This window comes from Acomys minous, assembly GCF_964271855.1.
Source record: "Acomys minous genome assembly, chromosome: 12".
Classification (NCBI taxonomy): domain Eukaryota; kingdom Metazoa; phylum Chordata; class Mammalia; order Rodentia; family Muridae; genus Acomys; species Acomys minous.
The window spans coordinates 6636604-6780782 of NC_140493.1; the positions used below are offsets into that span (position 1 = coordinate 6636604).

The 144179-nt window shown below is 46.0% G+C and overlaps 1 protein-coding gene and 1 long non-coding RNA gene across 5 annotated transcripts; one reads left to right on the forward strand and one right to left on the reverse strand.

Moving 5' to 3' along the window:
• The first annotated feature begins 24820 nt into the window (after positions 1-24820).
• SLC38A1 (solute carrier family 38 member 1) lies at positions 24821-94200 on the forward strand. 4 transcript variants are annotated; one of them, XM_084747850.1, is made up of 17 exons: positions 25236-25694; positions 25850-25986; positions 41849-42058; positions 52545-52620; positions 57601-57716; positions 74415-74488; positions 76437-76529; positions 77099-77180; positions 78224-78306; positions 79951-80009; positions 80127-80237; positions 81745-81824; positions 83596-83696; positions 86173-86294; positions 86824-86965; positions 87065-87162; positions 88776-94200. In XM_084747850.1, the coding sequence occupies exons 3-17, from the start codon at positions 41943-41945 to the stop codon at positions 88875-88877; spliced, it is 1455 nt and encodes a 484-aa protein (XP_084603976.1). In that variant the 5' UTR covers positions 25236-25694; positions 25850-25986; positions 41849-41942; the 3' UTR covers positions 88878-94200. The 4 variants fall into 4 exon arrangements, with proteins under 4 accessions (XP_084603978.1, XP_084603976.1, XP_084603975.1 ...); XM_084747852.1 differs by lacking the exons at positions 25236-25694; positions 25850-25986 and adding an exon at positions 24821-24839; XM_084747849.1 differs by lacking the exon at positions 25850-25986.
• A 30123-nt stretch (positions 94201-124323) lies between these two features.
• Positions 124324-131466, reverse strand: LOC311578881. Its single transcript, XR_014772992.1, has 2 exons — positions 130328-131466; positions 124324-127174 (listed from the first exon to the last, which is right to left on the reverse strand). It is a non-coding gene; the product is annotated as an uncharacterized lncRNA (long non-coding RNA).
• Positions 131467-144179: the final 12713 nt, after the last annotated feature.

Genomic DNA, 144179 nt, shown 5'->3' on the forward strand with positions numbered 1-144179 from the left:
TTTTAAAGGATTTCCACACTGACTTCCATAGTGGCAGCGCAAGTTTGCACCCCCCAACTACAGCGAATATGCATTCCTCTTTCCTCGTATCATTATAAGGGTTTGTTATTATTTGTTTTCTTCAAAAGTTTTATTTTTCTTTTAATTTTATGTGTGGGTACTTTGCTTGCATGTACATCTTGAGTACCACATCCCTGCAGAAGAGGGAGATATCCTTGGTTATGAGCAGCCATTTGCATGCTGGGATCAAATCCTGGTCCTCTGCAAGAACAGCCAGTACTTTTGACAGATGAGCTCTCTCTCTCTTTCCAGTCCAATTATTTGTTTTCTTGATGACAATCATTCTGACTAGGGTGAGATGGAACTTCAAAGCATTGTTAACGTGTATTTTCTTGATGGCTAATGTTCAGTGCTTATTCAATAAATTCTTGCCCATTCTTGGGTCCTCATATTCATATTTATTAGCTCATTTGTTCATTTGATGCTTCTATATTTTTGGTGTTTGACTTTTTAAATTCTTTATATATCTAAATACTAATCTCCTATCTGACATAGAGCTGGCAAATTTTTCCGCCTCTCTGTGGGCTGTCTTTTCACCATGGCTATTGTTTACTTCAGCATCTTTCTTTTTTTTTTTTATGTCATCATTAGCTTCTCAGAAAACTAGTGCACATACACTCATGTAGACACAGGCATGTTCCCACACATACAAATGAACTTTACCATTCCGTTTTGGCAATGAGCAGAAAAACTGTTGCTTTCAAAGACCGTTGCTGCTTCTGCTGCTGCTGCTGCTGCTATAATTTAAAGTGCCAGGAACACAAGATAGCAAGTGTACCATAAGATGCTCCCCAACGCAGTCATTCCAATGAATGCTACCCAGCCTTAAGAGAGCATCTAAAATGTAAAATAGGGAGATGGCTTAGTGGGAAAGGGTACCCGCCGCCAAGCCCAACGAATCTGTGTTTGATCCGCAGAAGCCACACCACGGGAGGAGAAAACAGAATGCTCAAGGTGACCTCTGACCTTCACTCGTGAACCATGCCTGGCACGTACTGCAGTCTCCCGTGTAAGAACTATTAAGCAAGTGAATGCAAAACAATTTTTAAATAATAAAACAAATTAACGGCCCATAATGTAAATATCAGCATATTTCTCTGTTGACGTTAAAATAACTAATACAAAGTTTGTGTAACAATACCTGCCATAATACCTACCATTTGTTGAATGCTTTCAATGTCCGTGGCTGTATTTTAAATATTACTTCATTCTTGCCTCACAATAACCCCATGAAGAAGATACCATCCCTCTCTCTTTATGCTTAGATTAGCCAGACTTCTGTCACTGTAACGAAAGGCCCGAGATAGACAACTTATAAAGAGGAAAGGTTTATTTTGGCTCATGATTTCAGAGGTTTCAGCCACAGCTGCCTGGCTCTGCTTGTTACTTTGGGCCCGTACCAAGTCACAGTGCTCTCATGGGAAGTACACAGTGAATCAAATATCTGTGGTAACCCCCGGAAGGAGAGAAAGGGGAGAGAGGGGAGGGAAAGAGAGAGGTGTGCCAGAGTCCAAAGTCTCCATCCAGGACATGTTTCCAGGGACCTAAGTTCCTTCCCACAGATCTCATTTCCTAAAGGGTCCACCATATCACAATTGGCCACAGGTTAGTGACGCAGCCTTTAACGTATGACCTTTAATGTATGACCTTTAACTTATAACCTTTGGAGCATATCAAAGGTTCAGACTATACCAACGTGCTGACATCTCCTCTCTCTCCGACCTGACCTCCCATCCCAACTTTACAGCAGTGTAGCTCTGTAATGAGGCTTTTAACAATTGCTTCAAACTGTTTCTTATTTACATGATAATAAATAGAAAGTCAAAATGGACCTCAGTTAAGAAATTGCTCTATTTACTACAATTTAAAATTTGAAGACATTTCTTCAAATGAGAAAGAACCTTGGAACTAAATCAATAAAATTGACAGCATGACAGCTATCTGAGAAAAGCAGAATTTTAGAAGGATTTCCCCCCAAATTTTCCGTATAAAGTTTAATTGTTCTTATAATGTAATTTTAAGTACTTTAAGCACTTAAAGTAAAAATATTTGGGTTTTTAATTGATGGATTACTTCATTATCCTGAAACATTCTTTGTGATATTGCTTTCTCAATTTAATTTTTTTAAACTTTATATTATGTGAATGGGTGTTTTGCCTGCATGTATACTTGTGCACCATGTGTGTAATACCCATGAAGGGCAGAAGAGGGTGTGGGGTCCCTTGAAACTGGAATTACAGATGGTTGAGCTGCCCATGTGGGGAATTGGACCCAAGTCCTTTGAAAGAGCAGTAAGCTCTTGACCACAGAGCCATTTCTCCAGCCCTGCTTCCTGAATTAAAAAATAAATAAACAATAAAACATTATCTGCAACATTTCTGCAACATTTCTGCAACAGTGGCTAAACTTCAGAGCTTCTAGAGTTTAAGAAGAGAAACAGTAGCAATCCCCACCCTCAGACACAGCTTTCCCCTGGGTGTAGGCCCATTGATTCCTTTGATCTTTCCAGTGTGTGAAAGGTAGAACTTGAACGTCCTACAAGTTGGTTCCTGAAAGGTCAGGGTCTCCCCAGCTCTAGCATATTTACGATTACCGTATTTGCACGTATTTACACACCCTGCAGAAGGGCTGTAGAGTGAGCTTTCCAGACAGGCATCAAGGAATGCCCTCACAGATCTGGAAAGAGCTTCAGACTGCAGCCTGCTAGATCCGGCAATAAGTATCCCTGAAAAATGCCAAGGAGCAAAGCTTCTGGGAAGATGTCTTCTGTCTTTAGCCTTTTTTTTTCTTCTAGGCTGAGCAGTTCCTAGGGAGAGCAGGAAGGCTCTCCCAGGCATACCAGGTAAAGAAGCTTCTGCAGAAAACGCCAGCCATGACCACCGCCTCCAAAGAAACTCAGCTGGGACTGCGCCTTTAATTCAGACTCAAACACCTACCAGGAAAAATAGACACCCTGAATGTCACTTGCCCTTTTTAAAGTCTGGCATTTTTTTTCCTGATTATAAAACTTAGTAGAGAATGAAAAAAAGTGCAAACCAGTTTTTTAAAATACATGAAAAAAAATCACCCTAAGTTCTTTCACCTAGAAATAGCCACTAATTCTCTCTCTCCCTCCCTCCCTCCTTCCCTCCCTCCCTCCTTCCCTCCTTTCTTCTTCTTTTGCTCTCTCTCCTGGTCTTTAAGAGGTGTGATATTTTTATATTCGTGCATATTTTGAATTCTGACATTTGAGAATCAGACTGATGTACAAGCTTCCCACTTTATTTTCCACTGCTCCTACTTGAAGCTTACCGTTTTCTCAACTAGACTGCCAAAGGCATTTCTTAAGCTTTCTTAATAATTCTTATGTGTGTCCTCATAACTTCAGAGCCACTCTCTTCCGGGCTTCTGATACTAACGGCAGGCACCATGTCACTCCCCATCCTGTTTCCCGCTCTCCAGAGGCTTCCCCTGGCCACTTAACAGTCCCTGGCCTCTGTAAGAATTCAGCTCAGAGAGAGGAAAAGTGGGCCATCTGTGCAGGAAGGTCAAACCAGTGCAGCTTAAATGGGGTGTGAGGAAAAGGCACTTAGCTCTTTAAACATGTGCTACTTGAGAGACAAGCCCGTCTATGGACAGGCCTAATCACTGGACACACAGCACCGTCGAGTCACCAGTCCTCAGCCTTTCTCTTGTTCAAAGACCATGAGCAACCTCCCCCCACCCTTTTCAAAAAAAATCTTTACAGCTCCAAATTGGCCTGAGAGATTTTGATCAAACCTTAAACCTTTCAAGAGTGTTCGGCTGAGCACAAAGCACTTTCTCTATGGCAACGACGCAGCTTACCTCTGGGTCTCTCATTAGCCCCGGGGTCTTCTGGGTATCTTCTATTCATCCAGGGCTGTGTGCTTCCATGCCTCCTTCCCAGGAAACATAGATTTAGTGTCTGCCCGTTCCTTTCTGTTCCCCCCTCCCACTAGACACACATCTACGCATTCTCTGGAACACTCCATGACACGTGGCTCAAGAGACCGTGACAGGTGAAGTCAGATGGGACATTTGCTTCTGTATGCGACATGTTAAACAAGTCACCGGTCCTTCCTCAGTTTTCTGACCAGTGGGGGTGATGGCACCTCCCTCCTGTGGAGGCCATGAGGACTCAGGTGTTGCTTCCCATAAAGCACTTGAGAGTGTGCCCAGCGCACAGTGGGCACCTGGCCAGCGGTGCCACTATTACCACGTGGAGACGCTTACCAGGTGTCTCCTCTACCTCGGCTCTCTCAGTCTCTCCAAGAGTAATTACAGCCACCCTCGTGGCCTGTTGAGTGTTTCCTGTGGGCCAACTCCAGGATAAGCTCATTCCCCCCGCCCCCTTTTGGCCTTTATTTGTTTGGGTGAGATAGGGTCTCACTCTGTTGTCTAGGCTAGCCTTAAACTTGTGACCCTCCTGTCTCTACCTCCCGAATGCTAGGGTGGCTGGAGTGCACCTCCGCAAACACTGCTTTATTGTCATCCTTTATAACAGACTGCCAAAAGACATTACCATCCAATTTACAAACGGAAAAATGGGAGTGGGGAAAGTCACTGTCCATTCTTGATACATTTTCACGCAATAAGTTGCAACTGTTACAGGGAGTCTGGCCAGGGATGACCACTCAGATACAGTTTATAGCCAATTGAAAGTCTTTATTCCAATTGTCTGAGACCACACTCACATATTTGGTACCTAAGTATAGCCCCAAACATTTAGATCAGTGGTTCTCAACCTTCATAATGCTGCAACACCTTAATTTTTTTTTTTTTTTGAGACATGCTTTCCCTTATAGTCCTGGCTGTCCTGGACTCACTTTGTAGACCAGGCTTGGCCTCGAACTCACAGAGATCCACCTGCCTCCACCTCCCGAGTGCTGGGATTACAGGCATGGGCCACCACGCCCCAGCCTTTAATACATTTTCTAATGCTGGATCTAGGAGAGGCCATGGGTGGGGTCAAGGGTAGGAGGGGCCCGGCCCGTTCTGTGAGCTGGCTGACGCACTCCATTCCTTCCTCATTTTGCCCTTAGATTTTGTTACAGAGATTGGCTCTGTCTCTTAGGGAAACAAGTGCAAATGAAGGGATTCAAGCAGGGGCGGGGGCAGGGGCGGGAGCAGGATATGACTAGTCTCTCCTGAGAAGGAACTAGGTGCTTGGACTATTTAGGAAGTGGGCAGTGGCTGTTGGGTGGTGGCGATGGTGGTGTGATGTTAGTGCCTGTGTGAGGGCTGAGCTGGAGCGCGTGTCTCTAACTCTTAGCAATGACTGATGGTGGCGGTGGCTAGCGTAGCATCATGGTCTTCCTATATGGTACTTCTCCAGAGTCATAATATACATTAGCTCAGTGTTCACTGCAACCCTGTGAGTAGGAAGTGTTTGTTATAAGCTCCACTCTGCAGACCAGGAAGTCGAAGGGCCCTTTCTTTGGTTGAGTAACTTGCCCACAGTCACATAGCCAGCACTGGGAAGAGCCTGGGTTTGTTTGACTCCTCCTGGCTGCCTGGTACCAGCGTCTATTTCCATAACCACCAAGTGCACTGTCTTCCACGTAGATGTGAGTGAGCTAAGCGCTCCATATGAATATTGTTAGTGGAGCAGGGCAGTGGCGGCACACGCCTTTAATCCCAGTGCTTGGGAGGCAGCGGCAGAGGCAGAGGCAGGAGGATCGCTTTGAGTTTGAGGCCAGCCTGGTCTACAAAGTGAGTCCAAGGCTACACAGAGAAACCCTGTCTCAAAAAACAAACAAACAAACAAACAAAAGCCAACCAAACAAACAAAAAGAATATTGTTAGCAATGACGTGGGAGGAACAGCCCTACCGGCTGACCTCTAAGCTTATACAGCAGCTGCATAATATAAACCCGTGTCTCGTGGCATCCACAGAGCGATCTTATTATTTAGCCCCATTTCACAAGGTAGAGACTCAAGGTTAGGAGAGCTAACGTGCCCACGCCCGTGGCTGGCGCTCGGCCAGCACTGGACTCAGACGACGCAGCAAAGCTCACCTTTGCGTCTGGTGCCCCACATCGAATGACTACCGTACTCTTTCAGGCTCTCCTTCGATGTCAACAAACAACTGAAGATAGCCCTTCTTGACTAGAGTGTTTGTTCTCTTTACAAGGCACAAGTTTTCTTGGCATTGTAAAGAACGGGTCTCCTGTTCATGCGGACGTGCCCTGCTTTTATCCACAAAACCCCACCTAAAGAGCATAGCTCACGCCTTACCCATCTTCTGAATGCTGGCTTGACACGCCTATCGGCCACATGCGCAGGCAGTTAGGGGCATTCCAATTGCTTTGCTGTGCCTTTTGAGGTGCGACAGCACAACCAGTGCTCGGGCAATTAAGGGGACCCATAAGCCTACTGTCTCGGCATATTACGATTTTACTCAACTTGTAAGTGAAACTGCACTTTGCTCCTCTCTTGTAAAGAGTCTGATAGGACCGCTGTAAATGAGCATTAAAAGTGAGGAATGATAAGACTGAATGTTCTGGAAAGACGACTTGTGGATGCTTTTTGACTTTTTCTCCCTCTCGTATTTATACGGCTTGGCAGCCAGGCAGGCAGGCACTAAGTTGTCTGACTCTGCCCTTCTAATCCCTCTCGCAAACGCTGACACTGACTGCTAGACAAAGCAAGCAAGCCGCCCACATTGCTGGGAGACAATGTCTTCCCCAGCACTTCCGTCAGCAGGAACACTGCTCCTCAGCCTGTTCTCCCTTCACTCCTTACCTGCTCCTTCCTGTGTGCTCCAACTCAGTTTCATGAAGACAGACTGTGGAAGACTTGCCATCAGCAGCTAGCTGCTCTGCGCTTAGTGCATGGTGCCCTTAAGCCCTCTTTCCTCCCCTCCCCCTCCCCTCCTCCCGTTCATGCCCTCCCTCCTCCTTTTCCTCACATCCTTGTGAACGCTAAGCAAGTGCTGCACCTCCCAGCCTCTTGTATTCTTTTTTTATTATATTGCTTCAACAAATAATGAGATTTGGGATAGGAGATAGTTCGCTGGCTGATCTTGCAGAGGACCCAGGTTTGGTTCCTGGCATCCACATGGTGACTCACAACTTCCGTTCCAGGAGAGGCAACATCCTCTTCTGGCCTCTGAAGGCACCAGCCAGATGCTCATATACATAAAAGTGAAAACAGGAAAATTCAATTTTTTTTCTGTTATAGTTTTTCTTTTTATTTTTTTAATTTTTAATTTGTTCACTTTACATCCTGATTGTAGCTCCCTCCCTTGTCATTTCCCCAATTCTGCCCTCCCTCCCTTGTACCCTTTCCCTCCCTTAGGCCTCAGAAAGGGGAGCCCTCCTCCCCTGACATCTGACCTCAGCCTATCAAGTCTCATCTGGACTGCCTGTATCCTCTTCCTCTGTGGCCTGGCAAGGCCATCCCGCCAGGGGAAGTGACCACCATGTGGGGCACCAGAGTCTAAGTCAGAGGTAGCCTCTACTCCCTATATTATGGGACCCACAGGGAGACTGAGCTGCCTATGGACTGCATCAGAGCAGAGGGTCTAGGTCCTCACCATGCATGGTCCTTGGTGGGTGCATCAGTCTCTGCAGCACCCATCCCCCCCCCCCACCCAGATTTGTTGGCTCCATTGGTTTCCTTATGGAGTTCCTGACCTATTATAGTTTTTCAATCCATCAAATGAACCAAACCAGAAAAAAACGAGAATCTTAGAACTTCTTCCTTTATTTTCACCTGTTCGGAAGCCAGGTTATAAGGAATTATTGCTTTTAGAAGTAATTATCTTGGTGATTTCTGTATGCTTTGGCAAATTCTTGTTAAATACACGTTGATGATGTAGGGGTTTGAAGGATTATTTTAAGTATACAGTGTAGTGGACACTAGGAGCCCCTGCCTGTGCTCCCTTTAGCGCAAAGGCTAGCCTTGCTGAACACACCGACGTCTCCTGCCTTCTTATAGAAGTAGCTCGCTCTAAAAAAGCTACTTTGCTCCAGTTGCCCCTCCCTTGGCAACCTTCATCTAATGACAAAGTGATGTGGGGGTAAACTGTGTGTCCCCTCATCTTAGCTCAGGTCGTTACGGCCGACTCATAGCTCCCCATGGCGCTGACCCAGGGCTTTGCTGAGGTGGCAACAGAACCCAGCATTTTCTTCTTCCTCAAGCTTGGCTTCCTTCCTTTCTTTACTCAAGTTTGGATCTCAAGACAACTTTTTTCTTTTCTTTTTGTTTTGTTTTTGAGATAGGGTTTCTCTGTGTAACAGTCCTGAAACTTTCTTTGTAGACCAGACTAGCCTTGAACTCACAGAAATCCACCTGCCTCTGCCTTCCAGGTGCTGAGATTACAGGCCTGCGCCACCACGCCTGGCTGAGATCACTTTTTATAGACTTTTGCTCTTTTTGTCTTGCTTCAGAACTATTTCTTGAGGAACTCAACCTGCGACACACACTTAATTGGTTGATTTTTTTTTCAGATGTTTGTAGTAAGTTAGACCAAGACTTTCTCTATGTCACTTAATAAACACGAGTTGTGTCTTTCATGTTCACCACAGAGTCAGAATGATCACAGCTGTAGATATTGCATTAGCTTAGAAGGGGTTCACAGTAACAAACCCCTGACTGCAGAAATGTGCCCTACTAAAATGGCAATAATGGCTGAGTATATTTACATAGCTTATCTTTTGTTTAGAACAGATGGGATTTTCATGGGCAGTGACTTTTCTATGTATTGACTTAGGCTGAGCTGATATCTGAGACTGTTTGGGAGTGGGCTACATTTAGCTCCATGACCCTATTAACTAAGTGCACACTTTTAGAAAAACAGACAACAGCAGGCAACTATATTTCTGATAATGGAATTTTTAGGGCATTTTATATGTTTTTTTAAAATGTTTTATGTGTGTATATAAATTGATTTATAGGCATACCAAAGGTTCAATTCTAGTGTTTTTGTTGTTCTGGCTTAGTAATGATTCTAAATTTATCTGGACTAATAAACAGACAAGAATAGCTAAGACAGATGTGCCCTAGTTGATGTTAAAACACATAACAAAGGCATAATAAATAAGCCAGTGTAGATACTAAAAGATTAGATGCCAGTGGGTGGGAGAGTTGGGTCACAAATAGAATCCCTTAAAAGTAACAGCACTGTAAAGGAGGCCTCACCAAGGGACAAGGACATTTCCACCACCGGCACTTAAAGAATGACTTGGTTAGAAATTGATGGCAGCAGTAGCAGGGAAGCTGAGGGCTCACATCCTTAACATCGAACAGGTAGCAAAGAGAGCAAACTGGAAGTAGGGTAAAGGGTTATAAACGCTCCGAGTCCTGACCCTAACCCTCCAGGGACGTGCTTCCTCCAGCAAGGCCTCCCTACACAGCACCACCCACTGGGAGCCAAACGTTCCAGTACCTGAGCCTAAGGGGGACAGTCTCATTCAAACCCCTTACTGTGGCAGAAGCACTGTCTCGAAAGAAAAAAAGTATCAAATAAAATAAATAACAACAACAAAGTCATAATAAAGGGACTGGAGGGATGGATCAGCAGTTAAGAACACTGTCCACTCTTCCAGAGGTCCTGAGTTCAATTCCCAGCAGCCACATGGTGGCTCACAACCATCTAGAATGGGATCTGATGCCCTCTTCTGGCCTGCAGGTGTACATGCAGGCAGAACACTTAAATACATAAAAATAAAGGTGGGGGAGAGAGAAAAGAAGGGGGAGGGAGGGAGGGAGGGATAGATGGAGAGGGGGAGGGGGGAGGAAGGGAGGGAGGGAGGGAGAGAGAGAGAGAGAGAGAGAGAGAGAGAGAGAGAGAGAGAGAGAGAGAGAGCACTGGCTGCTTTCCGGATAGCCCAGTTCATTCCCAGGACCCACAGGGTGACTCCCTACTGTCTGTAATTCCAGTCCCAGGGCACCTCTGACATCCTCTACTGGCCTTCAAGGGCACGACATATACACAGTGTACACAGATACAGGCAGGCAAAACACTCATACACATAAAATACAATAACAATTAAAGAAAAAAAAAACTAAGGCCAACTTCTGATGACTATTGTACTGGTATGGAAGCAGAGAGGAGCTATAAGTCTGAGGGAAAAAGTCAGGAGTTCATTGACACACAACATGTAAACCTGTTTCCAAGGGAGAAAGGCTTATTTAGGCTCACACTTACAGACAGACACAGTTAGAGAAGGAGACATGATGTCAGGCAGGAAGAGAAGGCTGGTGGCCATCTGCAGGCAAAAACAGTGAACAGGAAGTGGCCTCAAAACCTGATTTCAGTCACCCACTTCCTGCAGCAAGATCCCCCAACCTTGCCCGAGAGACACCAGCTGTGGGTCACACAGTCTGACAGAAGCGCCAATACAGTATATTTCACATTCAAATCACACCACGTGATACAATTAAACTTTTGGTTTCAACACGCAGAAGGCAGAGGTAGGAGGATGTGTTCAAAGGTAGCCTGGGCGATTCAGCAAGACCTTGCCTCAAACTCTAGACACACACACACACACACACACACACACACACACACACACACACACAGCAGAACAAACATCCTCATCCATAAAAAAGGAAAAGAAAACATTGATGTAGTTACATATATAACTTTTATACATAAGAAATATACATGAATAGATTTTTGAAAATTTCAGCAAAAGAAAATGAGCAGAGCACTAGAAAATATAATTAATGTAAGACCTACAGGGCCAAAATTTTAACGTTCAAGAAAGCCGATAACAAAACAAATGAAAATTAAATGTCAAAGTGCTGTTAGGTACTAAGTTAATGAAAATGAGCAAATGTAGACTATTCCCACACAGCTCCATAGCCTCTTCCTATGTTACCAATGAGGATTTCAGTACAACTCTTCCCAGAAAAATGTATCAAACATTTTTAAATGATCCTGTATTTTAACTCCAAAATTCTGCTTTTAGAGATTAGGACAAAGAGTCATAAACACACACACACACACACACACACACACACACACGTACACATGCATGCACACAGTATATATACGTGCACACACGTGTACAGACACACAAACATATATGTATATACATACAGACACACTTGTATACACATGCACACACAGACACACATACATGCACACACACAAATACACACACACACACACACACACACACAATTAAGTATAAAAATGCAAACACAAATGCCCTTTTGGGAAAGGATCAAATGGAAGTGCCGCACAAAGAGGACGCTGGAGCAAATTCATGAACAAAGGCTCTCAGTGTTGAGGGGTCAGGTGGCTGGTCTCTGACACTCTGTCCCTTTTTAACACAGAGAAAGAAAGACGAGATGTTTCTTTGTTTGTTAAACTAAGAATGTTGAGCTCAGGAACAGGTAGCTGAGCTCATTGGTATTGCTAAGTGGTTGGTACCTGAACCACAGGACTTTGCCTAAGCACCAAGCACTTGTAGCGGCGATCATTAAGGGCAGAACATCAGCGCGCAGCGCTGCTTCTAAAGCACAACATTTAATTAGACTTCATTTACAAATGTTCACTTCACACTGAGGATGTGACCTGGAGAAGGCTGGCATCAATCCAGGTAATTCTGGAAGAAAAAATAGCCACATTTTTCATTAGAAGTAACTGTTAGCTGATAGAGCCCCCTGTTTATTCTTCCCTTCCCTCCCTCCTTTCTTCTTCTTCTTCTTCTTCTTCTTCTTCTTCTTCTTCTTCTTCTTCTTCTTCTCCTTCTTCTTTGGGACAGGCTTTCTCTGTGTAGCCCTAACTGTCCTGGATCTCTCTCTGTAGACCAGGCTGGCTTCAAACTCATGGAGATCCATCTGCTCCAAGTGCTGGGATTAATGATGTGCACTATTGCACCCAGTCATGTGTTACTTCTGTGGAGTGTGTGTGTGAGGTTTTTTTGTGTATGTGTATGGTTGAAAAAGTTTCTCTTTCATATATTACTTTTTAAACACAGCCTGAGGTTTCTTATTAAAAATAACATGCAACAGGTACTTTTCATTTTTTTGTTTGTTTGTTTGGTTGGTTGGTTGGTTGGTTTGGTTTTTTGGTTTTGTTTTGTTTTTGTGAGACAAGGTTTCTCTGTGTAGCCTTGGCTGTCCTAGAATCACTTTGTAGACCAGGCTGGTCTCGAACTCACAGCGATCCGCCTGCCTCTGCCTCCCAAGTGCTGGGATTAAAGGCGTGTGCCACCACGTCCGGCTGATTTTTTTTAAAAGATTTATTTATTATGTATACAGTGCTCTATTTGCATGTAGATCTGTAGGTCAGAAGAGGGCATTAGATCACATTATAAATGGTTGTGAGCCACCATGTGGTTACTGGGATTTGAACTTAGGACCTCTGGAAAAGGAGTCAGTCTTCTTAACCTCTGAGCCATCTCTCCATCCCAAGTACTTTTGATGTTTAAAAACTGCTAGTTAGGGCCAGGGATAGTGGCACACGCCTGTAATCCCAGCACTCGAGAGTCAGAGGCACGTGGACTGCTGTGAGTTCAAGGCCAGCCTGGTCTACAAAGCGATTCCAGGACAGCCAAGGCTACACAGAGAGACCCTATCTCAAAAAACAAAACAACAGCAAAAAAGAACCAAAAACTGCTATGTAGTCACATAAGAGTCCAAAACAACAACAACAACAACAATCACAGTTCCAAAAATACCTTATTTGTTTGCTTTGCCTATATAGGTTACTAAACTTTAAGAATTTAGATCAACGTAAATTTGATAGTTGTTGTGTTTTTATACATTGTCATTTGGAAGACCTGAAACATTAATACGTATGAAAGACTTAGAGCTACATAACTGAAAAGGCGTTCACTTATTCATTCAGCTGGCGTTTACTGAGCTTCCCTGGAAGCACACACTAGCTGAGACTTCCCAGTTTATAAGCTGCTGTGGGGGTCAAGCGTGAGCAGAGTCCAGTTCAAAGGCCTTCACTGGATACAACGGAAGTAGCAGGAAATGTTACGACAAGAAGAACACTTGAGGACCTTACATTACTAGCTTCGTGGTGGCCCCTCCCTTGGCTCTTATCACTTACAGCACTCAAGGCATCTTGAGGAAGAAGCAAAGGATGAAGTTATATTTGTCAGTGTATCCCTGTTCTCTGTGTTCAGATGCGCTGATTCGGTGTCTTTGTATGTAGGTGAGTGACTTTATACATTAGATGATCTCGTTTGTGTAGTCTTACCTCCCCCAAAGGTGGACGACCAGAGCTTTAATAGATCGCTCTGAGTAAATCTCACTTTGAAAGAGAATACGAGCTTAAGGAAATGAAGAACGGCAGAGTCAGCTTGCACTCCCTACAGGGGCTCTTTGGTGGCACAGTGTGGGACATGTGAGGTAAAACAGTGTCCGTTGCTCGTGTGCCACAAGAAACCTGCTAGGACAAATTTAGAATTAGGAAGGAAAATTTCCCTCGTCTAAGTGTATATTTGTAGACTAACAATAAAAACACAACTTTGTAAACTAGTAGACAGCACAGAGAAATGGAGCCTCCATTTGGGGATCTCAAAGCTTAAAGGCCACGGAGCATGGTGTTTATTGGGTCCAAGTGTCTCCGGGACATCTCCTTCCAGCTGCCTTGTGCTGGACTTGTGCATTGCACTACGACACTGACAAAGGAAACGTTTTGAATAAGAGTTCAAAATTTTAATCTCTAAGTACAATTAGTAACATGTTACAGTGTCAGTGCAAAATATTACTAACACATAAATCTAAAGCGGAAGACCATATAGTACCTGAACTTTTAACTTTTACAAATGTCAAGTATATATGATAGCTAGAGATACAGATGCATTGTTTTCCGTATATGTACATGTACACATTAGGATGTAATCAAGATGCTTTCAGTGACGAAGTGTGTTGTGTGTACTGTCTGGAGGGAATTTGCCCAAGACTGGGTTAATGGAGAAGGATGCTAACAGTTGTCAAGAGGATGTTAAAAATGTCACTAAGGAAAAAAAATAATATATATTTAAAAAGATGTCATTAAGGGCTGTCACGAAGGAATACATGTCAAAAATATTTCAAAGGTGGAGTGACAGCCTTGGCAGCACCCCTTCAAAAACACACACTTGATTATATCTAGCACCTGGTCCTCAGCGTAGGGAGAGTGGAGTCAAAACAAGGGTCACGTCGCCGGAGGGGTGGGGGGTGAGCCTTCCCTGCCCCCTGGGTCAGGGCTTGTCCTTCTGTTCCTCAGAGCTTTTCCTCTTCTTCTGTCATCTGTGCGTTCATGGGTGGGGATCATCCAAGCAATGCCAACTCCTCTGCTTAATTCCAAGCTCTGTGGAAAAGTCACAGAATACCTGGCACTTGGTAAATGTTACTTAAAAGACTGAGTTAATTGGATGAGAAGAGTGAAGGAGATGAGCCAGGATCCCTCTGCTGGGGGCCATGTGGTGTCGCTTCCCAAGATGAGGTTTGTTGGCAAAGGGAGCTTGGATAGAGGGGTGGGACAATGGGTTCTATTTTAACACGTTATATTTGAATGAAAACTTGCAATGGTTTAATTTAGAAGTGAGTATGTGTGTATAAATAACTGCCATTATAGACTCCTGGAGGATCATCAATTTTGAATCTTTTTTTTTTTCAATTTTGAATCTTTCTCATTAAAATTACCTTCTTTGTGATTTTGAAATAGCCTTTTATGCCTCAAATATAAAATCAAGCACACTGAAAATTACTTTGTTTGTTATTTTATGAACAATCATTTATAATGGAAGCTCATTTTTTCATCCAGTTACTCACTTTATACAAGTTATAAATAGGATCCTTTCCCTGAAATACGGTCGGCAGTAGAAAGACAACAAGAGAGACAAGATCAAAGCAGCCATTCCCAAAGCAGCCCTTCCAACTGAAAATTCACAACCTTGTCTCTGCCCATCAAGACCTTAGCCTCACACAGGACCTGATGCACGCAGCACGCCTCCAGTGTCCTGAGGTGTCCCAGAGCGCCCTGCCCTGAAAACCCAGGCTGCATGTTTGTGTCTGGTTCTAGATACTCTGGGCTTTTCATCTTGTTTGATTTAAAGATTTCTGAACTGCATAGTTGTCGCACACATGAGGCTTTGATAGACAAAGTTCCAGAGACCTCCGACTTGTCCAGCATGATCTCTAGACATCCAGAGCAGCTGTTGAGGCTTTGCTGGACAAAGTTCCATAGATCACCACTGCCCCTAAATATTATGTAGGGTCCAGGTGTAATGTTTAGAAACCTGCAATTTCTCCTTAAACTGTTTTTTCCCCTCTTTATTTCTCAGCTCTAAGGAAAATCATACAGGGAAAACTTTTCCACGGAGAACGTTGAAAGAGGGCATCTGGCCAAAGGCTTGATACAATGATAAAGTTTTTAGCTCTGACTGTGAGCACCCAAGCAGAAACTGCATGTAAGAAAGTTAAAACCTAGAGGCCGGGCAGTGGTGGCGCACACCTTTAATCCCAGCACTCAGGAAGCTCAGTCCTCCCTGCTGGGGATCCACCTCTCCTTTCTCCTCTTCGCTGTTCCCGGAGCTGGTCTTGGGGAGCGGCACCTAGCGACACCCCGCCATCTTTCTGGATATCTTTCATGGCTTCCTTGAGACCACTCTCACCTCTCTGATGACTTTCCCTTTTCACTTCTCTTTATACACACATGAGGAAAGATAAAGATGCTTTCTCCATGCCACGTTATCTTTAGAATCTCACTGGTAAGGAGGAGGGACCATGCTAGGTCAGAGCTAAGAACAATTAGCCAGGTCTTGGATCTCAAAGCATCTCTAAGCGCTTCTGGAAGGTGTGGATGTCTCCCAGGCACCTGCGTACCTCATCTATAAAGTTCTTATTCTACCACTGGAAGGATGTTTTTAAACATGCATTTTTACTTTTATTTGGTTCATTCCAAAGCCTTTCTTCTTACCCTCTGTTCCACTGAGAATGTGTCTATACCATTTCCAGGGCCCAGAAACTTAGAAGGGACACACACACCTCCTAGGCTTCTCCTATATTCGTCAAATTGCTTCCCAGTAAGAATTATCATTTATTAGGCAATTACCATATGCTGTGAGCTACTGAGACACGCATATGTATGTTAGCATGTACTTCGATGACCAAAGCTTCTAAAACTGTGAAACAAGGCAAATCTCTCTTCCTTTATTTAGGTTGTTTTTCTCAGGTATCTTATCACAGGGACAAAAGCTGACTGACAGAGTAGTTAATATTACTTCCTTTTTAAATATGAGAAAACCAAGAAACAGAGAAATCAAATAACTCCCCCAAAGTTCACAGGGATGGTATGCTGTGGGGCCAAGGAACATGTCAGGGGAGGGGACAGTCTGTGGTGGCACAAGCCACAATCCCAGCACTCGGGAGGCAGAGGCAGGTGGATCCCTGAGTGCCGGGACAGCCAGGGAGACATAGAGAAACGTTGTCTCAAAAACAAAACAAAACAAAAGAAACAAAAAAGCCAACTTGGAGAAATGAAGGCTGGCCCAGAGTTCATATTTACATTTGCTTTCTCAAAGAAAAGTTGTATGAACTGATCACAGCAGTGTTTGCAAGGGCATGTTCAGCTGGGAGCCGTTCCTACTTGTATGTATGCTCAATTCATACATCATCCGTACATTCAAACTTGCTTCCTCACCTTAAAGATAAGCTGTCATGCTGAAGGGGAGGCCTAGACGTTCTTTAATACCCCCTCTCTCATAGTCACAGTGGGAGGAATTTGAATTGAAATGACAATTTAACAGTCTTTTCAGTGTGGGGTGAACACAATAGAACGCTTTGTGCTTCTAAGTTCGGGTGCTGAAAATTCATTGACTCTGCTTGCTTTCTGCAAAATGTACAAAACAATGGCAAAATGCCATTGACTGAGTGCTGATTACACTAAGCCGTTTACTTAAATACTTTGTAGACACCGTGTCATGTGATCTCCAGATGGGTCCCACTACTCCATTTTGCAAGGGGCTAGGGAGTGGCGTCACCTTGACCTGCAGAGTGGCACATGGTTAGACACTGAGCTTCCAGGACTGACCAATCCGTTAATTTGAACAATTGAGAGACTATATTACTACACAGCCTTAAGTGCTGTGAGTGTCACCACCTCCTCCTCCAGCAGTTAAAGATGTCTGTCGGAGGATGCTTTTTTGTGTCCTGTGTATTCAAATGCTGATTTCTGTACCCAGAGATCTGGTCGCAGTCTGGGTGTTGGTACTGTAGTTATTAAGAAGCATCTCCTGTCTTGGTATAGTGTAAACATTGTTCTCCGTCACCTTCTGATTGGTTGAATAAAGAGCTAAACAGCCAATAGCTGGGCAGGAGAGGATAAGGCGGGACTTCCTAGCCCAGGGAGCCAGAAGGGAGGGCGAGTAAGAATCAGGTGTTAGAGGGAAACTAAGGTGGCAGGTAACGGGCCATGTGGTGGGTAGTGGGCCAGGCCAGTGTTAGAATAGCTGAGTCTCTACCCAGCTACAGTGCCTGAAGATTTTAATTAACATAATAGGTCCCTGTGTCATTCGGGAGCTAGGGCAGGCCTTATAGAAAGTTCTTGTTTTACAGATGAGCGAGCTTACAGCGTGGATCTAGGCTCCATCTAGAGACTTAAGTGTTTGTGATGGAATTGTAGTTTAAATTCTGTCAGGGGACAGTTGAGGGCTGATGACAAATCTAGGGTGGGAGAGTGGACAGTTGCCCACGCTCTGTTATCTGCTATCAACCCAAGGGGACTGAGTCACACAAGGCTCTGCAGAAAAATGACCGGGACAATTGGAGATCCCTTTGCCCAAAATTTTACCCTTTGCTATGGCTGCTTCACTGATTTCTATTGTAAAAACAAATGTTCATATATAGATAAGATCTGAAGAACGCCAGGAGAGTAAATAGAACTCATGAGGCAAGAAAGCACGACTCAACTAATCCAGGACAAAACATGTGGTATTAGGTCTCCATATGACCCCTCAAATGGTCCTTAGTGTTAGGTGGCCCTCCCTGAGTTTGAGGCCAGCCTGTTGTACAAAGTGAGTCCAGGACAGCCAAGGCTATGCAGATAAACCCTGTCTCAAAAAACAAAAAACAATAACAACAAAAAAATAAAAACAACAACAAAAATGAAAAATAAAAAAACAAACAAAAAAACCCCAGCAAAAATCATGGGGTCATGTTCTCTGAATCACAGATGAGTATACACCTTCCTTTGACTCAGTTTACCTATTCAGTCTAGCTTACTCAAAGTTATAATCGGAACAAAATCATTAACTTCGATTTCCTGTAGGAAGAAAGGTACAAAGAACAGAGCAACAGGACAGGAGTGATATGGAGAAAAGACACTGTGTCTGAGGAAGAAACAAACTGTCCTGCAATGGGATGGACGAGGCTGCCCTTCTGTTTGCAATGACCTTTCAGTTTTCTGGCATATTCAAGAACATGTCTCTCTCCCACTTGTTTCTTTGGGAGCCAGCGTTTAACTAACCACAACCACTTACTGCCATTTGGAAGGAAGCAAGAATTTTAGTCACTCAGGAGTTTAAGCCTTGGTTGTCTGCTCTGCTCACTCTTCCAGTGGAGACTGAAACTCTGTAACCACTGCAAAACAGCTTTGCCCCGCCCCATAAAAGGCGCCAAGTAGACTCATTTTTTGATTATGATTCAACTGTCATTTCTTGTTTTGATGGAACAGGAAGATAGAGCTGTCAGAAACTGTGTGTGACGGCCAATGCTCTGTTGGTGGCTAACTTTATGCTTAAAATCCCTGTGCTTAAGAGAATTATAAAACGCTGAGCGTGGTGGCGCACGCCTTTAACCCCAGCACTCAGGAGGCAGAGGCAGGTGGAACTCTGAGTTCAAGGCCAGCCTGGTCTATACAAAGAGTCCAGGACAGCCAGGGCTCTGTTAAAGAGAAACCTTGTGTTGAAAAAATAAAAGAGAGGAGGGAGAGAGAGAGAGAGAGAGAGAGAGAGAGAGAGAGAGAGAGAGACAGAGACAGAGACAGAGACAGAGACAGAGAGACAGAGAAGAGAAAAGAAGAGAAGAGAAGAGAAGAGAAGAGAAGAGAAGAGAGAGAAAGCAAAATTATTACAATAAGAGCTCCAAATATTAAGGGCTGCTAAGAGTTGATTTTTTTAAATTATTGGTTCTGTTATACCGAGATCGCCCAGATCGCAAGGCCCCCTAAAAAAAGACCACCAGGACTCGATACTGATACAACACACACACGGTCCTGTATTATGGGCTCAGAGCTTCGGGTCACAATCCTTCCTGATGCAGCAGGATAGGAGAGTGACCCCGAGCTTCAAAGGCAGTGGGTTCATAGAGGGAAGTTGGGGGGGGGGGGTTGTGGGTCACAGGAATGTCAACCCTTAGGCAGGGAAACTGAGTTTGGAGAGGAAGTTTTTTGTTTTGTTTTCATCTCAGAGGAACATTGGGAGCTAGTTGTTTGTAATTGCTCAGGTGGAGTTTCTGGGGACTGCTGGCATGTGTCATTCCCAGAACGCAGGGAGAAGGGTCACCTAGGGGACACGTTCTCATACAGACCATCATTGATTGTAGTTAAAATTCTGTCTATAAGACAGCTGGCTTATGCCTTTGAAACCCAGTAAAAGCATGAACACTCTTTTCTCAGTCCAAAAGACTTGATATACAGATTGGACAGACTTGTTTTTAGCAGGATGAGCAGCATCCTTAAGTCTATATTCAGAATACAACCAAAGGGAAATTAAAATCTTGAGCTTGGGGCTGATTAATAAGCAGCCAGTACTCTACCAGCTTATTATAACCATTGATCTCATTTTACATCTTCAACTTGCATTAAAACTTCTCTGAAGATCCTTTAACTTTTATAACTTGCACTTACCAACATTTAAACAATTTTTTAGAGCCTCAAATATTAAACACTTTCTAAGACTCTCAAACATTTGCATTTATCAACTTGAAACATTTTCTTATAGACAACCTTAAAACACCTTCTTGAAACAGTTTTTTTAGACCTTTTAACATTTTTATCTTGCATGTATCAACATTTAAACACTTTCTCAAACCCTCAAATATTTTAGATTCGCATAACTTAAACTTTCATATCCTAGACCTTATATAAACCACACCTTTTTTTTCTATCCAGTTATTCACTAAGAGACACAGGCAGTTGAGTTACACTAAAAACTGTTTACCATTTAACATGAAGCCTGTGAGCAAGGCAAGTCTGTTTGCCTTTTTAAATAAGAGAAGAGACCTAGTACCTAGTAGTTTTGGCTAGCTAATGAGTTGACTAATCTACGAACAGTGGATCTAACTGTCCGCTAGCTGTCAAGCTACCACTAGCTCAGCCATCAATGTAATTAGAGACCTGAGAAGGATAAACTGTAACCTAGACAATATTTCGTACCAATCAAAATGACAGAGGTGACTAGCCATATCCTGGTACCTAGACAGTTGGCCCAGTTGTCTCCTATGGTAACATGGCACCATGGGCAGAGACAGTCTGGCCATCAGGCACAGAGGCACAGAAGACAAGAGGCTATTTCTGTGGAAGGAGAACACAGAAGAGATTGACCTCACCTCGTATTCAGCAACGTGAGACAATGGCTCTCCGTGTGTCCCGTTTGTCCACAGTTAGGCTGATGCATGGAGTAGCGTTCCACAGTGGCTAGAAACCACAATCCAGAGTTGGAGTCCTCTGCCATTACCAAATCTTCTCAGAGACCTTGAGAATTACTTCTAGGAAGTAGGATTCTCTGTCATAATGAGTCTAAATATATTTAACGCCATATTCAGCAGATCTCTGATAAGCTTGAGGACCAGCATGTCTGTGCTCAACCCTTGTCTGTCTTTAGCTATCTGCTCTAGACTACATCTTACTATAATCTGCAGATAAGTACTAGAGGACCACATCTGTCTATTTTTACTATATCGGAATTGCTTGTTTAGGCTATCTATTGGCTTATTATTTTAGAAAATACCTGTGATTATCTGAACTAGTACCTAACAAAACCATAAGCTTTAATTATCCTAAACAGTTTGCAATAGTAGCTTTTTAAAAGGAACGGAACTGCACATAGCATTTTAAGAATTACATAGGCACAATACCTTAAAAGAGTTGATACATAGTCTGTTGTAATCAAAATATAACCTTAATTTTTTATCAATATACAACTATTTGAACAACTGAAAACCATCTACCCCAACTAGGAAATGAGGCATCATTTTCTTGGAATTGTTTCATTAACTATCAGGCAACTGATTCACTAATATAGCTGACCATAAACTGCATCAGTTATTTGTACAATTTTAAATATATTTCTGAACTAATATCAAAGCAAGCCTTTTAATGATAGATAAAGTTCACTGATGGACTGGCAATCTTGCTGATTCTGCCACATTTTATGATAAAAACTAAACAGTGAAAGCTAGCTTAAAGAACAGAGGCGGGTCTTGGTAGCCTTCAATAGAGAGGCTTGAGTCTCCCACAACCAAACTGGCTGCCAGCCATGTGACTTTCCTTAGCCAAGATGGCAAAGAGGCTATGGCAAGATGGCTTCCAGTCGTGTGAATGCCCTTAGCGAAGATGGCGGAGAGGACATGGCCCAACCCTTTTTTTTTTTTGTTTTTTGTTTTTTGTTTTTTGTTTTTGAGACAAGGTGTTAGCCTTAGCTGTTCTGGACTCACTTTGTAGACCAGGCTGGCCTCAAACTCACAGCAATCTGCCTGCCTCTGCATCCCAAGTGCTGGGATTAAAGGCCCAGCTATGGCCCAACCCTTTTTATTCACTGAATCAACATGGCGGCCAGCCACATGGTGTTAGTGGCCCTGGTGGGCAATTTAAAAACATAGCCATATTCAGAAAATAAAGCCAAACATATGCCTAAGGCAGCAATTTTTACCTTTTTGACAATGAAGGTAGAACATAATAACCATAAATTTAAAAGACAAAAAGCCAAAATTTAACAGTGTAAACAATTGAGTATCTCTAAAATTAATATTTTTAACTTAAAAGTATCTTTTTAAAATTACCCATTTCCAAGTCTGCAATACAGCAGTCTGTTAACCTGAATTGACCTTCACAACAAGCAGAGAGCTCATTAGGACCAAGAGGCTCCAAAATTATTGCTGTATCCATGTGTCTATCTCAAGATGGTGGAGTCACATGGAAGGCTACAGATCATGTGATTCACATGGTTGTTATTTAAAAACATGTGTGTTACAAACACATATACATACATATGTTCTAAACAAGCCTTTGAACTTAAATTTTAAGCATCACACCCAATAAGCAAATTATAAATCCTTAGATAAGAGTTCACAGTATAATCTTAAGCTATACAGCCTGTAGGCGAAGCTTTAATACCTTATTAAAGAAACATTGTTTTAAATCCTATATTTTATAAGTCTAGTTTTAAACACAGGACAATAATTACATAAAAAAATTAATTTAAAAGTACCTTTGGAGACCTATGGGCTTATGCCACTTGCTTCTTGGAATGGCTCCAATTCTAACTTAAGTTTAAGTTAACTTTTGTTACAGATGTTAAAGATGTTTTTGTTAACTGTCTTCAATAACCAGTAATTTATAAGCAAGGTGTACAGAACACAACAAATTTATACATTTAAGATCAAACATATAGTGGCCACATATATTCATACATTTTAGATAGGCAGACAAAACTTTCTCTAGATGTAATTTCAAGGGAAAAATACCTTGTCACCTGTTAAACCTAATCGATGCAGGCAGAAGCTGGGGCTTTCCAGTGGTGCCCCATATCAGGTGACCAGTATACCATACTTGAGGAGCCAAGCCTGTGAACAAACTCCAAGTTGGAAAAAGCTTTCACCAGGGCCAAACAGCCGCCGCCCCAAAAGCCGTGCAGTTCTTGCTGCTTGTTCAGCACAGGTGGTGGCAGACCTTAGCAATCCTGTTTCCACTCCTCTCCTAACGCTGCACACTCAAGCCAGGGAGCACAAGTGGGTGGGTGCTGCTGCTGGCTGGGGGCTCAGGTGTTTTGAACCAGGAAGAATCCGATAGCCCCCATGTTCGTGACAGGGGTCCCCAGAGAACCTTCAGTGCTTGGGACAGGACTCTCTACCAAGGACTCAGCAGCAGGAAGTAGGAGGCACTAGGCTCAAGCTGCCATGCTTGAGACCTGGCCCATTTCTAGAGCTGAAATGGTTACAAGCAAACAGAAGCACAAAACGACTACACACAGAAATGTGCTTGTATGGCAAGAGAAAAGAACCAAAATTCAGAACAGCAACTGTTCCGGACGGAAGCCAGCAGGCTCTGTCACGTTCTGCCAGAAACCAAACTCAAAGCAGCCTATCCCATAACTGGGCTCTGCCTCAATCAGAAAACCAGACCTGGTCTGGAAAACCTACAAAAGATTCTTAGTCATGAGAGTCACACAAAGACAAAAAGTAAACAAAGCACTAGCTGACAAAAATCAGACTTCCTGGTGGGCACAGGTAGTGAGATATTGGCATCTGCCATATTGCGGGAGCTGCCCACTTTGTCTCCCAAACTTGACGTTGTCTGTCTGGTCCTTCTGTCTGTCAGTCTCAATCAACGCTCTATACACATACACAGCAGTCGTCAGACACACAAACACATTCAGCTCACTGATTTGTGAGGAAACAAACGTACCGGCTCGGCCACCCAGGAGAACGTTCAGTAGCCAGAACCAGTACTAAAAACAGATGTGAGGCTCTAAGTCCTCCTGTTGGGGGTCAGAGACTCCCTCCTGATGGGGACGGAAGTCCCCTCCCTATGAGGCTCTAAGACCTCCCTGACGGGCACCCCCCAACATGGGCTCTGGACGTCTTCACAGACTCCCGCAGCCGCTGTGACTATACAGCGTGTCTGCTAAGTTACTCGTGGCTGCCACAGATACAGAAGCCCCGGGACACCTGAAAACACAGAGCCGCAGCAGCACAGATACACATAGACAGACACACACTTACCGGCTAGTCTAGGACCCTCGGTTTGGGATCCTGGGGGTGGGGTGGGTCTGGGGGATCCCACACTAGCCCCCAAACTGTTTATACCGGGATCACCCAGATTGTGAGACCCCAAAAAAGACCACCAGAACTCGATACGGATACAACATACACAGAGTACTGTATTACAGGCTCAGAGCTTCGGGTCACAATCCTTCCTGAAGAAGCAGGATAGGAGAGTGACCCCGAGCTTCAAGGACAATAGGTTCATAAAGGGAAGTGGGGGGCAGGTTGTGTGTCACAGGAATGTCGACCTTTTGGCAAGTTGGGTGGAGACTGAGTCTGGAGGGGAAGGTTTTGTGTTTTTTTGTTTGTTTGTTTTGTTTTTTTTTTTATCTCAGAGGAACACTGGGAGCTAATTCTATGTAATCACTCAGGTGGAGTTTCTGGGGACTCCTGGCAGGTGTCATTCCCAGAATGCAGGGAGAAGGTTCACCTAGGGCACACATTCTCATACAGACCATCATTAATAGCAGAATATATATATATATATATATATATATATATATATATATATATACATATATATATATTACATATAGAGTATAGCATTAATTTTGCCCTTACAGTTTTGCTTCTGTAAACATGCTTGCAGGACAGCAAATTGTGACTTTCTATTCTTTGCCTTATAAACCCCTAGCTGAGGTGGCTGGGTACTGCATTTGCGAATCCTGACCAGGCGCCAGTATCTGAGTAAAAGCCTCTTCTTGCTTAAAATTTATTAATCGTCAGACTGGTGAATCTCTGACAACAGAAGCCATTCACGTGAGAGGGCCTCAGGATTCCTCCCTGCAGACTCGGTGGTGATGGTGGTGGTGGTGGTGGTCTCATTGGCTGACGCGCAGGTGGGATTTCCTGTCGCCATTTTAAGGAGAAGCGACTGTGCCAGTGCCTAGTCAGTTAAGGGGCTGCACTAGGACAAAGAGTGAGGCAGGAGGAGGATCCCGAGGCGGATGCCGCTTCCACCCAGTTCCCCTTCCCGGGCCCATCAAGGGTAGAGTCACGTGGCCTGGGCAGCAGGGCCATTGGTGCAGACCCCCTGGGTTATTGTCACATTCAGCGTCCTAGGGGTCCCCAGCGTTGCTCAGGGAGGACTGCAGGTGTCGCGGTGGGTGAGGGGAGGCGCCTGAGGCTCGGGACACTGGGTTTCCAAAGGTGTCCCCGCTCCCGGTAGCCCGCCACGGCCTCGGGGTCGCGGAAGCTACCCACAATGCAACTCCATTCGCCACCGCCCTGGCGTACCCCAAGAGATAGCCCCCTGCCATCTCCTGGGCGAGTGAGGCGCTCCACCTCCAACCCCGAGGGTGCGCGTGCGGCAGCTGTGGCCCCAGCTGAGCCCCCCGGGAGCCAGGAGGGCTCTGGCAGGTGCTGGGCGGCGCGCAGCCTCCGTACGCTCGGGCAGCATCTGCACGCTGCTCGCGCATCAGCTCTCCCTGCAGTTCCTGGATGCTCCATCTCCTTGGGCCGCGGTCGCCGAGCCGTTAGGCAGCCGGGGAGAGAGGCAAGAAGGCGCGGCGACCAGCGACATGTGACTCGCACCGCTCCGCCGTAAGCAGCTCAGCTCGGCAGGCGCGCGAGCAGGGGGGGATGATGGTCTGAAAAGGCCGCGCTCTCGTCCCCAAACTGCAGAAGCAAAGGGCGACGCGCCCCGCGGTAGCCAATGAGTCAGGCTGGAGCCCCTCCGCGCCGGGCGTGTGGATGTAAGTGTGAGGCTGGCGGGCAGAGTGCGGGTGGGGGGAAACTCTGATGCAACCAGCCCTGGGAGGAGGAGGAGGAGGAGGAGAGCCGCGGCCACGCCACTCAGCCTGAAGGTCGCCGGTAACCTGGCCCTTCACCTTCCTCCGAAACCCCCCAGGCGGATCCTCCCCGCCCAGCCTTGCTGACGAGGGGCCACCTTTCCCTAGCCAGACCTTGACACAAAGGACATCTAACTGCCCGGGACAGGCTGGAAGGGCAGACGCTTTGGCGGCGCTTTTTCCTTTATTTCTCGAGGTAAGGTGCGTTCGGAGGCTAGAGGGAGCGGCGGCTTGGAGGGAAGAGGAGTTTGAACAAGAAGAGAAGGCGGTAACTTAGACAGCCTCCATGTCTCGTGGACCCGGGCAGAGTGCGGCAGTGCCTTTCTAGACGGCAGAGCCCAGTGCCCTTCTCTGAACGCAGGAACCCCAGATTTCACCGTTGTGTTATCGTGCCTTACTTTTTAGACCTGTTTTTTTTTTTTAATGGTGATGGAGTGTGGCGCTAGATCTGGTTCCATTTTCGAGGTTTAGGGACCAAACATGCCTTGTGAGGGAGAGATGTACACCGAGGAGTGAGTCAGTCTGAATCTTGGGACTGGTAGGGCTGCGGTGCCTAGGAGCCCTGCTGCCCAACGCCGTAAACAGGTGCACGTTGCCTGCACCTCCACTGGCGGAGGCTGGAATTAGTAGGAGGATGTAGGCAGTGACTCACTTTCCCCTCCCGTCTAGGAGGCTCTCTCCAGAATGAAGAGCCGGTGATAGGCTACTTCCTTTGAGAGCGCCGGGTCCGGTAGGGCGGGAGAACAAAAGGCCACTGCTTGCGCAGGACCTGGAGCCTTGCGCCCAGGTCTCCCCTCCCCCGCACCTGGCCCCAAACATTGCGGCAAAAGGCTTTTTAAACTGGCCGGCTCCACGCGAGGAGGAAAACGCGGGCCCTAGATCTAGTGCGGCCCGCCCCCACCCCCACCCCATACAGCCTGGCTCCGGGGGAAGGGCTTCTCTCCACACCCTCCGGAAGGGCGCGCGGTTCCCTGTGCATCGCCCGCCACTCGGTTTCGGCCCAAGTGTGCTCGCACTAGACACGAGTGCATATGGCGGCAAAAGGAATTTCGCGGTAAGCGCGTCGCACAAGCTGTCTCGGGCCGAGGAAGGTGGTGCTTACTCCAGCCTTTTGTGTCTTGCTCCGCGGCGTGGACTCGGGCTTTCACTAGCCTGTTCCAGCGGTGGAAAACACACCGGCTTGGGGGATCGCGTACTGTTCTCAGACGGAACGTGGACTAGAGGAAAGGACCCTCTGCTAGGAAACGGTATGCATTTACAAGATTTGACAATTCCGCATGCTTTTTTTTCTTTTAAACTTAAAAAGAATAAAATAGAGGGGGGGATAAATATATGGTTTGCACAACGCAGAGCCAGCAAGGCTGTAATTTGTCACCTTGATAGAAGAAACAGTGCTGCAACTCGTGCTTTTTCTGACGTCAGAAGGGCAACGGAAATAAAACCTGAGCTGGCTGGCCTCATTGTCAAATAACTCACCCTACAGGAAACTGCCAAATCCTGCCTCTCCGATCTGGTCTGGCCTCCTAAACCTCTACCTTAAAACGACTTCATTGATTTTGCTGTTCAGTTATTTAGTTCTCAGTGCTTGTGGCTGAAAGTAATGGAAAAGCTGCCTACTTTGAGGTTTTACTCTTAACAGGGCTTTAACAAAAAGAAAATTAAAAAACCATTTTATTTTTTTTAACCAGGTGTTGAATAATTAGGGGATGCTGGGTAGCAGGCAGTACCTCATCAGCTCGAGCTCCGGCGCCATGTCCATTCTCACCAGAAAACAGATTATGGCTGAACGCGTACAGAAATGCCAGGTGTTCAGGCCGTGCAGAAATGAGGCAGTCATGTGAGACCCCAGGATGCTTGAGATAGGGAGACCCATTAGGAGGGGCTGTGTGAGGAGTGGCATGTGTCTTTCTTTCTTAATGAGGAGAAGAATCAGCTGTTGGAATAATTAGGGGAAGACTTTCAGAAAAGAAAAGAAAAGAGAAGAAAAACCAACCAAACAAAAAAGAACAAAAACAAAAACAACAGCGCTCACTGCGCCCCGGGGTTGACAGTAATTCAGCAGATAGGTAAGATGACTTAAAGATGCTTTTGGGTCTTTAAATCAGCAGATAGATAAGATGACTTAAAGATACTTTTGGGTCTTTAAACTTTTGCGCTCTGTGGACTACGGTGAGCCGAGCCGTGGCCTTAGGGAGCCTGGCGTCTGCCACCGTGCTTTCCTCCTCTAATGCCTAGGACACGTGAATTGCTTAATAAACTCTTGCCGTTCACCCAGCCCTTCCCCATACTGCTGGCCATCTCTTCTTTTCCATATCCCATCATTTGCTCTCTTTCCTTTGAAACACTGGAGCCCGTGGCCTTCGCTCTTCCTCTTACCACAGTTTCCGCTTTTGAGCAGTGATCCATCCCGCCCTTGAAACCGCCCCTCGCTCAGGAGCGAAGGAGTCCAGTTAAAGGCAGTGTAACCAGTGCCTAAGGGGTTCCCTTCCATACTAAACGCCGCTGCCCTTAGCTCAGTCTGGGCGCTCGCATAAGTCATACGTTTTATTTCTGCTTCTAAAACACCTCCCGTTTGTAAGGGCCTCCATCTCCAGTGAGTTCCCGCTTGCCTACAAATAGTCTGAGTTCCTTTGCCAGGTACCCAGAACCCTCAGTCTGACTCCTCACCTCTTCCCGTCTCTCCCACGTGTCGTTCTCTTTCTCCCAGGGAACACTGCAGATCCCCTCTGACCCCCCCCCCCCCACCGCCGTGGCTACTTTTCTGCCCCAATGATTATATGGCTTCCAGACTAGAATGCCTACTGAAATCCTGTGTGTTGGTGACAGCCTAGCTCGGGTGCCATTTTTCTGACCTCAGAAACGCTTAGTGACTGACTACCTGTGGTGGCGTTTTCATAAGATATTTCACTCTTGGTGTCACACTCACTCCAGGCGGGTACGTAGATGGCAGGCCACACCAGGCGAAGTGTTGAATTTCTCTGGGCTTCAGGATTTCCCCCTCCATGTATTAAATGCCAACGATACGGGTGATGGTTGCCGGGTTGTCCTAGAGCTTTAATTAAGATGGTGGACGTGAGGTTACTCACATGTTCGCACTTGAACGATTTGATGGCTTGGTTGTTGGTTTTTCAGCTCTAATGGGTTTCAGGCGAGTCTTTAATGGAAGAGGAGTTCAGTGATGGAGGAGCCAGCAGCGTAGCGTCGGGTGTGTGTGTGTGTGTGGGGGGGGTGGTGGCTAAGTGAGAGACGCACTTCCTGTAACTTCCTGTAAGTTTGCAGTAACCTGTGGGCAACTCAGTCAACAGGTTGAGGCTTCGCTGTCTCCATCCAGAGTTGGGAAAATGTAGCGAGCACCAGCTGGGAGGTTCTTTGAATGAGGCTGGGCTACTCAGATGTCACAGTTTGACCTTCAAAGCCAATCGCAGGCTTAGAGAAGGTCTTTGTAGTGATTCTCAGCCTGGCTCCCTAGCAACCCCAACCTGTGCCCTTGGAGACCTACCAATGTCCAGACCCCTATCTCCCCCCAAAAAAGATTCAGATAGATCAGACAGGAGAATGAAAAGGAAACAAAACCTCACGCAAACAAAACTGTGACAAGTGGTTACGTAGTGGTTTAGACTTAAGGCAGGGCCTGATGAAATCTTAGCCATGCGAAGCTATGAGCTTGACTGACTTTTCCCTTCGATCTTACTAAACCATCCAGTTACTGACATCATGGGGCCGCGGACTCGGGTTTCAACATGTGGCCTGTGTTCTCCCAGGCCGGGAGGTCCTTCCTTCCCGTGAGGCAGCCAGGATCACATGAAGATGGAATGTGAGGACCTCAATTTCCACCTACCTCAGGGACTGCAATAGGTGTCTGGAGACTAGAAAGGAGAAAGAAAGGAGTCGGCTGTGGCCTGAGGAAGGAAGAGGGGCCCGTGGGAGAGGGCAGAGCTGTGGAAAGTGGGCCGTACGTTGTCAGCATTGATGTTGACTAGGGCTTGAGTAGGCTTGTGAGCGTATTTTGTGTGAGTTACACTTTTCTTTTAAAATTATTTGGACTTCATTGCTGGATAAAAAATTAGGATGTCACTTCAAGAATTCCTTCTAGAAAATGTTGGTGGGTGTGGTAGCGCATGCCGTTAGTTCCAGAACTCCTGAGACAGAAGCAGGAGGATCTCTGTGAGTCTGAGGCCAGCCTGGCCTACATAGTTGAGTCCTAGGCCTCTCAAGGCTACATGGTATAAGACTCAACCTCAAACAAAACAAAATCCTAAAGATCAGGTTTATTCCTTCTACTGATTGAGGGACCTGAATGAGACCCCTGTTCTGTGAGCCTGTGCTGTGTTGACTCATTGGTCCAGCCTGCCTGGACACTAGCTGCGGTTGGCCTTAGCCTCTAATCTCAGTCTGTAGATCTTAAGGCTGGCTCTCCATTACAATACTCTGGAGAGTATTTAAACTATATATAGTTGGATCCCATCCTAGACCAGTGGTGCATGAGGTCACTCTTTATCTCTGATTTTAAGCTTCCTGGGTGGGGCCCATGTCCATGTAGGATGACAACTCCTGGTCTTGAGTCACCTGTTGAGAAGATGTGTCCATAAGGTCATCTGCTTAGTGACAGTTGACCCATAAACAGCCAGACCAACCAGAGGGCGTGAAAGGGGAGGGCGAGAAAGAGCACCAGTTTATTCAACCTTCAGAGGCCCAGAGAGAAAAAAGGAATGGTTGGATTTCAGCACCATTGTGTGATTTTTGAATGACAAAGTGTCTTTTGGGGCTTTCTTCTCTTCTCGAATTGAGGTACATATTTAAAGATGTTTTTATTTGGGCTGGAGAGATATCCTAGAGGTTAAGAGCACTGGCTGCTTTTCCAGAGGTCCTGAATTTAATTGCCAGCAACCACATAGCCATCTATAATGAGATTTGGTGCCCTCTTATGTGTCCAGGCATACATGTAGTCAAAATACTATATACATAGTAAATAAATAAAAAAAAATTTTAAAGATATCTTTGTTTAAATGATCTACTTTCCACATGCCACTTTACGGTGCTTTTAATCCCTCTACATTTTTGTCCTTCCTAGGGCACTTCGTTAGGACTTGACTGTCACCTCAACTAGGGGTTAAACACAGCACAGTTACCGCCCACTGCTCTTAGTGCAAGGTTGGTCTTTGGTCACAAATATTCATGCAACAGAACACACACATCCAGAGAATAGTGCTTCTCTTTAATGTGCTCAGAGTTGGTTTTGACTCCTACATTTGTAGTAATTCTAGAAATCCATTCTCAGTTAATGAGTATTGTAGTTGTATTAGTATTCACACCAATACTAATGCTCACTGTTCTCATTAAATTAAGCTTTAAATGTTGATTTTTATCATCGTCTTTTTTTTTTTACAGTAGTATAGCATCTGTTTTCTTACATCCAAAGTTATATGTTGACTTGACTTCCCAAGTTTCTCTCTCAAAGAAACTAGCATCATTTTGAAACATGTAAATGCAGATATTAATTCATAGATATCCTAGCCTGCGCATATTGAAAGCAGAAACTTGGTTGAGTCTGTGGGGACCAGAACAAGTCATAGAATGGAACAGGCCCTGGATATAGAGAATATGATAGGACGTGGCACGCGGACTGTTCTAGAATTCAGTGGCTAGTCACCGTGTCCCCATTGATTGTCGAGCTTGTTCGGGGTGAGCCCCCTTTACCTCTCTGTTGCCACCCTGTCAGCATGCTTCTGTTTTTGAGCCAGATCCCATGCCCCTTTGCTATGTAGGTTTAAGCGCCACTTCCAGCTGGCCTACTGGAGGCCTGCAATGACCCCTCATAAGTGATCACTGAAATGTTTCCAGTCTTTGCCAAGTATCTCCTGATGGGCAAAACTGCCCTAAGTTGAGATGGAAAGCTTTAATACGCTTCCTTCTCTGGACTTTTTGTATATTTGTTGTTGTTGTTTTTGGCTTTTCAAAACAGGGTTTCTCTGTGTTAGCCTTGGCTGTCTTGGACTCGCTTTGTAGACCAGGCTGGCCTCGAACTCACAGTGATCCACCTGCCACTGTCTCCCGAGTGCTGGGATTAAAGGCATGTGCCACCGCTCCTGGCTCTTTCTCTGGACTTTTAGAAGCCAGGCGGAGGATTTGAAATATTCCAACACCAAGGCAGGGTATGATCAAAATATCAGCAGTTATGCTGGACTTTGAGATGTACTTTTATACCCTCTTCAACTAGATTCAACCTAAAGGAAATTGTGTGGAAGTTCATGAAAGTGAAACAGGGCTATCTGTGCTGCTCACGCTCCCATTTTTATTTCTCTCCCCTTTTAAATATTTTATTAATTTATTCATATTACATCTCAATTGTTATCCCATCCCTTGTATCCTCCCTCCCTCCCTCCTTCCCTCCCTCCTTCCCTCCCTCCCTCCCTCCCTCCCTCCCTCCTTCCCTCCCTCCCGCTTTCCCCCTACTCCTCTCATTTTTATTTCTCTTTTCTGGGGAACTTGTGCGTGTGTCTGCAGACTTAGCGTTAGAAAAACTCCCATCATCTCGAGTATTAACGAATGTCTATTATGCTGGATACCTATGAAGTCGGTGTTACCTTGATACCTCACCCCCATAAAACTGAAATCACAAAATAAAAAGCAAATTTAAAAAAAAAAAAACAAAAAAACCTCAGAACCAAGCAAACAAACAAAAACATTAAAGTATCTGAGTCCTTGACCTATGCCAGCAAGTAATCTGCATAACAGGTGTGTATGAATTTATCACAAATAAATAACCAGGTTGGTTATTAGGAAAGGTTTTCATGGAGGGGGGTGGCTTGACAATCTTAGAGAAAACAAACACAGGCTCTGAAGGCAAGGTCCTGTTTCAGTTTGCTCAGGCAGGATGGAAAGTGGGGGAGGGCACAAACAGGACCAGTGGGAGCAGGAGGGATGGAAAGTGGGGGAGGGCACAAACAGGACCAGTGGGAGCAGGCGGGATGGAAAATGGGGGAGGGTACAGACAGGACCAGTGGGAGCTGCATGGGAGCAGACCCAGAGCAGGAGCACAGAGCCCAGCACAGTGGAAGAAAAAGTAAAGAGAGCTACGAGCGATCTGGGCTTTGAACTTAAGATCCAGAAATCACTTCTGAACAGCCTTGGGAGAGAAAGATGCAAGGCAAATGTTTTCCAGAAGAATCCTTTTCAACAGTTGGGAGAGCGGAGGGCTGCAGGAGTGGTGTAGAAGGAAGGGATGGGACATTCTGAGGGAAACTGGCAAGACTTGGTGGCTGATTCAGTAGGCTGTGGTAAAGTGGTACCTAGGTTGGAAGGTTGGATGCGTTCAGCTTCCAGTCTGTGGTGGCTGTTGCGAAGGCAAACATCCCAGTAGACAGGCCTAGCAGGCGGCCAGAGACTTAAAGAGAGTTTATGGAAGTTTCTGAGCAGAAAGGATAGCTCTGCCCTCCTCCCTGCTCTCTCTTTCTACAGATAAAACAAAACCATGCTTTTGTGTTGAGGACATGGGCAGTGTTAAGTAGAGTTTGGAAGGGAAACTCCATGTTACAGCCTAGCAAAGGAATTCTAGTCTGAAATGGAAGACCGGGAAAGGAGATCCGAAAGGTGCCTGTGAGATGAAACCAGACACTCAGAGGGGAGAGTTCGGAATGTTAGGTGCTGAAAGAGCAAAGCCAGAGACTCACCCCTGCCCTGAGGGCAGGCAGGGGAAGCTACTAAAAACCAGGCAAGAAGGGAGGTCACCAGGGCCAAAATGAGAGGTTATAAGTCAAAGACAGTGACGGTTGAGGGAAGCCATTTGCCTTGACGAGGAAAGAGTCACTTTACCTTGCCAGAACCGCGAAGGCCACTGTTGGTAACTACGGTGCTTGGCTAAACCGCCGCATTTATGACTGTGCCCAGCAGTTTATGTCAGCCTGCATAGCTATAGTCATCTGGATTCTCCCTCACTCCTTACAGGTCCTCTGTATAGCTCTGGCTATCCTGGAACCTGCTCTGTAGACCAGGCTAGCCTCATATTCACCAGAGATCTGTCTGCTGCTGCCTTCTGAGTGCTGGAATTAAAGACCTGGGCCACCACCACCTGGCTCAGGCATTTTCTTCATTAATGATTGATGTGGGAGGGCCCAGCCCACTGTTAGTGGTACCGCCGCTGGACGGGTAGTTCCGGGCTATATAGCAAGCAGACTGAGGAAGCAGGAGAGAGTGAGCCAGTAAGCAACCTTCTGTGGGAAGGATTGTAAGCTTTGTCCCTGCTTCCGGGTTCCTGTCATGAGCTCCTGTCCTCACGATGGACTGTCATCAGGACATGTGTGCTGAAATAAACCCGTTTCCTCCTGGAGTTGCTTCTGGTCATGGTATTTTACCACAGCAACAGAAATCCCAACGAAGATGATGACTGTGTGAACAGGGTGTTAGTGTGCCTCCACTTCCTAAGTAGGGAAGCTGAGGCAAGAGAGCTTAACCTGGGAGCGCATAGCTCCTTCATGGTAGAGCCAGACTTTGCAAGCCAAGCATTGGCATCAGGGGTTAGTGAAGACGAGGGCAAGCATCTCAGGAGGTTGAGAGGTCAGAGGAGCTTTGGATAGGCGCGTGGCAGGTAAGGCATTCTGAGAGTGCTTTGCAGAAGTCAGGATGCCGGAGAGGATGATGGGTACTTGGTTCCTAGGGAAGCTACAGCCATTGGCATTGGTTGACCTGGGATCTTAGACAAGAGGAAACAGCCTGCTTTTGAGACCTGCTAGCTCCCGCTCTTTTGCTATCAAAGACCATCTTTATTATTTCCCGTTCCCCCAATGATCCCAAGTTTCAAAGATTTCAGTTGACAACATTAAAGCTTTTAACAGAGCACTATGCACACTATCATATGTAACTCTTTGGTTTACACTTAAGAGTGTGTGTGCACAGGCAGTGTCAGGTGCGGTGCCATGGTAGGCACGTGCAGGTCGGAGGTCAACTTTTAAGAGTAAATTCTCTCCGACTATGTCTCTCCGACCATGAGGGGGCATCAAACTCGTCCTGGGAGTCAAACTCAGGTCATTAGGCTTGTGGCAAGCTCATTAATCTGCTGAGCCGTCTTCTCTGCCCTAGATCTTTGAGTTTGTGTTGTTGTAATTGTTTGTTTGTTTAAGATTTCCTTTCGTTGTTTGATTATGTGTGTTGTGTGTCTGTGTGTGGGTATGTGTCTGTGTGGGTGCAGTAGTACCCTGGGAATCCAGCATGTGTCAAATCCCTTGGAGTTGTGTCCCCGTGTGGGTGCCTGGAACTGAACTCAGGCTCTGCTAGAGTGGAAAATGCTCTTAACTACTGAGTCATCTCTTCAGCCCCAGGTCTTTAGGGGTGCTTGTTTGGGTTTGCTTTGCTTTGAGATAGGGTCCCTTAATTAGCCCTGGCTGACCTAGAACTCACTATGTGAACAAGCTGAACTTGATGCAGTCCTCTGCCTTGGCTTCCCTGTGCTGAGATTACAAAGTGTGCCACCCTTCTGGGTTCATAGCAATCAGATGCTGTGTATAATGGCTAGGGAGCTTGGCTATCTGATATATATGTATAAATATATATATCTATATATCTATATATATATAGATATATGTATAAACATATATATCTATAAATAAATAATACAAGACCATATATATATATATATATATGGTCTTGTTTTATTTACCCAATGACATGTGGCACAATATGTGATACGTTAACCTTGGCTTATTACATTTAGGCAAGATGACCCAACTAAAAGTAAGATAACATTATGGTTAACATGTTTAGTCTGCACTGAAGCCTTCTGAAATACAGACCATGTTAACGTATGTATACATACATGACATTATAGCATAAGTGCGGAGAGCCAGACTCTCAGGTTTGTAGATAGGCTCAGTTAGTGGTGGGAAGAGACATCCGTGCATCCGTCTGTCTGTCTCTGTCCCCGTCTGTCTCTCTCACTCTGTGTGATAGTTCCCGTGTTTTGCTGTCATGTCTGTTAGAATAACGCTGCAGTGAACATGTGAGTGCAGGCATCCTGAAGAAAGGGGTGATTTCATTTCTTCTGGGTAATCGCCCAGAGGAGGGATTGCTGGGTCATATGCTGGTTCTATTTTTCATTTCTTTAGGAGTCACAATGTAAGTTCCCACCTGCAGTGTACAAGGGCGCTCTCTCTCCACACCCTCACCAACACGTGCTATCTCGTGGGTGCACTTTGAGGAGCCCTGTTCTAAATGGGTGTGAGGTTGTTTGTTGCTTCCTGTGGTTTTGATTTGCACCCCCTCCCCCCCCCCCCCCCCCGATTACTAGCAATGCTGAGCACTTCTGGTGATCTGTTAGCTACTGGCCTGTCTGCTTTGCTTTGCTTAACACTTCCTCCAACTGCTGACTTAGCTGGTATATAATTGAATGAGGTGTTGAGCTAGGATACCTACAATCATACTAGTTCTGCATTAAAAAAAAAAAAAAACCAGGAGCTGGAGAGACAGCTCAGCAGTTAAAGGCACTGGCTACTCTTCTGGAGGACCCGGGTTCTGTTACCAGCAACCACATGGCAGCTCACACTAGCTGTCACACTGAGCCAACTGACCCATGACCTAGTATTAGCACTAAGCATTATCATAACAGTACTGTCCCCAGTGTAAGTAGCACCCCTGCCCCAGTCTAAGGCACACAGTTCAAGCCCTGATCCCTCTACTCCCTTTTATCTCTCTTCCTTTCTTTTTCCTTCCCTTCTTTCTGAAACCTTCCTGGATTTTGTCTTTATTAGTTTGACCTCTGTCGTGCCAAATGTTTTATGGTATACAAACATCCTATACGGGATGGCTTTGCTTGCTTAAACAGGTTCCGGGTGGCTTAAAGCCGGACAGGTTTATTCGGATACCCCCTTCCCGATACATAACGCAATGCGGAGCCATCTTACGGGTTTTACTTTGGTGTTGTGCTAAAATGTACCAAGGTAGTAATCCTTGCCTCAAGAGCAGTGCAGGACTGTGGTATGGATCAGAAGTATTCTGTTCTGAGAACGCTGTGGCTTGTAGCTAGTTTAAAGGCTGAGGTGTAGTAATTATAGTTAGGTTAGCATTAACATCATCATAGGATGCTTTTTATTTAATTAATTGTATAGTCTGACTATTGCTTGTGTGTGTGTGTGTGTGTGTGTGTGTGTGTGTGTGTGTGTGCACCACACGTGCCACCGCGAGCATATGGATGCAGAGGCAGCTTGTGGAAGTTGACTCTCTCCTTCCACCATGTGGGCCCAAGGCATTGAACTCGGGTCCTCAGACTTTTATCTCCTTGGGCCATCTTGGTTTTTTTTTTTGAGACAGGGTCTCTCACTGAACCTAAAATTTACTGTTTCCACTAAACTGGCTGGCCAGTGACCTCCAGGGATACACTCATTTGCTTTCTCTCCCCCAACTCCTGGGGCCAATGCAGGGGTCACTGGTGCTGCCAGGCTTTCACTTGGGCACTGGGGACCTAAACTTGGGTCCTTATGCAGCAAGCTCATTAGTGACTGGGTCATCTCCCCAGGCCCTAATGATTTTTTCCCATTTCTTTTGAATGATAAGCTCTCTGTGACAGCCCAGACTGGCCTCAAATTCACTCTCCTTCATTCTTAGTGTCTCCCAAGTTCCAAATTACGTGAGTGTGTGAGAACCTTAATACTGACAATTGCTTATCTTTCAGGGAAATGGATTTGTTTGCTTGTTTCTTACGTCCAGCCTGTACTTCCTGCCTCTGTGGACCAACCTTGAGTTACTTCTCCTGAGAGGTGTCAGCTCAGGCCCCATCCCCACCTGTTAGTCTCCCCACCGGTCATCTGAACATCAGCAGTGACACTTTGGGTCCTCATCCCTCGGGCATCCAGCAATTAGCCAGGCATTAGCAGTGATTGTGTGTAGACTTGTGTGTAGGCAACAGAATTCGGGGTAGAAAATTGTATCTTAAAATTTTTTTTTATATTTTTTAGAAAATTATATCTTAAGTGAAAATAAATATATTAACAGATTTAAAGCCGAGCATGACCATGTATAATGTCTGTGCTTGGAAAGTAGAGGAAGGATTTCAAAATCCGAGGTCATCTTCAGGCAGCCTAGATTATGTGAGGCTATCTTAAAGCAAAACAAAACAAAAGAGACCTAAATGCACACATGAAGAAAATCTCCTTATTGACCAGTGTGAGTCTCATTTTCCTGAATGAGTCCTCTACTTAACAGATTTCCTGAGGGATGCTGGTGTGAAAAGTCTGGAAAACCTAACCGTGCTTCACACACATTGCTGGTCACTGTTTGCTGAGAGAGCAGATAACCCTTTGACGTGTCTTCCTCCAGTTTAAAGGTTGTGTTTCTTACACAAACCTGGGTCATGAGTGAGGAGCTGACTTTTGCATGTGGTCTGTGTGCATGTGTGCACACAGGTGTGTACGAGTGTGTTCGGGAGTTCATATGTGTTCGGGAGTTCTCACTCATATGCATGTGGAGGAGGCCAAAGGTCAGCCTCGGGTGTTTCCCTCAGTCCCTTTTCCACGTTAGGGTTTGAGACAGAGTCTCTCCCTGAGCCTGGAACTCACCGATTCCACTAGATTGCCTGGCTGGGGAGTTCTGGGGATCCACCTTTCCCCACCCCACCCCCAGCTCTGGGATCACAGATACAGTGTGCACAGCCTTTTCATGAGGATGGGGGGGGGGGTCGGGGTCCTCATGATTTACTCCTGAGCCTTGTCCCCAGAACTAACAGCTTAGGAGGAAAAACAAAAAAACCAACCAACCAAACAAACAAACAAAAAAACACCACTTCTGTCCTTCAGAACCCTTACAGTCTGGTACTCAATGAAAAGAGTAGGTTAAAAACAATTTCAAATCTTCAGTGTTACACCAAAAGGGAAGTTGCGGGGGTAGAGATGGAAGGGAGACAAGAAAAGGCAGTGAAACCCAGGGAGGGAGGGAGCCGCAGGGGTCTATTTTTAGGTAGTGGAATCTTTTTTCCGTTCATTCTAGAGACTCTCCATCAAGTGTGTGTTACTCTCAGGAAAAAAAAAATCCATGGTCCAAATAACTTTCCTATAGCACTGTCTCAGGTCTCCAGATAGTTGATATATTTTTTTAACATTTTAAAAACGTCGTCATCACTCAGTACTCAAATACACAAGTGAAAATACGAGCAGAAAGTATTTCCCAAGCACAGCCCAGGTGAGACGGGAGGCATGGTGAACCTTGCTGGTGTTTCTGTTTTCTTCTCCAGTTTTCTTTTTAACTCGTTTATTTATTTAATGTGTATGAGTGCTCTACCTGCATGTACACCTGCAGGCCAGAAGAGGGCACCAGATCACTTTGCAGATGGTTGCAAGCCACCATGTAGTTGCTGGGAATTGAACTCAGGACCTCTTAACTACTGAGCCATCTCTCTCCAGCCCTCTCTTCTTCAGTCTTTAAGAGAATGTTGTTTCATGAATACTTATTTTATACCCTCAAAAACTTGCCCCATTTGACGACCTTGTATGCACTTGTAGTAGATCTAGTGGGCGGGTTTTTATAACCACTGTCCAGTTTATTTCCTTATGTGACAAGCTATTTGTATATCCTACATGCACACACACGCCCGTGTGCACATGCACACACAGATGTGAAAGGTCAACTTCAAACAGTAGACTTGGAATCCCTTGCTAACCCCATTCTGTCCTTAGAAAATCCCCGCCTTCTAGTTTGGAGAGAGAAAAACTTAGCACAGACCAAGACATTTCAACGCCCTCTCTCAGGCCTGCAGCCTCCCTGCAGCAGCCTCTCGGGCAGTTTTAGAATGTCGCCAGTCTAGAAGTGACCCAGCCTGCTCTCTAGGCAGTTCTCGTGCGCGGAGGCTGAGAGCTTCGAGTGGGTTTCGTCCACTTGAACGCCCTCAGTTATGCACAGAGAAGACAGGGGTGACTATTGAAGACACACACACCCCTCCCCCAAAGTAGTCAGCTGCTCCGTCTTGGCCTCCTGCCTTCTCAGAGATGCTCAGGGCAGCAGGATGGAGAGGCTCCTGGATCTGAGATATTAGGACGTGCTTACATACCGTGCAAGTTTAATCACCCGACACCAGAAGACTCTCCTCCTGGATGGTAGGCCTGGAAGGAAAGGATGATTGCGTGGTTTGCATGTGCAAGGAGAGTATGCCTCAGGTCTTTTCGTTCTGGGCATGTCCTTGGGCCCATCACATAGGAATGAGCAGACTGCTTCTTGGTGTGTGGCAGCCATGACGCCTAGGCAGGCATACCAGAGTTCCCTTACCAAGGCTGCAGTCATCGTGGGCTACTCAGGGTCAGATAATACATCAACCGTTCTCAAGGGAAGTGCTCCTTAGAACACTTGGTTCTTCGTGTTAACGTCTCTAAACTTCAATTTAAATTTTTTTTCACATTTGTTGACTTCCTTGAGAGTTCTGTACCTGAACATTGTTACTTATGAAATTTCCACCCACCCTCTCCCCACCCACAACTCCTCTCATGTCCCTCACCCCTCAAATTTTATGACCTCTTAGGTTTTTGTTTTTATACACATATATGGAAATATAAATACAGCCTGCTGTGCCCATTTAGTGTTGCTCATATGTGTGTGCTTATGGCTGACGACCACTGGGATTGCATAGCCTTTGGGAGGGAGGGGGGGCTCTTGTCCTCGGAGGAGACTGATTTTCTCTCACTCAGCAGCCATTAGTTGCTTGTAGCTCTTTATCTAGGCCTGGGGTTCTCAACCTGTGGGTCGAACGACCTTTCCACCGGGGTCGCCTATCAGATAGTTACATCACGAATTATAATTATAGCAAACTTACAGTTGTGGAGTAGCAATGAAAATAATCTTACAGTTGTGGGGGGGGGAGTCACCACAACACGAGGAACGAGGAACTGTATTAGAGGGTTGCAACATTAGGAAGGTTGAGACCCGCCGATCTAAGCTCCAGATTCTAGGGGGTATGTCTTTTTGACATGTTGTGCCATTCCAAGATGCCCTGAAGTGACCCTTGAGACCAGCCTAGTGAGGCACCCGTGTTTATATGAGCTCTGAGCCTCCTCCCTCTCTGAAACAGAGCCTTGTTACATAAGCCCAGGACTGTCACTCCAGCCCTCCTGTCTACAGGCCTGTGCCACCACCCCTGGTTTGGCCTCAAGTTTCAAGTCTCATTTGCATATGTGGCTATCCTTTTGATTTTTGATGCTGTGTCCCCAAATTCCTTCCCGTACATTCTGTCGGTGGCACCTCAGGAACTGATGCCACAGCCATCCTCGGGAGGGAAAACAAGACCTCCGCTATCTCTCATCTCTGATGAGGAAATAGACTAGCAGGTGGATTAACCGAAATCCTCTGAGTATGAGGTTTTTTTTTTAATTCCCTAATTCCCTGACATGGGGTGATTTCATTGAAGAGATTGACTTAATCTCTTGCAGTTGATGTATAAACTATTTGCTAAATTCCAAAATAAAACTTGTCCAGCTGGTAGGTCGATCCCCGGCGATGCCACTTATTGAAGATTTGGATTCCCATCCAGCGGGAATGTGCTTGTGCCTGCAGTCTATACCTCTGTGCCCTCAGAGCAAGCGCATTAAAACCACCGAGTTGCTGTCATTTAGTTTAACCTTCTGTTTGGTTTGGGTTGGGGGCCACGTATGCCGCAGCACACACGTGGAAGTCAGGCTGCTGCAGGAGTTGACCTTTTCATTTCGCTGCGCGGGGTCATGGGAATTGAACTCAGACTCTGAGGCTTGGTAACAGGAGCCTCAACTTGCTGATCCACCTTGCTGACCCTTTGCTTTTCATTTTAAACACACGTTCATAAGTTTATTGCCTGCCGCTAACATGAGGCTTCTATAAATGTGAGCTAAAGGTTATGGGATGTGACTTACTTTATAGATGAAAATGGAGGAAGATGTGTAAAAGACATAAAGTTTGGAGATAAGCGTCTTAATGCATCTAAAAATATTCTAAGAAGCAAAAAAATCTAAAAGTGGCATTTTTGCTGACTTTACTATTTGTTTGCAGTTTTTTAAAATGGCTCCTGTGTCATCGGTGCTGTTCTCCATTGATTTAGTAATTATTTGGCTTTGTTTTAGGGGTCTCAGGCATCTCTACTTGGTGCTGTCTGCTTCTAAAGACCCTCAGGGCAGAAGGAGCTTCGGTTGACCTTTTGGCTCTAGGCACCTGAATATGATGCATTTCAAAAGTGGCCTCGAGTTAACGGAGCTGCAGAACATGACCGAAGATGACAACATCAGCAATGACTCGAATGACTTCACTGAAGTCGAGAACGGCCAGATGAATAGGTGAGTATTTTTCCCTAAGTGCCACCCAGCGAAGGGAAGATTCTAGAAAACTGTCCTGGTTTTCAGCTATTCTGGTGAATCACTCAATTACTGAAGTTACGCTTCGTTTGAAGATGCCATTTGAATTTCTTATGTGACATCTGTTGGACATAGTGTGGAATGGCAGATGAGGGGAGGGCAAAATGATTTATTCATCTTTTCAAATCTTTCGATCGAGTCTAATAAAAATGTATAAATACGTTGGACTCCGACCAGCCCAAACTTCTCAAAGCTCTGCGCTTGTGAGTTAGGCTGACTGTGGAATCTCACCGCATCTCATATGGGATGTGGCCGTTGCTACACTTTCTAACAGAAGCCATACAAATTGCCTTTGCGTGGTATTTCTACAAGTGAGTAAAAACCACCAGGGCGTCATTGTTCTGAACATCATCTGAAGTGCGGATTTTAAATACTAATAGCAATCGATAGATCCAAGTGGGAAAAGTCTCTGTGAAAGACTGGGAGGGAGGTAGTCCTGAGGAGCAGGGAGGAGGGAGGGAGAAGGCTGGCCTGGTACAAGTCCTCCCCATTCTTTAGTCTGAGACTGCTAAATTACCAGGATGAAACCAAATTTATTGATTTCTAAATGACTCGCCACTATCCTGGGACATAGTGACTTTTTATCTGGTTTTTATGGATTCTTAGCAGAAAGCCTTTCCACTGCAGGGGTCTGGAAGAGTGTGTTGCCTGCAGGACTCTTTTAAGAAAAAAAAAATTTTTTTTTTGAGACAGGGTTTCTCTGTGTAGCCTTGGCTGTCCTGGTCTCGCTTTGTAGACCAGGCTGGCCTCGAACTCACAGTGATCTGCCTGCCTCTGCCTCCCAAGTGCTGGGAATAAAGGCATATGCCACCATGCTCGGCCTCCTTTAAGAAATTTTAATTGCATACATGCGTAAGTGTGAGCGCATTATGTCATGGTAAGAATGTAGAGTCTGGGTGGGGACGACCTGCAGGAGGTGATTCCTTCTTTCCAACCTGTGGATTCCAGGCCTCCACTCAGGTGTCAGGTGCCTTTACCCCTGGGCCGTCTCATCAGCCCTGTGGGGCTGTTTATTAGGATGCCATCGATGCTACACTTTGTTAAGGCCACAGGGAAACAGGGCTGGGGAGGATAAGGACGTAGTCACAAGCAGGCATCTTCGCAGAAATCATTTCTGATAGTCTATGGCACGTGTTGATGCGGCGGGCCCTGGACAGCCCAACGCAGGACTGTGGTTATTTACACACTGACCCATTCAGTAAAAGGGAAGCCTCCAGTACGGACGCTTCCTCCTTATTGTCCAGGTGTGTTTATAGTGGTAGGTGACGTTTCTTTCTTTCTTTCTTTTTTTTTTTTTGGAATTGGATTTACTTCTTTCACTTTTTTGAGTGGTAATTAATAGTAACTTCCATTTCTTTTCTTTTTGATTATGCATATGAGAGTGACTGTGTGAGAGTATGTGCATGTGAATGCAGTTGCCTGTGGAGACCAGAAGAGGGCATCAGGTTTCCTGGAGCTGGGGTTAATCTGAAATTGCGAGCCTCTTAAAGTGGGAGCTGGGCGTTGAACTTGGGTAATCCAGAAGAGCAGCAAGCATCTCTCTGGCCCCATAGCTGCCATTTCTTCTTCTTCTTCTTCTTCTTCTTCTTCTTCTTCTTCTTCTTCTTCTTCTTCTTCTTTTTCTTCTTCTTCTTCTTCTCCTCTTCCTCCTCCTCCTCCTCCTCCTCCTCCTCCTCCTCTTCCTCCTCTTCTTATCTGCCATTTATCATCATCATCATCATCATCATCATCATCATTTTGGTTTTTTGAGACAGGGTTTATCTGATCTGGAACTCTGTAAACTAGGCCTCAGAATCACAGAGCTCAAATCTATTTCTTGAATCCAAGTGTTTGCTTACACTGCCATGGATCACTCAAAGCAAGCATCCTTCCAATGAGCAAAAATTCGCAAATCAAGGGATCTTCTGAACAGTCTAAATCTGTCTCTGTCTTTTTGTGTTCGATACAATGCAGGGTCCTTGGCTAAAAGTCTTTGCTTTCACAGTTCCATGCTCTTCGTGTGCTGTGATCTTGGAGCATTCTGTAGTCACTGCTGACCTCCACATAACAGTGACTAAGTAGGACATTTTGATTTTATGACAAAGCTACATTCTTAAAGCGATGTTACCTTGAGGGCCTTAAAGTGAGTCATTTGTAGCACTGAATTTTATAAGCTGTACTTATAAACTGTTGGGCTTTTAGGTGGTTGTCACTTGGGGTAGGTGGAAAGAACACCCCTCCTCACCCAGGCGTGGGCCTCAGGCAGGGTGAACTCACCTCCCTGCAGACGCCGACCACCCCATAGCTGGTGCAGGAGAGCGCTAGGTGACGTTTCGTGGAATTTTTCCTAATCTCTCAAAGTCAGTGCCTTGCAGTTCTTTTTCTTTTACCTCAGTTTATTTCTTCTCCTTTACTGACATAATTCTTTTCTGGCTTTGTCAGTTTGGGCTGTCCTGAGACAAGAAACCAGGGCTTTGTGTATGCCAGGCAAGAGCTTGGCCATGCCCCAGCCTCAGCCCTTCATTTCTGCCTCTGACAATTAAACACGGCATGAAGCAAATAAAAGCAAACAAATATATATATATGCTAATTTTATTAAAGGCCCCACTGAGTGACCTGGATGTCTTCACTGTTGCATCCAGTCATCCTTGGTTTGAGCTCTGCTTGCCCTTCGCTCTTCCCGTAGCTAGCTCACATTTGTGGGAAGGTGAAGCCAAGCACGTCACTCTGAGAGAAGTTCCCCAAGCACCTGCCCTTCTTCCTGTCAGTGCCTCTTTGGAGGGAACTAGAGAAAATGTGAAAGACGATCTTGATCCTCTAGCTTTGCCTGAACATCTCCCAGAGACAGTAAGAATCATTTCTGAGGTTTAATTAATCACCGAGTAGAGCCACTTGGGCATTCAAATGCTTTGTTTTGTTTGTTTGTTTGTTTTTAATGCCCCAAGTTTTGCCAGATAATGAGAAGTTTAAGCTTAAATGACCAGCCTTCTAAATAGCCTATTAGACCTTTGTCAGACATTTCAATATACGTATGAAACACTGAAAGGCTGGTTAAAATGCAGATTCTAATTCAGGAAGTCTGGAGTGGGTCCTGAGACTTGTTTTCTAGTAAGATGGAGGAGTGACACACCATACAGTTTGGGAGCCAAACTGAGTAGCCAGCTCTTAATACTGCCTATGGCTGAGATCCTTGGGAAAGGGAAGTACCGTAATATCCAGAGATTACCGTACTTACCATAGTAGCTGATACAGGGCAGACCCGGCAAATTGCTGATGAAACAGAGAGGAGGATGAAGGAGGGCTGGAGAGAGACATCATAGCTTTGGGTTTAGTCCTGTATTGAATTTCTGTGATTTTTCTCTGAGAGGCTGACCTAACCGCCTGAGACAGGTTACAGGGCTGTCAGGGATAAGCCAAGCTGTGCATTTGATACATTAAGAACGCAGCCTGTGTGTGCAGTCACCTGTGTAGGTTCAGACTCTAGGTCAGCAGTTCAGGAATTAACAACGTAACTTCAATCCAGTTATTTCATTGCTCTAAGCTCGTACCATGCCCCGCTCATTGCTATGAAAATAGATGAGCCGCATCCGTGGAGAACCCTTCGCCGGGGGAGTGTCTGACCTGGCCAGTTCTGAGCCTCTTAGTCTGAGAAGTGTCTGCATAAATAGGATGGCCGCCCTCTCTCTTTGCCGAGCACTTCCTTCTCCACCTAACGCAGGAGTGATATGTGTTGGGTTTTAACGACTGCTGTTACTGCTGTCCTAAGGGTGGTGAAATGTTTGTGGGTTATCCTAAACTTACCCACCAAACTCTGAGCTGGTTTTCTGTTGATCTACTTTTTCCTTCACGCCTGTGCGTAATTATTTATTATGAGCCAGGAACACGGTTTGATTCAGTTTGATTTTGAAAAAGAACTTCATGTCATTATTATTATTATACCCAGAATCAACTTGAGAGAACCTTTGAAAAATTATCTTTGTTTTAATTTTTTTCCCTAATTTTTCTATATTTTGGGGGGGGGCAAGGAGAAACATGTCAGCAAATTCTTCTTTTGCTTCTGTTCCTTTCCCCTGTGGTCAGTGGGGTTTGGGGCCAAATAAGGGTTTGTCCACCCTCAGGCTTCCTTTTCAGGCTTCTTGCTTGCTTCTGTTTATGTGCCTGCTGATGTCCCATCCATAGTTCTTGATCTTGTGTGTGCGCATATGTATATATGTGTGTGTACATGTGTGTGCACGTATGTATATGTGTGTGTACATGTGTGTGTATGTGTGTGCACATGTGTGTGTATGTGTGTGCATGATGTGTATATATGTATTTATGTATGTATATATATGTGTGTGTATATGTATATGTATGTATTCTTTGAGACAGTGACTTGCTCTGTAGCCCAGGCTAGCTGGAACTCACTGAGTATCCCAGGTTGGCCAGGAATTCAGTCCTCCCACCCTAGTGCTCCTGTTACAGGGCACATGCCACCACACTGGGCCTGATCCCTTTTTATCTGTTCTTTTTTTTTCCCTTCCCTTCCTTTTCTGTGCAGAATATCTGCACAATGGCGGGGATGGGGGAGGCCTAGGAACCAGCATTTAAGTTCAGCAGGTTCACGCTTCCTCATCTCTTGTGTTGTGATTCCTGAGACCAAGTGCCTAATCTAGTAAGAACCCGGCTCACAGAGAGCCCAGCCCAGACTATGTGTTGCAACAAAACATCCTTGACTGGTCTGCCCATTTACTTTTAATTTCAAATAAAAGCTTTATATTGCTTGCTTCTTCTCACATTGTATCTGAATGTGACGCCTAAGTCCCTTTTTTAAAAGCCTTGTCACTAAATCATCTGTTGGAGGCTCCCGTTTCACTGTTTTATTCACAGAGCAGTTGACTACTTGATGGTCTATCAAATTCCACTTTATGGGTACAGACTGACCCACTGTAAAGTCCTTTTTAATAATAAGTTTGTCATCTTAAGATCACTTGTCATGGATACCTTCTCCAACAGTACTTTTTAAGTCAATAAAAATAAGTTTTATGTCAATTTCAGTGCCAGAAGTCAGTGATTTTAAACAGCCAGTTGCCTTAAAAAAAATTGTTGAGATAAAACTTGCGGTGGAAGCTGCCTGACCTAGTTGTTTGAGTGGAATTTTCCATTACAAATAAGAGAGGTTGGTTTTCTCTCTCTTTTTTAAGTTTACAGGAATACAAAGTTAAGATTTAAAAACCAGAGAGAAGAAAAAGCAATAAAGAGAGTAAAGGGACGTTTATTTCATTCTAGAGAGGTGGTTCTCAGCCTTCCTGACACTGCAGCCCTTTACTACAGTTCTTCATGATATGATGAACTGCCCAAGCATAAAATTGTTTTTGTTGTTACTTTATAGCTGTAATTTTGCTAGTGTTATAAATTGCTTTGCAAATAATTGACATGCAGGATATCTGATACGGGACCCTTGTGAAAGACTCAGAGGTTGAGAACCACTGCTCTAGAGTCTGCAGTGCTAACCCTGCTAGCCTGAGCTTGATTCCTGGGACCCACATGGGAGACACACACACACACACACACACACACACACACACACACACACACACACACACAAAATTAAGTACTTCAATCTTACATAGCAAATCAATAAATGAAATGAAATACTTCTGTCTTACATAGCTAAATTTCCCTGTAGCCTAAGTTAGTTCCTAATGCCTGATTACTAATAGAAGATGCTTGTTTAGTTACAGGCAGGCTCCTCTGAGTTGCTGTGTGTGAAGGTGCACACTTTGGTAGCCAGGTGACACTGAGCAGCACTACAGGCAGTGTAGTAAATAGGTCAGAAAACTCAGTTCACACTGGAAGGTCAGGAGCCTTGGTGATAGTTTGAGGGGTCCAAATTGGCCAGTGGGGACTTCAGGGAGGGGACACTTGGGAGAGCAGATTCTGGCTGTTGCCTTTTTTCTGGCTTTTACTGGTCTTGATTACAACCACAGCCACACTGGGGAGGATCCTCTTGAGCCGTATAGGGGAAGCTGTGATTGAACACTGAGGCAAAAACCAGATTCAGTATTTGAAATACCCAGTGGGGAAGCCAACTGTGGTGGTTGGAATGAGAATGGTGCCCAGGGACTCATATGTTTGAATGCTTGGTCTCCATTGGTGGAACTGTTTGGGAAAGGATTAGGAGGTGTGGCCTTGGAGGAGGTGTGGCCTTGGAGGAGGTGTGGCCTTGGAGGAGGTGTGGCCTTAGAGGAGGTGTGGCCTTGGAGGAGGAGGTGTGTCACTGAGGGTGGGCTTTGAGGCTTTAAAAGCCCACACCATTCTCAGTCAGTTCTCTCTCTGCCTCAGGATGTAAGCTCTCAGCTATCGCTCTACCACCATGCCTGCCTGCTGGTTGCCATGATACCTACTACGGTGGTCAGGGACTCTATCCCTTTGGAACCTTGAGCCTCCCAGTTAGACACTTTCTTTGTAAGTTGCCTTCAACTTATCACAGCATTAGAAAATCACCATAACACCAGTAGAGATTTTTTGAGCAACCTACTGCCATGCAGCAGGGCGTGAGGCAGGAGAGACAGAATCAGCTTTTAGTGTACATTAATGGCCGTGACTTGTAAGTTTGTATCATTTGTCCTGTTCTGCAGAGGCCTCACTATTCATCCCCTCCTTTTTCATGTTTGAGCCTTATAGGCATAAGGTTACTGTGTAATTCAAATGCTGATTTCTGTACCTCCCCGTATCTGGTTGCAATCCTTGTTCTGAGAGTCTCCTGTCTCAATGTTATGGGAACACTGCTCCCCAATTGTCTCCAGATATGCCAATATAGCAGTTTATAGCCAATCGCTGAGCAGGGGACGGAATAGAGCTGGACTTCCTGCCATCCAGGGGAGGAGGAGTTAGAGGAGGAAGAGGGTGTTCAGCCATGGGAGGGGACCAGGTATGAGGAGAGGAGCTGGAGCAGGGAAAACGGCCAAGTGCAAGCATCTCTGGGATGTAGGCTGGGTGGAAATCAGATTAGCTTAGAGGGTTAAGAATAAAGTAATAACTGCTTGTTATTGTGTTGTGAAGCTTATTGCTAAACAGATATACAAGAGTCTCAGTTATTTGGTTGATAGCCGGGTTAAGAGAGAAACTGAGGCACAAACCCAGTTTTTATTAGAGTCTGATGAATGCCCTTCCTGCAACAGTGCCTCCTGTCAGTCCACCCCTGTTTAGGAGTTTATTTACAATGTTATTTATTTATTATAAGGTAAATAACTGATATGCAGGATATCTGGTATGTGACCCCTGGGAAAGGGTCATTTGCCTCCCCTCCCTCCAAAGGGGACTCAACCCAAAGGTTGTAAATATTATCCTGTCAGGCCACTCTCACACCCCTTCTCTGCCCAGCTGTCCTCTGTCACCAGCTCTGGGAGTTCTGTCAGACCTGCAACTGAGGTGTTCCCTAGCAGGCAGATTTATTAGTGCTATGATTTACTTGGGGTGGAAATGTGTGGGCTTTTCCTTTGCTTAAAAAAAAATGGGAATTCTTTTTGGAAAACAAGCATTCTCTGTAAGAGAGGCACACAGGAATCTTGTGGCACCAGCATACCACAGAGACAAGCTTGTTATTAAAATTAGCCTGGTTGGGTCTAACACGTAGCAACACTTACACAGAAGCTAGACAAGCCCAGCACCCACGTGCCCTTGGGCTGCCTTTTCCTGCCTCACCACAGCCAGGTCTATAAGCCTTCATGCTGTGGAAAGATTTAAAACACTGGGGACAAAATCAGAGCCACATCACGCGTCAGGGGCAGTGCTATCCAGCTATCTCAAAAGTCCAGTTGTCCTGCTGAGAGCAAGCAGTTTCAATTCTCTGGCTTCTGCCTCTGGATTTTTTGTTGTTGTTGTTTTGTTTTGTTTTGTTTTGTTTTGTTTTTCCCCTCACTCTCCCCAATTACTGCTTTTGGCTTCTCTGGATTCTAATCTCATCTTCAATTTGGACATTTCTAACATTCCTACACCAGCGTTAGCTGGTGTGGTCTTTTCTCTCCATTGGAGCATGATCATTTGAGTGTCAGGAGACCGGTGTTTTCCTCCCCAGGCAGAGCAGGCTCTGTAGACTGCATCTTCTAGCAAGCAAGGGTCTGCGTGCCTAGCAGCCTCTGCCTTATTCTAATGAGATGATACAAGCTTAAACAGGTAATAGCAGAGAGAACCAGATTCCTTGAACTATTGGTGAAAGGGGAAGACACTACTGATATCTACAATTCCTTTAAAAGAAACTTTATTGTGAAATGTAGCATCATTTAAAAAAAGTGTCTTAATTACTAAGCACAGCTTAAAGATGTTTCTTTAAATTAGATATAGTGTGTTAACTACTAAGCACAGTTTACAGATGTTTCTTTAAATTAGATCTAGTATGTTAACTACAAAGCACAGTTTAAAGATGTTTCTTTAAATTAGATCTAGGTGGCTTTAAATTTACTAATGAGAAACTTACTGTGATTCATTCTGACAATGACCAGGTCATTAGGATTCTCCAGAAGGGCTGTGGTAGACATGGTTTCTATTGCTGCAATGAAACACCATGACCAAAAAGCAAGTTGGGGAGGAAAGAGTTTCTTTGGCTTAGATTTTCAGATCACAGTCCATCACTGAAGGAAGTCAGGACATGAGCCTGGAGGCCAGAGGTGATGCAGAGGCCATGGAGGGTGCTGCTTACTGCCTTGCTCCTCATGGCTTGCTTAGCCTGCTTTCTTACAGAACTCAGGACCACAGCCCAAGGATGGCTCCACCCACAGTGGGCTAGAACCTCCCACATAAATCACTAACTAAGAAGATGTCCTACAGGCCGGCCTACAGCCCAGATCTAATAAGGTTGTTTTCTTAATTGAGGTTTCCTCTCAGATGACTTTAGCTTGTGTCAAGTTGATATAAACCTAGCTAGCGCAAGGGCCAAAATTCGTTCTTGAAATGCTTTAAGAATATACACAAGGGGACTGGTGAGATGGCTCCATGGGGAAAGGCATTGCCTGAGTCCAGTCCCTGGAATGCATGTAAAGATGAGAAAACTGACTCCAAGCACTGTCCTCTGATGTCCACATATACACTGTGACACATGTACCAAGGCACACGTGTGCATGCCTGTACACACATACAACCCAGTTTGTGGCTAGCCTTTTCCTTAACAGAAACCATTTTGTTATGGTTTTGGGTTTGGTTTGGTTTGGTTTTGAGATGGGGTTTCTTTGTGTAGCCTTGGCTCTCCTGCAACTAGCTCTGTAGACCGGGCTGGCTTCGAATTCACAGAGTTCAACCTACCTCTACCTCCCTGACTGCTGGGATTAAAGGTGTGTGCTACCACCACCTGGCCCAGAAACTTTCTTTTAATGCAGTTTTTTTTTAACCAATTGCAAGTTTATATTGTACAGTTCTGAAATTAACCCTGAATGCACCATGTTAGTTTTGAGGACACTTTGTGTTCTGTGTAGCTGTCATTGTGTTGCATGCTGGGAGTTTCTTCCACTGTCTGGATCTTACCCCATCCCAATTTGCGCCCCTCCCCCTGGAAAGAATTTACCCCTATCGCTCAGGTGTTGGGTTTTCAACTTATTTATATTCTGTCCTCCACAACTGCTGTGAGGCAGCAAGATAGTATTACTTCATTTTACAGATGTGAACCCTAAGGTGACATCCCCAGGCCCTTGGACCTACTCAGTCTAAATTCAGCTTCTGAGATCCCCACACTTTTTTAAATCCCTGGCTTTGATTCTCAACCTGTGGACCACCTGCTGTACTGTGGCTTCCCAGACGGGGCCCTGATGGCTTAGAGAGACCGTCCATAGTCCCCTGGGGCCTGTTCCTGTGTCTTTCACAGAGCTGGTGCTTACTGGATGTTTGATGGTGAAACAGTTGCTGTCTTTTTTTGCAGAGGAGTGGGGGTGAGGTGCGATGGGGGTGGGGGGTGAGGTGGGAGGGGGGTGGGGTGTTTAGTGGCCCTCCATACTGTAGGCACTTTGCTGAAAGCACCAGACATATAGTAGTTTTGATTTTATCTAGTTTTCTACTTAGCAGTAAATAAATAAATAAATCTGCATAAAAGCTAACTCACACTGTGTGTGGTGTTTTAGTTTACTTTGAAAACGATTCAAAATGCGTAGCTCTTTTATAACTTACAGCAGCCTTTCATCTCCTTCGAGATAAGCAAGCGTTCTCTTTGTGGATAGCGGAGTGAAGGGTCTAAAAGTGAACGAGGCGAAGGACCTGCCCTGGGAATGCTTAGAGTTCATTTGATAAAACAAAGATGTAGATGATGCGTGTTGTGTGTGTCACACATGGTAGGGAGAGGTCAAATGAGACGGTTTGTGCAACCAACTGACAACTTGCCACAGTTTGCTGTATGCAGTGTGTTGCTGCTGCTGAGCTCACAGACATTAACATCCATTTAAATGTGTTCTGTGTGTCTTTTCAGCAAATTCATCTCTGACCGGGAAAGTAGAAGGAGTCTCACAAACAGCCATTTGGAGAAAAGGAAATGCGATGAGTATGTAAGTGATGTCAGTGTGCGCATGCGCATGGGCTCTAACAACCACGGGCCTAGGGACAGGGTCACTATATGTGTAGTGCAGAGCATGGACTCTACATGGGGCTAGGGGCAGGGTCTCTCTGTGTGTTGTGCAGAGCACGGACTCTGATAACGGCGAGGCTAGGGACAGGGTCTCTCTGTGTGTAATGCAGAGCACAGACTCTAATACCCACGGGACTAGGGACAGTGTCACTGTGTATGTAGTGCAGTATAAAAGCATATGTAGAGACAGAGAGACAGGTGAGTGACCCCCTGCTAGCTGAACTGTCCCACTCCCTGGACTCAGTTCACCAAGACCCGTTCTGGCAGCCTTCCTCATCTCCACCTCACAGCTGCTAGAGTGCAGGCCACACCAGTCAGAACAGAGATTCCCCACCCTCCCAACCCCCATCCCACCCCTCCCACCCCCCTACCCCCCACCCCCACACCAAAGGCCAAGCAAGTTGCCAGAAGTCCAGCCCCAACCAGGTCAGAGACTCCTTAGTGGATCAGAGGTCGTGTAGGCCTCCAGAAATCCAGACCACACAGCTCAAAAGACCAAAAAGGAAACAAATCAGGAACAAAGCACTCATCCAACAAAAACAAACCCAGAAATTGGCACTTAGACCTATAATCATCCCAAAATCAGTTGCCTAGGCTCTGCTGTAGCACCATCAGAGCCCAGCTCCCCTGGGACAGCAAGACCTGAGTATTTCAGTGCAGCTAAAGCACAAGAAAACAATCTTAAAACTTTATGAAGATGATAGAGGCCCTTAAAGAAGAAATGAAAAAAAGAAACCTTTAAAGAGACCAAGGAAAAGACAAACAAAAATTGGAGGAAATTAATAGATACCTTACAGAAAGCCAAGCCAAACAAACAGGCGAAAGAGACTGTTCAAGACCGGAAAATTGAAATAGAAGCAATAAGGAAAATACAAACTGAGGGAATTCTGGGAATGAGAAACCAAGGTAAGCAAACAGGAACTCCAGATGCAAGCATCACCAGCAGAACACAAGAGAAAGAAGACAGGATCTCAGCCATAGAAGGCATGATGGTAGAAACAGTCATCAGTCAAAGAAAATCTAAAAAAGTTTCTGACACAAAACATCCAGAAAATCTGGGACACCATGAAAAGACCTAAGATTAATAGGAATAGGAGAAGAAGAAGAGTTCCAGCTCAAAGGTCTAGAAAATATTTTCAGCAAAATCATAGAAAATGTCCTTATCCTAAAGAAAGACGTCTGTAAGTATGCAAGAAGCTTATAGAACACTAAGTAGACTGGACCAGAAAAGAAAGATGCCCCCTCACCCACCACAGGATAATCAAAACACTAACTGTATAGAAGGATGAAAGAATATTAAAAGCTGCAAGGGGAAAAGGCTAAGTAACATGTAAGAGGCGGACCTATTAGAATTATACCTGACTTCTCAACAGAGACTCTAAACGCCAAAAGGTCCTGGACTTTAAAAGACTACAGAAAATTCTAGCAGGAAAACTCCAACCCACAGAGGTTAACTACACCCAAGAAAACACAGGAAATAAATAATTCTATACCAATAAAACCAAGGGAAGCAAACACACACACATACACTACCACCTATATCAAAATAACAGAAATTAACAGTCACTGATGATTAATATCTCTCAACATCAATGGACTCAATTCCCCAAGAAAAAGACACAGACTAACAAAAAAGATCCATCATTCTGAAGCTTACAAGAAACACACCCCAACATCAAAGATAGACATTACCTCAGAGTAAAGGACTGGAAAAAGTTTTTCTAATGGACCCAAATGCAAGCTGGTGTGCCATTCTAATATCTAACAAAATAGACTTTTAACCAAAACTACTCAAAAGAGATGGGAAAGAACACTTCATTCTCATCAAAGGAAAAATCCACCAAGCTGTCGTCTCAGTTCTGAATATCTATGCCTCAAGGTGCAAGGGTACCCACATTTATTAAAGAAACATTACTAAAGCTTAAATCATACACTAAACTCCATGCATTAATAGCAAGAGACATCGACACCACTCACACCAATGGAGAGGCCATCAAGACAGAAGCTAAACAGAGAAATAACGAAACTAACAGATGTGGTGATTCAAATGGACCTAGCAGTTATCTTCAGAACTTCCCACCCAAACACAAAAGAATGTACCTTCTTCTCAGAACCTCACAACCTTCTCCAAAATTGACCACGTAGTTGGTCACAAAGCAAGTCTCAACTGATGACGAGAAAATTGAAATAACCCCTTGTGTTTTATCAGATCACCATGGAATAAAGTTGGACTTCAACAACAACAAGAACTGAATCCAAGAACACATCAAAAAGATCATCCACCATGACAAAGTAGGATTCATGCCAGAGACACAGGTATGGTTCAGCATAAGAAAATCTTGTCAGTGTAATCCACATATAAACAAACTGAAAGGAGAAAAAAAACCCACATGATCATCTCATTAGATGCTGAGAAAGTCTTCGACAAAATCCACAACTTCACGATAAAAATCTTGGAGAGATCCGGGATACAAGGCATAAAGACAATATACAGCGAGCCAGTAGCCAGCATCAAATTAAATGGAGAGAAACTTAAAAGCAAGCCCAACCGAAGAATGGATAAAGAAAATGTGGTACATTTACACAATGGAATACTACTCAGCTATTAAAAACAATGACATCATGAAATTTTTGAGCAAATGGATGGAACTAGAAAAGATCACCCTGAGTGAGGTAAACCAGACCCAGAAAGAGATGCATGGTACGTACTCGCAAGTGGATATTAGCTGTAAAGTATAAGATAACTGTGCCATAATCCTCAGACCCAAAGAAGCTCAGTAAAAGGAGGGCACAGCATTTTCACACACACACACACACACACACACACACACACACACACACACACACACACGATTCTCACTGTGAAGGGGAAACAGAATGGACAGTGGTTGGAGGAGGATGGAGGGAGAGAACACTGGGAGAAACAACTGGAATTGGTAGGGAGCATCTCTAGGATGAGCTAGAAACCTAGTAACCTAGTGCAATGGGAACCTCAGGAGTCGATGAGGGTGACCCTAGCTAAGGTTCCCAGCAATGGGGGATATGGGGCCTGAACCGGCCATCTCCTGTAACCAGGCAAGACTTCCAGAGTAGGAATTGAGACACCAACCCAGCCGCCAAACCTTCAACCTACAATTTGTCCTGCCTACAAGATGTGCAGGGGTAAAGGTGGCACAGAAGTTGTGGGAGTGACCAGCCAATGACCGGTCCAGCTTGAGACCCATGCCATGAGAGGGAACCCAGAGGGACAGGAATCAAACACTGGACAGCCCAGGGACCCATGATAGAACCAAACACAAATGACCAAAAAAAAAAAAAAAAAGTAGTCAATGAAATGATTCCTAGAGACATTCTGCTATACTCATGGATTGGTGTCTAGCCCAGTTGTCATCAGAGAAGCTCCTACCGAGAAGCTAATGAAAGTAGATTCCGAGACCCACAGCCAAACGTTAAGGAGAGCTTGCTTGGGGAACCCCAAGGAAGAGGGGCTGACCCAGGCCCTCTGCACATAAGATCCAGTTGTGTAGCTTGGTCTTCATGTGGGACTCCTAACGGAAGCATGAGATGTCTCTGACTCTGTTGCCTGCCTTTGGGACCCTTCCCTCTACTGGATTGCCTTAATAGAAGAGGAAGTGCCTCGTCTTTTTTTCTTAGCTTTTTAATTGACAAAGTTCATATTGTACAACCCAGTCTCAGTCATGTCCCTGTCCCCTCATACCCACCCTCCACCCTTTCAACCTCCCTTGCAGAAGAGGGGGGAAAATATCTCACTGTGGAAGCTGTAGTGTGTCACAGTGTATCCCATAATATATACCCTTTTGTCCACATTTCTTTGCTTGAAAATGTTCGTTGCAACGAGCCATTGGTCTGGTTTGAGGCCTCTGGCTTTTTACATGCTCTCCATACGGGAACCTCACTGGGACTCCTCTCAGATATTCTGTTGTTGGCCTGTGTCATGGAGATCCTGTAGTCTTGGGTCTATAGGACCGGCTCCTTTATACACTCCAGCAGCTCATCAATGGAGGAGATGTTGGGATAGACCAATGCAAAGCCTTGGATCTGAGCCTGAGAGGTAGCTGAGCTGGTCAGCCGGCCAGTTCTCCTGAACCCACACCACCGGGGTGAGCTCTCCTGCCTTGCCTTGGCTGGCCCATCCAGTACCTCAGCCACCAAGGGGCAGTGCCAGCCCCTCCACTCTCACACCCTCTGGCATGCTCCCCAGAAACCCCCACAGCCTGGGCCAGCTCTACCCTGCTGCCCAGATGGGGTGTAGGAACTGATCTTTTGCTGCAGCAGGTGAGAGACAGAGCCAGTTCTTCCACTCTCATGACCCCAGGGCCATCTCGCCCGACTGCCATAGGTGTCGGGGAATGAGGAAGAGGAGAGCATCTTTCCCTCCTGCATCCATGCTGAGGTGCCTAGTCTTATTGCAGCTTCATTTGTCATGGCTGGTTGAAGTCCATCAAGGCCAACCTTTTTCTGAAGAGAAATCAAGGAGGAGTGGATGGGGGTGAGGGGAGGTGAGAGGGAGGAATTGGGAGGAAAGGAGGGAGAGGGAACTGGTTGGAACATAAAATAAAATTATATTTATGAATAAATTAAAATATAAAAAAATAATATATATGAAGAAGAAAAAAAGCATATGTATTCATTAGTGTATACCTCAGATACATGAGGACATCACTTTAATTCACACAGCACAGCCCTGAAAATGTTACTGTGTCATGGGCTACATTTTCTCTTGCCAGCCATTTAAAAAAAAAAATTAGACTGCAAAAGAAAAAAAGAGTCCCCAGTTTCAGTTTTCTGTGGGTTCTTGGTAGCATTCAGAAGGCTTTGACTTGAAGCACACTGCTTTCTGACTGTGTGCTTAGTGAACTTATTTGTTTCTACCGTTCAGATTCCAGGAACAACCTCTCTGGGCATGTCTGTTTTTAACCTGAGCAACGCCATTATGGGCAGTGGGATTTTGGGACTCGCCTTTGCCCTGGCCAACACTGGAATCCTCCTTTTTCTGTGAGTATGGACATGACTGTGCATTTCTATTTTACATCTGCTTTTTGTCTGATTCCTATCAGGTCCCAGAGGAACGCAGGAACAGGTGGCTAACTGGGGCGTGTATTAGCTTCTCAAAGCGCTTTCTTGGAGTCTAGGCTTACTAGGTACCAGTGACTCCTCCCAGCGTTCCTCACTCCGCCCCCTACACTCTCACCCCGCCCCCTACACTCTCACCCCGCCCTCTACACTCTCACCCCACCCCCTACACTCTCACCCCGCCCCCTACACTCTCACCCCGCCCCCTACACTCTCACCCCGCCCCCTACACTCTCACCCCGCCCTCTACACTCTCACCCCGCCCCCTACACTCTCACCCCGCCCTCTACACTCTCACCCCGCCCCCTACACTCTCACCCCGCCCTCTACACTCTCACCCCACCCCCTACACTAAATCTTTCCATCCCAGGGCTTCCCTTCCCTTCCCTTTCCCAGCTCCTCACTGCTATATAAACTTGACATTTTGGCCATGTGCTCCCTTGGTTCCTCTTGGTTTTCTCTCTCTCAGCTCCACTCCTGGATCTCTCTCTCTTTCATCTTGGTCTCACAGCCCAGTTCAGTCTGGACCTTTCCCAATGCCTCTGGCTGCGCTCTCCGTCACATATACAATAAACTTTCTCTCAACCATACCTAGGCACGGCCATGTCTTCATTTTCATTTGCTTCCTTTATCACACAGAAAAAAGAGGGGGTGTTTGTAAATGGTTTTTATGTATTTGCTTATTTATTAATTTGGTTACTTAACCATACATACTTTCAGATTTGTTTGAGTTTAGTGCCTATAGAAGAGAAATTCTTTCTTATTAATCAAAATGCGTTCATAAGGCCTGAAACATTCAAAATCAGCTTTAACTTTTTTGTACTTGTTATTTTTGGATTCCATTTGTCATTGTAAATCTCAGCCGCAGGGTCAAAATACTGAAGCGCATTTAACCCAGCTTTTCATCACTCTGGTATTTTGAGCTGCTTTGGAGCCTGTACTGTGTGCAAATGTGTTGTAGTAACTATCCAAGACGTACCAAGGAGTTGTTTGTTTTGGAGACCAGCAGTTCCCGAGCACCTTTTCTCAGTCAGTGAAAAGGGCAGTCTTCATGTTTGTGTAAGTTCATCGCAAACGGTTAGGTGGGGCTTGGCAAATACTTTCAGTTGGAACTCGGTTAAAATGGACCTTATGGAAAATCTTCACGTGTCCTGACTCTTCACACTCACACTCAGCTGGAGGGGTGGGGGGAGTGTCACACCCTCCTCTTGCCTCTGGTCCCTTCAGTGGGAGCTTTGTTTTATTGGAAGTAGTGTCCAAACTGGTCAGTTAGAGCGCTTGCGCGCATGCACAAACACACACACACACACACACACACACACACACACATTTCTCTCTCTCTCTCTCTCTCTCTCTCTCTCTCTCTCTCTCTCTCTCTCTCTCTCTCTCTCCTAGACAGATAATGGAACCAGTGCTTGGAGAGGCTCCCGGCTTGGGAAGGTCTCTGTTATTTCTGGGAATTCTCTCCCCTGCTAAGTCTCTGGTGTTCTGCATTCTGTCTCCTGCTCTTTCTGGATTTCCTTTCTTGCTGTTATTGAGCACCCCCCCCCAATAACGATGCTTCTACTGTCCCTGTGTCTTTGATTAGCAGCTTGTACAGCCGCTGCAGTCTCCCTGTATTAGCAACAGTTTGCCTTCAGGGTTTTGAAGGAGTTGCTGTCCCGCCTTCCAGTGGCAAGACGCCCGTGTGTTTCTCACCCCAGGTCTTCCCCGCATGGTCTGGTTTGGGTTTTATTTTTTACTGGGACTGAACTGCACGTCTTTGTCCCCACTGTTCTGCAGGTCCCCGATGGTGCCTTGAAGTGAACGTTTCTTTAGTCATGTCAGGACCTTGGGGCATCTTTTTCATGTCGTTTTTGTTTTATTGGTTTTATTTTGGCAACAGGGACTCTCTATGTAGCTGTCCAGGCTGGCCTGGAACTCACTGTAGAGACCAGGCTGGTCTTAAATGTCTGCCTCCCAAGTGCTGGTCTTACAGGCATTAATCACCACACCGGGTCATTTTGAAATCCATGGCCTTCCATTTGGGAACATTTTCTTACATTATTATATATTGATCTTTCTTTCCTTCTTTCTTTCTCTAGTTTTGTACCTTTTTTTCTTTCATACTTTTTTATTTATGTTCACCTCTAAGACTATTTCACTGAACATTCTGTCTGTCAATTTTCTCCCAACTCTTTGTTGGTTATTTTACTTCTCTTGGTCTTTCCTTTGTCTTTCTAAACTGTTCTCTTGCAGTATCACTTGGCTCTATGCCGTCGTTTCTGTGTGTTCTCTGAGGAGTCTAACAGTAGTTTTTTCTTAATGATGGAAAATTTCAAACATTGAAGGGAATGAAAAATGTTCATGTTCTCTTTCTTTCCATAACTATACTTGTTTGATCAACTCTACTCCCAGATTGTCTTAAAAACCAAATGCTCACACCAGACATTTCTATGTATAGCTCTGAAATGTAGCTAAAACCGACAGCTAATGGTTCTTTGATATCAAATACCCAACTAATATAAAATGCATCTGGTTTGTATTTTTACACTTTTGAGATGGTGCCTTACTACGTAGCCTTTGCTACTTACAGAGGTCCTTCTGCCTCTGCCTCTCAAGTACTGGGGTTACAGGTGTGCACCCCCACAGGTGTGCACCCCCACAAACAAACAAGCAGAAACGATTGGGTCACTCAGATCAGGTCCACAGAATGCAATTGGCTGATGTATCCTGAGTCTCTTTTAATCTATGTAGGTTCTCCCTGTCCCTTTTTTTTTCCTCATCAAAATTATTTGTTGGACAAAGTGGGCCATTTGTCCACGGATTTTCCTGCCATCTATTTGACGCCTGACCCCCACCCGGTTGCTCCCTTATTGGCTTTTTGGTTTGCTTTGGGTGCAGCCTTTCATTTCACATTTTCCTCACTATGTGGTCATGCTTCCATTTTGCCTCTGGTCTCGGATGGGGAAAACAAGATAGATGTACGTAGGGTCTGTAGGCAGTAGCTCCCCTTGAGGTGCTGGCAGAAATCCTTCACTGCAGGAACCACCAGTGTGGGTCCTGTAGGCCGTGACGCTTTGACTGTTCAGGTTAGCCTACTTGCAGGGCATGGCTGCCATCTCTATGGGACCAAGTGAGGGGAAGGGCGTGGGGAGAATGTCCCAGCATGCATACCTTCCTACCTGTTCAGTTTCATCGCAATTCATGCCTAATATTTCCAAGCTTGAGACTGTGTTTGTCTGCTTTAAGGAAAGGGTCTCGCTATATAGCCCAGGCTAGCCTACATGCCATCCTCCTGCCTCAGCCTCCTAAGTGCTCAGGTTATAGGTATGTGCCACCACACTTAGCTTAGTTGACCGATGTCTTCACACATTTGCCAAAACACGAAGAACAGCCCCGCCATCTTTATGGCATATAATTGTGGGGGGTGAAGAGGGGCCTACCAGCTTCCTCAAGGAAATTAAACATACTCAGCATATTTTTAGCTCACCCGGCCTTTGCCTCTGGCTTCTAGGAATACTGCCAGTGCCTTGGAGCATTCCAGAATGAATTAGATTGGTCTTGGCTTTCTCTTCTATCACTTCAGGTTCCAGCTCTGTCTACCCTCCCTCCAGAATGGTCCTGTTTTCTTGGGTGTTAGCAGTTTAATACTAAGTAAAATAAAAACCCCATCAGTGACTTCTCATGAGGGAGCAGGAGTAAATCTTCGTATCCAATCTACCATGCCTTTAAAAAAAAAATCAATGGTTTTTAATTATACTGGTTTAGGAATTGATCTAGTCTCTTGCTTTTTGATCTCTGGAAGATGGTAAGGATTGGGTAAAGGTTGCTTAGTGTTGAAGGGAGAGAGTTCCCTGGTGAAGCTGTTAGGAAGCGTTTTATTCAATACATACGAAGAGCGTGTGTGACACATCAACCCCCCCGAGGTGGAGGTTCACGGAGGCAGTTGTATAAAGACCCAGAAGTCTCTCACAGACCGTGGAACTTTGTGGTTTCAGAACAAGGAAGTGTTGACTTGTTTAACAGCCAGCTGCTCCTGCAGCTGCTCCCAGCCAGCAAGCAGTTGGCTGGCTTGGGTATCAGCTGCCTCAGGGCTCTGAGCCAGGCTCACAGGCCAGTGAGGAAGGGCTCCAAGGCTGCCCCAGCGGCTTCCTCAGAGCCAGCTGAGAAGGCTCCTCCATGTCGCCCTGGGGCTGGGCGTGGCACTCCTCCTCACTGGGTCCTCTGGAAACTTCTTGGTACGACTTCTTGTTCTTGGATAAGTTTTGGGTTCAATTTTTGGCCTAGCATAGGGGGTGCCTTTACCATGTGCCACATCTACGCTCAGTGAAACTCAGTGAGATCTGCTGGCTTCTAAGAACACCATTAAGTGTTGTATTTTACTGAATTTTGGGTCCTTACTGTTACATTCAGGAAACAGGAAGTATGCTGGTGAGGAACCTCAAAGTACAGTTTTTGTTTTTGTTTTCTAAGGATTTATTTTCTGTAAGAAACAAAATGGGCTACAGCCGTTATAGAATCCAGTTTTCCCAGCAGTGGGGATTCGGTGAAGAAATAACTGCAGAAGCGACATGATGCTATTTTTTCCTCATCTCTGGTCTTTTTATAAGCATCCCCTTATCTTCATCTTGGCAAGACTAGGAGCTAGAAATCAGAATCAAGGGGAGACAAGCAACCCAGCATGTTAAAAGCACTTGCTGCCAAGCCTGACGTCCTGAGTTTGACACCCCCAGCATGACCCCCAAGGTGTAAAGAGAGAACCAACTCCTGCAAGTTAGCCTCTGACCTCCGCATGCACACTGTGGGATGTGCACCTCCTCCAGCGTAAACTAAGCCGATGAACATGATAGGAACAAAAATCAGTGTTAAGCTGAGCATCAGTATTGGTGGCACTTGCCTGTAATCCCAGCACTCGGAGGCACCGAGGCAGGAGAGTCACAAAATGGTTGCCGGCCCCAAGCTACACAGCAAGACCCTGTCTCAACAAACTGCACCCAAAAGCAAAACTACAATGCAAATCAGTACTGATAAGGAAGAATGGTGTGTAGTTTATTTCTTTTTACATTTTCTAAATATTTTGTCAAAGCCATACGTTTTATAGGAATTGAATATCTTTAGAATGTATTACTCTCTCATAGTACCAGATAAGTGAGATATTTGTTAAATGACAGAATCTGGTGAAACAATAAACTTTATTCTTTTCAATAACATCTTAGCACATTTTACTATTTCTTATTTTAACAATATCACCTTTAAATTTTATAATAATTTTAAATTAAAAAAAATATTTGGGACTGAGGAAGGAGGTTGTGAGGGTGTGTGTGACTGGGAGAAAAGGAGAGGAGGGGGCTGCAATCAGGCTGTAAAGTGATTAAATCAATTAATTAATGAAAAAAGTATTTACCGAACTGATTGCAGTGGCATGTGCCTTTAATTCCAGCACTCAAGAGGCAGAAGCAAGTAGATCTCTGAGTTTGAAATCAGCTTAGTCTACATAGGGAGTTCCAGGACAGCCAGGGCTACATAAACGATAAAGCCTGTCTCTCACTGTAGGCATGCTGGGATTACAGATGTACACCTTTTTATCTGGGTTTTTACTCAGGCTCCAGGGACAGTCAGCTTTGCACAGCAAGCATTTTCATCTTTTGCGCCTTCTCCCTAGCCTGGCCATTAAACTGAAAACCATAAAAAGGAATGTACAACCGTGATAACTTCTGAGATGCCAGTCCATCATAGACAGTGGGTTTGTAAGCAATCCTTTGCACACATTACTTTTGAAATCTGCAAAAGTAATAGTTCAGATTAAAGTTATTTGATTGTAATGTCAGCTGTTTGTGGGTTTTGTTTTCTGAAAAGTTCCTGTCTCGCTTGGGTAGTGACTGTAGAAACAAAACAAAATAAGGCGTCTAAAAACATGGTCTTCAAAGTGATGCGCAGGAGGAGCTGTCGTAATTGGTGCCAGCCCCTGGGACACCAGGGCTGCTACGAGAAGTGAGTGTGTGATGTGTGATGTGTGTGCATGTGTGTGTGTCTCTCTCTGTGTGGGTGAGGGAAGATGCAGACAGCGCCAGTAGTGCCTGGCAGAGTAAGCACTGTGTAGTCAGCACTGTGTGGAGTACTAGGTTAATAGTCACTAAGTACTTGTTATCATTAATTGCCCAGTAACGGTTGATAAATATACACACCACGTTATTCCGTTTACTCCCCCACACCAGCACTACTGGTAAGTATTAGACCCATTGAACTAACGCCATGAACTATAGCCACAAAGTTAACCAGGGCTTAGTGACTGTCTATGGCCATGAGTTGGAATATAGGGAGCCAGGACTCCACCCAGGGCTTGTGTGATAGAAAACATGGGACTGCCCTTCACTGTTGTCAGACATGGGAACCAGGCGTGTTATTAATGCATTGGAGGAAACAGTCTTACCAGTGGATGTCGATCCATTACCAACTACCTCCTAGCGTTAGGATGATGGAATCAGTCCTGAGCATCCCTGAATGACCTTGCTGAGGCCTCCTCTAAGAGCATGCTCCTTTGAAATAAGAGAACCAGCTGTGCAGGGTTCGATTGGGCAGGTTGCACATCTGGGGCTTAAATTCCTCATAGCAGCGAGTTGTAACCCCCATGCCTAAAGCGCGTGGCAGGACAGTAAACCTTCTAACCTACATATGGTGGCATGTGTTACTTTTCTTCCACTATGATATTTGGGCTCAGGGTTCCTGAGGGACAGGGGTCCGTTACGATGGAGAAGTGCGGCAGCAAGTGGTAGGCGTGGAGGAGAGCTCACAGCCTTTATCACAACCACTAAGTGGGAAGAGGGAAGCGGAAGAGGCTTTTCCTCTCAAAGCCTGCCCTCAGTGACAAGGCTGTCCCAAACTAAGCCTCACCAAACAGTGCCACTGGCTGAGGACAGAGTATTCATATGCCCAAGACTTTGGAGTCATTTCTCATTTATAAACCACCATTGAAGCTTTCACCGAGTTTGTCTGGTGTCCCCTCACGTTCAGTTTAAGATCTACTGGGTGCATGCCCTTAATCCCAGCACTCAGGAGGCTGAGGCAGGCGAATGGATGTGAATTCGAGGCCAGCCTGGTCTACAAAGTAAGTCTGGGACAGCCAAGGCTACACAGAGAAACTCTGTCACAAAAAAACCAAAAACAAAACACGAAACCAAAGCAAGATCTACTAAAGAACCCTTTCAAAGAAGTAATTGAATTTGAATCATTTATTGGGTTCTTTTTCTTGCCTCTCCACGCCTCCTCTATCCTTTCCAACCCCCCAACACTAGGTAAGAGAGAAAGAAAGTTAAGGGGGGAGGGGTGTCAGTATTGTAAACTACTTCCTGATTAAGGGTGTCAGGTTGCTTGGGGCAAGTTTGATCTAAATTGTCAGGATATCTCCAACCAGCATACAGCAATCTGCAAAGGCAGCAAGAGCAACAGGGGCAGGAGCAGCAGGTAGGGGTGGGGTTAAGGGAGGGGAGGGGACTGTGTGGGGGAGGGGCAGCCGCCACCGCCTCTCTTGAGGCTCTGGCATTTATCTATCCTTTGAAGAGTGCCCAGAATTCCAGAACCAAACTATCTTCAGCTGGCAAAATCACACCCCTTCCAGAGTGTGAGGCAAATCACAGTCAGCTGCTGTGGCCAATCTAAAGCAGCCCCATATCCCATACCTGGGATTAAAATAAAAACATATTCACATAACACCTCTGTGTTTCTAAAGGGACCAAAATTCTCACTACGATTTATCACTACACTAAAAACCAAGCAATAGTAAAGTCACACTATGCCAAGTTTACAGTTAGAAAATTGGCTGAAACATCGTGTCAGTTCCATGAATATTAGACTATTGCTGGGAGGGGTTAGACGGACTCACGAACTGACAGGAAAAACTTTCCCCATGCGTAGCGTTATATGTATGTGACATCGTTGCAAGAAAACAAACTGAGTGTTGGATGGATGTGTGCACATCTGTGTGTATTGGCCAGAATACTTAAATTACAGATTGAATAACACTTTACCCAAGTCCTCTGTTCATACAGTATAGGAATTCAATTAGTATTTTACTGTCATTTTTAAGACATTATTCTCAAATATTCTCTTATCAAGACATTCATGTGTGTGTGAGTGCACATGTGTGTGCAGGAGCGCGTGCGCGCGCGCGTGTGTGTGTGTGTGTGTGTGTGTGTGTGTGTGTTTATTTGGAAGTCAGAGGTCAACCTTGAGTGTCACTCTTTAAGTGTCTCTACCCAGGTTTTGAGACAGGATCTCTTGCTGTCCAGGAACTCACTAAATAGGTTGAGGCGTGAGTGAGAGCATCAGGGATCGGCTTGCCTCTGCCTCGCCTGTGCTGGGATTACATATGAGCCACCCCACATGGCTTTGTTTCAGGCTGGTGCTGGTGATGAAGCTCAGGTCTCCATGCTGAGCCATCTCAGCATCTGAGCCATCTCTCCATCCCCAGGCATTTGTATTCTTAAGCACGTGCTTTTGCACCATGCTCTAATGTCTACACACCTTCCCACAATTCCACTGAGTTGAAGATGGCAGTGTGCCCTTCCAAAGATCCAGCTGTTCCTGACCTGCCATTATTACTTCCTGTATATTCCCAAAAGGCGGAGTGATGAGATAACGACCTCTAAGTTGATAATTTTGCTTTAAACAGAAGGTGGTTCATGTACTACACATCAATTTATTTCTCGTTAACGCTAAGTCATCTTCTCTGGCCATTCCTAAGGAAAGACAAATACGCAGTATAAAAATGGAGTGGTTAAAAGGAAGTTCAACATGGAGACCTTGCTCTTCCGGATGCTCCTCGGAGGTCTGTGGATAGTCATAATCATCCTCCTTTTTGTCCATCAGCTATTTGTTTTAAAAATTCTTTGAGTTATAGTCATGGTTCCTTAGAAATGATCTACAGAGAAAAATGTTCTTTTTGCTGGCAACAAACCCCATTGGCATCAGAGGTTCTTGTTTGGGAATAATGACACTTGAAGGGGAGAAGTGACACATTCAAGCTTGCCAACGTTTGGAATTCATGTAGAAAGGACAGGGCTAGAGCTATTGGACTCTATTGAAATTCATTGGATTTAGAGGCTTTTCAGAGATAGAGACATGCTCACAATGAGGGCCTGTTTTGTAAACAAGAGAGAGTTGGCCTGTGTGGGAGATGGGTCCCTGGCATTGTTTTCAGAGCTGAGCTCTTATTTGCTTAGCTTGGGTCATCCGCCATGCCTCTGATAAAGGGCTTCCAGAATTCGATTCTCTTGGTCTGGGGGGAGATGGGAGTGTGTGTGTTTATGTGCCTGTGTGCACCACGCAAACACGCATAGCTGCAAGACTTCACCGCGCTTATACCTCGCTGCCCGTGGTGCTTTGTCATATCCAGAGCATAGCACCATGGCCTCCAATTGTCCTGCTGTATTTTTCTTAGCTTACAAGAGACAGCTATGTGGTCTTTGGTCTTCACCCCATCATTCAAGCTCACAATGGATAGAACGCTTTTCTGTCCGCTCTGGCTCACAGTAGACAAGGTCTGTGTGTCATGGCGGGGCAGGTTCAATATAGTCTGGCTATACGAGTTTGGAAAGCTAACTTAAATTTCATCTCCCAGCACTGACTTAATAGAAAGGGAAACGACTCTTGCATAGTTCAGTTAGTTTTGCATTGCTCTGTGTCAGACACATGACATCAAAGATCAGCATCCATAATATAAGTGTATATGTAAAAAATTAAAAAATATTTTAAAAAATAAAGTAATTAATATAGCCCCCCCCAAAAAAAGATCAGCATCCATGGCAAGGGTTGGGGTGCAGTGGCTGACAGGACAGCTCCTCAGTCTCTATAACTGGCTTCTAATTAAAACACACACACACACACACACACACACACACACACACACACACACAAAGATGGCCATAAACTACACTTGGTTTTATGGAATTCCAACAATCCTACTTGTGGCCTCTATTTTATATATCAATCAATGAGATTCACAGAGGTTAAATAGCTTTTCTAGGGTGACACTAATTCCTGGGGGTCAGGGGCCATATCTATTGGACATTCCTGGTCCACTTCACATCCCCGGGCATGCACAGTTCCCATGGAAATGGAGTGAGGGGGGACAGGTGGGTGGAGCCCCGTAGGCATGCAGCAGACTTCTAGAACTGGAATCTAAACTCAGTCTAAACAGTTTCATTTGTTACAAGGACTTTTTCTTTCACCAAAAGTTACATCTTCAGAGGCTGAAAGAGGGCAGTGGGACATGATTTAGAAGGATAAACACCTAGGTTTAAAGAGAGGAGAGAAGCCAGTTGTCCTCGTAGGCTGGAGGGGTGACATCATCACCACGATCGTAATATCGAGTATTTTAATCGGCTTAAATGTTCTGGTTCCTTCTGTTGTTAATACCTTTTCATTTTGTTAGCATAAACTGTAGACGTCATATTTAGTATGTAATCTATATGATCTTTTTCAAATGTGTGTGCTCATGTTTGTATATGTGTTAGGGGTGCACACACACATGTGCATGTATGTAGATGACAGAGGTGTAGACTCTGATTTGAACTCAGGGTTCGACAACCCAGCTAGTCTGGCTAGCCAGGTTGCTCTCCAAATCCCATCTCCTGGAGCCCTGAGGTACTGGGGACTGTCACACCCACCTAGCGGGTTCTGGAGCCTGAACCCTACTCCTCACACAAGCACTGCACCCCCTGAGCCATCTCGCCAACTCCCGTCTATACAATCTTTACACGTTACAGAAGTCTGAAGAATAGTAGGCCAGTCAGAAAGAATCAAAGCAATGACATAAACATTGTTTAAAGATGGGTGCGGCTGGAGAGATGGCTTAGCGGTCAAGAGCCCTTTCTGCTTTTCGCAGAGGACCTTGGGTTAAATCCCAGGCACCCATAGCAGGCAGGTCACAACTGCCTGAAACTCCAGCACCAGGAAACCTGACACCTCTGCTCTCTGCAGGCATCAGTACTCCTGGGCACACACCTACATACAGATACATACGTGATTAAATGCAGTAACAGCAGCAAATCGTTTAGAAGTGTTAGAGGTGTCTAGGGAGCTGGCTGAGTCGGTAAAGCCCTTGCCACACAAGCGTGGGGACCCAAGTTCAGGTCCCACGACTTGGTTTTTTAAAGTGTTGTGGTGGCTCAAGCTTGTAATCCCAGCTCTGGTGAAGTGGAAACAGGCAGATTCCTGGAGCTTGCAGACCAGCCACGTTCCATGTCACTGAGGAGCCCTATCCCCAAAACAAACAACAACAACAAAAAGGTGAACAGCTTCTGAGGAATGACACCCTCGGTTTTCCTCTGGCTTCTAGACTCACATGCGCGTGCACCTACACAAACAGGAACATACACACACACACACACACACACACACACACACACACACACACACACACGAGAAACTAGGTGTCTAGGAGTTCTTTAAGACTTGAGTTACAATTTTCCAGCAGAAAGTAGTATAAACATATCTTAGAATACCGTCTACTGACTCCTAGACTCCTGAACTACTTAGAGTACAGTGGTTCAAGAGATTGTGGGGGGCAGCTGTATCCCCCACGGGCTAATGTGGGAAGATTCTCTTTGTGCTTTTGAAGGGCTCGAGCAGCCTCTCAGAGTAAATGATTGAACTGGTCATTTGCATACAGTTGGTGCAAGAAGAAGCTCCATAGTCACCAGACTGACGTCAGCCATTGAGATAAGGGTGAACAACCTGGTCACAGACAGGACTGCCGCAGGTACATGGGTGTGTCTTGATTTTACCAAGGCACCGGTGTAGTCTCGCATAACTCACAGACATGACCCTGATTGTGAGTTAGTTAGTTCTTAGCTCATTTGTATGTTGGTGGTAGATAGGAATAGGTAAATTAAACTGCCTGACCTGGAGTCATAAAGCGATAAGGAGGATTCTGGCTGCTGGGTGCAAAGTGGACCTCAGAAGAGAAGGGGGGCAGGCAGACTGTTGCCCTTGGACATGCTTGCAAGCGGAAACAAAGGGTGCCTTCTACTGAGCAGATGTGAGGCACGAGACTGTAGGTGACAGGCCTGTCTGACGAGCAGGATAGTGGGCTTGGATAGTGGGCTACTGGGAGGCCGCTTTTGCTTGGTCTTACTCTATGCAGTTCCTACCGGTAGCTTGGAGGAAGGCACCCAGCAAACAGGAAGCTGCTGAGCAATGCAGAACAAGGAGGATTGAAAATTCAAAAAGATTTCCCAGGACTTGAGAGAGCAAATGTAGTATATACGCACGTGGAGTTTTGCACTTCAGTAGACAAGACAGGGTCAGGTAAGCTTAGCGCCACCTAAAAACAAAACAAAAACCAACAGTGAAGAAGTTGGTATGACCGTCGGAAAAATGAATCTCAAAATGGGTCATTTAAAAACAATGTTTGTTGTCCAACTCAGAGAATTAAAAGTCCCATCATACTTTGCACCATTTAGAGAAAGTGATGCTGTGTCTTTGTGTTTGTCCCAGCACACAGCCCTTGAGGTTGACTGGGGTGTAGAGAGCCCACATACTCACAAGATGAACAGATGAAAGGGTTGGAGGGGATTAAGTTGGAGCGGCGGCCTTGGGAAGGGCTGTGAGATAGAAGAGCCGATAGGATTCAGGTGGATTGAGAGAGGCCCCGGAGTAAAGCGAAGACCCAAATGTAGGCATAATTGCAGTGATTTCGGCTCATTTCTAGCACACAGAACTTGAAGAAATGGAACGAGTTGCCTAGCGCATTCCCCATGAAGAGGCTTTGCAGATGGGGACGTCCATGTTGGCGCAGGACAAAGAGGTCTCCTTTTGGGGGTGATTGCCAGGCAAGAGTTTTTGAAGATGATGCTCTGAGCCAGGAGTCTAGAATTTTGTTTCCTAACAGACTTCTTGTCAGAAAGAAACAAAACCTTCTAGACTGTCCCTGTACTGTATCTCGGAGGAGGTATGTTTATTGGCTTGGGGTCATTTTAGTTTTGGTTTGAGATAGGTTCTCATGTAGCCCAGGCTAGCCTTGAACGTGCTACGTAGCTGAGGCTGGCCTACAACTCCCGATGCTCCTGCTGCTGCCTCTCAAGTGCTGGGATTCCCGGCTTGCGGCATCACATCTTTTTTTCCCCTCTCCACCACCCCCCTCCCCAGTAAAATGAAACAAGCAAACAAAAAATATCTTGTCACAGAAGCTGTAGTGTATCACACAGTATGGCCTTTTGTCCACGTATGTTTACTTTCAAATGTCCATTGCTATGAGCCATGGGTCTGGTTGGAGGCCTACGCTGTGGTTACTGGACCCTCACTGGGACTGCTGTCGGATATCCCGTTGTTGCTGTGTGTCAAGGAGATTCTTAATCTTTGAACCGGCCCCTTCATGTGTTCCAGCAGGTCATGCAGGGGGTAGATGTTGGGGTGAGGTCCCCTCGGAGGCCTGGATCAGGGCTCGGTACACCACATTTTTAAAAGTGTTATAGACACAAGGATTCTTCAGAGTCCTAAACCACATCCTTCAGAGTTGCAACTCTCTTGCCAGCCCTGCCATAGTTATACATGCTAGGTCCCTTGGCAAAGATGACACAAGACTGGATGAGCAGTACCTTGACAACCCAATTATCACAGAAAGATGCCTCCAGCAACCAGCCTTTCCCTAGTGATCAGCAGTGTGGAAGCTGGAGCTATCTCTGAGTGGTCCGTGTCTTTGCAGGAAACCATAATTATGTGTCCAGCTATTGGGACAAATAGGGTCGTGGTTATGCTTGAGACGGAGGTGTTCTCTGCTGTATTCCTCTTGGCCCACTCTTCCAGGTGTCATGGTGTTTGAGTCTTAAAGCATCTCTAACTCGAGTTTCTCAAACCAATCCAGGCATATTAGATATCAGTTAGACAACCCTGCTTCTTCCTAACGTCTTAACAAAAAAGGTACATCCTGTGGAATTCTGTGCTAGATTTTGGTGTAGCCTACGTTCTTAGAATTTTCACGTATACAGTTTGCTTTTTAGTGACCTTATAGAAAAAGATAGGTTTAAAAAATTATTTTATGTGTATGGGCAGTTTACCTACATATGCGTCTGTGTGCCGTGTGCGTCTGTGTACCATGTGCCCTGTGGAGAGCCAGAAGAGAGCCTCCGGTCCCCTGAGACTGGAGCTACAAATGGCTATATGTTACCATGTGGCTGTTGGGAATTGAGTCCTGGTCCTCCGGGAGAGCAACCAGTGTTCTTAATCTCTGAGTCACCTCTGCAGCTTTGTTTCATACTGGTTTCCAGTGAGGCAGGGGGTTCATGAGTTTGAGGCCAAGTTGAACTATGTGGTAAGACTCTGTCCTAGGTGAGGAGGGTGAAGAAAGGAGGGAGAAGGGGCAGGAGGAGATGTGTTTTTGGGAAGAGTAAAAAAAGAGAATTTTCAGAGACTGAATGGTTTGAGGCAAAGGCTACCGGACACTCCTTGTTGTTGGCTGCAGGGTACCGTGTTCTGTCACCAAACATGGAAAAAACTGAGTCATTTTCACTATTGTGGGAATACCTCATGCCTCTGCGTTCAGGTGTGGGGAAGACAGGCATGCTTTATTAAAATCTTCCCTGATCAGTATTTCTTCTTGAACAAGGAAGAGGCACAAGAGGGGTCTTTTAACGATGTCCCTCACTTCTGCCATTGGCTACAGGCCACTGCGTGTCAGCCACAGAGAGGTGGGGCTCACAGAATGGGGCAAGGAAGCCATGTGGTTGTGGGAGGTCTTAATTACATGGTAGCGTCGTGCCACAGCTGGGTTCTTGGAATGCATGGATTCATTCTGCAGAGGAGAACGATCAGCCCTTCCTGCAGGGTGGATCTCCCTCTTACCAGGCTGTACTTGGCATCCATCTTGGGTCTGCGGGTGATAATGCCTCCTCTACACTAACTCTTTGGTCCTTGCAGCATCCCAACATGGCCCGTGGTCATTCAAGAATAGCACACGACAGACCCTGAGTTGGTCCTCATCCTGTGGGGATTATTGTGCCTTGGGGCCTATCACACTTGCTTGTAGACGTTGCCCCATGGTGTCCAATAAAACCCAAAGCTTGTTTCTTCAACGCTTACTTTTGTTCGTAAGACCATCTGGTTCTCCTTTTTCTAATACAAGTCAAACCCTGGTCCATTGCAAACCACCGGTTTGGCTAATGAAATGCCTGCTTTTGCTATCTTCCTGGCCTCACGTTCCCCTTTAAGGGTCTTTCCATCTCTCATCACGCTCCTCACTCAAGGGCCTTTGCCAATAAATAGAAGTCTGAACGCACTTCCTCACTTATCACGAATAACCTCACTTCCCCTTTGTCAGCAGGGCGTTTTAGCTTTTCCCAGGGTTCGCTTCTTCTGTCCTTTCTCCCGGTGTTTGTTTTGCCTCCAAGGGACTTGGCCTTCTTGTTTCTGGATCTGTTTCTGGAGCCCATCCGTCCTGGTGACCACACAACTCCCTATTCATCTCTCCAAGGCAGCGCAGTGTGCAGGGGAAAAAATGCTACAGAGTCAGAGAGCAGCCCTTCTGCCCAGGGGAAGGGAAGAGGGACCAGAGGAGACAAGCCTCCGGCCCCAGAGCTGCAGGCCCACAGGTGTGCTGTGGGGGAGGCTTGAGAGCCTGAGCTCACAGAAAACTGCCTGAGGTGCCAAGTGCCTCTCAACAACGCTTACTAGAAAACTAACTGCTTTTAATTATGCCACAGCTAAATAAAGTGGGGCCAGTTCATGCAAGGCATTGTTTCTTGTGTGAGGAAGTAAGTGGTTTCTTTTGGGGGCTGGATTTTTCTTTCTTTCTTTTAATAAACATGCTTCCTCCCCCCCCCCCCCCGCCAGTTATCATGTCTTGTTTTACCCAAGTGCTGTCGAAACATTTTGTGTCCCCTCCCATGTCACTTTAACTATCCCCTTTTCTGAGAAAGGTCCTTTGATGAGCCAGGTGTACTGAAACAAAAACATGGATGTGTTCTGTTGTGCTTGATTGTGAAAAGAGAGGTTCGCATTTATCTAAGAGGAACCAGGTGCAGAGAAAAATAAATTAATTAATAACAGAATGCTCAGATTGAGGAATAGCTTCCGGGTGATAGGTCACGTAGCCTGGCGTTTCTTTGGGCTATCCATGAGGTTTTGGAAGTCAAGTGTGTCTGCCAAAGTCACATGGTCACTCCCTAAAGGTCTGTAATGACTTTCCCTGCCACCCCACCTTCAAAACCACTTTCTCACCCCGATGTAACCCAAGAGTATTCATGCCATAGGCTACAAAGGCTTTCTTTCATAGCCTGGTCTTTTTTTTGGTTTCGGTTTTTCGAGACAGTGTTTCTCTGTGTAGCCTTGGCTGTCCCAGACTTGCTTTGTAGACCAGGCTGGCCTCAAACTCAGAGTGATCCGTCTGCCTCTGCCTCCCGAGTGCTGGGACATAGCCTCGTCTTACAGCCTAAATGTCCCCACATCACTGCTTGGATTTTGAATGACGTCACAGATAGGGACAGGTTCACTCACATAGACTCTGATGAGCCTTTCATCTGACGGGAGGATTTTTGAGGATTTTAAGTGGGCAGCTAACTTTGGGTGCTAACCAGAAGGAGACCATAGCCCTTTGAAAAATGTGTTTTCTAGATGCTACAATTGGATTTATTTTCTTTGCTATAGGATACTTCTGACTTCAGTGACGTTGCTGTCTATATACTCAATAAACCTACTGTTGATCTGTTCCAAGGAAACCGGTAAGCTGAGGAATGTGACTCTGTGGAAGGCAGGGTGCTCGTGGGCAGTGTGTGCGTGTGGCGTTCACAGTGAGCTCTCAATTGTACCTGGTTTTCTAGCTTGAGATGACTTTATTTTAAAGGTGTCACTGTTTCCTGAGGCCTTTATAAACCCTGAGCAAAGATCCTATGTTTTTATATCATAGGCTCCAAGGCCTTAAGTAAACAGGCCCTTTATTCTCTTTTGTGCCTATTCCAAGGAGAAAATGTTACTCCCAAGGCATTGTGGGACTGAGCATATACTACTAGGGACTTCAAGTTCTCTGGGCAGTGTAACACCTGAAGTGTTTATTTTCTGTCCCTGGGACACTGGCTTGTGTTTGTAATACGTTGACTCTTACGTTAGCTAAAGCCATGTTGGCCAGCTATTATATACAGATGACTTGAGTGTTTCGTAATAAATCCAGGATCTTGCCATTATCTAGTTTAAACACCACCCCCTGACGTGAGGTTAAGCAAATGTTTAATTATAGCCTGACCCAAATTGCTTCTTGTGAATATTCTGGAATTATGAACTACCATCAAGAAGGATTAACTTTATTTATTTATTTATTTATTTATTTACAGTGAATTGGTTTAGAAATTTGCTATTTATTGAAATGAGCTGGTAGACCACTTGAGAATTTTGCTACTGCCAAAGTTCTCTTCAGATTTTGTCTGCCACTTTCTTTGGGCAGTTGCATGTCTTCGAACTATATTTACACATGATGATGAAAATTCTTATGTAGTGACTATTGGATGTGCTGAGCTCACTGTTATATTTAAAACAGGAGGGACTGAAGAGATATTATGAAGATAATTCTCTTAAGCTTTGAAAAGGTGTTTGGCAATTTCATGCATTCATACAATGAATTTTAGTAGCTTTACCCCATTTTTCTCCCCCCCCCCACTTCCCACTGGAACCCTTTTTAACAGGTCTTCCCCCTCCTTTTATTTCTTATTTGTGTACGTGTTGTACATGGCCCACTAAGCTTAAATAGTTTCATACATGAGTGAGAGATTGTTTGCTGGAGAAAGGGCTGTCAGTGACTACAGCATTCAAGAAAATGATCCCTTCTCCAACAGCCAGTACTTGCCAATAGTCTCCCTGAGCCAATAGTCCCCTCAGGGAAGGGTAGGATGTCCTGGGCCCTGCCCACCCATCCCCCAACCCCTACTCCCCACCCTCATCTGTGATTAAATGTTTACAGGCCCAATCTTGTACAGGTCACCACAGCTGCAGTGAGCTCACGAGTACAGCAGTTGTGTCGTGTCCGGGAGACAGCATCTTGCTGTTCCCCTCCCCATCCAATGCCTCTTCCATTCTTTCCAACCCTTCTTCCGTGGTGTTTCCTGAGCAGTGGAAACCGTGTTACCGCGTTCCTGTTTGAGGCCATCCACCCCACCATGACCTGTTCTTAGCACTTCAGCCTGTTATGTACTTCTGCACCGGCCACTGCCAGCTGCAGCAAGAAACTTTCTTGATAAAGGTGTTGTTCTCAAACGGCAAAGCAGGGATGGGGTCAAAGTACCTTCTACAAGTAGAAGATAATTCTCTAATAGCTTACTCAGTTCAGGATATTAATTTCTTTTTCTTTTTTCTTTGTCTCAAACATGAGGATTAAAAAAAAAATCAAACCTTTATTTTAATATTACATACCAGATCCATGAAAAAGACCCAGTATGATCTAATCTCTACTCATAATATTCGTGAAGGCAGACTTGACAAAGGGAAAACAATGGTGGTGTGGCATTTAGAGACATCAAGCTTGTTCAGAATGATGATGGCTTAACCCTTCTAGTGCCAAGGTATGAATCTGAGAAAGGCACAGAGTCACCTGAAGAGTAGCCAGCAGCGTGAGGAAATGGTAGCTGTCCCAACACTTAGAGTCTTGTCACTTCTAGCATCACAAATTCAATTTGTACATAGGCTGCATGGTTTATGAAAAGCTGGGAGAACAAGTCTTCGGCACCACCGGGAAGCTGGTGATCTTTGGAGCCACCTCCCTGCAGAACACTGGCGGTAAGATGGCCGTTTTTCTCTTATATGATTTGGCCCTTGTGTGGATATTATTGGCTTTTCTTCTTCTTCTTCTTCTTCTTCTTCTTCTTCTTCTTCTTCTTCTTCTTCTTCTTCTTCTTCTTCTTCTTCTTCTTCTTCTTCCCCTTCCTCTTCTTCTTCTTCTTCTTCTCCGCCTCCTCCTCCTCCTCCTTCTTTTGGTTTTTCGAGACAGAGTTTCTCTGTGTAGCCTTGGCTGTCCTAGACTCACTTTGTAGACCAGGCTGGCCTCGAACTCACAGCGCTCCGCCTGCCTCTGCCTCCTGAGTGCTGGGATTAAAGGCGTGTGCCACCATGCCCTGCTGTTATTGGCTTTTCTAATGCTGGTGGCTGGGTGTCCATATGCAACTTAACCTAATTCAGGCGGCAAGTTTTTTTGTTGCCTGCGTGGCACGTGGACAGTAAAGCAGGGTCAGGGTCAAGCGCCTCGGCAGAACATTCCCCGAGGGGAGCCTCCGAGCTGCCACCGGCCCTGCGCGTGGTAACAAGAGCTGTGGTGTCACCTTTCTAAACTTGTTCTCCTCCTCCTCCAGCGATGCTGAGCTACCTCTTCATAGTGAAAAACGAACTTCCTTCCGCCATAAAATTCCTCATGGGAAAGGACGAGGCGTTTTCGTAAGCCTTTGACTTCTTCCTTTTCTTGTTTTTGTGGCGTGATGTAACTGGTGACCCCGTCGGTTCTCAGGGGCCGCGTATCGGGCATCTACACTACAGTTCAGGACAGCAGCAAAATTACAGTTGTGAAGTGGCAATAAAATATTATGATTGGAATATGAGGATCACCACGAATGTGAGGCACTGTCTTAAAGGGCCACAGAGTAGGAAGGTTGAGGGCCGCTGGCTTAAATGAAGGCTGGTCAAGTTTTATTTTATCAAAGTTTTAGAAATAAAATTTTCCTAAGTCTGTTTTTCTTTTCTTTTTTTTGGGGGGGGGCGATGGGGAGGAAACATAAATGGAAGAAACAGGAAGCCACTTGCCTGTGGATTCATCTGTCATCCTGAAAATGGCAGAATTCTGTTTCTGTGTGCTATGTGTGTCCTGCCATTTTAGGAGCAGAATTTCCATGAACTGAAGTCGTTGTAAATGCGGCTCACCTGAGGGAGTGATGCCATTTGGGACAACATTACGTTCTGATTTTTTTAAGCGCGTCCTTGTCAGCCGTAGTCTCCCAGGTTCCCTTCACGGGAAACTGTAGACGCAAAGTCCCGCCCCCCGCCCCCCCCATGTTCTGCTCAAGGTCACCCCCAAAGGACCGGGGAGCAAGTGATGTCTACCTGCGGTGGCTCCGTCCTTGCTGATGTTACCCGTGGAAAACAAAAGGGAACTTTCTCTTTAAATAATTGATAGGACAAGTTGTAATCTGACAGAATGCCACATATGCAGTTGGCTTTGAAACCGCATAAATAATTCATAGGAATGCCACATTTAGCCAACCAACGGGAGAGGGGGAGCCCCTTCCATTAGTCACATGGTAATGAGGTGATAGTAAAGTGATGGTGGGGTTAAAGTATTTGATGAATAATCCTCAAAAAGAATGGGCAAAGGTACCGATAAAAAAAAATAGCCATGAAAATGCATCGTGAAATTCTACATTTGAGGAAAAACGTCACTTTCCAATTGAAGACTCTAACCCAGCCCCTCCTTGCTTGCCTTCCAGAGACTGGTACGTTGACGGCCGAGTTCTGGTGGTGCTGGTGACCTTTGGCATAATTCTCCCGCTCTGTCTCTTGAAGAATCTGGGTGAGTTGAGCAAAGAAAGAGCCGGCCTTTGTCACAGGCTGTCTAGTCCCAGGCGAGTCAGAAACATTAGAAAATGAACAGCTTTGCCCGCTTTCATGGGGCTAGTGATGAACCAAATCCTCAGCTGGAAGTATTAATGAGAGATGCCTTGAGTGTGTGAGACTGAGAACACCGCGGCTTTCTGACAAGCCTTTCTACTGAGCTGGAGCAGGGGCGAAGGGGGTTCTGGGAGTGGAATAGACTCTTAATATTTTCAGTAGCGCAGCTTATAGGCAGCTGTTAAAAAAAAAAAAAAGGCCAGAAAATGGAATTCTTCTATAAAGTGCTGCTCTGTTTTGTTTTGTGGTTTGGGGATCCAACCCAGGGCCTTATGCATGTACCCCAATGTTCCATCCCTACCTCCCCTTACTGTGAATTCAGAAACAGGGTCTCCCCAAGCCTTAAACTGAACATCTTCCCACTTTGGCTGGCTTCTTGTGGCTTTAAATAGCCATTCATTTATACCCAGAGGCTTCAAATCTGATAATCAAGACAAAGCAGAAGTGTTATGGCTCAATCACTCTTCAGTTTAGAGTGTCGCCTGTCTCCGTGTCTTCACCTGCCAAAGGGAGAAAGAGAGATTTAAAGTGTGTGTGGGGGGGGGCAGATGCTCTCCAACTCATCCATTTAGTTTTGATATTTGCTTTTACTCCTGTATTTGGAGACAAGCATGCCTGGGGTTTCAGGAATTTCATACAGTGAATAATGAAACCAGGACATTGTCTACTCATAGACTCCAAGATGCATTTTTTACATCTGGGCTAATTCAAGGCAAAAGTTTGGATTGAAGTTATTTTTAAAAATAATGACGAATTGCAGAGGTTCTGTTCGTTTGTTTTTTATCTTGGCTTAGCTAAGCTGTGTCAGAGTTGCACAGTGTCTATGAAGTTTTTAAGTAGATTTTTCTCAGCTCTCTGGGTTTCTGTAGGCTTTTCTGTCCCTGTCTCTGTGTAGAGAACCAGACTTCCCCGGGGATGACAACAGCACAGTTCCTGGAAGCCGTTGGCCACCTTTCCTGGGCATTGCAAACGGTGTAAAGGCTTTCAGTGGTTCTCAACCTGTGTGTCGCGACAGCTTTGAGGGGTCAGATGACCCTTTCACAGGGGTCACATATCAGATATCCTGCAAATTGGATGTCTGCATTATGATTCATAGCAGTATCAAAATTACAGTTATGAAGTAGCGATGAAATAATTTGGTGGTTGGGGGTCACCACAACGTGAGGAGCTGTATTTTAAAGGGTCCCAGTGTTAGGGAGGTTGAGAACCATGGCTCTGTTTGTTCCCAGTTGTGTGCATCTTACTCGTGTGGCCTCTCATCGGGAGAGAGTTTTTTCAGTAACATTCAGGGTTCCCACAGTAAGTGCATAAGAAAGAGCTGTGGTGAGATCTGTGTCCTGGAATGTGCCAGAAATGCGTAGAATCAAAATACCAACTTGTGATGTTTTTATTCAAAGCCCTACTATCACTATCACCGTTATTATCGTTATTATTTTGTCAAATAAAATAGCACTATCAATATTGAAGTTCCAAACCATGCTTGAAATAATGCATACAAGAAGTGAAGTAAAAAAGTAATTGATATCTTGCTTTTTTTAAAAAAAAGGATATCTTGGCTACACCAGTGGATTTTCCCTGAGCTGCATGGTTTTCTTCCTGATAGTGGTAAGTTCTGATGAGGCAGTCACTGCGCCTGTGACGTCGCTGGGGGCCCTGGGATAGTTACTCATGATTTGACTTTAATATACTCTCCGTTGATTTTCCTGTGTCTCTCACTACCAGGTTATCTACAAGAAATTTCAAATTCCCTGCATGAATGCAGAGCAAAACGCAACAATAAGTGCTAATGTGACTGACACGTGTACGCCAAAATACGTCACCTTCAACTCAAAAGTACGTTTTACGAGTTTAAAGAGCAAATATGAGCATTGCTGTTGAGGGCCATAATGTTTCTTGTTGTAATCGCCTGCCTGGGATGTTTTCATCTATGAAAGAAGAACCCGGCACCCCTCCTCTGTGCCCTACAGTTCGTTCACATGCCTTTGAGAAACACACAGCTCTGCCGGGCACACGTGCTCACAGGCACATGGGCACACGTGCTCACAGGCACATGGGCACACGTACTCACAGGCACACGGGCACACATGCTCACAGGCACACGGGCACAAGTGCTCACGGGCACACAGGCACAAGTGCTCACGGGCACGCGTGCTCACAGGCATCTGGGCACATGTGCTCACAGGCAAACGGGCACACATGCTCACAAGCACACCCTTTATCTGGCTTGGGACAGCCTTAAATTCTTGTGACCGGCTTGTTGTCTCCACACGTCTCTCCCTGTGTGGAGTGCTGGGCACCGCCTTGATTCATCACACCCTCAGCCCACCGCTGCTGTGTGGAGGTGGGGGAAGGGAACACCGCGATGGGCACTTTCAAAACCTTCATTCTGCCAGGGTTTGGTTGGCAGCCTGGACCTTTGCAGTTAGTCAGACATAGCTTGGGATCCTCATGCTGGAGGCGGGGAGGCGGTGTTCCAACTACTGTGTGGAAACAGCGGTCCTGTCTTCCCATCCCAGGGTTCCTGTTGGAGGGTGTTTGGAACAGTTAGAGCATAAGATATGTTGCTTTTCTTTTTTTATTTTTTCATTTCTGGTTTTGTTTTTTTTGGGGGGGAGAGGGGGATTCTTTTGTCTTATATAAGAAGCTGAGTTTTAGTGTTTAAAAAATATCTCCTCCAAGAAAATAGATTTCTTTATTTACTCTAAAAATATAGTCAAAGTAGTAAGTTGTGAAACTAATTTTGTTTAGCTGTTTTGTTTGTTCACTTTGTTTTTTGTTTTTTGTTTTTTTTTTTGTTTTTTGTTTTTTTTTTTTTTGAGACAAAACCTCACTATGTAGATCTGACTGGCCTGGAACACACTCTGTAGACTAGGCTGGCCTTGAACTTTGGCCTCTGCCTCCGGAGTGCTGGGAGTAAAGGTGCGCACCACCATCTCCCTGCTTCTAAGTGGGCAGTGGGCAGGTGACTCCACATATTGAAAGACGTCAGAGAATAGCAGTGTCCTGTCCTCTCCTCTCAGTTGCACTGGGGACCCATGTCCCTGGCTAGTGCAACATAAGCATAGCATCAGTGTGGGTGTGCCAGGGTATTTGACACTCACCATAGGGGCCGGGTCTAACGGCAGGCCCTCTGTCAGAAGAGCCCTGTGGTTCCGCTAGATAAGCCTTCTTGGAAGAGCTGTTCATATAAGGAGACCAAAATCCTCCTGATAATCACATGATCCCAGGATCCCGAGGAGCAGTCTGATAATGACAGCTCAGAAATAAAACAGCTGCATAATTTTTGTGGTTAAAAAAAAAATGTCTATCCTGAATGTATTTCTTTTTTCCTTTCAAATAGACGGTGTACGCTTTACCAACCATCGCGTTTGCGTTTGTCTGCCACCCATCTGTCCTGCCAATCTACAGCGAGCTCAAAGAGTAAGATTTACGACATTTTTATACCTAGTTCTTTATTACCCCCTCCCATTAATGGGCAAGTTTTGTGTAGAAATAAACACAGATTCATCCTCCAGCCCCAATGTTCACTGCTGTTCTCGAGCAAGCTCTCTGTTGAGGAAGCTCCGAAAGGTGCAGTTGGTTTTTGTTTGTTTGTTTTTGTTTTTTGGGGGTTTTTTTTTTGTTTGAAAAGAAGGTGACAAGCCATGTGGCTTTAATTGATTAGTTACTTGTGTGAGCTTGTGTGAGTGTCACACGTGTGTGCACTCAGCTTCGGTCACTCTGGCCACCATATTTTCTTGAGACAGAGTCTCTAGCCTGGCAAGACCAGTGACCGCCCCACCCCCACCCCACCCCCACCGCTTTGCTCCCCTCCCCCGAAGCACTGGGGTTACAGGCGCTTTGTTATACCAGCCTTTACTTGGATTCTAGGAACCTGAATTCAGTCCCTCTCGCTTGCATAGCAAGTGCTCTTAGCCGCCGAGCCATCTCCTCGGCACCCACACCCCAAATGTGGGCTTTTTCGTTCTTTTTTTGTCCCCCCCTCTCCAAATACTGTGTGTATTGAGTTTTGTTACTTAGGGTTGTTCTGTAAGCGAATTTGTTGCTTTTAAGATAGGAGATTACTAGGTAGCCCAGGTTACCCCTGAAACTCACAATTCCCCCCTGCCTCAGCTTCCTTAGCAGTTGGTAAATACCATGCTGCCTTCCTATGGATGTGGCTTTGATGTTGGTTCAGACGGGGTTAACGGCCAGCTTATAAATTCCTCCTGTGTTCTATCTCTTAGCTTCTGCCTAAAGATTGTCATACATACAGTCTAAGTTCTGAAGACGCACACAGCATGGCTGCCGTCCCCATGTCCTCTGCTCTTGTCCCCTTAAGTCTTAGCTTTGCCATTTAACCAATCCATAGCTAAGCTTTGAAGTGCCTGCCTCCATGAACACAGAACCTTGTTCTTGCCTTATGGTCCTAACCGTGGGGGAACTTACGTGTATCTTTATGCGTATCTTTTAGCCAAGCAGTCAGTATTTGGTCTCTGACATCCTTTTAGTGTCTCCCTCCCAGTGCCCCTGTCCTCTAGACTCCCCGCGACATCACAGTTATCCGTGAGCCTAACCGGTTTCTGTGACCGGTCCAGAGCAGCACAGGTTGTAGATTTATTGTTTTGGCAGCTCAATTTGAAGGGTGATTCGCAAGCCCACATACGTGTAGCCTGAGAGCTAGAGCCCACCGCCATCTTAGCTGAGAGCTTCTGAGTGCTTGAGACAGACAGAGCCCAGGTGTGCTCCCAAGGCCAAGCCCTGCCAAACCAGAGCCCAGCCTCGGACCCAGAGAAGAGCACTTGAATTTTCTTGTACTTAGTCATCACGGGAAATCAAAACAACCACAAATATTTAACAATGGTCCACCTTCCCATGAAAGCTATATCTTGTTTGTTTGTTTGTTTGTTTGTTCAGGACAAGGTTTCTCTGGGTAGCCATGGCTGTCCATGGAACTCACTCTGTACACCAGGCTGGCCTCGAACTCAGAGATCGACCTGCCTCTGCCTCCCGAGTGCTGGGATTAAAGGTGTGCGCCACCGCTCGGCTGAGAACTATATCTTTTAAAAGCACCCATTTGTTGTTAAAGAATTGTTCTAAGCCACATCACTGCAGGGGCTCAGCTGAGCTAGTCAGGGACTACCCTAGCCAGAGAGGAGCTAGTGCTTTAAATCAGCAATGTAATTTTAAATTTTTCTTTCTTTATTTTTAGCCGGTCACAGAAAAGAATGCAGATGGTCTCCAATATCTCCTTCTTTGCCATGTTTGTCATGTACTTCCTGACCGCCATCTTTGGGTACTTGACCTTTTATGGTAAGCCACTTCCGCTGGTGCACACCTATCCGTACTTAAAAATAACAGGAAAACCCAGTGCTGAGGTAACTTTACATTGAAACCAAAGAGTGCAACAAAAGGGTCCATGTTTTCTGTTTTGTTTTGGTTTGATTTTTTCCTTATACCACATCCCGATTTATATTTATAGGTCCTCCCATATTTATAGGCTAATTACTGACAAATAATATAAACTTTTTTCCCTGGAGTTTTTTTTTTCTTCTTCTTCAGAGAAATTACATTTTAGAAGGATGACATCTTAGGAAAATTTAAACCGACATCAGAAAAGGCTTTTCCTACTTGCCACTGCAAATTGGGTCAGATTCCATTAATAGAAAAGAGAGAGAGAGGAGAGAGAGAGAGAAACACTGAAAGTGAGAAAGAGCCGAGCCCACACTCATGACACTCAATGTTAATTAAAAATAAAGCACCTAATTGTTCGCTGGAATTTGGTACCCGCAGAGAGAGGAAGCAATGACACAGAAAAGAAGTGTAAGTTGAGAAAGACAGCATTTCCGGTTTGTTTGCTGCCCCGGTCAGGATGGCTCATGGCCCTGCCCTTCTCATCCCATAACCCTGCAGTTTTTAACTAACTCTTCCGTGGTGCCATAGCTTGAGAACAACCTAAGTAGACTTCACCATCTTTTCTATTAAATACTTCTTTTAGACTCACCCCTCACCATTTTTTTTTTAATCTAAAATTTAAACAGATTTGCAGATTACGTCAGCGCGGAGGGTATTGATTTTATAAGCAGTAGAGGATAGCTTGGCCCGAACGTGACTGCCACGATTTGTTTTTATAAAAATGGCGTTCCGAGGTTTCCTGCATCACAGGGCTGGTAGCAGAGAAGAGAGAGAAAAGAGCTGACATTCAAGGCCTGAGTTATGAGTCTTTTTTTTTTTTAGTCCAAACCAGCAAGCAGCATCCCTCCGTGGCCTGTAATGGAACACCGGGTCCTTCTATATGATTGGGAAGGGGATTCTGGGCTATTCATAAATGGTTATGCATTTTGAGTAAAGAATATTAGATCTAATGAGATTTTTAAAAAGATTTATTTATTTATTATTATGTATACAGTGCTCTGCCTGTGTGTGTTCACCTGCATGCCAGAAGAGGCCACCAGATCTCATTACAGATCCTTGTGAGCCACCGTGTGGTTGTTGGGAATTGAACTCAGGACCTCCGGAAGAGCAGTCAGTGCCCTTTAAACCTCTGAGCCATCTCTCCAGCCCCTAATGAGATTTTTTTTCTTTTTAATTTAATTTTTTTCTTTTCTTTTTTTAAATATATTTTTTATTATGTTTCTTTTTAAGATATACATTTGGGATTTTTTTTTATTACAATCTCTAGTTCTTTTTTCTGAAGCTGACACCATGATTGGTGGGACTCGTTACCATGTGAATCCCGCCCCAGCAGAGAGTCACGAGGGGGTGGGTAGTCACCCGTCAGGAGACTGAGCATTTTCACACTCTGAGGTTTCCACTCTAGCATCCACATTGGGGGGAAAAAATTAAAAATAAACACTCTTTCTAATTGTGAGTTGAGGAAAATCAAAGTAACCCATACCTATAAAGACTGTTTCGTGGGAGAAATGGACACAGACAGGAAGGGTTCTTTCCCGATGGTGTGGGTGAGTTAGCATGCTCACTGCTGGGCCACTGGGAGGTAAGTTCCAAGGAGCACATGGGAAGGAGAGATGATGTGTACGGTTCATAGTTGCTTCAGGAGACTGACGTTTGGGATGAGCTCCCAGGGTGTGGAAAGGCCCACACGGAGGGCTTTGTGCTTTCCCCATGTGTGCTTGTTAGCACAAAGACACCTCCAGCTCTGGGCAGCTTCTTCTGGTGGTGACTTTAGATCCCTTTTAGGTAACAGCGCATGTACAGTGGCCACATCTCACAGGGCCATTCCTTTGAATTTTGTTGTAATAAATACTTCAAAACCTCGCCTTCTGTCTTAGCTCGGGTCTCTATTGCTGCTTTGAAACACAGTGACCAAAGGGCAAGTTGGGGGAGGAAAGGGTTTATTTGGCTCACACTTGCTGTTCACCTCCAAAGAAAGTCAGGACAGGAACTCAAACGGGACAGGAACCTGGAGGCAGGAGCTGAGGCAGAGGCCGTGGAGGGGTGCTGCTCACTGGCTTGCTGCCCATGGCTTGTTCAGCCTGCTTTCTCATAGAACGCAGGACCACCAGCCCAGGGATGGCCACACCCACAGTGGGCTGGGCCCTCCCTCATTGACCACTAATTGAGAAAATGCCTTACAGCTGGATCCCATGGAGGCCTTTCCTCAACTGAGGCTCCTTCCTCTCTGATGACTCTAGCTTGTGTGTCAACTTGACACACAAAATCAGCCAGTACAGCTTCCTTGCTCTTTGTAGTCTTGGTTGGTTAGGTGAATTGTCACTGAGCGGTTCGAGGGTCTCGTCTAAAGTCCCCTGGCTTCCTCTTGTTTCAGAAAAGGTCCAGTCAGACCTCCTCCATAAGTACCCAAGCAAAAATGGTGACATTCTCATCCTGACTGTGCGGCTGGCTGTCATCTTAGCCGTCATCCTCACCGTGCCTGTGTTGTTTTTCACGGTAAGTAAAGGGCCTTCGGGTCACAGGAGAAACACTGGGATTCTAGACTTTTGTTCAGAGAAAGCCTGCCACAGCCCCAAGTCTCCACACTCTTAGACAGCGAGTGGGACCCCTAAGTTAGTGTGGTCTCTAGGGGGGTCTGCCTTATCGCCTTCCACCTTCCTCTTTTGACAAGGGTATAGATAAAGCGGTGGCATCTCAGTCCTACCTTACCTCAGAGACCGCTCAAGTGGAAACCACCCCACCCAAGGGAAAACTTTTACTATTTCCTATACGAGGACCTTAATGGCTGGCGTCAAGCCCCACCCCCGGCCCCCCCAATACCTTCAAACTGTTAAGCGAATCTCTAGGTTTGCCAAGCGTTAAGAAAAAAGCTTGAAAAAAAATCCCATGCATCAGTAAGTCAGCCCTTCTGCTGCTGAGAGGCGGGGGGTCCTCACACCCCACCGTCTGGAGCCCCTTTGGAATCTCCGCTTTTTGCCCCCTACCTCCTCCCCCCTCCCTCCTTCCCCGCCCCCCCCCCCCGCAGGTTCGTTCGTCATTGTTTGAACTGGCCAAGAAGACCAAGTTCCACCTGTGCCGCCACGTCTCAGTGACCATCCTGCTTCTGGTGATCATCAACTTACTGGTGATCTTTATCCCCTCCATGAAGGATATTTTCGGAGTCGTAGGTATGGTTTTACAGTCGCCGTCGCCCAGCCCACAGAGGCTGCTTGCGGTTAAAACTTCTCAGGAACGGCCCTAAAACAATTGCTTTCTTCATCTTACAGGAGTCACGTCCGCTAATATGCTCATTTTCATCCTTCCTTCATCTCTTTATTTAAAAATCACAAACCAGGATGGCGATAAAGGCACTCAAAGAATTTGGGTATGTCTACTGTTGGACCACTCTAATTTTCCTGATTCCATCCCTCCCCACCTAAACTCGCAGGCGAATAATCTCCTAACATTTGCCCTTTTGATTTCCCCTTGGGAGAGCCAAACCTTCCCACCCTTCATAGTAGCTTTTCCAGTTTGGCTCCAACTGGGTCTTGCCTGTGTTCTCACCAAGGGCGTGGCTGGCTAGGAGACTGGATGTTACACTCTAGTGTCTCTGTAGAGCAGTGCGGTGTCTTTAGCAAGATGGGACGTGAACACACACACAAAAGACTTTGATGCTGTCTGTCGTTGGAGTACGGTTTCTCACCACGTGACTCCCTAGCACGACTCAGGACGCAGGCAATGCGTTATGCACAGGTGTTGGGAGTTGGCATAAAGATGCCTCAAAAGTGCTTTGGACCGAGTCGGTCTGGATTCAGAACTGCCTTTCTGTATTGGGACTGTTTGTGGATCTGCTGAAGTTCAAGGGCATCTTGGAGGTGGTGGGTTTGGACAGTGAGGAAGGAGATCCGGGTTAAAGGGGATCAGTCCTGTCTGCAGTGCTGTTTCCTTGGAATAGTGTGCGCACTGCAGTCATGTGTGTCACTTGAGTCTGTGGACCCAGAGGAGAGTATCCAGCAGGAGGGATGGTTCCCTGTGCGCTTGGGAAAGGGATTATATACACTTGTAGAACCCTGCTTCCCCAAGATAGGTATCCTGAAAGCCAGGAGTCCCAAATCCTGTAGCCTTGTGCAGAGAGTCCTTCCTAGGATAGGAAGGAAGAAACTGTCCCCCCAGGGCAGGCCAGTGACGCCCACTCAGACTGAAGCTACAAACAGTGGAGGCCTGGCTCCTCCAGCCCCACTCCCATAAACAAACAAACAAACAAACAAACAAACAAACTGGGTCTCCCAAAGAGCACTAGACAGGAGCTCTGCTTGGGTAGGGACTGTGACATGTTAGAGGGACAGTCCCACCACGTACCACCCTTTCCTTAGCTCTGTCTCCCCCTCCAGTTTCCAGGCTAGCCCCTGGCTCTCAGGGAACCCCCGACGCCCACCCCCACAAAGTTTGTCAGGAGCATTACCAAGTTCAAGTGGTATATAAGCTGACATCCCTGGGTGCTGACTCACCTGTGACGTCATCAACCTTTTTTTCAAGTAATTTCGTTTTGCCCTGCTGCCAATACCCTTGGATCAAATGAACACGTATTCTAGTCTTTTTTTTTTCTTTTTCTTTTTCTTTTTTGGTTGTGACTCCTACATAGACCAAGCTGGCTTGGAACTCAACAATGCGCCTGCCTCTGCCTCCCAGGCGCTGAGACGAAAGGCACGTATCATCACACCCAGCGTATTACGTTGCAGTCTTTTTAGAGAGGGAGTCATTTGTAGCATGGTGACACCCGAGGTGACCCAGAAGCCAATGGGTAAAATACAGAGGACCAGGGCTGCCCTGCTTTTTGCCCATTCTACAGAATCACATCCATCCAGTTTTTAAAACCGTCCTGAAAGTTCAGCCACAGTTGTAAACGAACTCGAGGAGGCAAAGATCTCTGTTCTTCCCCGGGTACGTGGGGAAAGTGCTGGTTGCGTTGGAAACGACCTGTGTTTTTGTTGCTTGCAGGCGGCCCTCTTCTTGGGCCTGGGCGTGCTGTTCTCCCTAATCAGCATCCCCCTGGTCATCTACGACTGGGCTTGCTCATCCAGCAGTGACGAAGGCCACTGAGACCAGCCACAAAAATCCAGCCTCTGCTCCTGCCCATCCGGTCGCCGCACACACTCATCCGCAGCCCTCTCCGCCACTTCTTTTGCGAGTTTACAGAAACAGACAGAAGTGCACAGGATAACTACTTGGGTTCGACACAGAGACCCGCTTCTAGAATGACTTGTGTCCTCCCGGGGTTTCCACTTAGGGATTGTGGATTTTAGCTTTTTCCAAACTTTGCCCAGTCATCTTAATCCTGCGCTTTCCACGGTTACCTTCCCCCCCCCCAACCCCGGCTCACTACATTTTATGGCTTCTCAGTCTCTTAGAACTTTGAAAACATGATCATCAGTTGTGTTCGTTTGTTAGACACCCAGATTCTGAAATCGTTTTCCTACTGATGGTCCGCTCATGCTATCTGTATCTTTTTAGAAGAAAAAAAATAATCTTGAGTTGTATATATTTATTTTGCTTTACAGAAAAAAAAAGGGGGGCGGGGGGAGGTTTCAGGAAAAAACAAAAAGGTTTCATAAATGATTTGCCTATTTTGGTTAACATAGCACACTGGGATAAGCCTTTGAGAAGACAGGTTGCGTGGCATGGCTGCATCTGAGCGTGCCCAATATTTGAGGCAGCTCTGATCACCCAATATGGACTGTCCCAGACCTGCTGGTACTCCATCCTGGTACTCCATCCTGCTCCCGTATGGAGCTGTTCCATAGGAGTGTCTGCAGCTGGGAAGTGGTGGGCACGACACCTCTGTAAATATGTTAGAATACACATTTGGGAGATCTCACAGATGAAGCTCTGTTTCCACCCCCCCCCCATACACCCTCACCCCCCTATACCCCTCACCCTTTGGCTTCTGGTGTCACAGATACTTTAGGCTTAGTCACCTGCTTGGGGTCCCTCGGCACCCACAGTGACAGATGAGACTGCCCATCCAAGGAAATACTCCGGATGCAGCCAGCCTTCGGTCTACACCCCCGGCATTGGGGGAAATGATTTGTTAGTTTATACGCCCAGCATCCTTTAGTTACGTCCACCAGCTCTTTGCAACAGGGAATAATGTGTTATCTAAGGATGGCCTAGTGTACGTAGGTCAGCCTGTTTTATATTGGGTACTTTACTTTAGGGGAGTCTTTAGAAGACTTGTTTTATATCTATAAAATAGGTTATTACAGATATAAGATTTTTGTACCTTAAATAAGCCTCATTTCTATTCTCCATTAACCCTCCACTCAATCTCAAAAGTAAACCTACTGACGGAGTCTTTGTGGAGAGCGTCTCAAGTCACTGTGTCCCCTCTTGCCTCAGGTAGGGGAGACAGGAGGCCCCTCCCCATCTGTGTTTCTTCCTTTATTTTACTACTGTCTCTCTCATGTGACCCATGCAGGAGGGCAGAATTGCCTATGTCCTCTCACTAGCCCCTCCTGAGGGGGGGCGGGGGAGAGTAGAGGATGATGGTAAGGAGACTGAAAACTGCAAGAGCTTCAGACATGGCAGCTAGGGGACCCAGAGCAGCATGCCCCTGTCAACGGCAATACCTGTGGCTGCCCGTAGCTTAGCCACAGGGAAAGGTACACACGCACGTGCCGTGGCCGCTCTCCGCCAACAGGGCTTGTATCGCAGCCAGGTGCGCTTTGGTTGGATTCTCAGATATAAAAATGCGCTGAGCACGCATTTCTTATCTAGAGATAGGGTAGAAGGTAACACACAGAGTTGGCAGAGGCCCCGGAAACTTGGGTATAGACACTGTTTCTCCTGCCTGAAATCCCCAAAGGTCTCGAGGAGTCTTCACGAGAGTCACACAGAGATGTCCCTTCAACATGCTGAGGTCCCACAGACAAGGTGAGCATCAGAGCGCCTGCCACTAACCTCTTGGGGAAGAAGGCAAAGCTATTTCCTTCATTGCGTCATTACTTTGGTATGGTACTTAAGAGCTCTGTCCTCCTTGAGTTCAGGCAACAGAACACCGGGCCTAGACAGGAAAAGGGTAAACCCTACTGCCATCTCTGCTCTCTGTGGAAATGCTTTCCATATCACAGGGAGTGACAGAGGGCTCAGCCAACCTTTGTAGGCTTGTTTGGCACTTTAAGAAAATACATCAATTCAGTCTGCAAGCTGCACTGCTCTTCCTGTTCTCCTCGTCCTGTTGTAATTTGTTCACTTACAATCACGAAGTGAATTCTAGAACTCCCATTAACTCTGGGATGTGTTGTGATTTGGGACTCTGGGTGTTACGTGTTGGTAAAACTAATGTATTATTTGCAGGATATTTATTTGCAGGAAGCACGTAGTTGTTGATGTCTGTGATACCTGCTTTTTTTTTCCCCCAAAAGGCTGTTTTATATGTGTACCTGAATCTGTTTGAAGGTAACAACAGATCTTGCTTTCACTTGTCAGGTATCACGGATTAATTCCACAATTTCTGTGGTATTTGCTGTAAAGCTCTTACTCTTGTTCAGAATAATGAACTTATAGCCAAAACATACCTGTATCACAGATGTTAGGTAGCATTCAACAGCCCAGTCAAATGCAGTAGACCGCCTTAGCCACGGGAAGCGGTGTTTTCCTTTGGCACGTGGGATCTCCACACTGCTGACCAAGGCCAGTTTCATACTTCCCGGTTTAGAACCGTTCTCTGGTTATTGTAACACAGAATACTGTAGATTCCTAGGTTAGTGTTGCTTGTTAGAAGTAGGGTCAGCAGAATGTGTGCAGAAGCAAACCTACTCTTTTAGGCATGGGCAAGGCAGCCCCCTGGTCACAAGGAAGAACGTAGTCCAAAGCTTTGTCACCTGGAGTGGAGTTTTTCTTCATCGGCTTCTATGTGGCAATTAGGCCCCCAGAGCATCTGGAAAAGGCTGTCCAAGTCAGAGTTGAGCTGAAATGGAATCCCGCACCAGGGCTCCAGAAGAGCCATGTCCTCCAGTAGACTAGAGGTTCGGGGTGTCGGAGTCACTAAACACTTCTCACTGTTGAGGAACAACCCCGACTGTTCACCTCTGTCACAGGTCACCTGCTGGGCAGTGGGGTCGGAGCTCCACCACAGTAGCCTGAAATATGGTCTCCAGCTTTGAGGCCAGCACACATGTTTTAACTGCCTGGTAATCAGACAAAAGGTACAAAAGAGTCTCTATCCACTTTTCCTTCTTGTATGTTTATGGACCCTGTTGAGAATCGTAAGAGCACCGTGGAGGTGAGTTGCAGTAAGGTTGTGGTAAGATACGTCAGTGTTTCCGAGGGCGCCTCCAACAGTTAGGCCAAGGATTCTGGAGTCGAACTCAAACCCCCAGGCTGGTGTTTCTCAAATTGCTGCCGCCCAGGCCAGCAGCATGGGCTTCCTCTGCAGGCTCATCGGAGCATCAGTCATCAGCGGGCAAAGCGACCTGTCTTCTGCAAGTCTAGCCCCCAGGTGATGCCAGTGGCATCAAGTTTGGGAACCACTCCAAGCCATTCCTCAGCCAGTCCAACTTCAGAAGGATGGTTCCCTGGGTGAGGAGGCACTTGGGAAGGGTAGAACGGGGTCCAGCCAGTGTCTGCAGAAGCAGGAGAGGAAGAGAGTCTTGCCCAGCCCCTACCTGAGTTCCATGTTGTGCAAGGGCATGACTGAAACAGAGGGGACCCTTTGGGGAAAGTAGCCTGGGGCACTAATATATTTTCTTACGGCCGTGAAGAATTCAAATTGAGGCTTTAAAAATATTAGGTAAATTAAAAGAAATGCCTTTTTTTTTTAAAAAAACGCAACCTTAAGAGTGTTGCTGAGTTTTCAGGAGTCAAGATTGTGTCCATGGTGGGGTGGGGTGCTGGTGTCGCAGGTGCAAGGCCCTGGTGAAGTTCAGTGCCAGCACTGCAAAGTATAAAACATCAATACAATGAGTATTCTAGGTCTGCACTGTCAAGGGATCTGCAAGGGGCTGTGAGGGCGAGCAGAGCCCGGTGTGTTGGTGGAGCCAATTGGAGTAGGGCAGAGGTGGGGGGTATGATCATATGGCGGTGCATGCCTTAGAGCAAAGCCTCCATTCATCCATTTCAGAAGGGCATCTGCTTGAGAGCGGCAGCGCCTATTCAAGGGAGCATCGGGCACTCAGGAAAAGATGCCACACGATTCCCTAGCAATATGAATCAGTGTTTTCCTCTCAGGATGGCAGATCTGAGAATCCTGCAACAGAGCACAGTCGTCTAAAATAACACCGAATTGCTGATAATAGACTTTGGGGTTCAGATTGGGCTTGTGGGTAATAACTGAAAGTCATGCTAAGTCTGAAGGGGTGGGCTCTTGGAGAACAATGCAGATTTCTCGTGGACGCGGGTGTCTTTCTTAGGGTCTCCCTGAAGAAGAGCCACAGAGCGCTGGGCTTATCTTGGAGAATCTATGCAGCTGAGACTCACCTTAGGAATCCTTTGCTTGTATGTAAATAAATACATAGGAGGCTGTATATTTTTGCAGTTGTGGATCCACACAGAAATAGAGGTCACCAGTGTCTGCATATAAAAAATATATATATACGCGTTCTCATAGATGTTAGTGGTTTTGTTCGGGAATTAGAAGAAATTTACCTTCTGTCTCATAGCTCTGTCAATGTGAACCTGGAGCCTAAAACTGTACTTAATTGTCTGGAGGAAAAAAAAAAGATGTCTGAGAAATAACCACTTTGATTTCTTATGCTGGGATTGACAATCTGTCATTTAGATGCTACAAATAAGGATGACTTAGAAGAAAATCATTGTCATATAGAAAGAGACATGCTCAAAAATGAGAAATTGTTTCTTCATAACATTCTTTCATGGTTAACGTTGATGTTATTACATAGGACTTATGAAAACGGAAGTTAGAGAGGGCTTTTTGTTGCTGTTTTTTTTTTTCCCAAAATGGAATTGTTGTTTCCCAAACATTGGGATCCTTGAAAGGAGGGCTGGATATTAATCTGAGCACAGATTTGAGGGAAAACATCTGTAATGTAAGCTTTTGAAGGTCTTGCATGTTTGCCTTTTAGTGTTGATGCCAACTTAGACTGTCTTGTCTGTTCCCCCCCCCCCCCAAACACTTGAATCTTAATCATTGGTACGTAACACGGTCTCTAGAGTCCAGGGTTCCTAGGCCCCATCTGACTCAGTACATGTAGCACACCACTGTTTTATTCATGTAAAAATCTTGTAAATGACTTCAGGTGGGCATCCAAAGTGAGTCGCGAGTCACAAATGCTGTTCCCTGTCCCGTCACGTAAAGTTGTCCTCCCCACCCCCCCACTGTGGGGTGTGGTATAAATAAGAAAGTGTAAGATGTTATATAAATGCAGTGTTAACATAGTTTTCAAACATTAAAATGTGAATTAAAGTACTTAATGAGTGTGTTGCGTTATTCTCCAGGAAGCAGTGCTGAAAGGCCATCTTGGCTGCTAACAGCAGCCGGAGGGTGGTTGGACCATAAGACGCCCCCAGATTTTAGAGCAGTAAAACAATAAAAAAAATCCTGAACCAAATTAGTACTAGTATAATAAAATATTTATTAAAATATAACAAAATACGGTAACATTAAACAGTGTTAACTCAATAGGAGGAAAGACTTAGAAACTCAGGCACTTTTCCAGTTTCCTTGGCTGGCACATTGAAGACATTGGTAAGTGACCTCTTTGTTGCTGCCCGATGGACAGTAATCGGGCCATAAAGCACACCCTAATCCCCCCCAACACACACACACACTTTTGGGGAGGAAAGTGTGTCTTATGGTCCGAAAAATATAGTACACAAAATCTTTGTGTGAATAGTTACTGCAAGGCTAGCCTGAGCTTTTTTTTTTTTTAACACCCCTCCTTCCCTGCGACTGGGTATGAGGCTGCCCATCCTACATCCCACAGAACCACAATGGCACATGCATGTCTCTAGAAGCAGGAACATGAGTATCCAAGCTGTGTACCATTATCCTTACATGTCTCTTGTGCCTACTGTGTGCCTGTGTGTATGTGCGCACGCACGTGTGAGTGTGTGTGTGTGTGCTGTTGTGTCACATTCTGTTGCCTGTAACATCCTTGTTGGGCTAGAGATGTTCTGTCCCACCCCTGGAGATTAGATGGGCTTTGTGGAGACTGCACCTCAGGCCCTGTTTGCCATATCCTAAAGATATGTTCTACTTGGATAGTCTGGAGAGGATGAAGAGCCCCCAAATAATTTGGGCCTTAAAAAAAATCTATGGTTACTGCAAATTTTAGGCTAATTCAAGTTGAATTATGATCTGCTCTTCCTTTCTAGATTAAACACAATATCAGATTGACCAAATTATCAGCTCATCTTAAAGCTACAGCACTAAAGCCAAATTGTTATTGGCATAAAAATAATTGCCACCACGACAGCGTAAATAGTACCAGAAAAGTGTCCTTTAGAACCTACAGGGAAGATAAAGGTTAATAATTAAATACCGAGAGAAGGGGAGCTTTTTTTTTTTTTGAGGAACATAAATCTAGATCGCTACATCTCATGTCTAAAGACAATAATAAAACTCAAAGACTTTTAACAACATATAAACACACATACAAAACACAAATGAACAACTTGTGTGTACTTGAGGCATGACTTGAATCATGTCTTAGCTGGCTTGCCTTTATTTCCTTAAGACAAGGTGTTTGTAGCCCATGCTGGCCTGTAACTCACCAGACTGACCTCAGACTTCTGCCAGTCCTCTTACCTCAGCCTCCTGAGTGCTGGGATTAGGGCCTTGAGCCGCACACCCAACTTTAGCTCATTTAATAACTAAGGATCAAGATGTTTAAAATTGATTTACAGTGTCGGGCACGGTAGCACACTTGAGAATGAGGCAGGAGGACGGAGCAGTCTAGACACCGTGGGAAGCTTGACTATGTAGTAAAAACTTGAAGCATTAAATATATATATATATATATATATATATATATATATATATATATATATATATATATATATCTGCAAGGCTCTGGGTTCAATATTTTAGCACAAAGCCTAGGTAGGCATTTCAAAGAATTCACAACCAGACGTGGAAGTGATTGAGATAAAACTGCCCTTCACAAGGAAGTCAAATCTATTAAATATGGCTCTACCAGAATTCATTTTTTTTTATCTTTGGACAATAAAAGTTTCATCTCTTATCAGTAGGCTATAATTTACAAGATTGTAAAATAGCTCAAAGACAAAAAAAAAAAAAGTAAAAGTGGGGCAAAAAAAAAAAAAACCAACCTGTAGGAAATATGGAATAAATACTGTAACCCAGTGGGACACACACTCAGTCACTGAAAGTTCACCCAATAGTTTTGTTTTGTTTTTTTTTAACCTCATTCAAAGTTAATTTTTCTGACTTCTCTTTGGTCACAATACAAGTGTCACAGATTGTTCTTGGTAATAAAATGGCTGTTCTCGGTAGGGTTGGCCTGTTTATCTGTGTAGGTGTGGTTGGATGTTGACGGACCATAAAGGCGTCCTTTGCAATCTAGAGCTGTGGTACTGGGTAGCTCCTGGTGCAGCAGAGCACACCTTTAAAGTTTATTACTTCCCAGCTCGAAGCTAGGCAGGCAAACCTAAGGAACAACGGCAGCCACCCGTCCTGTCTGTTTGAGAGCATCCCTTTCCAATTGAACTTCCCTGCGGCTGAGGTTCCTGGTCTATGAGGAAGTGCCCTTCCTTAGCCTAATCAAGATTAGTACCCTACCTTTGGAGCTAGGGCGCAGCTTACAAACCTGTAAGATTGGTTCTAGGCCAGTTGCTTGGGAGGGCTTTGCAGGCATTAGCTCCTTACACTTCCTTGCCATACCTATCAAGTGGCCAGCCTTCTCCAACCAGAACTACACAATCTTGTCCAATTACGCAGAAAAGAAGAACTTCCTGTTGAATCTATGCACGTGACTACACTGCTTTGCCAAAGTAAAGGGACTTTACAAAGTGTTGGGCGAGTGCGGGGACGTTTTTCCCTCTGGTCCGTTGAGCAGATCCTACTGCGCTGTCACAGGCTGAAGGCAGCTGGAGAAGAAAGAGCTCCCGCTTCCTTATATGGCCATGGAATGGAGCATTAAAACCCTGTCAGCTCGGGGAAGCTTTTTTTTTCCCCCCTCAGGTCATCCTGCCCTTTGGGATACCGCTCCACTGAATCTTGGGTTGGCACTTGGCGTACATAAAGCTGTTGCTTCTGGATTGAAAACAGTCCTGGGCACTCACACTTGTTCCGCTGGTGCAGCCTGAGATGTGTCTAGGGAATGTCAACTCAGAAGCCTGTGGCCAAGCGTCGACTCTTGGGAGTGTCAGTGGCTTAAGGATCTCGGCACATAATCCCTCTCCAAGGGGTTCTGGGGAAGGCCTTGCTGGAGACCCCAGTATGAGGCTGTAGTTTGTAACAACCTTGGACAACCTTCAGGGAGCGGAAGTCTGATTGATAAAGGCGCTAGACCTGGGTGGCTACAGCTGCTGTGCTGCAGTAGCCTGTGGCTATCATGTTGTTCATCCATCATAGGTCTTTTTAAAAATAAACCTACAGGGCTGTGTAGTGTTCCACTGAGCGCTCAGCCAGGAACTGCCAGCACCCCCCGCCCTCCACCCCATTTCAGTGTCAAGGCTTTTCTACCAAGTGTACACCTCCATTTTGTGTTGAAGGGAGGCTCTCTTGGTCCAAAATACAGATGCCACACACACAAAACTTAATTGACTCCGTTTCAAAACATCAGGGGGGGGGGGGAATATTCAAAACTCAGTACAAAAAGAAGACATAGTATTAGGCCAGGATGTGCTATTTACTATTGTTAATATAAACATTCTTTTCTTGGTAGAAATACAAGTGACTTCTACTCAGTAATAATAATAATAATAATAATAATAATAATAATAATAATAGCAACAACAATAACAATAATAACTTCAGAGCTTACATATTTAATATACCACAAGACAAAGACAAAACACCACCAAAAAACTACATTAGAGAAGAAGAAGAAGGAGAAACTGAAAAATGAAAGGAAGGAAAAAAACAAAACAAAACCAGGTGCTGTGGTGCACATCCTTGATCCCAACACTTGAGAGGCAGAGGCAAGAAGGCCAGAAGCTCAACGTCACTCTTTATTGCATACTGAGCCTGTGTGCCAACCAGGCCTAGAGACTCTGACAATCAATCAATCAATCAATAAATAAATAAAATGTGCAACATAGACAAAGACGTCTGTGTGTAGGCCAGGCTCCTGAGTGCTAGTTGGTAACTTTTGACTTAAACTTGACCCTCAGGAACAGCTTAGCCCTAGAAATGGTCACGGGGGAAGCTGTCCCTCCTTTGGAAAGGAAGGCTTTTCTGAGAGGCTAAAAGCAGTTCCCTCTGCCTGGGCGAAGAAGAGTTAGGGAGTCGCAGGAAGACCAGGAAAGCAAGAGCAGGCTCCTCAAGTCACAGCTTTTCTCCCCAGAATACAGGGCAAGGAAAGGCAATGCAAAGGGACAAAGGCAGGGTTAGGGACAGGAGCAAAGAGGCAAAGGGGGAGGGGGACCCAAGGGCTCCATAAAACGCCCAGCCCAGACTCACCGCTCCGGCACTCCCATCCCCAATGGAACTGTTCGCCGGCGTCAATGAGCAGTTACGTGTACTTTCTGCACCTCTTGCTCCGTCTTCTGCCCTTCCCAGCGTTGTAGCCTTTGTCCCACGGAGCAAACTCGTCAGTCCCCTAGAGGACCGCCAGCATCTCCATGACAGTTCTTAAGAGCTGTCACAGGGGCTTTGAGAAGTTTGGGGTACCTGACTGAAAATCTCAAAGAAGAACTCAGAAGTGAGCGCGCCCCATCTGGTAGGCCCCCTCCCACCATGATGAGCACTTCTGGAACCCCAGGTGGAACGCGCCCCTCCCCCGGTAGTAGGGAGGGTAAGCTATTGGATTCTGGTGGAACAGTGCAATTGATCTCCTACCGCTAAACGAAACGTCTCCCTTAAACCTGATCACTGCAGGACCAGGGCATTGCGTTGTTGGCCCTAACAAAGATACACTGGTGGGGCGAGGGGGGTGGACGCCGGAGGAGGGCGGGAGTGCCGGGTCTGGAGAGATGGCTCAGTGGTTAAGAGCACTGTCTGCTCTTCCAGAGGTCCTGAGTTCAATTCCCAGCAATCACGTGGTGGCTCACAACCATCTATATAATGTGACCGGATGCCCTCTTCTGGCATGTAGGTGTACATGCAGATAGAGCACTCATACATTGACAAAAATAGAAGGAAGGAAGGAAGGAAAGAAAGAAAGAAAGAAAGAAAGAAAGAAAGAAAGAAAGAAAGAAAGCAGGCACACTGGGACTAGACCACAAGGAACCCATCACTTTCTCAATGTGTAAGAAAGCAAACAAATCAAGCCACGGGAAGAGGACCAATAAGCATTCCCCTGCACTTCCCCTGCTTCAGTTCCTGGGGGTCTCTTCCTTGGGTTCCCACCCTGACTTCTTTTCCTGTGGAATTCTGATAGGTTGGGAAGGCATGGAAGAAAGATCTAGTCTCCATCCAAAGCTTGCAAAGATGCCTTTGATGCTCAAATAATGTCCTTATGCCTGGATCTTTCCCTTAGGGAGCTTTTGTTGGTGGTGATGCTGTTTTTGTTTTTTTTAAAGGAGGCCACATCTGTCTGATGGCTAGTCTTCCTAGTAGGAACCTAGGACTTGTGGCATGGGTGATGCTTAGTGGTACAGCAAGAATGTTCTGATGATGTTACAGGTCTAAATCTTGACAAACAAAATCCTGTTTGGTTCTTGTTTGTTTTCCTGATTGTTGTTTGTGTTTTGGTCGTGTGTGTGTGTGTGTGTGTGTGTGTGTGTGTGTGTGTGTGTGTTGGGGGCTCATCATTATTGTTGTGAGGGGTCATCCTTAAGAGAGTCTGATAAATCTTCTTCCATCAGCTCAATATCAAAGGAAAAAAACAAACAAACAAAAGCATTGTCCTGTAGAAAAGACTGTCCCTCCTGTTTTTCCCAGGTTCTTTCATTAAACAGTACAGTGTTAGGACCAACCACAGAGAGTCCACAACACACTCTAACCACAGGATCTGTCCAACTGAAGCCTGGCATGGGACTTCCAGGCTGTTCTTCCAAGACTCACATGGTCCCCCTCAAAGATCTCTGAAAACTCCAAGGCCACATCTTCCTTCCAACCATGCTTGTTGGGAGGGGACAGCTGCCGCAGTGCTGTGCAGATGCCGTGCGAACACACACTGTCCACCTGAGTCTGATATTACTGGGCCAGTAGACTCCAAGTCATAACTTAACAAGTCACATCGCGTCACTAGCCATTCTCTGCAGCTACTTCTGATGCCATGCAGGGAAAAGGCTTGAGACCTCACTACAGTCCTGAGCTCTCTTACCACCCTTACCTGAAACTGGCTTTCTCACCCCCTACCAAGCATCCCAAGCATGCCCCACTTCATGTCTTGGACTTGCTGCTGCCTCTGAGGTCAGACTTTTCCCCGTACTCACTAACAGGGGTTATTCATGACAGTTTTCCTCACTGTCTTCAGGCATCATCTCAAATGTCACCTTATCTCTAAGCCCACCCTAGAGATAGCAGCCTCTCCATCATTAGTCACGTCACTCCCTATGTCTCTTACCTGGCTTTATTTTCCTTGCCAGCCCTTGTCTCCTCAGAGGCGCTTTTGTTTGCTTTTTACTTGCCTGTGGTCTCTCTGTCTCTGATTGGAGGCTGGGTCTGCATCTACTTCGACCCCTGCTATATGTCAGCACCGGAGAAGAAGCTGATGGCTCTTTGCTGGATGAACAGGTGGCAGTAAGTCACAGGAAGTCCTTGCTGCTCCCTAAGGTGAAATGGGCTGAAACAGACTGCGGCACCTCGAGCCCACACTGGCTTCTCTCTGCCTTGACAATCTGCTGGCTCAATTTTAAGACAGCTTTTTCTTTGGAAAAGTTTTAGAAAATCAAGGCTTCTCCTTGCAGCAAGTTGAACATTACAGAGATGTGTTAAGAGATGGGTAAGGGGGCCTAGCAAGATGACCCAGATGGTAAAGGCGCTTGTGCCAAGCCTGACGACCTCAGTCTCATCCCCCTGGACCCACATGGTGGCAAGGAGAATTGACCCTGTAAGTTGTCCTCTGACTTCCACACAAGTGTAGACACACACACATACATACACACACACACACACACACACACACACACACACTATATCTAAAACATCATTAAACCAAAGAAATGGTTAATAATCTTCCTAGGTTAATTTCCTAAAATTAGCACCACTTGCCAGTAGTTGTGCAGAGCCACACACAGGGATGACTTCATCTCTGAATGCTGAAATGTGAGTAAATGCCACAGTTCTGAGTCTGGATTCACACGTGAACTCTGCGGCCCCACTTGGAGTCAGATCTTCTGGCCTGGCAACCTTAGGCTTGTCCCTTAGGGTCGCAATGCCAGGCTTTGGCCTCTGTCAACTGTGAATAGTATTAGCCACTTTCCACGGAACTGCCTTGAGGACTGAGGGAAGTGATGAGAACAGTAGTGACTTGGACTAATTCACACCAGTGTGTAAGACTGCAGGTTATGTGGTCTTTCCCCCCCATTCCAGTTGGTAATCCCTTTGAAACAGTCCTTTAGAGTTAACTCTAGAAATTGTGTGAACCTAGCATGAATAAGACAAAGATATAATTTTTCGATTTCTCTTTATCTATAGTCAGAAATGCTTGTATAGGATTTACTAGTATACGTATCGATACAAGAAATATCGCTGACCGTAGGTCTTTGTAAATTGATAAACCACAGGTGTGAATAGAAGTGCATTAACCTTAGTTACTCACACGGAGTCAATATATTTATCAATGATTATCATCTTCCCGCCAAAGCTAGTGTGTGTGTGTGTGTGTGTGTGTGTGTGTGTGTGTGTGTGTATGTGTGTCATCCCTGCCTTTGATGACCCACAGGCTTCAGTTACTTTAGTCACCAATAGAAGCGACCTGCTCCAAGCCTTCTTCCATCATTCCTCATGTTGTGGCCTCCGTGTGTCCTTAGTGGCCCTTAGGCACACCTGCCACTCAGCTGACAACCTGAGTTCAACCCCAAGCATCCATGTGGAGGAAGAAAGAAGCACATCTCTGCAAGTTGTCCTGTGGCTTATGCACGTGTGCTCTCACAAACACACCACACATACACATGCACACACACACACACACACACACACACACACACACACACACCCATACATGCCCCTGCACACACATACACACATACACACATGCACACACATGCACACACACACACACACACACACACACACACACTGGTTTTTAAACTACTGTTAATTTAGCTCTAAAAAGCTACAGTAAGTCTGAAAAATGACATTTGCCTCATATCAGGTATTTTCTACATAACTCATATGATTTTTTTCCTTCTTCAGAAAGTTTAAGAGGGTTCCACAGGTCAACCTATGAACTAAAAGGTGTGTACAGGTTGTATGGGGGAGTCTCCAGTTACCAAGAGCTTGCTGTTGGACAAGGACTTCTATAGAACTGTACAACACAGCTGAAAGACCAGCCTGGCGTATACTGCCATTTAGTGTCAGCTTATCAGTCCTTCCTCCAGCTGTACTGTCATCGCTCACCCGGGGTTCACAGCACACTAGGACCCACTGAGCTGCTCCGGCTCACTCTGAGTCTCTGGAGAGCCTAGAGGCCAGGGAACTCACCGGTTTCTGTGCCCATCAGCTCTGTCAAAGCTATAGATGCCAAAGCAAAGAAGCCAGGCTCCCCCTAGTGGTGACATTCTGGCATTAAAAAGTCAGGGCAATTCCTGGGTCTCAATAGCTGTGACCACCAGCAGGGACACTTGGGAGGCCACAAATAGCTTTCCATGGAACCAGAGGGAGCTCTGAGCACAGCAGCTAGGCTGAGGCAGAAACCAAGGCAGTTGAGACAGGAAGCAGACACGGGGCTTAGATGACAGTAAGTGGGGGTCCTAGGTTAGTCCTGGACCCTCCCTGTCCTTCATGACTGTCCTCTACCCCAGCCACTCACCCACACTGCCATATCTAGGCCTATTGTCACCGGTAACTGCAATTTCTTAATCTCAGCTCCACACATCTCATTCCTGTTTAGTGGAGTTGGTGTAGGGGGTGGGGTGGGGTGGGGTGGGGTGGGGGTAGGGGGGTAGGGGGTGGGGTGTTGCTTGCTTACCTTTTGCTTGTTGACAGTCTCACTATGTAGGCCAGACTGGACTCAAACTAGGAATCCTCCTGCCTCAGCCTCCTGGGTGAACCTGGGCCTTGCATGCTTTAGCAAGCACTCCACCACTGAACTATAGCCCCAGCCTTCCTTTGACATTGACATTATTGAGACAAGGTCTTACTAAGTTGCCCAAGATGAACCTGAGCTCGTTCTTGAGCCTAGGTTGGCTCTGAAGTTGTGATCCTCCTGCCTCCACCTTCTGAGTAGCTGGGATTACAGGCCTGCAACCCAGGCATGCTCGGCTCACATGTCCCATTTCTTTTCTATTCTTTCTTTCTTTCTTTCTTTCTTTTTTTTTGTAGAAAAATCATTTTATTTATATGGAAAAAAGCTACAGTAAGATCTGTAAGAGGTGTCACTATAATACCGCCTATACAGAAAAAAAAATTCAAATGTGAAGAGCAACAAAAAAAGTCACACACTTTCCTACTTAGCAGTGCAATTAGTTCACATTGCAATAAAGTTAAGTCAAGTACAATAAAACCTAAACAAGTGTTTCTCCATTCTAGTCAGTATACTGAGAAATACAGTGTAGAGATCAGTTCCGGTTTAAGAGATATGCATGCAACCCACAGAATATCCTAAGACAAGAGGGCACAGTTAATTCATCATCAGCTGCTGGGGGCGTCAATACTGTTCACAGGGGGGGCAAAGTCATGAGTTGACATAGAATATATTTAGTCTATACAGTAAAAAAATACAAATTATAAAGTGAGCTAACAAAGAATGAAATCTGAATTCAGATTTATAAAAGCTACGACATATTGGACAATACATACAGTGTTTCTCATGTAAAAACATCACATTTCAGCCCCCCCCCCAAAATCATCTGGTTGCTTTCAGTCACAGCGCAGATCTTGCTGGAGATGCAGGTGTCCAAGTGTGTCAGACCAAAATAAATGTCCTCCTCAACCAGCACAAAACGCTGAACGCTCTCGGCATCGTTTCCAGGGTGTGTTTGGAAGTTTGTTTTGTCTTGCTTCATAAACACTTTTCTGACCCCCGCTCCCCGCTCTCACTCAACCTGTGCAGTTTGCTCTCTCTGTTTCCCGAAGGCCGATTGAGCGATCTATAGATCGTATTTTGCCCACCAGGCGACGACGACGGTTCTCGGAATTCTCGCTGCCCCTCACGCACAGCTTAAACCCGAGCGTCACTCAACCCTCTCCCGCACATTCTCACTTGGGTCCCCTGCACCATCTAATTTTACTATGACAGCCAACTTGGATACCCTTTCTGCCCCTTCTAGATTCTGCCTTGGGCACCAGGAACCCACTGGGGCCTCTTCCCTCAAGCTAGCTACCTACCAGCTGTGTTCAGCCAATAATGACGCAGCAGAGGAGGAGGGGGTGAATGTGACCCTGCTGCCTCCTTGTCAGGCTACAGTTAGTCAGCATCTATCTTCCTTTAAGCTTGCAAGTGGGAATGCGTGCCCCTCCCCCTTCTCCTATACCTCTCCTGCCTGGAGTTACTAGAATTTTGCTCTCCCTATCTCTGCTGGTCTCACCACCTCCGCTGCCTCCCCTAACACGGTAGACACCTTGGGGGCTGTTTCATTAACTCCTTTTCCGAGTGTTTTCCCTCAAAGTGGTTTGTTTTGTTTTTTTTTTTTTTAAGATTTATTTATTTATTATTATGTATACAGCACTCTGCTTGCAGGCAGAGAAGGACATCAGATCACATTATAGATGGTTGTAAGCCACCATGTGGTTGCTAGGAATTGAACTCATGACCTCTGGAAGAGCAGACAGTGCTCTTAACCACTTGAGCCATCTCTCCAGCTTTCTCAAAGTGGTTCCTTAGCAACCCTGTGCCTTCAGCATTAGATCTCCATAAATACCAGGAAAACTACAACTTCCTGCTGAACAAGCGTTGCCGTAAGCGTCTGACCAGAACTCCGACTGAACACCATCACTCACAGACACGAAGCCACGCACTTCAAGCTTTATTCCTTCTCCTACTCTCTTAAACTGCCATCGACCCTTTCCTCTCTTGTTGAGTCCCAAAAAATCCTTACCCATTTTTCACTCCCAGCACAGGATTTTAGTTTCCTTCTTCGCCGAGAATGTTGAAGCAACCAGAAGAGATCCCCTCCCACCCACCAGCCACCCGCGCCGTCTCCCACATAAGTGTTCTGTTTCCACAGAGAAGCTGTCTAGCCTCTGCAGGAAGCCAGCCTCGGTACTTGTGGACCATTCCAACATCTGAGCGACGTCTCAGCATCTGAGTGCCCACTAGTTGTCAGCCCCTGCCCGAGGTGCTTGGGATGCATAAGTGAACAAAAGGGAAAGATTCTACTCCATATAGAGCTTACATGGAGTCCAGCAAGGGGGAAGAACAAACAATCAAAAAGTCTATTTCCCATCGTTTGCACACAGGCTGGACTTCTCTGTACTGTGTTGTATCATCTGCCACAGAGAAAGGTCTGTGATTCTCTGCTCCCTCTTGCCTTATTCAAGACAGAGATCAGTGCAGGAAAAAGGGTGTTCTGTGCCGTCTTACAAACAACAGCTAGTGCCTACTCTTAAGCCTTTATTAGCCGCCAGATTGTTTCCTTGCCTGTCCATTTGCAGCAATATTCCTAGAAAGAACTGTCCGTTCTTTTTGGGGGGGATGGGGGGTGGAGTGAGGGTAAGACCACGTTTCTCAGTAGCCTTGGCTGTCCTAGACTTGCATTGTAGACCAGGCTGGCCTTGAACTCACAAAGAGCCGCCTGCCTCTGTCTGCCCCAGTGCTGGGATTACAGGCATGCTCCACCGTGGCCCAATTGAACTGTCCAATCTTAGTGTCTTTGGCTTCCCTTCTTCTCTTCTACCTAACCCATGTCAGCCAGGTTTTACCCCAGCCGCTCTGCTGAGATTGCTTTTGTTGTGTGTGTGGGGGCGGGGAGGGGGTCCACTTAAATCCAGCATAACTCAAACACCAGGTCAATGCCAATGACAAAAAAATGTGTTATAATCAATCCACTATTGATCGATCAGGGCCGCAGAACAGACTTGGGAGTTGAACTGCAACTGTTAAGGGACATTATACAACATATTTAAAGTATGAGACCATAAAGCAAGGGAGAATGAAGTGGGCTGTAGCATTAGCCAGTCATAAGGGTTTGAGCAAGGGAGTTTCTGTCGATCAGGATAGGAGTTGGTTCCTGGGCCTGGGAACACGACTTAGTTGGGCTCTGCCAGAGAGGTGAGGAAATTGTCCTTGAGATGGTTGGCCTCAGAAAACTGTCTCTTTACAAGTTGCCCCTGAGATGTCTACACTCAGACAACTGTACCTTATAACAGAAGCTGTTCAGCTCTTGGGATGTCCCCAGCTCCCCTAGGGCCTGAGACTTTGAGTATAGTTTTCCCCTATGATTAAATGGAGTCTGGAAATAAAACAGTAGTACTTAGAACGAGTTTCTTTTGCTTGTTGCCAACACTTGCATCAAGTCCACCAACGACCTTGCGTCATTAACTATCACATCAAGCCTTTGACCCTAACCTGACCTGTGATGCTCCCTCTCCTCCTTGATGCTCTCCCAGCATCCCATGCTCTCTCTCCAGTCACTTCTCACTTTCCTTTGCTCTTTGTTTCTCTTAACTCACCCAGCCCACCCCACCCCACCCCCACGCCCCCACGCCCCCACGCCCCCACGCCCCCACGCCCCACGCCCCCACGCCCCCACGCCCCCACGCCCCCACGCCCCCTCGCCCCCACGCCCCCACGCCCCACGCCCCCACACCCCCACACCCCACACCCCCACACCCCCGTGCCCCCACACCCCACACCCCACACCCCCACACCCCCACACTCCCACACCCCCACGCCCCCACGCCCCCACACCCCACACCCCCACACCCCCACGCCCCCACACCCCACACCCCCACACCCCCACGCCCCCACACCCCCACACCCCCGTGCCCCCACACCCCACACCCCCACACCCCCGTGCCCCCACACCCCACACCCCCACACCCCACACCCCTACACCCCACACCCCCACACCCCACGCCCCCACGCCCCCACGCCCCCACGCCCCCACGCCCCCACGCCCCACGCCCCACACCCCACACCCCTACACCCCACACCCCCACGCCCCCACGCCCCCACGCCCCCACGCCCCCACGCCCCCACGCCCCCACGCCCCCTCGCCCCCACGCCCCCACGCCCCCACGCCCCCACGCCCCCACACCCCACACCCCCACCCCCCACGCCCCCACGCCCCCACGCCCCCACGCCCCCACGCCCCCACGCCCCCACGCCCCCTCGCCCCCACACCCCCACGCCCCCACACCCCCACGCCCCATGCCCCCACACCCCCACGCCCCCACACCCCACACCCCACACCCCCACACCCCCGTGCCCCCACACCCCACACTCCACACCCCCACACCCCCACACTCCCACACCCCCACACCCCCACGCCCCCACACCCCACACCCCCACACCCCCGTGCCCCCACACCCCACACCCCCACACCCCCACACCCCCACACCCCCACACCCCCGTGCCCCCACACCCCACACCCCCACACCCCCATGCCCCCACACCCCACACCCCCACACCCCCGCGCCCCCAGTTGGATGTTGCAGGGCTCAGTCAGAAACCACCCACTCCCATCCTACACCCTGGGCCCTTTTGTTTGCTTCTTTTCTTTTTTTATTTTTATTTGGGGAATTTTTTTTGTTTGCTTGCTTGCTTGTTTGTTGTTGTTTTTTGTTTGTTTTTGTTTGTTTTTGTTAAGAGAAGGTCTCAAGTAGCGTAGCGAGGCTGGCCTCAAACCCGCTATGTAACTGCTGATAGCTTTGAACTTCTGATCCTCCTGCCTCTAGCTCCTGGGAGCTGCTATTACTCACATGCGCTACCACTAGGTTAGTTAGGCTCTCTTCTTTATCTACACTCTGATAATCTCAAATTGTCCCCAGTCTTTGCCTAAGACATTTAAGCTGGCGATGCCCAGGTTTATCTCTCTCTTGACCTTGAAGCTGCCAAGTGCCTGCGCCACAGCTTCGCCTAAGTTGTCTGACCCTTCAGGAGCAAGCATCTTCATTAACTGCTCCTCGTTCCCTGGGCTTGCTACACCCTCAACCACCCCCGCCCCCCCCACCTCAGCTGATGGAGCGCAGACAGAACAAGTCAGTGCTTCTTGCCTCACTTGGCATGACTTCCCGTTTATCTCCGCTTAGCATCTTTCTTACTCAGTTGCTTCCAGCTCCCCTGGCTTCCTGGGTGTTCTCGAAAATGACGGCACAACCCCACTGTCGAACCTTTGCTCTCGTGTGTCTGTTGGACCAGAATGTCTTCCAGCAAGGGTCCTGGCAATTCTCATGCGCGGATCCTCGCGCAACCTGTTCTCCCCCAGTACCATTGCCACCGCTGGGTCATGTGCTAACCTAGGTCTTCCCTGTGGGAATCATGTGCTGTCTACCTGCTAGAATTGAAACACAAGCGAGGGATTTTTCTTTGCTCACTGATGTATCCCAAGGGCCTGAAGTACAATTTGACACGTATTGGTCCTCAGCTATTCAGTAAGTCTTTAGCTATTATTGAATGGGTGAGGAGGTGGTAGGTTTTTTTTAAATATTTATTTAATTTTTTAAAAAATAATTTATTTTTATTTTGTGTACATCGGTGTTTTGACTGCATGTATGTCTGTGTGAGAGTGTGAAGGTCCCCTGAAACAGGAGTTACAGACAGTTGTGAGCTACCATGTGGGTGCTGGGAATTGAACCCGGGTCCTCTGGAAGACCAGTCAGTGCTTTTAACCACTGAACCATCTTTCCAGCCCCCAATTTATTTAATCTCTAATACTGTGTAAATGTGTGTCCATGTGTGGGTGTGGCATATGAGTGCAGGCTGGAAGAGAGTGTTAGAATGTTAACAGGGTGTTGTCAGTTGCCTAACACAAAAAGCAATGGTATGTTCTTAACTGCTGAGCCATCTCTCCAGTCATGCAGGGTGGCTTACGTAGTAAATCCTCCTGGACTAGGATAGGCTTTCATCTCTGTTCATGCCGTGTTTATGTCAAAACCAAACATCAGGTCAGAATTTACAATTTGCCGGGCGTGGTGGCGCATGCCTTTAATCCCAGCCCTCGGGAAGCAGAGGCAGTCGGATCGCTGTGAGTTCAAGGCCAGTCTGGTCTATAAAGTGAGTCTAGGACAGCCAAGGCTGTCTTGAAAAACAAAAAAAACAAACCAAACAAACAACACCCCTCCCCCCCAAAAAAGGAACTTACAGTCACCTGAATGTGCCCAGATAGGAGCCTTTAGTAAAGGCAGAAAGGTCTGTGTGGAGAAATGGAAAGAAGGCCAGGCGCTCCCTCTAGTCCTGAGGAGTGCAAGTCTCAGCTGAGAGGGCCTTGTCAATGCTCGTTAGGGCTCGTGGAATTGTGCGCGGTGCAGAATACAACATGGGCCAAGTTCCCACATGTGTGTGAATGTGTGAGAGTGCATGTATATGCATGTGTATTTGTGTATGATTGTATGTGTGCATGTATGGGATTATATGAGTGCGTGTGTTTGCGTGTGTGTGTGTGTGTGTGTGTGTGTGTGTGTGTGTGGAGTGTTTCACTCCACTTTCTCCTGCCCTTAGCTTATTTAACCTAAAGGGAACATAACAATGTGCAAATCCAAAGCAGAAATGGCTTTCCAGAATTCTCTGTGTTGCCAACGCTTGGTGAAGTGTCGTCCCCCCCCTGCCCCCCCCCCCCCCCGTCAGCCTGCTGTACAAGCATCGATGGACCAGAGTCTTCTGGTACAGCTCAGACTTTTTGAAAGCACAGTCTGTTGGTCCACTGCTTCGGCAGAGTTGGTGTCTCTTGATAGGTAAATGGCAGGACCGTCCTCAGGCGTATTAAGTCACTTCCGCCAGGACTCTCCACCTTTGGCAGGGTTCTTAGATCACCCCAGTGCGTAGTAAAGTTGAGGGCCACTGCTGTAGGGGAGCCTGGGTCTGCCCCACTTTAATTAACTCTGTCTCATCCCTTCTCTCTTCCTTTTATTTTATTTATTTATTTATGTATTTATTTATTTATTTATTTTGGTTTCTCGAGACAGGGTCTCTCTGTGTAGCCTTGGCTGTCCTGGACTCACTTTGTAGACCAGGCTGGCCTCGAACTCACAGTGATCCACCAGCCTCTGCCTCCCGAGTGCTGGGATTACAGGCATGCGCCACCACACCCGGCCTCTCTTCCTTTTAAAGAGCATTTATTTATTTGTGTGTGTGTGTGTGTGTGTGTGTGTGTGTGTGTGTGTGTGTGTGTGTGCGCGTGCGTGTGCATGTGCACATATGTAGGGGCCAGAGGACAACCTGTGTAAATCCATTCCCTCCTTCAGCTCAGGCCAGGAGGCTCAGCAGCAAGCACCTTTACCTGCTGAGCCATCCCTCTGGCTCCTCTATTATTTTTTTTGAAAGCATAAAAAGAAAACCAATGGCTAGAAAGACGCTCGGTAGGGAAAGTCCTTGCTGCACAGGCATGAAGATCTGTTTGGATCTCCAGCACCCACAAAAAAACCTGACATGGATGTTCATTCTTGTAAACCCAGTGATGGTGAAGCAGGCATAGACATCCTGGGAGTTTGGTAGCCAACCAATGTAGGTGAAAGGGCAAGCCCCAAGTTCAGAGAAGGAGCCTGTCTCAAAAAATAAAAAATAAAAATAAAAATAAGGTGGGGAGAGATAGAGGAAGACACATGACATCGACCCTGGACCGTACACAGGAATACATGGGTACACACACACACACCATCACATACACACCCAGACACACACACACACACACACACACACACACACACACACACACGACAGCGACAACAATGAAGACTTTATCCTTGAGATGACCTATGTTTTGGATTAACTGGGAAACTACAGATGAAATTTACTTGATTCCACAATTCCTGTGGCCTGTTTTATTCTCTTTCACTTAAGTCTTAGGCAAGGGACAAGAAGCTCCCGCTCACACCCTGACCAGGCATATCAGCTGCCTCTTCCCCCAGTTAGGATCCTCTTAAACATCCTCACCTCCAGTCCCAGATCCGTAATTCCTTCAGACGTAAGGCTTGCCTGGGGGAAGAAGTGGACAGTGTCACACCAAATTTAGCAACATCATCAGGATTTCAGGCTAAACCGTCTCTTACACAAATCAACCAAGTCGACACCAAATTGCACCAGGCAGATCATCTTCTGTAACACCAGCCTCATTCTCCAGCCGAGAGCCCAGAGCCCTGGATCCCAGCCTTTCTGGACGTGTGGCTGTCTTTTCTTTAGGGTTCTTTCTTCTCTCCGTCCCTGCCCCCAGTCAGGAACCTGGGACCCAAGTTGTTCAAGGACTCATCTGAAGAGAACGCAGCGAACGCTGAGATCATTGCAAAGCCCCCCCCCCGACTTTTGGTGTTTCCCAAATGACACACTGGCCATCAGATGGAAGTCCAAGGTCATGTAGGAGAATAGAAAATTTTAGATGCAGAATTCTGCTTTGAGAAGAGGAGGACTCTGCCGTCACTTGAGAAGGGCATGCTGAGATGCTGCCACTTGAGGATGACTACTTATCTTCATTAGTGTTGGGTGTATGTTCTCGACATAGTCTGTGGAACTAATTTTCTATAAGAAGGGGGGTATAGTTTTCACATTAAAGCTAAGCGAGTTCTCATAAGCTACTTAATAGAGAGTTCTAGAAGGAAGGTCCATCTTGCCTGGTGAGTGAAAAGATGATCACAGGAACTGTCTACAGAAGGCACCTTCCCACAAGCCCTTGCTGCAGATGCCTCCAAACAAATTCTTTCTTTAAACCACCACAGGGATTGAGAGTAAAGGCGGGGTATAGCTCAATTTCCCCACCAAAGAGACACTGAGCATGCTGTGCCTGACAATGACCTGATTTGAGTCTCCCCTTTGGAGCTCGGTCCCTAGATGACTGGGGTAGAGGCAGAGCTTGGTCCTTAGGCAGCCGGAACACAGCAGTGTGTCTGCAACACCAGCATCCTGGGAGGCTTCTGGAGCCATCTTCAGAATCTTTTCTTTTAGAGAGGCTCTCAATGGAGACCTCCCCAGCCAGATCTCCGTGCTCCAGTTCCCTTGGTGTGTGGCCTCCCCACAGAGCGGTTGAAAGAAATAAACTGAACTGGACTGTCCGTTGTAAAATTGCTTAACATGGTGTTTTTCTGTCACACAGTAGGTCCATGTCACACAGTAGGTCCATGTCACACAGTAGGTCCACAGTGAAGGTCACCCTGTTACCATCGCGATGACCTCAGGTGTGGGCCCAGAGTCTTTGCTCCCTTTGAGCTTATGAGAAAATGCTACTCAGCAAACATGGAGATGCTGCTTAGAACTCTTTTATTTATTTATTTATTTTCTCTTTTCTTTTTTAAAGGCTGGAGTAAAAGCTCAAGTCCTATTGTCCTTAGAGTTCAAGCTCTTGTGCACTCCTGCCCTGGAGGCAAAGGCAGAGCCACAGAGAATTTGGGACTGAACCATTGTATGAAAGGCAAGCACACTGCTGTGTTTTAAAGAAGAGTTACTTCCACCTAGGCAGCTGCTTCAGGCTGATACCGGGAAGAGTAGAAGCTAGGTTCTCACAGCTGAAGTGTGCCCACCGCCAACGCTCTTGGCAGAGGACCAGCGCTGTTCCACCATGACATCAGAAGCAGTGTGAGAGATGCCAGGGGCAAAGCCCGCCAGTGGAAATGAGGGCTAGTTGAAGTTTGCCAGGCCTGAAGAAGTGCATGTGTGTGTGTGTGGGGGGCGGGGGGATGGGGAATCTCATGTGTTAAGGAGCAGCTGGTTTCCTCAGTACCCAACATCAGGACCAGATCTAAACTTCTTTCCGTGCTAATACATTGCCTGTATGAATTGGCTGGTTCTGAGGGGAGCTAACAGGAGTGATAGTAGGCGCCTCACAAATGGCCTCTTATCTGTAACAAGAAGTTATGTACATTGTAATTGGTTCGCTATGAAGTAAGCCACAGGCCCCAGCGTGTCAGCCTTGTTCTGGATGGCGCTGGATGCTTGAGCAGTTTTATTTTATTGCCTTATGGTGGTTTTTTAATTGTTTTTGGCATCTGTCCAGTAGTGCTTAGCAAGGAGTTGCTCTCCTGCCCCAGCTCCCTGGCCCTGAACCCAGTTAGCTGGTTAGACGCGCTCATTGAGCAATCAGGGCAGGAAGATGGGTACCTTACTGTCCTCCTGGCAACCTTTCCCTAATCGGCCAGTCAATCTGTGTACTTCCAGTCCTGACAAGAGAGGCACATGGCGGTGGCTTTCCAGGAGCATGGGATTAAGATGGCAGTTCTTATAGCTGAGTTCGGGTGTTTTTGCCACATATCCCAAACACCAAAGAAAGATCTGCTCTCTTCCCCAGGCCTTGCCTTGCCTTTCCCGATTCTTCAGCAAGTAAACGGGTAAAAGCATCGGCTAAAAACAAAACAGAACAAAGAAATTTAAAACACACACACACACACACACACTATTAGGCTGGATGTGGTGGCACACACCTTTAATCCCTGCACTCGGGAGGCAGGTGGATCTCTGTGAGTTCCAGGTCAGCCTGGTCTCCAGAGTGGGTTCCAGGACAGCCAGGGCTACACAGAGAAAGCCTGTCTCAAAAGCAACAACAAAAGACTATTTAGTTCCTGTGGTTCGAGACATAGGCTCTCAGCTTCTGTTCCTGGCCCCATGCCAGATGCTTTCAGCCACCAGGGACTCGGACCATTCTGGAACCGTAAGCCCCAAATAAACCTTGTCTTCTGCATGCTGCCTTGGCCGTGGTGTTTTGTCACACTGATAGAAAGGGAACCAATATGGTAGGTGCTCTATAAACATCCAAAGTGGATTTATAGATGGAATAACAGGGCTACTTTGTAGACCAGAAACTGATTTTTTTTTCTCTTTTTTTAAAATTTGTTTTGATTTGTTTGTTCTTGCTGGACTGTCTATCTGTATCCGCCCCTCCTACGTGTTTTGGTTACAAGCATAAGTTACTACACTCAGCTAGAGGCATGGTTCTCAAATCTCTATCTGTGGGTGCCTATCTGAGGCCTAGCTACCTCAGTCTACCTCCATCTCAAAGTAGAGGAAAGGTCCAAACAAGCTCCTTCCTTTGAACCCTAGAGCGGGTGGTTCCTGAATTCTGTGTAATAGAACCATCCTTGAGCCATGAAAAGAAAGAAAAAACTACTCTGGCCTCTCCAACAAACACCCACAAACGAGATCCAGATGTGCTGGGTTGATTAAGCCAGATGGCTTCACTCTCTTGAGGAAAAGCTTCTGATAGAGAACTGTTGTAGCCAGGTAGGAAACCGCAGCTCTGATCATAGCTAGGACCACGTGCTGTACCCTAAGCGCATACAACGGAAGGACCCCCTTATTTACTCTGCCTCTAAAGGACATCTTAACCTGGTGTCCTAAAACAAGCACTTTGGGCAGATGCAGCCGGGAGGATGTGAGAATCCTTTGTGCAGGGCGGTTAGAGGTTAAACACTGTTAAATTCTGTTAAGAATGTTAACAATGGGTCTTTAGTGCAGGCACACCTCAAGGTCAATGTCCGTTTCACAGAAGCTTAACTGCTGGAGGGCAGGTGGATCGGAGCCTTAGAGTGACAGCTGTCACATCTCACCTCGCTCCTGACTGCCCTAGGCAAGGTATCTGCTGAAAGCTCTCCTCGGTAACAGTAGCAGAATTGCAGTTATGAAGCAGCAATGAAATAATTTCATGGCTGGGGTCAGCACAACATGCGGAACTGTATTGAAGGGTCACAGCGTTAGGAAGGTTGAGAACCACCTCACTAGACTCCCAGGAACACATCCCTATTTGGCGACCCCTTCCGGCCACAAAGGTCGGGGCCTCACACCAGGGCTGAAGCCACAACTTCTGCGCCAGGAGACTTATTCCAGTAGTAGCAGTTGCTAGCATCTTCAGCAGGCTCCACTCTGGGCAACACGCTCCTCGGTGAGTGCCAGATTACCCTGCTCACGTGACAGGGGCTCCAATGCCCAAAGCTCAGAAGTTGACTGGGTTCTAGAGAGCCGCCAAGAGCTAATGGCTGTGATACCCAAAGCTTGCTAGGACTCAGGCAGAGGTTAGACACACCAGGGTACCTGAGACTGTAGAAGGTGGGATCTGAAGAGACTGCAAGTGCTCATTGACAGTTGTGTTGCCTGAGCACCTCACAGTAATTCTCTGCCTTTGAAAGCTTGGAGCGGAACGGAGGTCAAGGTGGTGCTCATTACACTGTCAATGAAGGTGCGGTATCATCGTCTCCGCAGGCTGACTTAAATCCCTTCCTCACCCCAGAAGGACACTTTGACCCAGAGAGTGGTCAATTTCCTCCCACCTTCTCGTCCTCCAGGCTTTAGCAGACACCAGTCTAGCTTTCTGTCTCTACTAGCTGGCCTCTTCTAGGCATGCTGTATATAGATGGTTCCAGATAGTCTGTGGTCTATTGGCTGTCGTCTTCCACTTAGCATGTGTGAAGGCTACGGTGGTTTCAAGGATTGTCCACTGTCAAGAGTCACTACTCCGTTGGGTTTTTCTTTTGTTTTGTTTTTTTGTTTGTTATTGTTGTTGTTGTTTTTATGGCCAAGGAGCATCCCATTGGATGGACATTTTGGTGTGTTTCCACTTGGGTGATGTGAATAGCGTTGCTATCGACACTCATGTACACTTTGTTTGGTTTTGTTGTTGTTGTTATTGTTGTTGTTGTGTGTGTGTGTAGGCCTGGGTTTTCATCTCTCTTACATACAGAGATATGGCGTTGCTGAGTCACATGGGGGAAGTCATGCTCAGTCATTTGAGAGGTTTTCTGAGTTGTTTGTACATTTTCTCCTCTCACCAGCAATGTCAGAGGGATCCAATTTCCCTCGCCAGCTCCTGTTACTTTATTTTAGACTCACTAATGGATTTGAAAGGACATCTCTATTAAGTTTGAGAAGGGATTTATTTTTTTAATGTATGTGGGTGTTTTGCCTTTGTACCATGTGTGTGCCTGGTGCCCGCAGAGGCTAGAAGAGGACGTAAGATCACCTGCAACCGGACTTAGAGACGGTTGTGAGCTGCCGTGCATGTGCTGGGAATGGAACCTGGGTCTTCTAGAAGAGCAGCCAGTGTTCTTAGCTGCTGAGCCATCTCTCCGTTCCCTGGGGTTTTTGTTTGTTTGTTTTGTTTCATTCTTTTGAGATGGGGGGTGGGGGTGGGGGTCTCACTAAGTGAACTAGCCCTGGCCAGTCTAGAATGCTATATGTAGACCAGGCTAGCCTGGAACTCAGAGATCCACCTGCCTCTGCCTCCTGAGTGCTGGGATTAAAGGTGTGTGCCAACATACCTAGCTTTCTGGTTTTTTTTTTTTTAAATACAGAGTCTCAGCCTGTAGCTCACTATGTAGCCCAGGCTAGCCTCAATCTCATAGCAACCCCTTTCCTGCTTTAACCTTTCACCCACTGTGATTACAAGCATCGTCTACCACTCCTGGCTTAATGTAGGCTTGAGTTGTCTTTAATGACTAACGATGCTCCTTATTGCCAATTCTTTTATCTTCTTTGGAGAAATACTTATTAAAATCCTTAGCCCATTTTATTTATTTATTTATTTTTAGTTTGTTGTGTTTTTATGCTATTATACATATCTTACTAAATACGTAACTCGCAAATGTTTTCTCCCACTTACCGGGGTTGTCTCTTTAGCTATCCGGATGGCATCCTTCACAGCACAAACACGTTCAATCTTGATTCATCAACCTCTTCATCACAGGACTGACCCAAGGTCATGATGATTTACTGCAGCTCTCTTCTGAGGATTCCAGAAGCTCTTGTTCTTCTTACATCTAGTCCCGAGATCTAGGAGAGATTACGCTTGAATTCCCAGACATCTTGAGGAGCAGAGCCAGGTCAGCTGGCCTCTGGTGGGATGCCTTCAGCCAGCTCTAACTTGATTTGGAAATGATGAAGGATACTTCCATAGTCGCCATAGATTATTCATTTCTGTTGAGGTCCTTTAAAGTGGTATCTCATCACAGAGATCGGAGTTATTTTAGCATTTAGCATTTGCGGGGAGAAGCTCAGATATACATCCAACGTGAACATTTTATGGATTCTTTGATGGACATCAGTGGGCCTTCTAATTGATCAAGACTCCTTCTCAGGAGCATCCCCCCCTTCAAAGAAAGTGAGTCTTTCTCTCCTTTGTCCACGACTCACCCCACGCAGGCAATAATACTCTACTTTCCAGACAACTGCACGTGGACTCTGAGACTTCAGTGGTGTTTATCATCTTCCTCCACGGAACAATGTTCAGGCCCCTTGTACAGTGTTGCTGGCTTTGCCCTCTGGGCACGAGACAGCTGTTCTCACCCTGAAGTCAGAGTCCCCGAGATCACCCACAGAAGACCTCCTAAGCTAGGACCTTGTGGCATTCCTCCAGGGGCAGGAGTCGGGCTAGAGAAAGCCCTGGCACTCTTACCTGACATCACAGCCACCGTCTCACCACCCTCCAGCTGCATCCCATCCTATACCCACTGAGGTGCTAACTACACACGGTGTGGAAGGGTAAGCGGACGGGGACTTGTGCTCCGCAGCTGTGAGGAAGCAATCATCCACGCCGCGGTGGGACTGTGTGATGGTGCAGCTTTCATGGGATGGATCGCATTTCCTTTGAGAAACACCGCCCCCTCCCCCAACGCCCCGTGCTCCTGCGAGAAAGCCCAATAAGCTCACTGGTGCACCGTGCAAGTCTGGAGGGATTTGTTACCTCGGTCTGAGGTTGGTCTGGGGTGAGCAGACACATGAGCGCATCCTCCCAAGAACATTCACACAACGTGGTGTGCTCTTCTGCTAGACTCGATGACTCCAGATGTGGTCTCTGTAGCCCGCTTCGATCACGTGGCCCCGAGAGTTCCCCTGGAGGGGCAGTTTGACACCTTCTGCAAAACTCACGCTGGGATACTCCTGGGGAGCATCACACTATTAAGGATTTGGCCATGTCTTAGACGATGATGAGTTTTGTTTCTCTGAACTTCTTTCTTTGTTTTTGTTTTCCAAGACAGGGTTTCTCTGTGTAGCCTTGGCTGTCCTGGACTCGCTGTGTAGACCAGCCTGTCCTCGGATTCATAGAGATCTGGCTGCCTCTGCCTCCCCAGTGCTGGGATAAAAGGCGTGTGCCACCACCACCCGGCTTGCTTCTCTGAACTTCTAAGTCTGTTCTGTTTGAGCCTTGTATGCAGTAAAACTCTGAGATGCTGCAACATCGTTCTCACAAGGTTCCTGCAGCGCCCTGACCAGTGAATGGGCTTGTTTTTGTTTTTGTTTTGTTTTTGCTGTTGTGACTGTTGGCAGAACGTGGTTCTGAATGAGCTTCAGATGCAACCAGTTAGCAATTGGAGTAAAAGGATCTTGGCCCAGTTATCATTTCTGTAGCATCGGCCTTCGTTTAAGTTTTTGTAACTGCATGAGAAAAAAAATCTATTCCATATTTGGATCTTTTGCTGCAACAATTTTCCTTATCATCTGGGTACTTGGGGGTTCTGGACCACAGTCCAGCACCCCTGCCCGCCAATCCCCACCCCATCCCCACCCTCGCCCCGTCTTTGGATTCCTCTCTAAGTACACAATACGGCTTACTCTACTAAGAGACGAAAATTAGTTCACAAAACGGTCTGGTCTTCTGGCGGGGAATGACTGGTTTTCACACCATGAACAATTCCCTTGGTGTTTTTACCATGCAAAGGACACCAGGAGAAGCATTCATGTTAGAAACAGCTCTTACAGTCACAGAAACGGCTCTGAGCTGGTATAGGAAACATTTTATCTAATTTCCTTATGTATCCACAGGTGTCAGGAGAGCCAAAGAGTGATATTTGGACATTATGGATTTTTTTTGGCAGTTTTGTAGCAATTCTTTTTTGTTTTTTTTTTTTAAGATTTATTTATTTATTATTATGTATACAGTGCTCTGCCTACATGTACATCTGCAGGCAGAGGTGGACATCAGATGACATTATAGATGGTTATGAGCCACCATGTGGTTGCTGGGAATTGAACTCATGACCTCTGGAAGAGCAGACAGTGCTCTCAACCGCTGAGCCATCTCTCCAGCCCCAGCAATTCTTTTTTGTATATGCATTTCTACTGAAAATATTTTAATACAATCTATTCTGATCACTGTTTTCTCTCTTCTAACTCTCCAGAGATCTTCCCCACCTCCCCACATCCCCACCCACCCAACTCAACCCCTTTATTTCTTTTTCTTTAGAAAACAAAATACAGGCAACCATGCCCCTAACCCCCACACAAAAAAAAAGAAAGAAAAAATTTTTAAATGGAAACAGCACAAAATACACACAGAGAACCTCATTAAAACCAAACAAAAAAATCAGAAACTATAATATATAAACAAAAGACCAATAAGACAAACAAACAAACAATATGAAACTAAAAGTCTACAAACATACCATTGAGTTCATTTTGTTAAAAATTTTGTTGTTGTTGTTGTTTATTGATTTGTTGTTTAGTTTTGAGACAGAATGGATACCACCCCAGGTTGGTCTCGGACTTTGGATAATTCTCCTTTCTGGGAGCGCAGGCATGTCACAGGTCCAGACAAAAAAAAAGAAAATTTTATAGAAAGATAAATTTCTGTCTTTTGAAGAGTGACTTCTGAGAATAAAAATATGTAAGCAGCTCGCCAGTAGCTCCTGGGTGCTTGTCCCCTCTCATGGCGTACCACACTACATCCTTGTGGCATCAAAGGGTGTCTATTTTAAGCACCTTAGTAATTGTTGGTCTCGGGTCTTGAAGTTTTTCTGCAGATTTTTACATCTTTGAAGGCTGCTCCGGGTCTTTCTTCAGATGCAAAGAACAGCACCTGTATTTTCACTTCATTAACCCCCCCATCACAATCACGCCACAGTGTCTTTTTGCTGAGTACACCACCGGACCGGTCACTGGAGATGAAAATAATCCCACATTTAAAGAGCAGCAGTTGAAAAGAAAGTGACAAGTGGAAATTGTAATATTTTGTTCTCTTGTTTAACAGCTTAATTTGCAGATAAAGGAGTAATGCGGCAGCTGCTCTCTCCCGTGAGAGCAGCGCCACCGTCTGGGAGTCCAGAGTTTGCTCAGCAAACATTTAGGAGCTTTGTGTTTGTGTGACATCGTCGCAGGTAGAAAACCTGAGGGGTTTGTTTTGGTTTTACATTAGCATTTACTATTTGCATTTTGGAAAACGAGGGGTTTTTTTGTTATTTAAACTTTTTTCATCCTGAGAGGTTTATAAATTTTGTTGTCAGGCTAAAAATAGCGGTTGCTATCTCCCCAAAGCAGATACTTTGTTTCCTTCAGAAACTGTCACGGTGCCAAACGCTTACATGATTTCTTTTATGCCTCATATTATTATAAAACGTCATAAAATTGTTATTTCAATAGAGATTAATCTTGTATGTCCTTCTCGGGCTTTCTCCAAAAGTGTCTGATTTTTAACTGGATGTTTAAGCTTGAAGTTTTGGGTTTTTTCCCCCAAGTATAGTAATTAATTAACGTACACAATGCAAAACAATGAAATCAGTCCCCTGAAACTAAAAAATTTGCCAGAAAAATTTAAACAATTCAACATTTAAGCACACAAAATCATTATTATTGTTATTATACATAAGTTTATTGGACCACCAAAATATGGCACATATAGATGCATACATGTGAATCTAATGTGGCTCCATACAATAGTAAAACTGCCCATCAGTATGCAAAATTATGCAAATCCCAAGCTCTTCTGAAATTGAAGGCATTATAATGTTTGCCAAAATCCTTATTATTCCCATGAATGAACAGAACAACTTATCCAAAAATTTAAAAAATGGCATTCAACACAGAACAATCGCTTTCTTGTATTGTATTAGGATGTTCTCATCAATGGCCTCCTTGTCATTGTTCTTCGTAATCCGCCTTAACACGCTAATGTTCCATTCAGCTGCCAAGATCAGTCTCATCCCACCGTGAGCCATGTGCTTCCTCTGAAGTACAGCCAAGAACAACTGTTTTCTGGAAAACAAAGGGCCAAGCCTCTGCACTGTGCGCGCAAGCAGGGCAGGCGAGCATCCTTCCCAGCCTCTCCACTGTGCGCGTGCGCGTGCGCGTGCGCGTGAGGAAGGCATGCGAGCTGCCTTCCCCAGACTCTCCACTATGCGCGCGCGCGCGCGAGAGCAGGGCAGGCGAGCATCCTTCCCCAGCCTCTCCGCTCTGCGCGCTTGCGCGCGAGCAGGGCAGGCGAGCATCCTTCCTAGCCTCTCCACTGTGCGCGTGCGCGTGAGCAGGGCAGGCGAGCATCCTTGCCTCTCCACTGTGCGCGCACGCGTGAGCAGGGCAGGCAAGCTTCCTTCCCCAGCCTCTCCACTGTACGCGCGCACGCGAGCAGGGCAAGCTAGCGTCCTTCCACGGCTAGCCCCCCTGTAACTTTGGGTCTCAGTGTTAGTCTTGAATGTGTCGTCCATTCTCTAACTTATTCTATGGCCTTTCCCCTCTCACTCTCTCTTCAACTATACTAAACCCAGTGGCCAACCATGAGCACCCACAGGGCTCGCTGTTCAGTATGGCCCATATCTAGTCATCTGTCTCATTAGAACCCAGTGAAGTAGGCATCGTTATCTTCCTTTTTTACAGAGTGAAGAGTAAAGAGATTTAAGTCCGTGTTCTCAGTTTCCTTCTCGACAAGCTGGGCGTAATAACTGTCTGCCTCACAGCGTAGGAAGTGGTGAGATCTGGATGAATTCCCACGCGTGCAGCGTACGAACCCCTGTCTCATATTTGCTGTCATGCTTCAACTGAACAGAGAAAAGGTAAAATATTTTACAAAAGAATGATGACCAGCTACCAAGAAGAGACTTTATACCCTATGAGCATATAAAGGGGGAGGAAGTCCCCCTTAGGCACAGTCATAGCGGAGGGGAGTAAGGGGAAAATGGGAGGGAGGGAAGAATGGGAGGATACAAGGGAAGGGAAAACCATTGAGATGTAGCAAGAATAAATTAAAAAAAAAAAAAAAGAATGATGACCAGTCAGGACTGGGCAGAAGCACATTAGCGCTCTATTCTATTTCTTCCACCAAAGTAGTTGGCAGGTAGATCAAAGATCTAAATAATAATAATAATAATAATAATAATAATAATAATAATAATAATAATAATAATAACAGCACAGGACATTACACGATACAGGGGAAACATAAACAGAGAAATTTATAATTCTAGATGTGAAAGTTCCCTTTCAAAACATGACCTCAGACACCAATATCTTCAAATGACCCAGCAAATACATTAAAACTCCTTAGCTCACACCTCTCCCACTACAGCCAGAATGCAAAACAATTAAGGAGGCAATTATTGATCTCAAGCCTAATGAAAGAAATGCAAATGGCCATGAATGCCGTGACACACAATGCTTAGGCAAGTGTGGAGGGCGGGGCCGCCTGAAGGCGCTGGCACTGCTCTGAAGTGCACTTAGACTGGGGGATGTTTTCACAGAAGAGGAAAGTAACTTTTAAACATTTATTAGTGGGAAGTTGAACTGTCTATGAGACATTCAGAGAAGACACCATGAAAGGTCCTGATGGAGCTCTGCTCAGTCACATGGAAAGTGACAAGATTTATCCTAAATGGGGATGGGGAGAGGGAGTCTGGTGAAAAATATTGTAATTAATATGACTTTGTACTATTAAAATACTTGTTGAGTGTGGGCACATAAAAAGAACTAAAAGAACACATATATTAGTGGATTTTTTAAAAAATGAAATAAAAGGAAAGGACATGACCACTCCTATGTATGGTGGAGGAGAAGGTTTATTGTAGATATGGGGGAAAGCGTAGGCAGAGGCAAAGGCATCTGGGAGAATCCAGAGTGGACAGGACCAGCAGACTGAGCCAGGCCAGGGGAGGAGAGAGTGATGGGAGGAGCCAGGGAGCTAGGAGACCAAAAGCCCAGGAGGGTAAAAGGGTTAAGAAAGGACCTGTGGGGCTGGAGAGATGGCTCAGAGTTAAGAGCACTGTCTGCTCTTCCAAAGGTCCTGAGTTCAATTCCCAGGAACCACATGGTGGCTCACAACCATCTATAATGTGATCTGATGCCCTCTTCTGGTGTACATGCAGACAAAAACACTGTGTATATATGATAAATAAATAAAATCTAGAAGAGGAGGAGGAAGAGGAGGAGGAAGAGGAGGCGGAGGAGGGACCTGTGTAGCCAAAATGTCTACATAACATATGGAAGACTCCCTGGGGGAAGGGCAGATGAGCCCCTGGGCTGGAGAGTTCAGGGTAGGGGGTGGGCCATGGCAGCCATGCCCTGGAACAGATAAAGACTGAGGCATGCTGGGAGAACATTCTGGTCTGCTTCGACAGGTACGGTAAGTAGGCACTGCAGTTATTCGTCTGGTGTTTGAGACCTAACAATTAGGAAATGTTTTCTTTAGCAATTTCCCAACAACGTCACTCTGTTTGTAGTGGACTTGCACGTACTGTGTATGCTACAGGGGCTATAGCTTTATGAGGTTTCCGTTGAGGGACTGAAGAGAGGAGACCCTGGGAGACCGCTGTGGTGTGCCCTCTGCATCTCTGACGCTTCCATCTGTTGGCTGTTCGGATGTGTTTGGAGGACAGGAGAGGGAACGCAGAATGAGAGGGAGAAGCTATTTTTATTACAAATGTAAACACTTGATATGAGTATTTAACCTCTTAGGGCTAATTTAAATATAACTGTCCTGACAATTTTTCTTATCTGCTGAGATGCAGCAGGGAAAAAAACAAAAACAAACCACATTTATAATTTCTTTAAGCATCAGGTTTTTTTTTAAAGGTTGCTGATAGGAATACCGATATTTTTGAATTCCCCATTAATGGGGTGCGTGAACTACACCATACAAGGTAAGGCTCTCTCCTTCACACACATAGCTTTCTCACTCACCACCCATTTTTTATGCGCCCACTTTGTGCCAGGCAGACAGATGACTAAATGCATGAAACACGAGCTCTGCCCTTAAAAGGTTTACTTTCAGGTGAAGGATGGATGGGCGAACAAGTAAACCCGGGGCTCAGTTAATGCTGGTGTGCGAAGGTAATGGGTATAAATCACAGAGCAAGAAGAAAGCCTAGTCACGGAGCCACACAGAAAGGCTCTGTTGGCAAGGCAGCTTTCGAACTGGGCTTAGAGAGATGGAAATGTCTGCGCCCAGTGGGAATAGGAGGAAAAGGGCAACGTGCGTTATGCTTCAAGCCGTAATGAAAAGAAGGTCAGATGAAAAACACGCCATTGGCTGCAATACTTAAAGAGGCATTTTAATTTTATTTTTAGACTAACGTAGCTGAAAATTGTAATTTTACATTTCACAATATAAATAAAAACTATGCTAAAAAATAAAAAACTACACCTCCATCCAGAACTAGTCTTTTTTGGAATTGGGAACCTTTACTTGTCATTCCACTAAAACCCACTCAGGCATGGTACTGTGCTCTTTGATAAAATTAAAAAAAAAAATAATTGATTAAAAAAAAAAAAAAAAAGGAACCTATGGCCCTTTTATCTGGCTGGCCCAGTCATGCCAAGCTGCTTGGGTACCAGCGTAGGATCAGTGGGAAATCTTATTTTTGGAGGGCCTGGCATCACAGGCTCGTAGCCTTGTAGCCTCCCATGAGCGGCCTCATTTCAGGAGCCAGTCCCACAGGCATCATCCAGGAAGGGTGGGCCCATCTCGGGCATCATGGGAGGCCTCCCGTGTTGGATTCTGGCCCCAGGAGCCTAGGAGGAAGCAGGATCCTGGCCCCGCAGAGGAGGGATCAGAGAGCGGAGAATGGAGCCAGAGGTGTCCACGTTGCTGAAACGCAGCTGTTGACTTAAGCGTCAGGCTCTGCCGCGGCTCTACCGTCCTCATCTCTCACATTCGGTGTTTTCTACCACCACGGTTTGTCTTTCTCATAAGCACAGAGTCGTGAGACAGATATCACAGTAGTCACAATACAACTTGGGCGTGTCACTCTGAAGTTAGCTCCCCAGTGGGAAGAGGCGATTTTAACGTAAAAGCAGTGTGCCCTTATTATGATCTATTAATACAAAGCATTTATTGAAACAATCCAAGACTTTTGTCAGCCGCTTCCCTCATCCCTGGCACCCGCACACTGCTCCATGCCACCTCATCTGGCAGCCAGTCATGTCATCGGCTCCCCCTCTTTCTCCGTCAGACCCACGTAATAGCCAGGCGTGGTTGCGTAGACCTGTAATCCCACTACATCAGGAGAGGAAAGAGCTTCTGGCTTCAAGGTGGCCTGGGCTACATACACAGACCGTAGCTCAAATGAACAAATAAAACAACGAATGAGGCCCTATTGTGCCAGAGCACACAGATGTAAGGCCCAGAGTTCAGAATCAGACACTAGCACTGGGGGAAAACCTGTGAGGTACAACCTCAGGACGTGTGAGCAAAGAAGCATATTGCCTGCCTTTTATTTACTTCACTTTGAAAAAACAGGGGCTCAGCCTACCCGTGTTGTTTGCAACTTTCATCTTCTTTATCTTCTTCTTCTTTTATTTTTTTATTTTTTATTAATTTATTTGTTTGTTTGTTTTTTGAGATAAGGTTTCTCTGTGTAGCCTTGGCTGTCTTGGACTCACTTTGTAGACCAGGCTGGCCTCGAACTCATAACAATTCGCCTGCCTCTGCCTCCCGAGTGCTGGGATTAAAGTGTGTGCCACCACGTCTGGCCTTTTTCCTTCTTTAATTTAACAACCAACCAAGAACATCTCTTTTGGGCAGTGACTAGATACAATGCAGGTTTATGTTTGTTTTGGTTTTTGGGGTTGTTTTATTCTTTTGAGACTGGGTTTCTCCATGTAGCCCTGGCAGGCCTGAAACTCTTTGTACAGACCAGGCTAGCCCTCCAACTCTATGAGATCCACCTGCCTTTGACTCCCAAGTGTTGGGATTGAAGGTGTGTTTCACCATGCCAGGGTTCCGACATGACTCAGCTTTAAAGTGATGGTGTCATTTGCACACAGCCAAGTTTATTTGATGATTCCGCTATCACAAAGCATCTGGTGTTTCATTCCTTCCTTGTTTGCCCCCTCCCAATATAAACAAAGTTAGTTAATGGTCACCTTCCGTGAGTATTCTAACTTTTGTGTACTTATTTTTATGAGACGAACTTATGCTTATGTGCTTGCAAAGCCCAGGGCTAGGCAGACATATCTCCGTAGACAGAGTGCGTCGGTTTCCCTTGAAAAGGCCCCATCTGTTAACCTGCCCTGCTTGCCTAGTCTGGGGCAAACCCTGGGGCTCCTCCGATGCTAAATGTCACCATATAAATAGTTTTGCTGAGTTTGGTAGCTAAACATTCGTACAATTTAATTAGTTTTCCTAGGTTACTTGGAAAATGAAATGGCTTCTTTGTTTATGGATATTCAGGATTCTTATCTGAATTTTCTCTTCATAAACTTGGCTCGTTTCCAATTAGACTTTTTAAAAAATTGTCTTGCCTCATTGCAGAAATCCACCTTTTCCTATATATATAATACAAATATTTTTTCCAGTCTACCTTAATTTTATTTTATTTTATTTGATATTCAGGTTGTCACACATGCCTGCCAGGCTTGTTTTGTTTTTTGTTCTTGTTTTGTTTTGTTTTGCTTTTTCGTTTTAAATGACATTTGGGCTCCTCTTACATGGAAAAAGACAGTTTTTAGATTGTGGCCTTTTAGTCCATCAAAAAATTTAAGTCTAAGCTCAGAAAAGAATCTAAACTTGATATATTCTGAAGGCCCTGCCCTTGCCCACTGAGTGGGATGTCACCTTCACTGTGAGCTTGCTTCTGGACGGGGCTCTCTTCCAGTTCTGTTCGGTCCACGTTAACGCTGGAGCCTTTAAGAATCTTAAGCATCTAAATCCAGATGCGGTGGGTTTAATTAAGTACTGGCGCTTTTAAAACTGAAGGTCACTGGAGGTCATGGAGTCTCATGTTTGTAGCCTCCGATGAGCTGCCTCATTTCAGGAGCAAGTCCCACAGGCATCATCGGGGAAGTGGAGGGCGCATCACAGTCGTCATGGAAGGGACTCCCATGCTGCATTTGGGCAGGGCTAGGAGGCCCCGGTAGCCTGGGAGGAAGCGGGATCCTGGCCTGTCAGGAGGAACAGAGAGTGGAGCTGGAGGTGTCTTTCCGTGTTGAAATGCAGCTGTTGATTTAGATCCCACATCACCAACTTCCTGATCTCGGCCAAATTACCTCAAAGTGTAACAAGGGATGGGGTGGTTGGAAGGCAAAATGCCTGTGCCAAACAGTGCTGGGCTCAGGGTGAGTGCCTGAGTGAGCTGCGGTTTTTAGAACAGACTTCGCTGTCCCTATGTATTGGAGGTTTGTTTTTTTGTTTTTTTTTTTGTTTTGTTTTGTTTTTTTGTTTTTTTTTTTTGAGACAGGGTTTCTCTGTGTAGCCTTGGCTGTCCTGGACTCACTGTGTAGAACCAGGCTGGTCTAGAACTCACAGAGATCCTTCTGCCTCTGCCTCGCTGAGTAAAGGTGTGTGTCTGTAAAAGTAACTTTTATTCTTCTGCTTCAATTATTGTCTGGGAGGCTTGCTACCTCCTTCTGCTAATCTAGGCCTAGAATGTTTTCAGCCTCTGAGACCTACTGCTTAATAAACTCACCCTTTCTTGTTCTTTCTGGGCTCTGGGCTGGCTGGTTCAACTCAACTGTTCTGGCTCAAACTCTTCTCCCAGATGATTTACTTAATCTGGCTTCTCTCTCATCCGGGAATTGCTCTGCTTGGCCTCAAACTAGCTCAGCAATCTGCTCTAATCTTCTGGCTTCTTCTCATTTTCTGGCTCATTCCATCTTCACCTGAGTTCTCTCTCTCTGCAACCTATTTCTCTATTACTGTCCCTATAAAACTGCCTCCTCTCTGTAAAATTGCCTCTTAAGTAGCTTCCCTTTCCTCTCTCTTTTCGGAGAGTTGGGCATATCCTATTCTGTTGTGGCGCCTGTGCCACCGGTACCGAGTCAAGGGCGAGGGACTGCAGATTTAACACATAATAAGACAGCCGGTCCTTTGTGCTAAGAAAGGAGCAGTGGCGGCGGAGGCCTTTATTCAGTGTCCAAGGAGCCTTTTTATAGGAAGAGAAGCAGGAATGCCACTCCCAGGTGAAATCCCTCAAGAGGTGATTGCGCACAGGAGGAAAAGTCCCGAGGAAGGGAGGGGTGCATTCTCAGAGCAGTAAACATGACTAGCTAACCAACATAAACACAGACACGGAAGCTGCTAGAAACGACATGAAACAGCAAGACAGGCAGGCAGCCCAGCTGGGCCTGGTTCCCCCATTCTGTCAAATCTTTTCTGGTTCTTCTCTGATCTTCACCTTTTCTGCCACTCAATTAGATATCTCTTTCAAACATGGGTGCTTCCTTCTACAAACTAACTTTACCTTCATTGTTTGGGATTAAAGGCCTGCACCACCATGCCTGGACCTAAGCTTTTCTTTACCTGATACTCTATACCAGGCTGGCCTTGAACTCAGATCCGTTTGCCTCTGTCTCCTGGATTAAAGGTGTGTTTATAATCCAACCGGATCACACAGACCTAAAAGATCTTTGGATGTGATCTTTTGCCAGAGCAGCCATGTTCTGAATTAACATTCCTCTATGTGTGCCGACACCACCCAGATCTTCATAAAATTCTTGGGCTTCCTATTCATGTGTGCACAGTTATGTATGTGTCTGGGAAAGCACACGTGTCCCCTGTTACAATTTCACAGAACTAAATTCCCCAAAATGTACATTCATACACTAAAGGATTTTATTTAGGCAGTGCCATGGTGGCAGCCCACAAGGGTTTGCTGGGTGAATGAGTGAACGGCAGGCATGACCCAGAACAGCAACAGTTCTGACTAAGAAATGAAATCAAGTAACAGTGATGGGTTTATTATAAATAAGCCAACAGTAGCGCAGCCAATGGGAAAGCATCATGAAATACTGTCGACAAACTTTGATGAGTGCTGACGACGTCAACAAATCCATATAAAATGAGACAGAATAACTGGGAAAAACAAAGCTGAGGGACTGCAGGCAGACCCGAGTGGAGGTGCTGCTGGTGTCCTGTCGCTGCCACTGCTAGACTGCAGGCGACAGGAACATGGGTGACAGGAGGCTGCCGTCGTGTCTGGAATCAGGAGGCCTGAGCTTCTGTCCCTGCCCTGATCTCTTCCCCCTCAACATACCACAGAGTTCCCAGACAGCGCTGGTCTTCTGTGACCCTATGTCCTGAAAGAAAATGGAAAGCTGGTCCACTGGTTACAAAGTCAGGCTGGACTGTCACTCACCAGTCCTGACAGACAGGCTGGTCAGCAAGTCCTTGTAAGGCAGAGCACCTGGCAACGGGGAAACTACTGAAACACAGCCTCCACTTTCAAGGACCTTACAGGTAAGTGCAAAGGGGGGCAGGGGAGACGAGTGCGCCTATGTTATAAATAAAACCCGAGGCAGAGTGTGGCACGCACAGCGGAAACAGAACAAAATGGTAGTGAGCATCGGAAGGCTGCGGAGAGAGGCTCTGTTCGCTGTAGTGCAAGTTTTGCTGTCTTTAAAAATTCAGAGCCGGGCGGTGGTGGCGCACGCCTTTAATCCCAGCACTTGGGAGGCAGAGGCAGGCGGATCGATGTGAGTTCGAGGCCAGCCTGGTCTACAAAGCGAGTCCAGGACAGCCAAGGCTACACAGAGAGACCCTGTCTCGAAAAACCAAAAATAATAATAATAATAATAATAATAATAAATAAAAATAAAATTTAGTTACGTTGTTGTAAACATGTTTTAGTGCCAGGTGTGGGCTATGAGGCTGATACTCAGATTGTCCACAGCAGCGGACTATTTGCCTCCTGCAGGTTCTGAGAGGGGCTTTTTTTTTTTTTTGCCAGCTGAGATAGTTTAATTCTGAGGATTCTGGAGAGAGAATAAATGCAAGATCCCAGGGAGAAAGTGGGGGGAGAAAGAGGAATGCTGCTGCTGCTGCTACTCCCCCTGCGGCTCCTGGTTGCTGTTGATGCAGTTTGATGAGAAGAAGAAGTTGGAGATGTCCTGAAACGAAGACTGGACTCGCCCCAAGGAACTCAAACCCAATGACCATAGCCAGCTGGAACTAAGTCTAAAGAGGTCTATGTCCCCTGTCCTTTCTAACCTTTCTCTCCTACTTAGAGTTGGGGTGCAGTGTGCCTGGAAGGGAGGTAGAGGCATTAAGGATCCCCAAGTAAATTAGAGTTCAAAAAGTAGCACCTACAGTTCACCAACCTGTCTGCACAGTGGGCGCTCCGGGTGCAGAGGGCACTGGCCGCAGAGCTGAGTGGTCCCACCATGCTGCAGTTTCCGGTCTGAGTGCACTGAATTCCAGAATCCAGCCTCAAGTTAGGTCTTGGGTACTCCGAACCCAGCATGATTCCGTCTCAGTGGTGAGGTGCCCAGACTAGCAAATCCACACCCATTGTAGCCACAAGGTAACTGAACTACATATTGGGAGAACAATTGTAACATCAGTTAGTATTATACAAAAACGTAGTTCGGAATCTCAAAAACAAGAGAGCAGCTTCAGAGTTTGGAGATTTCTCCAAAATGGTTCTAACAAGATTGATCCGGTTATCTGTGCAATGTACCAAAGCACCCCAATATTATGGTATAGCCCAAACTGGCCAATTTTGTTGTAGTTCATAATTCTGAAGAACAGAGGTCTAAAGTGGTTTTAAAGAAAAGTCTCCCAAGTATGAAGTTCATACTTGGACATTTCAAAGTAGGAATTAGCTTTTGAAATGCCGTATGCTAACTATGGTGGTTGAGGTGGAATGGAAAACAGTGATTTTGTGCTTCAGGAAGATGTTTCCCTTGATGTTGGTGAGGGTCCTTCGGTGGCCAGCTGGTAGAGAGTGGGTTTGAAGGGTCTGAGATGGCTCATTCTAGTGCCTGGTGATTTAGCAGGGAAGTCCGGAAGCTGTGACTATCCGCTAGAAAAAGCACAAATGTGTTGCCTCTCCCACATGATAGTCACCAGGTAGTAGCATCTTTTATATAGTAAGTAACTAGGTGTGAGTGAGACAGGCTTATTATTTAGGGGATTATATTTCCTTTGTATCTGGCAGACACAAGTGGATGTGTGGACACTTTCTTTGCCTTTGGTGTCTTGGTATTAGCCCAAAAATAGAGATACATAGAGCGTCACTGTGGAGAAAACAGCTTTAAGCCTGGATCCTGTGTCTTTCTCTCATTGCTTTGCTCCCATGCATCGGAGTGGTTGAATTTCTACGTTCTCCTCTGGACTGGACTCTTCTTGGGATGTTTCTATGGTTGAACCTCTCCAACATGGCACAGGTAAGCAATCTACAGAGGGAAAGGACTGTACTACACACTGGCAGTTTTGACCTCACAATTGAGGCTGTGCAGAGGACAGCCTGTAGGCGCTGAACTTTTCCAAACCTACATTATTTGGGGTTCTTTAATGCCTATACCTCATTTCCAACCCACCTACCCTAGATAGGAGAGAAAAGGGGTTAATGGGAACAGGAGGAGTAGACCTTTTTAGATTCAGTTCCTTGGAGGGGTTCCACTCGGAACCACCCAGAACTTCGTAGCACTCTATGGAGTGTTTCTCTCTAGGATCATCTCAAAGTGGAGCAATGGACAGCTGAACCATAGGAAATTACTTCAGAACAAGAGAACCCTTCATTAACACAGAAAAAAAAAGAAAAGAAAAAAAGCAAGGCTATTAGAAAGGATTCAATGAATTAAAGCTCACTGCCATGCGCCACAAAACTTCCCTCCATTTTTAAATACTTTTGCTAAGTTTGGCTTATAATCCAGGATAACTAGACTTCACCCATCAACTGATGGAAACAGATGCAGAGACCACAGCCAAGCATTAAGCAGAGCTTGGGGAATCCTGTGGAAGAAAGGGAGGAAGGATTGTAGGAACCAGAGGGGTCAAGGACCCCACAAGAAAACCTACAGAATCAGCTAACCTGGGCCCATAGGGGTCCACAGAGACTGAACTGCCAACCAGAGAGCATTAATGAGGCCGACTGAGACTCTCTGCACATATGGAACAGTTGTGCAGCTGCATCTTCATGTGGGACTCCTAGAGTGGGAGCGGGAGCTGTCTCTGACTACACTACCTGCCTTTGGATCCCTCTCCCCGAACTGGGCTGCCTCCTCCAGCCTCCGTAGGAGATGTGCCTTGTCCCATTGCAACTTGATATGCCAAGGCTTATTGAAATTCATGGGAGGCCTCCTCTTTCCTGAGGAGAAAGAGAGGACAGGAGGATGGCTGGGAGGGGGGAGAGGGAGGGGTTGGGAGGGAAGAAGGGAGGGAAAGCTGCAATTAGATGTGGAATAAATAAATAAATAAATAAATAAATAAATAAATAAATAATTGGCCTAGCATGCTAAATTCCTCCTTCCTGCAATATGGCTTCTAACACTTTCCCTAACACACACACTGTGGAGTACATGCATGCTATAGCAGTGCGGCTGTCAGAAGATAACGTTTAGGAGTCAGTTCTCTTCTCCCTTTGGGTCTCGGGGACTGAGCACAAGGTTGTCACAGGGTTGGGGTTGGTCATAAGCACATTACCCTGCTGAGCCATCTCACTGATGCCCCTACCATACTTCAACTGTAGCAAGACCACAGCAGATAGCTCTACAGTACATACATATAGAGATATTCTATGTATGTATGTATGTATGTATGTATATACACATACACACACTTATGAGTTCTCCACTGTTGTTTTGTATGGATAGAGGAGATTTTTGAGGAGAGACATGAACCAAGCCTCAACTGCAGGCCATCTACAAATGGCTCCTCCATCCCCTTGATTAAACTTGCTGTTCAGCATCACGGCTCCTATCTCTCTGGTCCTATCTATTATGGCTCCTGTCTATCACTGGTCTCTCCTCACATTTAAACTGTGGGCTGATCTCAGGGCTGAGTCTGAGCCAAGTTTCCAGGTCACCAATAAGGAGCTGGATTATAACTCCAAGATTCAGCACAGTCCCCGGCCCATATCTGTAAAATATTTATTAGATAAATGACAAAAGAGAATCCAAAATGATGTCTCAAGTTCATAAAATGAAGAAGCCTCACGTGTTTGGAAAACTGCCAAGAGTCTGTTTTCAATAGTAGCAACCATTGAAGTTCTTCATAAAACATCCGTGTGTCATATTTAACAAGCACAAAGAACATAAAGACCACAATATCAGAACTACAAGTGTAATATCAAAACATGGCTCTTCAGTTGGCTCCAATGTGGTTTGCCCACACCTACACCCATGCTGAAATTCCATCCCTAGTTTGAGACACTAAGAGCTGAGGCCAAGTAGAACCTTTAAGGGCTTTGGAAGCATCCTGAGGGGTGGAATGGTCCATTCATGTGACTAATAGAAGAGTAGACTAAGGGGCTAGCTAAGAGAGTCTACTGTAAGAGCCAGCTTGGCTAGGCCTCACACACTGTCTCTCCCTGTGAGGTAGATAATCTTATTTATTTATTTGTTTGTAGACAAGGTCTCACTGTGTAGCCTTGGCTGAGCTGGACCTTGCTGTGTAGACCAGGCTGACCTTGAACTCATAGAGAGACACCTGCCTCTGCCTTCCAAGTACTGAGATCAAAGGTGTGCGCCTCCATGCCTAGCATGATGGTTAATCTTGACCATCAACTCTGAGGATTGAGAAGTACTCATCAGATTAATGACACTCATCTCTGGTGTGCCTGGGGAGCTTTTCCAGAGAGAGCTAAGGGGGACAGACCTCCCTAGAATGTGGGCTGTACTGTTCCACTGGCCACTGGTAAAGTATGGCCAGGAGCACAGCATTCTCTTTCCATGTCTTGGTCACCCTGATACGAGCCGCTGTGCAGTGCATGACTCCCCACAGGGATGGAGTGAGACCTCTGAGCACATGACCCCCACAGTTATGGAGGGAAGCCTTTGACTCCATGACCTGTCCTCCATGGTGGTAGAAGTCTTTGAACTCATGACCTCCATGGTGATGCAGTGAAACTTTTGACCCCATGACCTCCATGGTTATGGAGTGAGACCTTTGACCCCATGACCTCCATGGTGATGGACTAGGACTTTGGACCCCATGACCTCCATGGTGATGGACTGAAAACTCTGAGCTCATGGCAAAACAAACCCCTCCTCCTTTGAGCTGTTTGTCTCATGTGTCTGTGACAGCAACAGAAATGTCTGACTAATACACCATGTGAGGCTCTGACTGCCGAAGGATCCTGTCAGCAATGAAGGCCCTCACCAAATGTGGCCCTCACCCTTGGACCAGATGCAGGGGCCAAAATAAATGATTTTCCTTATAAGGTCTCCACTTTCTAGTATTGTCGACCAGCAACAAAACAGACTGAAACGTCTAGTTGGGTTATGTCATCCATGTTTTACACATATAACCAGAGTCTTTCCTGCATACAACTCTTTAAATGCAGAAGAAAGAGCCATGGGAAGGTGGTTAAAAGAAGAGGCTTTCAAAGGCTTGAGTAGGAAGATGCATTATGATGTGAAAGGGCATCTACTGATTGCTTAGAAGAGAATGGTGGGAAAACATCACACAAGTTACAGAAGCCAGAATCTATTATTCCTATGAACAAACATGTTCTGGTGCTTTCTATATTATAACTATTATTAGCAAAATCATATTAACCATCTCTACCAAAATTACAATCAACATGATACCTTTTCAATGGGATTCAGGGAATGAGACGTCCTCTGAAATGAAATCCATCAAATGAATAATGCAACATGTGTTGAATCTCCTAAGTGATGTGTGGGCGGGAGTCTGTAACAGGACAGACAGTTCACACCAGAGCTGAGGTGCCCTGGTACTGTCCCTCTGAAGGCTGCATATGCGGGACAATGGTGTGCCAGTGTTTCCTCACCCGGACACAGAGCAGGGAGCACAGTGGTGGCTACTCTGCCCCAGCCTACTGCGGGGTCTGCTAACAAAAGAGTCTCTTTGTACCAGCTGTGGGGCCCTGCAGCGCCAAGAACTGACACCTCATTTCCTGCAGATGAGGAAAGTGTCTGCAGATGCTAAGTCATCAACAACCTAGTCTATATTTAGGTGCTATCTAGAGACCCAACCTAGACTAGATTTAGGTGATATCTAGAGACCCTTACATCAGCCTTTGAAGCAGACGACAGCCACTCATCAAAGAATGTATTTTTGAGGCAAATCAAATACAGAGATCTTCCACTGAATGGGCACTGCAGAGAACTAGGAGCTACAAAAATGCCTGGATTGTCTCAGCCCTCACCTTATGCCCAGGAGAGGAATAGCATGTTGTATTTATAATTACAGAATGGATTGTGCATTCTTTTAAACATTTGCACATGCAATTGGCGATGAAGACAAAAATTCATTATGCTGCCGCTTGAAGAAGAAAGAGAGGCTGTCTCTGCAGGCTGATGTAATTTCCTGTAGATGATAGCCAGCTCAGTTGAACAGTAAGTTATTTAAGTCAAATGGCCTCTCTGCTTTTCAATGAATTAACGAATTGCCTGATGAGAATTCTCAGAAGGACCCTGACAGTTTAACATTGGTAGTTACGTAGTTACATTCATTTTATTTATTTATTTATTTATTTATTTATTTATTTATTTTTAGTAGAAAAAGAAACCCAAACTTCCTAGTGTAAATTATAGGTGATACTTTAGATAAAATGTACCCCACGACCACCACTGATTCCTTACACAGAGAAATAAAGACTTTTTCACCATTGCCCCTAGCAGTAGAATGGAACATCTGGTCTACCTACTGGATAGAGATCAGAGTAGAACACTGTAGGTAACTCTTTGCCTAGTACAACTCAAGCTCCCATCTTGGCCCATAAAACAGCAGCTCTTGCTTATCACAGATGCCAGGAAAAAAGAACCTTTCTTCCTCATCCCCATCATCATTTCTGTCAAGGGACTGCTCAGTTGGGACCTCAATGTAGGAAGGAGATGTTCAGGGAACAACCTCTGCCTCTTGGTCTGTTTTGGTCCTCGTGTCACTCAGAAGAGCTAGACAGCAGGACAAACACACTCTCTACTCCAGCATGGAGAAAGAGGCATGTGTGAGGGAGACTCAGAAACTGTCATGGTCCAGTGCAGTCAATGATCACATGGGCTCATCCTGCTCGGCAGCAAGGAATGAGGCAGCCGGTTTAGCCAGGTTCCATGTTGCAACTTCCAATTAGTAATTAAGTTGAGATACTGATTTTTTTTCTTCCAGTTCTCCTCTGTTCAGGAAGGGGACAGGGGAGCATTTTTTATGGTTCCTTCCAGGAATCTGGTCCATTCAACTTTTAACAGTCTGTTCTAGTTGCTATGGTGAGTCTTCATTGGATTCTCTCATGCTGGCATGTGATTAACGAGCACAGGAACAACAAGAAAGCATCATATACTTCCCTGTGAGTATCCACATATTGGCAAACACCCAGCTTTCTGAGAAGAGAAGGCCCTCATCTGTAGTATTTGCTTACTTCTACTCTGTGACTGCGTCTCCCTTGGCTGGTTGCCAACTGTCCTTGTGATGACCCTGAAATTGGGGTGAGCAAGAGGCCCCACAGCTATTTCTCACAAGATAGAGCTCACTGCTGTCTGCAGCTACCAAATTGCTGCAGGTTCCTGAAAATTAGTCCCAAAGATCCCTGTGTGCATTTGCCCATTTCTTTTTTCTTTCTGTAGTAAAGAATAGCAAAGGCTGGAGATTCATTAAAACTATACATTTATTTTCTCACTATTCTGAAGACAGGGGAGACCAGGACTGAGCCAGTGGTATCACGGAAGGATCTTCTTATGGTCTTCCGTATGGTGGAAGACAGAAGGGGAGGAGAAGGCAGAGACACAAACAAGAGAGAGCACAGGTCTACTCATCCTTCTGAAGTACCAACTGTCCTTTGGTAGGACAAAAGGGCCCAGGTCATAGCTCAGTGCTAGAGCACTTCCTAGCAAGCCCAAGCCCCAGGGCTTGATCCCAAGTGCCATAAGGGAACAACAAACAGCCCTTTTGCTGTTAATTAGGGAGACACCATGTGAAACAAAGATCTCCTGTTTGGCCTGTTTCTCACCTCTGCTGCACTGGGGGAGTTTTGAACACACGGATTTTGGTGAATACTACCAGCTATGCCACGCTTATAAAGACACTGCCATGTCATCTCTATTGAAACTATCAAGTGTTTGTAGCATGGACTCAGCTGTCTGCTGAAGACGCAAACACGTCATCATCCAGTTCAAACCATGTCACTAGTTGGATGTGTCTTGCCTCCCTTCCCAATAATCTTTCTTCCCACTCTCTCACTTTGTTCTAAAACTCAGACCTTTGGGCTGATAATGACAGCAAAACCTCCCTCAAGAACTGTTCTCAGCAGCCAGAGAGATATTGCTAACAATATTGATTAAAATCAGAGATGCAGGCCTGGAGAGATGGCTCAGAGGTTAAGAGCACTGACTGTTCTTCCAGAGGTCCGGAGTTCAATTCCCAGCAACCACATGGTAGCTCCCAACCATCTATAATGAGATCTGGTGCCCTCTTCTGGAGTACAGGCCTTCGTGCAGGCAGAACACTGTATACATAATAAATAAATAAATCTTAAAAAGAAAAATCAGAGATGCAGCTGGAGAGTGGTGGTGCATGCCTTTAATCCCAACCCTCTGGAGGCAGAGGCAGGTGGATCTCTGAGTTTGAGGCCAACCTAGACTACAGAGCGAGTTTCAGGCCAACCAGAGCTACACAGAGAAACTTTATCTTGAAGGGAAAAAAAAAAACCAACCAAGCAAACAACAAATAAACAGATGCAGACTACAGAAACAAAGAGAGAAGCCACTCAACTCTCCAAGTTGGAGAGAAGGTGGCGTGTTCGGAAGAGTGGGCTCACAGCTGAGGCAGAGCTGGATTCAAGTCCTAGCCCCGCCTCACAGTTTGCCAGCTGTGCTACCCTGAGGATGAGGAGCAGACAGCAGGCTGGTTGATCATCCCCTTAATGAGGAAACCCTGTGAAGAAAAGAAGAGAAAATAACCCGCTCAACCCGCCTTGAAAGCGGGGGATGGCAGACGTCCTCCAGGCAAACACACCAACAGAGGTGTAGAGAGAGGCCCCTGTCTAAGGCTTGCTTCCAGCAGGGAGAACTTGATTGATAAGCTGCTGAAAATTGGAATTGTCTCCACAAACAATGCCTTATACCCATGTGACCATGGAAGCTTAAGTGGAATGTGTCGTGGAAGAAACGGCAGTTTCCTCTAGGGCCGGAAGGAATCAGAGCACTGCAAGAAATCAGCTGGATCTATACTGGCTCCTTCTGTGCCAGCCAGATTTTGGTGATGATGATGACCTCCTCCTCCTCCTCCTCCTCCTCCTCCTCCTCCTCCTCCTCCTCCTCCTCCCCCTTCCCCCCTCCTCACTCTCTTCTTCCTTCTCCTCCTCTTCTTCCTCCCCCTCTTCCTCTACACAGGATCTTGCTATGATGCTCAGGCTGGCCTTGTCCCACTCCTTTGGCCTTCCTAACGCTGAGACTGTAGTCAGAGACCGCCAAGCCCAGCAGTCAGGTGTTTATTCTTGAACTATCAGTAGAGCTTGCTCCCACACGAGGCCACCAGAAGAAGCGAGACCGATTTGATGATCTGATAGTTTGTGTTGTCTCGTGCCCTCAGAAGGTTAGGTAATTCATCATAGGCTTCCTCATCTGTAAAATGGGGATGATGATGACGATGATGATGATGACGACGATGATAACAGCAACATCTCCCTTTATAATACTATCTACCTTTATAGCCAGAAGCAAGCCAGAGGAGGTGGGAGAATCGTTCAACATGTAGCACTATAGTAAATGCTAAATGCAGCTTCTCCTCTGGGCTTCCTGGATGTGACTGTATGAGGTGCAGAGCCTCCAGGGCTCACTGACATCATTAAAAATACTTCCAGCAAGATCAGTGACAAGAGTGGGTGCTGTGGCCAGATCCTATATTCCTCATTCTTGGGAGGTTATGACAGGAAGATCGTGAGTTCCAGGACATTCCAGGCCACACAGAGAGAGCCTGCCTCAAGAAGGAAAGGAAGAATTGTCTACGCGTTTGTTTTACAGGCATTTATTGAGTACCACATGCAAGGCCATGAGAGTACAGAATGCGAACCAAAGAGCGTGCCTCCTCTGCCTTTTGGCATGGATCTTGCCGGTTAGTGGAGAAACAGCCTGTAATCATACAAATATGCTAATACGAAGCCCATGTTGTGCTGAAGTGAGAAATCAGAGGATGAGAAAGCAGATCGAGAAGCAGAGAGAGAGCACGCCTTTACTCTGGGGCTCTTGGGGCAGGCGTGTGGCACGGATGAGGAGAGGAAGCTTTGAGAGAGAAGAAACAGCGCTAGTGATGCTTCGAGGCTTCCCAGTTAGTCCTGACGCAGGGGCGCGGGGGCGGGAGGTGGGGGGGGGGCGGGGGGGGGCGGGAGGCGGGAGGCTTCACCTACGCCTTTTCCTCCTCGCTGTGTTCGCACTGTGTCTCCTTCACACAGCTCTTCCCAAGGTTTCTTTGAATTCTGTTTGCATCTGCCTCCCCTCTAGTCAATCTGTTGACAACTTCATCTCCCCACGGCCTCACATTCCATCTATTTGTTGGACACTGACCATCTTATAAGCCGCAGAGCAAAATGTCCGCCCAGTGTGTCAGCTTCTACTTGGGTACAGGCACACATGACAGATATCAGGGTAATGTGGGACACTCTGTCTCCACCTATCTCTTTCTCCAATTTGCTCCCTCTGCCAAGCTCCTGTGTCCCAGCAAGTGCTCACCCATCACCCATTTCCCATGCCAAAGACCCGTGAACACACTGTGACCCTCTTTCACACCTCCCCTCTGGAATCTACTCAGATTTCACAAATACCTTTCTGTCTCTCCATCTCGAATGGTACCATCCTACTTTAAGAATTACAAAAATAATAATCAGAGTGTTTGTGTGTGTATGTTTGTGTATGTATGTGCTTATGAACATTGGTGCCTTCAGAGGCTAGAACTTGGTATTGGACCCCCTGGGGCTGAAGTTACAAGCTGTCGTGAGCCCCCTGACCTAGGTGCTGGGAACTGAACTTGGGTCCTTTGCGAGAGCAGTGCGCACGCTTAAGCACTGTGCTGTAGAAGGAATCTCTTGTGCAACATTTAAAACATCACCTGTCAGTACATTGCTGTTGGCCTATAGCCGAGGCAGGAAATAGGAAGTGGGAGTTCTAGAAAGAAGAAATAGGATTCTGGGATAGAGGGAGGTGCTGGGGAGGCCGGGGTTCACCTGGGGATTCTGAAGATGATGGATGTTTAAAACTGAGCAGAAGTAACGAGTCTACAGGCGATACTGAGAAAGAGTAAACGCGATATTAGTCACGGGCGAGTCAGGGAACACGCCTCTGTCTATCGGCGTAGGCTTCTGTAAATATACTTAGGCCTCAGAGTTAGGAGCTGGGCTATGGGAGGAAAAATTGAGTTTGCACTGTGTCATCTCTCTAGCTCCCATTCCAGATTAAGTCAGCCACTAACCAAACCATCTTACCACTTCATGAACGCCTGGGGTCCTGTCCACTGTGCTTTTGAAGTTCTGCTCCAGAACTATTCAACCATATTCCATAAGATTTCTCCCAAATTCAATATTGTTTCTTTGCCTGCTGCTGCTGCTGGTGGTTTTGTTGTTGTTGTTGTTGTTGTTGTTGTTGTGTGTGTGTGCATGTGTGTTTTGAAACAGAGTCTATGTAGCCCTGGCCAGCCTTTGTGAAATTCATTCTGTAGGCCAGGCTGGGCTTGAACACATAGATCTGCCTGCCTTTGCCTCTCAAGTGCTGGGATTAAAGTCCTGCGCCACTCTCCAGGTGCGCCAGTATTGTCAAGGCAGCTGAGTGTTGAAAGGTCTTACTTTGTCTTGGTGAAGGTGGATGGGAGCGGGTTGAAGAGTAAATGAGAAGTGAGCTAACGACACCCAGATACGGAGATAATTAATCTCCAAGCCTAGCTGTCAGTAACAGAGAGATAGATTTGGGTTTTCTTAGCTACTAAGGCATTGAATAGGATTTGCGCCCATCTGTCCACTGGCCTAATTTTCACTAAGAAAGCCAGCCAGTCCCCTCAGTAGGAGGAGCCGTGCTGTGGGAAGGGCCAAGATGGATTAGTGGAGGCTCTGCAATCTCTCCCAGTTTTGCCACCTGCTGTGTCCCCTTGGAAATGTTATCAGAACCTCAGCTTTTTTTTTTTCTCCCAAGGACGCTAACACGTTTGTTAGCATCACAGATCTGATGAAGTATGTGAGACGGCTGTGTAAGATGAGTGTGCTGAGTTCTCCCCTGGTCCTCTAGCGCCCTCATGTGGTGTCCAAGGTAGCTCAATGTAGCCTCTGCTCTCCCACTGAAATTTGGTCCTCTTACTCATGCCTTCATTCTCCAATCTCAATCTAACCGATGAACCGGAGTTAGATAAACTAATGCCAGAAGCGAGGCATAGTTAGCTGTCATGGGGCATTTCTAGCCTGCATTTCTAGCACTCAGGCAGCCGAGTCAGGGAGGTCATCTCCAGCTTGAGGCCACCATGGACCACACAGCAAGGCCTTGTCTCAAAGAAACAAACAAAAACCTCCAAACTCGAGTCTTGTCAGGATCCTGGATAATAGAAGTGCTTGGCTAATGGACTATTTTAGATTCACCGTAAGGGCTGATTCAGGCTCAAGGAGGCGGGGGTGGGGGCTGGGGATGATTCATTACCCTTATAATTACACGAAGCTAAACCCGTCTCCAGTTTCGAGACTCAGTCTCTTGTACTTGGTTTGACACCATCACCCCTCTTTCTGTGACACAGTGGCAAACACATCACATCACCTTGTCCCAAACACTCCCAGAGGCTCTTTTCTGTTCCCCACCCTACCCTCCTTCAGGTGCCGCTGGCTCCACCCAATGTCTGGGGAGAAACTATTTGAAGATAATATGTAATCATCCTTCCATATTTGGATTACACTGTAGTAGATGTTATAAATAGCCTATGCATGATTTATATTATAATAGATTGCGTTGTTTACATGTCAACCTTTTTCCTATTGTATTGTAGGAACTTGACTATCCGTGGGCTTTTGATATCCACGTGGTCTTTGGGCTGATCCCTCTGGAGTCCAAGGGAACTCTGTCTTCTCATATTCCCCCCCTCCTTTCCTCTCAGACTAGAGAGTAATCTTCTGTCCAAAAATATGGAGACCTGAAGATCAGAGAAAGGATCATTTGGAAGCTAAGTGATTAGGAGGAGAGTTGAGACACGCTGTACTCTCTATTTTAATGCTATTTTACTAATTAATTTTTTGAGACTTGTGCTGTTGCCTGGGCTAGCTTTCAACTCACTCCGAAATGTTGTGACCCTCCTAAGCCTCCCAAGAAGCTGGGGTCATACACCTGTGCCTGTGTTTGGGTCATAAACATGTGCCTTATACCTGAGTCATCCATGTGTGCCTGGGTTCTAGACATGTGCCTTGTACCTGGGTCATATACGTGTACCTTGTACCTGGGTAGTACACATGTGCCTTGTGCCTGGGTCATAGGCATGTGCCTTGTACCTGGGTCATACATGTGTGCCTTGTACCTGGGTCCTAGACATGTGCCTTGTACCTGGATCATACACATGTGCCTTGTGCCTGGGTCATAGGCATGTGCCTTGTACCTGGGTCATAGACATGTAGCTTGTGACTGGGTCATACACATGTGCCTTGTACCTGAATCCTAGACATGTACCTTGTACCTGGGTCATAGACATGTGCCTTGTGCCTGGGTCCTAGACATGTGCCTTGTACCTGGGTCATAGACATGTGCCTTGTGCCTGGGTCATGCACATGTGCCTTGTGGCTGGGTCATAGACATGTAGCTTGTGACTGGGTCATACATGTGCCTTGTACCTGGGTCATAGATGTGTGCCTTGCACTTGGTTCCTCTTTACTTTTTCATTGAAAATGTTTCTGAAATCATTGTAGATTATCATTAATTTATAGAAAATAATAAGGACATATTCTTTGTACATCCTGTCCAGGTCCCAGCGGTCATAACATTTTATAAAACTACAGTATAATATCCTGGTATTATTGGTACTGATATAACTTACCCCCCTTATCAAGACTTTCCCAATTTCACTTTTTAAATTGTACCCGTGTGTGTTTATGTTTGAGTGTGCTCATGTGTTACATCATATACAACCTTATCACTTGTGTAGGTTTGTGAGTGTATACAGTAAGAACATAACCGCTCCAAGGTATGCTTGAGGGGAAGGTTCTTTTTTTTTATTTTTTATTTTTTCTTTTATGTTCATTGGTGTTTCACCTGCATGTACGTCTGTGTGAAGGTATCATTATCTCTGGAACCGGAGTTATAGACAGGTGTGAGCCGCCATGTGGGTGCTGGGAATTGAACTCAGGTCCTCTGGAAGAGCAGCCAGTGCTCTTGACCGCTGAGCCATCTCTCCAGCCTGACGGGAAGATTTGTATTGTAGATATGTATAGCCAGGGACATCTGAAAGAGTCCAGAGCAGGGAGAGACAGTAGCAGACTAGGCATGGCCAGTAGACTGAAGGGAGCCGTGGCAGGAGGTGGGGAGGGAGCAAGAGAGGGAGAGAAAAAAGTGTGGGCAACCAAGAACAAGAAAGAGGGCAGGAGAAGGGGACGGAGAGCACGTGTCACTATATAGGAATGTGAAACTGGAAGAGGAGAAAAACCTAAGAGCTGGGGAAGTTTGGGGCAGGGGTGGGGTGAGGAAAGGCACAGGCACTGAGGGGCTCCTGGATGCTTTGCTATGCTAATAGGCATCACAGTCAGCCCTTTGTCCCAAGTTTCTTTCAGACTTGACAGTGTACCCCCCATCACAGTCAAGAGAAAGACGCTTTTGTATCTCAGTATAACCCCATTCACCTCCCCATCGCCAGTCCACATTCCCAAGATGCGGCAGTGAGTAATTTGGCATCTCCCTTTGTAAAAATTTGCCTTTTCCAAATGTTCTATAAACGGATCATCAGCATGTGCTCTTTGGGGCAGGCACTCCCACTCTCGGCTTCCTGCGTCTGGTTCCCTGGAGAGTCACCAGGTTGTTGAGTATGTGAACAGACAGATCTTTAAAA

What these genes read in the sequence shown, in the direction of transcription:
- SLC38A1 (XM_084747852.1), top strand. Translation starts at nt 41,943, where the DNA reads ATGATGCATTTCAAAAGTGGCCTCGAGTTAACGGAGCTGCAGAACATG. An exon ending in AAAGGAAATGCGATGAGTAT is followed by an intron (nt 52,621 to 57,600) that starts GTAAGTGATGTC and finishes TCTACCGTTCAG; the next exon opens with ATTCCAGGAACAACCTCTCT. An exon ending in CTCCCTGCAGAACACTGGCG is followed by an intron (nt 76,530 to 77,098) that starts GTAAGATGGCCG and finishes CTCCTCCTCCAG; the next exon opens with CGATGCTGAGCTACCTCTTC.